Source organism: Artemia sp. Qi Xiang Cuo, chromosome 7 (assembly GCF_049724085.1).
Source record: "Artemia sp. Qi Xiang Cuo chromosome 7, ASM4972408v1, whole genome shotgun sequence".
In the NCBI taxonomy this organism is placed as follows: domain Eukaryota; kingdom Metazoa; phylum Arthropoda; class Branchiopoda; order Anostraca; family Artemiidae; genus Artemia; species Artemia sp. Qi Xiang Cuo.
The window spans coordinates 56,317,762-56,458,126 of record NC_142800.1 but is presented as its reverse complement, the minus strand read 5'-3'; the positions used below and the strand labels follow the sequence as shown (position 1 = coordinate 56,458,126).

The 140,365-nt window shown below is 35.9% G+C and overlaps 2 protein-coding genes across 8 annotated transcripts in view; one reads left to right on the top strand and one right to left on the bottom strand.

The window, feature by feature from the left end:
* Positions 1-29,858: 29,858 nt before the first annotated feature.
* On the bottom strand, positions 29,859-96,332 carry Arp2 (Actin-related protein 2). Of its 2 annotated transcripts, XM_089092425.1 has the most exons (10): positions 96,181-96,332; positions 83,131-83,241; positions 80,392-80,406; positions 76,377-76,456; positions 64,619-64,754; positions 52,019-52,228; positions 44,734-44,883; positions 40,316-40,409; positions 36,844-37,028; positions 29,859-32,447 (listed from the first exon to the last, which is right to left on the bottom strand). In XM_089092425.1, the coding sequence occupies exons 1-10, from the start codon at positions 96,226-96,228 to the stop codon at positions 32,277-32,279; spliced, it is 1,200 nt and encodes a 399-aa protein (XP_088948551.1). In that variant the 5' UTR covers positions 96,229-96,332; the 3' UTR covers positions 29,859-32,276. The 2 variants fall into 2 exon arrangements, with proteins under 2 accessions (XP_088948551.1, XP_088948552.1); XM_089092426.1 differs by lacking the exon at positions 80,392-80,406.
* A 9,749-nt stretch (positions 96,333-106,081) lies between these two features.
* Positions 106,082-140,365, top strand: part of LOC148950469 (MAP/microtubule affinity-regulating kinase 3) — a 171,267-nt gene continuing 136,983 nt past the window's right edge. For 5 of the 6 annotated variants that reach the window (XM_089092422.1, XM_089092421.1, XM_089092423.1 and 2 more), the window contains exons 1-4: positions 106,109-106,212; positions 117,909-118,135; positions 137,235-137,270; positions 139,564-139,701. In XM_089092422.1, coding sequence (XP_088948548.1) covers positions 118,061-118,135; positions 137,235-137,270; positions 139,564-139,701 — 249 coding nt within the window. In that variant the 5' untranslated portion in view covers positions 106,109-106,212; positions 117,909-118,060. Of the gene's footprint in view, positions 106,213-117,908; positions 118,136-137,234; positions 137,271-139,563; positions 139,702-140,365 lie in introns of all 6 variants that reach the window. The other variant, XM_089092420.1, reaches the window with a different exon arrangement.

Sequence of the window (140,365 nt, the reverse complement as noted above, 5' to 3'; positions counted from 1 at the left end):
AATTTTCTTTCGGGGTGACGCATAGATTTTCGGGGAAATACCTGAAAATTCGGGGATAGTGCAAGCCCTGCTTGATTTCTAGTCAGGAAAATCGAAATACTAAACCACACGAGAAGGAAAAGCTCTGACTTTGCGGTTGACGCAATAAAGAATTGCCGCAAAATTAATTTAAAGTCGACCGAACGCCGCCGCCTCTGCTGGCGGCGGCGCGCCTGCGAAGCGCCGGTGGCGTTCGACCGGGCCTCTCGTCGGCGGCGTTCGGTCGATCCGCCGGGGTCTACATTGGACTATGATTTGTATTACCAATATGAATATTTATACGATCAGAGGGAAAAGAGGGCGGAACATTAGGGAGCTGTGAGATGTCCTCAGGAAGAGGAGAAAAAGTAGAAAATGCACTCGAAACAATATGTAGTCAGTCATTCGAGATTATGCTAAGGGATAACTGCTAAATGACTAGTTTTCTGAATGAGGTTTCTAGCCTTATTTTAAACCTCGGAAGGGGATTTTAAAAGAAAGATAATTTGACATTCTTACCATTGGAGAATAAGAAACTTAATATTGAACTAAGCACTGAAAATAGACTTTCAAAAATTGATCCTGGAAAAGTACGCTTATGCTTCCTTAAAAGGTCGATACTGTTGTATATCTTTATTTTAATCAAATCAATGTGACGTTTGTATGACAGGATCTCATCAATAAGAATACCCATAAATCGAACATACTGATCTTATTTCTACTAATGGTTCCATTTTACAGGTAACCTAGGATTCCAGAACCTAATAAAACTTATTAGAAAGAAAAAAAAAACGACTTTAAACTATTTTGGGAAGGACAATTGGCATGAAATCCCAGAAGAACTGTCTCAAAAAAATTTGCCACGTTTTAAGGAAGCTCTTATTCCTTTCTCTTAGAAGTCCCCAGGCTGCTGTCATCAGCAAAAGGGACAAGTATATCTGAGAAAGCAAACTATAGTGCTACTATGGGTATGGGAAGGTTTAGAATGGCACAGTCTACAGCAACTTTTAGCTTTCTGGTTTTTTTACCACATTAAAAAAAATCATTTACATGTAACTAAAAATAGCACAAACCTTTAAACTTATCTGTGGGGTATGCCATAATTCACTTCTGAAAGTGAGCGGATAGTGGACCAGCAGAAATTAAAATACAATTCCTAACATCTCAGTGCTGTTTCGGGTAGACTAAAGAATGGGTCAAACCTAGGTTTTCGTTTTGAAGGGAAATAACATGGTAATCTTTGTCACCTTTCAAAAAAAAATTGTTATATCGTAAATTCTACACTTGTTGAGAGGGTTCGATACAATAAACTCTCAGTGACAGGTTGAATTTGTGAGACTTGAAGGAGTTTACTAGCACCAGTTCATCATGCTCATAGCAAGTTAAATTCAAATGGGTACTGGGCTCAATGATTTCACTCCTCATCTTGCATAATCTGCAGCATGAAAAAAGACTAAGGAGTTGGGAGATATAAAACTGAAAAGCATAGAGGTTTGGACTTAGACCAGTATTCTTTGCATAAATTTTACAGCACACTAGAAATGCATTTTGGAAGAATTGTTTTTATTGTAGAACTTCAAGGGTCCTCTAGATGACGGGCCTCCCATTTATATGGGCAGGTTTAAGACAGTTTTTTTAGCTTTATCTGTTGCTAAATGTTAGATTGCTAATCAAAGGATGATTATCAAATATATACCTAAATTGAGAGAAACTGGGTTCAAGAAGATCTTGCAACGCTCATTTGTTTCTTACTCTTCTTGAAACTAACTAACAATTTAATCGTTTACAAGAGTTTGATTCATAACTCATATCATAGCTTTAGCACCAATAACAAGACAAATACAACAAAGTAAAGGTAACATATTAGCAAGATGCATATTCTTATTGTATGACGCTTATTTTCCTCTTTTGGAGACACTAAGCCACAGCAGAAATATATATCAGAGCCAACGCTGTAGCGTTGCCTATAGTAAAGGCCATACGGCTCCAATGTTTTATTATTTATTTATTATTATTATTTTTTTCCCCAAAGACACTTAATATGAAAGGGGTCGTCGTAGAAACTTCAAAGGGGGCTCATTTGATTGGAAATCGAGAGTTCTGTTACCCTTTTTAATAGTCGAAAGAGATTGGAGGGCAACTAGCCCCCCCCCCACGCCCATCATTCCCCCAAACACATCCAATCAAAATATTGAGATAGCCATTTTGTTCAGCGTAGTTGATTTCCAGATAGAAAATATGTTTTTGAGGAGGGCACTCCCCCACAACTCTCAGGGCAAGGGTTTTAAGTTATGCCCTGGGGGCATATAGGGTTTTTATAGAAGGCGTTGTCGTAGAAACTTCAAAAAAGGCTAATTCGATTAGGAATTCGAAGGGCTAGTGCCCTTTTTAATAGTCGAAAGTGATTGGAGGACAACTAGCCCCCCCCCCACGCCCATCATTCCCCCAAACACATCCAATCAACATATTGAGATAGCCATTTTGTTCAGCGTAGTTGATTTCCAAATAGAAAATATGTTTTTGAGGAGGACACTCTCCCACAACCCTTAGGGCAAAGTTTTTAAGTTATGCCCTGGGTGCGTATAATGTTTTTATAGAAGACGTTGTCGTAGAAACTTCAAAAAAGGTTCATTCGATTTGAAATTCAAAGGGCTAGTGCCCTTTTTAATAGTCGAAAGTGATGTGAGGGCAACTAGCCACCTTCACGCCCATCATTCCCCCAAACACATCCAATCAAAATTTTGAGATAGCCATTTTGTTCAGCGTAGTTGATTTTCAGATAGAAAATATGTTATTGAGGAGGACACCCCCCACAACCCTCAAGGCAAAGGTTTTAAGTAATACCCTGGGGGCATATAAGGTTTTTATAGAAGGCGGTGTCGTAGAAACTTCAAAACAGGCTCATTCAATTTGGAATTCAAAGGCATAGTGCCCTTTTTAATAGTCAAAAGTGATTTGAGGGCAACTAACCCCCCTCTCACTCCCACCATTTCCCCAAACACATCCAATCAAAATTTTGAGACAGCCATTTTGTTCAACGTAGTTTTCAGTTCTGGAAATTAGGGCTTTGAGGATGACAACTCCCCCAGAGCCTTCAGGGCAAGGGTTGTAAGTTATGCCCTGGGGGCATATATGGTTTTGCATAGACAGCATTGTCGTATAAATTTCAGAGAGGGCTTATTTGATTGGAAATTGAAAGTTTTAGTTCACTTTTTAAGCGTCAAAAGATATTGGAGGGTAACCAGCTTCCCCCCCCCCCCCTAAACCCTAGTTTATACTCCTTTGATATCATTTTTATACCCCTTAAAAATGAACAGAATGCGATAAAAGTATGACTCAAAATAACATATAGAATAATGTATGCACATAACACGGAACAATTAATGAAAATTGCATATTATGAGTTGGGGCTCACCCATATCATGGGCCAGGGGGCTCACCATTCCACAATCTGTGGAATCAATCCTGCAATAAAAAAAAACATAAATTATTTTTTAGTATTTTAAAGTCTTCCACAACTCAAACGGTACAACATTCTACAGCCCAATGAGTCAGTCTAATCTTCTAATTCGGGACGGAGGAGATAAGTGAAGTCCACCCCGTATTGGATGAGCCTCCAACCTCCGCCTCCCCCTCTCCTACTGTCTACGCTAAAGTTTTCTTCTTTATGCCAACTACGCTGCCCCCACCCCAAAGACTTTAATAAGGTAAAGTTTTGTATGGGAAGAACACATAGTAAATCTATTATAATTATCCAATTATAAGGTTAAAATACATACTCTGCGATAGATACAAAATTGCTTTGGCAAACAAAATCCTATTAAGGCCAATTCCAAACAGTCGTTATCTCTCTGTGTCAATGGTCTAAACACCCTTATTGAAGCTATTTTTTAAATCAATTCATCGTTGTCAATCGCTGTCCACAAGTTATGCAAGCTGTCTATTGTTCATATATAAGGTTTTTATCAAAGAAGTAATCGTATAGACTTTGAAAAAAGCCTCATTCGATTTAAATCGAAAGTTCTAGATCCGTTTTTTAAAGTCAAGAACAATCGGACAGTAATCGAACCCCCCCCCCCATGCCATAGAAACTCGAAACGTTTTGCAATCAAAAACGAACAAAAATTAATTTTAAAAAACTTTTCGAAAAACAAGGTTTTCAAAGAAAAGTAAGGCCATTTTAAACTTAAGCTCAGCAGATACAAATACCTGTTAAAATTCAAACTCAAAACGACCAGAAATTACAATTAAAGAATAAATGATACACAAAACGAACAGAAATTAAATAAACAATCATAGCAAAAAAACATACAACAATTAATAATGTAAATGAATAAATAGATTTTAAAGCGAGTAATGCTTAGATTGAATATGAAAATCAAGCTTAAAACGAAAAAAAATATTTTGCTATTAAAGTATAAATGAAACTTAAAACGAACAGAAATTAAATAAACAATCAATGCTAAGAAACATACAATATATATTAATCTAAATGAATAAATAAATCTTAAAACGACTGAAACTTAAATTGAATATGCAAATCAAGTTTGAATCAAATAAAAACAACTACAAACAAGAGTTTGGGTATCGCCTCACTGCAGAAGCCTAAAACCTACTGCGTCATTGGCGCTTTACTGAAAACGAATTATATTACAAATATTTTCTTTTGTACTTAATATTGAAAATAAATATTAAAATTACAGTAAAATTTTGAACTGATGAGCTTTCAGCAATTAATATTACTATTAGTTTTTAGGTTTTAGGCTTCTGCAGTGAGGTTTCCCGCAGTGCGGGGTATACATCCCTGCTTCTACCTGAAGGTTCTCACCAAATGACTTCATTATTGTATTTTCATCTATATAAACACTAATATTTCTTTCGCCGTAGATGACACCTTGACTATTACAATTGAGTCTTCTTCATACTTCTTCTAAATGATCACTTAGTTTCTTTTACGAGCCCTGGACTTTTAGTGTATTGCTTTGTCGTATAATCTTAGATTTCTTTGCTGCCTTATATACACTTTTAATGAAACAGGTTAAGACCGGAAAATGTGGAGCTAGTGCGTTTAGAAACAGCAAAAAGCTTTGACATCCGTCGTTTGGGCTACAGTACAATGAATGCCCACGCTTTTCTGTGTCCCTGTAATTGATTTCACAATAATCCAAACCGTCAAGATAGATATTAACAATTTTGTCAGATGAAAATTTTAATGTTATACTATTTTCAAGGATTTCAAAAATAATTTGGCATGTTTCAACATACGTCGGATAGAGCTTGCATATATCAGGATGACATTGCCAGGTCACAGCCTGCTCATTTTTTTTTAGAATGTGTACTCAAATTATTATAAGTGAGCTCAGTCGTCATAATCTCCTTGTCAGATCTAGTTTCAGAATATTTTTCAATAGTTTTCTTGGGCTCTCAGTACAGCTTGTCCCACGACACAGAAAATATTTTGCCAAATATTCATTAGAACCAACAGAAATTTTGAAAATAGTTAGAAATACTTTTTTCTTGTGGAGTAATTCCAGGAATTTGTTTTAAATAATCAGTCTTACAAAGACATATGCTAATAACCCTAACAGGTTATAACGCAATAATTAAAAAACATAGCTTTCCCTTTCTATTCTTAAAGCCAAGGCACTTTCTATAAAACACTTATATGCCCCCAGGCCATAACTTACAACCCTTGCCCTGAGGGCTGTGGGGCGCTTATCAACCTCAAAAACCTAATTTTTCAGAATTTTTAACCACGTTGAACAAAATGGCTATCTCAAAATTTTGATTGGATGTGTTTCAGGAAAAGGTGGGCGTGAGAGGGGGGTTAGTTGCCTTCCAATCACTTTCGGCTATTAAAAAGGACACTCGCCCTTTGAATTTCCAATCGAATGAGTCCTTTTTGAAGTTTCTACGACAAAGTTTTCTATAAGAACCTTGTATGCCCCCAGCACATAACTTTCATCACTCGACCTGGTGGCTGTGGGGGGAGTGGCATCCTCAGAGATATAATTTCTATCTAGAAATCAACTACGTAAAAAAAAATTTTATTCTCAAAATTTGATTGAATATTTGCGGGAAGGTGGTGGGGATGAAAGCGATTTTACTGGCCTTCTAATCACTTTTGACCCTTAAAAAGGGCAGTCGAGCTCTCGATTTTCAATCGAATGAGCCCCCTTTGAAGTCTATACGACAACCCCTTCCATATGAAGTGCCTCTGGGAAAAAAATAATAAATAAATAAATAATAAAACAGTGGAGCCGTATGCCTTCAACGCTATAGCGTTGCCTTCACTATAGGCAACGCTATAGCGTTGCCTCTGATAAAGGCCAAAATCATAATTACATAATTACTAATATTTACTCTGATAAAGATTTTATAAGAAGAGATTTAAGGGAAATTATTATATATATTTCCCCCCCTCCCCCCCTTTGCACTTTCTGGCTGAAGGGTCACGAAATGGAGATCAGCTCTGTTGGTTTGGACCTTGAGGGTCTAGTGCCGTCATACTATTCTATTTGAAGGGAATTGGGGCCTTATAGGAGGGAGTAAAGAGTAAAGCAATGGGCAGATTGAGGTGCAGTTTGACCTCACCGCTTCAGCCCAGGTGACTTGGTCCTGCGATGAGTTGTTTGTAGCAGTATTCAAAGAGTATAGGTAACATACAAGAGTAAAAAGTGGCGCTAGTTTTGATGAAACACAACCACTCCTAATCTTTGGCGTTTATTGGCGTTTTTCAGTGCAATAATAAGGTAAAATTTGATTTATATTATAGTAAGGTAAGTGTAATAATAAGGCACAATTTTTGCAGTAATAAGTGTCTAATCTGAAGCTTTTGTAAAAAAAAGAAGTGCAATTACGAAGTTCGAAAAAATGACAATGAACACCATATTCTAGATGTTGCTGGTGTTTTCGGTTTCCACTCTTATAAGTTACCATTTCTGGATTGTTATTTTTTTCTTATTTTCTTTTTTTTTCAGATGACTGGTCTTTTATTATCAAGTATTAATGGTGTGTCTTTTATATCACTTTTTTCATTTTTTTTTGTCTTACCCAGCAAATCAGTTTGTTTACCGAGTATTTTAACTACAAAACTCATTTAACATGTATATAGATTTTCTTTTGGATAACGCCTTTGTTTTTTTTTATTTGTGTTGTCAGATGTTTATCAAAGTATGCTGAGATGCTACACAAACTTTTATTTTCCGACCCGATGATTTCTAATTTTATATTACATGCTGTCATTAATTTCATCATAACGTCTTTGCCTGGTCAAGAAGGTTGAACTTCAGATATAAGTTGCAATCGCAAGCATTTCCCTATGCTGAGGTACTAATTTATTTCCCGCAAAGCATAAGTCGCATCCCAAACATACTCATTGTCTTTGTTACCAAGAAAAGGTTATATTGGTTCGGTACTTCAAAAAAGTTCATAGAGATAACAATTGAAGCAAATATCAGTTTAGGAGTTACCTTGTGACAGAGCTGTGGATGAGGCCTTTGCTCTTGATCTGATCAAGTGTTCTTTGGTTCAATCCCGCCTGTCGCAAGGAAGTTGTATTCTGTACACGGCCATTATGACGTCACCAAAAAGCTGAAGTTTCTTTCTGCCGACTTTGTTAACTAAAAAGAGAAATTTATGGTTACAACTAAGTCGATACTCAATAAAATTATTGTACCGAATTCTGACTAGATAATTTTTTCCCATATTTTATGCTAATAGCCCTCAATACTAAATAATTATGATTAAACGTTCTCTTTTTTAAACCTTGGACTGAAATTTAAGGTAATAGCAAGACAAATGTTATCATTAACAGTTATCATTTCGCATTTGACCCGAGAACATGTATTGACATTTAAGCCAGATTAAATTTGTAATAAATTACAGTGGATTGCAGTGACTATCAGTTTCGAAATAAGTGAAATAATAAATTTATATTTACGGACTATTTTACCATTTGGATATATTTACTCACTCATATAAGGTCATCTATTATTTTACTATCTTTTTAATTTGGTTTGATAATCTGATTATAATTCAATTTTGCTAATTAGCGAGCAGAAGAGGGGAGGTTCTTGTCGCAAGGGCCGTTGTACCTGCCAGGAGTGTTACTCCCTTAAACTGCGGGGATCTGGTAGCAGGAAACTACGCTTCCTTCGCTTATTGGTATCTGGTTCTTATGATAGGTACAGTGAATAATGAATAATGGACTTGTTTTTTCGCCGGTTTCAATTTTTTTGCAATTTAACCATGATAATGGAGTGAATGAAAACGAAATACTGAAATTTGGAAAGGAGTTTTTCTGGACTTGCCGAGTATAATCGAAGCTAAAAAACTCCTCTATGATGTGGCTGTACCTGGGACTGAGTTTCCGAGAAGACAGGGGTCGAAGGTTTTGGAAAGCCATCTGAAGGATATGTTAAGTATATTCGAGAAATGTGGCTATGAAGACATAGACATAGATATAGACATACCGATGTTTGTAATTCGTTCTCCAAATGATGTACTAATTATTCCTGCTCTGGTTTATTCGAGTTTGAACGCGAAATTGAATAGGATGGAACACTTCCTAAAGACTGTTTCAAGTAAGTTCGATTCGTATGATAATCACTTTCCACCACTGCCTGCCCGTGCGACGCCGTCAACTGACTCTCACACCACTGTTGAGTGCTGCAAACACTAAATGACCCGATAAAACGCAAAGAAGTGCTCGATAAAGTGAGCTGTCATGATGCAGTTACCAAGCTGAGTTTGCGAGGAGATAAATAGCTAATCAACGTAAAAAACTCAGCCGCTGAAGATTGCAAAGACTTTATTTCAGCGATTTCAGCAGAATCTTCATCCAAGGTGATAACTAAACGGTTTTTAAGGATAGTCAGAGGAATATTGAAGGAATTAGACCTCTCATTCTTTCAAGGAAATCCAGGTGTGGTGGAAGCTATGCGGCTTGGTGACACTGGGACGGTTAAGCTTGAGTTTTGTGACTCCATGTCAAAAGCCAAGGCTATGCAAAATGGTGTTAAACTTGGATATGAATACTTATCTGTGAAAGAATATCTGTCGGCACCTCGGTGCTGTCTAAAATGCCGTTCGCCAGACCATAAAGTAGCTGATTGTGTAAGTTTGGTTGCGAAGTGTGCACGCTGTGCGGGCCCTCATATTTCCACCAAGGATTCTCCCTGCCAGCTTGACGCAAGATGTTCCAATTGTAGTGAAAATAATGCCTCCTTTAGTGTTAGATACAAAATGCTGCGAGATATCCTTGCCAAGATGCAATGATTGTACCTGTTTCAATTGTATCGCTTAACATAAACGGTACTCGTTTAAAGGAGTATATGATTGTCGAATTGTGTGACAGGTTTGACATAGTCAGTCTTCAAGAACACCTCTTTACTTCTGCTATTATTAACCTATTAAAAAGAAGTCGTATTCAATCTGTTTTTACAACTAATGCTGAGGTCACTTTTGGTAGACCTTCTGGAGGCTTCACTTGCAATGTTAAGAATAACCTGAATTTTCTCTCTCCAATGTGTTTTCACTGTGACAAATTCATCCTTGCGGTTCGGTTTGGTAATACTGTGCTGATGAATGTGTATCTCCCGTGTAACAAAAATACTATTTCCGCTTTAAACGCGTATATGAAGCCTCGGCAAATCTTATGGCAATTCTTGCGTATGTTGTATCGACTGGTTATGATTTCATAGTGGTTGGTGACTTCAACGCATATATTAAAAGTCAGTCAGTTCGATCCAATATAGTCATTGAGGTTTTTTCTGCTCATAAAACTGTTGAGAAAAGTGTTGATTATTCACATATTCACCAATCTGGAAGTATTTCTAATATCGATCACGTAGTTTGCTTACCAAATATTAAAGCATCGACTTCTCTTGCTCATGAAGACTATTTTGAAATTGACAACCTCCCAATTTTGTTCGATGCTTCACTATTTACTTGCCGTTCAACTAGACCATTACACAAAGTTCTAAGTGGTTTTACAGGAATAACTGGAGTAGAGCTAATTTTGCACTTTATATTACTACGTTGTCTGCATTATTGGGTTCTACAAAAGTTCCTTACCATTTGCCTCAAGTTACTGACCGTTTCTCAAATGATAAGCAGTCTCTAAATGAATGTTATGATAAAATAATTTGGTGCTTAAAATAAGCAGAGGCGACTGCTGTTCCTCTAGAAAAGATTAAAGTTAAAACTAGAAAACCAGAATGGGTTTTGGACCCAGAATTAAAAGTTGTAAAGAATAAAGCTAAGTTTTGGCTACGAATATGGGTGTCCTGCGGTCGGCCAAATCGAGGAGTTGTCTTCGATCTGAAGCAAAATACCAAGCGTGCTTATAAAAAACGTTTAAGGCAGTCTAGGGTATCTGGTTTTGATTTTCCTGCGTCGAGAAAGGAGTGGTCTCATGTTATGAATTCGGATAAGCTCAGTAATTATTTTTCCGAAAGTCCTATAGCAGTTCATACTTGGGTGTCGTATTATAGTGATATTTTCAGCAAGGTGAACCGGGAAGTTGAAAAGCTTTTTAGTAACCTTCTTGAGTTATGTTTGCCTAATCGTATTTCTCAGAGTAATGTATTATCAGTTTCTACAGTTGATGTTTGTCAGGCTATTAAGGACATGCAATCTATATCTGTTGATCAAGACAGACTTGTTTCTTATCACATAAAAGTAAGTTGCCCAACTTAGACTGATCACCTTCAACTACTGCTTCAGATATGTTTGTCTACTTCTATGGTTCCTAACAGTTATCTCCATGGCATAGTCACCTCGGTTTTGAAGCATAGAAAAACTTTATCAGAGCGTAGTTCTTATCGACCAATTACTGTTTCGTGCACTCTTAGCAAAGTTTTTGAATATATTCTTCTCCCTTTCACTTCGAAAAATGTTATTTTTTGTTCAAACCAAATTGGCGTTAAAAAAAGACTGGGATTTCAGCATACCGGTTGTGTTCAAGTTTCCCTCCTGTTTTAATCTGTTAATGATAAATCTTCCCTTCATACCTTACCTCATGATCTTTTGAGATATTTTAATGGAATAAACCACTCAAAAGCACTCTATTCCTTTTTTTCGAACAGTATTAACCTTTGTATCGTTGATTTGTTACGGAACTGGTATTCGAACTCTTTTATTCGGGTAAAATGTAATGGAGTAGTTTCTGATTCAAAGGTGATTCTTCGGCGTGGGCAAGGTGGTGTGCTTTCTCCAACTATTTTTAAGTTATGTATTGCTCCTATTCTTTTATCCTTGCCTTCGACTTTCATTTCTGATGGAATTGATGTCTCGTATCTTGCTTATGCGGACGATGTTCTCATTGTCAGTGGTTCTAGGGCTGCACTCTCACATTCTGTCAGCTGGATCTCAGACCAGTTCAGACGGATTGGGTTTATGTTGAATGTTGATAAGTGCGAATATATTTCATTTAATTCGAGTGCGAGTCTCCCTCTTAATTGTGCTTTTTTCTCTAATCCCCGTGTCTCTGCTTTTCAGTGGCTTGGTATTCAAATTAATAATAATCTAAACACACTTCAGGCTATGAAAGTTTATAATACAAAAAAAAAAAAAAATTCAGGTTGGAAAACACAAAGTTTTCGCATATTGAGGGAGGTAGAATAGCCAAGTAGTTTGGAAATTATATTCTTCATTTTGTAATTATTCTCTTATTTTTTTTATCTGTTTTTCTTCCGATTTCGAAGACTGAATATCTGACATCTCTCTAGACTTGTAATTTTAAATTTTTTTGATACCTTCTGTGCCTCCCTCCGTGGTATTCGAACCAGCATCTAAAATTGTGAGGTAACCTCCTTGATTTACAGGAAAAAGTGACTGTGCTATTAGTATAGTTTCTGTTGTCTGCAGGTCTTATGTTGCACGATAATTAGTACTGTTTTTTGTAAATAATTTTTAACGGTGCAAGTTTGCTGATTTTAGTGTTTTTTTTTGTTCTTGATGTACTCCGCTTCTTTTTTATAGTGGGTAATAAATAAATTATTATTATTATTAATGTAGACTCGCTGCATTTTTGAAATATTTCTTCGTTTTATTTTTTGTAAAAAACAAAAACAAAATAAAATCATGAAGCCGTTGACACCCACAAATACAGCTAAATAGTAAGAACAATCCATAAAGCCTTAAATGTGCATAAGTATATTGTATGCACATGTTTACATAAGCTTAACCGAATATTATGACCACGAACTGTTTACTTCAGTTACTATGGGTTACAGTTCGTTCCTTAATGTATTAAATAAAACAAAACAAGTTTTTGAAACTGAAAGTAAGGAGCGACATTAGAACTTAAAACGAACAGAAATTATTCCGTATATGAAAGGGGCTGACCCCTCCTCAACGCCTCGCTCTTTACGCTAAAGTTTTTTATTGTTTTAAAAAATAAAGTTGCGAGACAGAGTTTAAACTTTAGCGTAAAGAGCGAGGCGTTGAGGAGGGGACAGCCCCTTTCATATACGGAATAATTTCTGTTTGTTTTAAGTTTTAATGTCGCTCCTTACTTTCAGTTTAAAAAACTTGTTTTTCTATTTAATTTCTGATCGTTTTTTAGTTAATGCAGCTTTCATTTTGGCTCACCATCATTGAATAAGTAAACAGAATTTGCATAAAAATTTTACTCTTCTTTTGCTAAATGGCTGTCTCTAAATTTGGTTCTGACGTAATTTACAAATTAACTTACGTAACGAACTTCTATATTCGTATATTTTTCTTCTGGCGAAAAATACGTTGCAGATATAGTTGTCAGATTTTTGCAGATATGAGCTTAAAAACTACGTAATAGGGTTTTCTTATGCGCTGAATCTGACGGTGGGATTTTCATTAAAATTCTTTCACTTGTAGGGGATGTTTCCTTCCTCTTTAAAAAATCAGGTAAAATTTCTCAGGCTGGTAGCCTTTGATGAGTAATACTAAACTTAATAAAGTTTATATATTTAGAATCAGCATTATAAGCCCATTCTTTTGATATATTTATTGACATCAAAATCCCGTTTTTATAAGTTTCGGTTACTGTTTAGCTGTATCCCTTGTTTTTTTTTGTTTTTTTTTTATTACGTATATGTTATTACGTATATTAGGGGGTTCTGCCCGTATTAAATAACACCCACTTTACGTTAAAATTTAAAAAAAATTTTAATTAAAAAACCCCTGAATCACAAAGGCCGTTTAATTAGAATAGATAGCTCTTTTGAAAGCACTAAAAAAAACTGTACCTTAAAGAGCGAGGTATTGACTTGGGGGAGAACTCCCTCATATAAGTAATAGTTTCTGTTAGTTTTAAGTTCTAATGTTGCTTCTTACTTTCAGTTGAAAAAACTTGTTTTTTTTATTTAATTTTTGATCATTTTTTGAATAATGCTTGGAAATCCGGCGCACACTTCATAGAAATGTTCCTTACTCCAAAGAAACATCCTCCACGGAAAGATTCTCCCAAGTAACCCCCTCCTCCAGCCCACCCACCCCGACCAGAAAAAAATCCTTCCTGAAAATGTCAGCATACTTACCAATAACCAATACAATATGTAAGCAATGGGCAAAGTTCATATCTTGCAGCCCTTACCCTGGGAACTGTGGGGGATTAAGTCATCCTAAAAGACATCTTTATGAGATTCTCGACTATGCTGAACAAAATGGCTACCTCAAAATTTTAATTGGGTGACTTTGAGAAAAAAATGAGCGTGGGAGAGGGCCTAGTTTCCCTCTATTTTTGGAGGGCATACATCGTGATCTTTCTCCGAGCAAAAAATGAAAATTTCTGCCTTTTTGCATATAGGAGCGTGAAACTTCTTTAAAAGGGTTCCGTGACAAGCTGAATGTGATGGCGTAATTTTCGCTAAAGTTAATTAAAAATGCAAAATTTCACATTTTTGCAGATAGGAGTTTGAAGCTTCTTCAATAATGTTCGTTGATAAGCTAGAATCTGATGCCTTTAATTTTTTTAAAGTTAATTAAAAAAAACTTGCAATTCAAACTTCAGTCGATAGTTTGAAAACAAAAATGAGCTGTGAGTTAGTGAAACTTTAGAGTAAGGAGCGAGGCGTTTAGGAGGGGAAAGCACCTGTCATGCACTGACTAATTTCTGTTCGTTTTAAGTTTTAACGTCTTTCCTTACTTTCAGTTAAAAAAACTTGTTTTTTTTATTTCATTTGTGAACGTTTTTTAATTAATGCAGGTTTTGATTTTGGCTCACCGTGCATGAATAAATAAAATGAAATTTGCCTATCAGTTTTACTTTTATTTAGTTAAATGGCTTTCTCGAAACTTGTTGAATTTTATTTGCGAACGTTTTTATTAGTAGTAAATATACGTAACTTACGAATTAGCTTAAGTAACGAACTTCTATATTCATATGTTTTTAATACGTATATTAGGGGGTTTGCCCCCTAGTCAATACCTTGCTCTTTAAGCTAAAGGTCGAATTTTGTTCCAATTCTTTAAAAATGACCCCTTAATCACAAAGGCCGTTAATTAGAATAAATAGCTCTTATGAAAGTACTAAAAAATCTTTGGCTTAAAGAGCAAGGCATTGACTAGAAGGTGAACCCAATCATATAGCTAATATTTTTTTTGTTCGTTTTAAGTTTTGATGTTGCTCCTTACTTTCGGTTGAAAAACTTGTTTTTTTATATTTAGTTTCTGATTTTTTTTAAATAATGATGGAAAATCCGGCGCCCCCTTCATAGCAATGTCCCTTCCCCCATGAAAACTTCCTTCATGAAAAGATCCTCCCATATAACCCCCGGCCCACCCCCACTTCCCACGACCAGAAAAAAATCCCCCAGAAAATGTCTGTATACTTCCCAAAAACCAATACTATATGTTAACATTGGGTAAAGTTCTTAGCTTTTAGCCCTCCCCCTGGGGGCTTCGAGGGATTAAGTCATCCTAAAAGACATAGTTGTAATATTTTAGACCATGCTGAACAAAATGGCTATCTCAAAATTTTGATCGGGTGATTTTGGGAAAAAGTGGTGGGGGAGGGGGCCTAGTTGCCTTCCATTTTTGGTCACTTAAAATGGGCACTAGAACTTTTAATTTCCGTTCCAATGAGCCCTCACACGATATTCTAGGACAAATGGGTCGATACGATCACCCCTGGGAAAAAGAAAAAAAAAACAAAAAAAAACAAATAAACACACATCCGTGATCTTTCTTCTGGCAAGAAATGCAAAGTGCCACATTTTTGTCGATAGGAGCTTGAAACCTGTGCGGAAAGGTTCTCTGATACGCTGAATATGATTGTGTGATTTTCATTAAGGTTCCATAATATTTATGGGGTCTTTCCTCCTTTTTTCGAAAATAAGCCACATTGTGTCAGGAACATAACTTTTTATATGTAGGACTAAACTTGATGAAACTTATATATTTGAAATCAACATTAAAATCTGATTCTTTGATGTATCTATTGGTGTCAATATTTTTTAGAGTTTCGGTTACCATTGAGCCGGGACGCTCCTTACTTACAGTTCGTTACAACGAACTGTAACTGTGTGTGTGTGTGTGTGTGTGTGTGTGTGTGTGTGTGTGTGTGTGTGTGTGTGTGTGTGTGTGTGTGTGTGCGTGTGTGTGTGTGTGTGTGTGTGTGTGTGTGTGTGTGTGTGTGTGTGTGTGTGTGTGTGTGTGTGTGTGTGTGTGTGTGTGTGTGTGTGTGTGTGTGTGTGTGTGTGTGTGTGTGTGTGTGTGTGTGTGTGTGTGTGTGTGTGTGTGTGTGTGTGTGTGTGTGTGTGTGTGTGTGTGTGTGTGTGTGTGTGTGTGTGTGTGTGTGTGTGTGTGTGTGTGTGTGTGTGTGTGTGTGTGTGTGTGTGTGTGTGTGTGTGTGTGTGTGTGTGTGTGTGTGTGTGTGTGTGTGTGTGTGTGTGTGTGTGTGTGTGTGTGTGTGTGTGTGTGTGTGTGTGTGTGTGTGTGTGTGTGTGTGTGTGTGTGTGTGTGTGTGTGTGTGTGTGTGTGTGTGTGTGTGTGTGTGTGTGTGTGTGTGTGTGTGTGTGTGAGGGGGAGTGGAGGGTTGTAGCATGGTGGGGTGGTGAACTTTGGGCCAGAATAAAAAATAGGTATGATTTACCTCATGTACTAAGCTCGCAAGCCATTTAAATGCAGTGTTTACATACTTTTTTTGTTTTGATATTGCTCTTTACCGACCTCTGAAGATCCAGGCTCAAAAATATTTAACAATTCGTTAACTATAAGGGGACTGTATAAACCACCCGATAAATTATATTAGAATTAATTTCTTTACCCACTAAGAATATAAATGAATAACTTACTTCTTGCATGTAGCCTTTCATCAATATTCCTTTTGTTAGAATGCATGGTTGTATTTCAAATGCCGATTTTGAACTGAGAAAATAACTCATTGTCAGAGTTTTTATACCCGTGTTCAAGGCCAAACATAAAAAAACACACCTAAATTTTTGTTTAACAGACAGAATTTCATAGCCATTAACTTCATTCAATCATACCATGTAAACATCCATCGATGTATGTATGATATGTCATAAGAAAAAACATGCCTAACGGATTGCCATAGAATCTTGTAACAACCAAGCTCGTTTACCCATACCATGACTCTATCAGAAACATGGAATTTAATAACAAAATCACTGTTTCGTGAACAACACGAATTTTCATGGTATTCAGATTCTTATTACAACATAAAAAACAAGCAAAGACATGATCTTTTTATGCGAGGTGATTTTTTAATGATACATGTTAATGCCCTGTTGGAATGACTATCCCATTGAATGGTATGAGTACAACCCGCCTGTATATATTAATATAAAAAAGGGTACTGTCCGCTTGAAACTGTTATAGCTACATGGGGGGACACCCCTCCTGAAACTGTTATTGCTATATGGGGGGACAACCTGCTTTAAACTATTATAGCTTTATGGGGGGACACCCCTCTCTCTTAGATTGATACAGTAATTTCCTACCACCCCTCCTGTAGATATTGTTACAGTAATTTCCTACCACCCCTCCTGTAGATATTGTTACAGTAATTTCCTACAACCCCTCTTGCTTAGATTGATACAGTAATTTCCTACCACCCCTCCTGTAAATATTGTTACAATAATTTCCTACCACTCCTCTTCCTTAGATTGACCTATCACTACTAGCCATTGATTGAGTACTTTCTGAAGTTTATCTCTAAGAAAACCAAAAGACTTATGAATTCGAACTCGTATCTGTTGATTGCAAATCTTCTGAAGAATCCAACCATGAAGGCAGTTTCAGTTTGTTGCAAACAGTCCTGACTACTTTGCAGTGTTCACTGAAAAACTTCATCATGATGGACCACTGATTCATCCCTTGTTTGCAGAGCTAAGGGAGCTCATACTAGTGCTGTCTGGATGTATTTTGAACGAAAAGAATGCTGAAACAATGGCTAAAAGGCTAGATACCAAACTTTTTGACGATTCGTCAAATATGAAGAGCGTAGCGGACATCGTGTTATCTTATGTCTACCTGAAAGCTTCAACATAATACCCATAGCCATTCTTGAGATCAGTTCCGCCTGTTTCACGTAATTCCCATTTTTTTTCTGTAAATTTTTACAAAGATAATTGTTACCATTCTTATACGTGAATCTGATAGCCCGTTATCCCTGGTGAAAAAAAGGAGACATCAGTGCTACAGATGCAGAAAAGTGATTTTCCTTGTTGTTCAATGTAGGGGACTATAATCCCCCCGTACAAAGTTATTGAACATGCTGATTCAAGTGGTGTACTTTTCATTTTGATTTGGAGCCAGTTTTAGCGGTTTCAGAGCCCATAGTAACTGATATACTAAAACATTTTGAGACAGGGTTGATATTATGTTTATCCACCTAAAACTCCAAGCTTTTAAAGAAAAATTTCGACTAGTTAGTTTTTCGAAGTAGATTTTGAATTGATTTTGTATGTCTATGACAATTGAATGACAGCAAGACTTCTAACCTAAGAATTTACAATTTTAGTGTGAATCATTGTTGCAGCAGTAGTTGCGACCTAATAAGATATGAACACGTCCTATAGTAACAAAAAATAGTCCAAAATCCACTAAAACGGTGTAAGATCGAGACACAGAGTGCACCATTGGAACTGCCTTGGTTGAAACCCTCTTTAAAGAAAACTTACTGTCCCTTGGGCTGAATAACAGGACAAATCCATTGGTTTGAAAAACAAGGAAAGTGGCTTCAATCACGCTATTCTGCATCAAAAGCATCTTTCTTTGGTACTTGTGTATTATACGGCAAACACTTAAGAAGTAAATTTAGGTTAATAGTAGTATCCCCTTTCTGCCTTTAACAAGAGCCCTATCCTTTTTGCACCTGCAGCCATGACAAGCCCAGAGAGAATTTTCCAAGAAGAATAGGTGGCAGTTATGTTTCACTGCACACATTTTTTTGGCATCATTCTAAGAATATGCAAACTGGTTTCTGAGAATTTCGCGAATTTCAAGAATGATTCGCTATCTGATATTGTGTAATCATTCATCTTCTCGGTGAAACAATACAATGAAATCTAGCGGGTCCATATCCTGATTTCTGAGAATTTCCTGGCATGTTTCCAAGAATTTCAACAATGATACCTTATCTGGTATTGCGTAATCATTCATGTTCTCGATGAAACAATACAATGAATACAAGCGGGCCCATATCTCAGTATTACAAGTGGGCCCATACCCCCCTATTACAATCGGGCCCATATCTCAATTTATTTAGTCCCTCGTATCCAACTAATAACTTCCAAGGAGAGACCTAGCATTATCTGGAAAAAAAAATATTCTCGGTGAAACCATTCAATTGATACAAGCAGGCCCATAGTATTATCTCAATTTCCAATTGATAAGGAAAATGCTTGGAAATGCTTGCCAGTGGTTTTTTTTTTGGTAAAATGGGTCTTTGGATGCAAGCAGCCAGGCTGAGTTTTGTTTGCAAAGCATGTTATTTAATAATTTAAGTGAGTTTGAAGTGACATGATGTCAAATAAACGAAATTTTATATGAATTCTAATATACAATTGGTAGAGATCTTTTCGTACTATAATGGTATCGAGCCGATTATTGATTATGACTACGATCGGCCAGTTATCATTATTGCGATGTAATGAACCTGAGTACATTGAATTTCCATTACCGGGCTTGCGCATGAGTTTGGGACCCCACATTCCCATGCAGGACCCAATGACCCCCCACCAGGGCCTGATTACCCCTCCAGGGCCCGAAGTCCGCCTCCAGGACCCCAATGCCACCCCAAATTTTTCCCCAAAAACTTTTTTCAGCTTTTTTCTGCATCTTAAAAGCACATTAAAGTTCTTAGAAATATATTCTAAGGCAATCAATGTATTGTTTCTGGGATGCTGGCCAACTGATGTTAAGCGTCACAATATCGTAACAAATTAATTCCACAATCGATTTCTCAATTGGTGTTGGATTTTTGGTAAATACTACCAGTCATATGTTTCTGGGCGCCTTTTAATTGCATCATTACAAGAGTAAGCAAACCGGTTTCCGAGAATTTCAAGAGTGATGTGTTATCTGGTATTGCGTAATCATTCATGTTGTCGGTGAAACAATGTAACGAATACAAGCGGGTCCATACCATTATTTCCGACAATTCCTTGGCATGTTTCCGAGAATTCAAGAATGATGCGTTATCTGGATGAAGTTATCTTAATTTCCAGTTGATAAGGAAATTTCTGGAAGCATTATTATCTGAGTTTCGTTTGCCAAGTATGTTGTTCAATAATTGAAGTGAGTTTGAAATAAGATGATGTCTATTAAACGTAGTTTTGATATGGATTCTAATGTAAAATTTGAAGAGATCTTTTTTTTTACTATAATGATATCACGCCGATTATTGATTATGACTAAAACAGGGCAGGTACCATTATTGTAATGAAATGGCCCTGAGCACATTTGTTTTCCATTACCGGGCTTGCGCATGAGTTTGGGTCCCCACACTCCCATCCAGGACCCCATGCCCCCCAACAGGGCCACGAGTCCACCTCCAGGGCCCCAGTACCCCACAAACGATCTTTTTTTTACTTTTTTCCGTATATTAGAATCACATTAAAGTTCTTAGAAATACATTCTAAGGAAATCAATGTATTGTTTCTGGGATGCTGGCCAGCTCATGTTAAGCGTCACAATATCATAACAAGTTAATTGCACAATCGATTTTCTCTGTTGGAGTTGGATTTTTGGTAAATGCCTCCATTGATTTGTTTCTGAGCACCTTTTTTTAGCATCATTCCAAGAATAAGCAAACCGGTTTCCAAGAATTTCAAAAATGATGCGTTATCCGGTATTGCGTAATATTTTTCCTTTGTATCTGGAACGCTTTAATAGCGAGAATATATGCATTCTGAAACTTGAACTTAAATCCGCCAGGATTCGAGTTTCACTGTGGTTGCCGATTTTTGTAACACTTACTTTCAAATGCTTCTATAAATGAATTCTCATTGTCGCTTGTCTTCTAGCCGCAGACAATGTGAGCCTCTCCTTGATGTAATGACGTCACCGTTGGATCGGTACAACCACCAATAATCAATTCAGTAATCAACAATCAATTAGAAACTCTTACGGTAAGGGTCGATAATCTGGAAAAGACCACTCGCTACATAAGAATAAGATGAATAATTATGAGCTGAAAATTGGAAAGATCGAAAATGATTTATCTTGCCTCAAATTGCAAATAAAAACATGTACCGATGGAATAATGAAGATAAGAAGAAAAACTGAAGATTGTATGGGTAGGATTGTGAGAATGGAAGCCGCTAAATTAGAAAATAATGTTATCATATGGAATGCGGTGCGCGAGGACAATGATAACGCTAAAGTTTTATTTACAGAGGTAGTTCGCAGTGAATTAGAAATGTAGGTTGTAAATTTCACGATCACTCAATGCGATAGAAATCGTAAGTTTTGAAGGTGACAATAAAAAGATGATATTAAGTTAGCTATGATAAAAAAAAATGCTAGCAAGCTTAAGGGTAAGACATTCTACAGAAACGATTACAATTTGTTTATTAGTGAGGATGTTCCAGCAGAAATTCATAAAGTATTCATGTTGATGATTATCAATTTTTTCATATCGGTCGAAATAGACAAAAGCAAGGTGGTCTTGGTGTTTTGATTAAAAGTTACAAACCATTTTGCGCAAGGCTAGATTTTTTGCCAGCGAATATTAAAATATTTTTTGAATCTTGTGTTGCTGAGTGTTTTTTTTAAATCATAAGAAGCTTCTAATCGCAGCTATTTACCGTACTCCGTCAGCTAGTCAGGTATAATTTATAAATCGTTTTGAAATTTTGTTGGATAAATTAGCTAGTCTTAATACTCCATATCTAGTTATGGGAGATTTTAATATTGATTTAAGAACATTGTATCTGCTAACCAGAATAGAATGGATAGAAAAAACTGTGCGGTTTTTAGAATGTCCGCTAGCTCATGGATAAAACCCTGTATGTTTTATGCCATCCAGGATAACTGATAGATCATTTTTACTAATTGATAATATTTTCACCTTACGGCACCGTAATACATATGTTATTCCTGATGATTCTTCTGATCACTGCATAATTATGTTTAATTTTTCACTTTATTTCCCGTATAATAAAAAAAAGTCGAACAAAGCGTCAAGACTTTTCGCATAAGAATATGTTAAATTTAACAAAAGGGCTTGGTTACGTTGAATGGAGTTCAATAATTACTGAAAAGAATCCAAATCGATCCATAGACAATTTTTATAATATATCGACTGAAAAGCCTGATCAATTTTGCTCGTATAGAAATCCAATGGGAAAGAGGGATGCTCCAAGAAAACCTTGAGCAAATGAGTCCCTTTGTGGTTGATTAATGAAAAACACCATTTATATAAAATCAGAATAAAATATCCCACAGAAATAAATATGTTGCGTTTTAAAAATTAAAAAAAAACTGTTTGTAAGGACTCTTGGAGAGAGAGAAAAAACTTATTATGAAAATTCATTTCAAAATTCTGATTTTCCTCGGAAAACTTGGAACTTGATCAAGGATAAAATTGGAAGAAATATGACATAAATAGTGAGGAAATTAGAGGACCGGAAGCTGTTGCTAATGTTTAGTGATCATTTTGTAGGCATTGGACAATCTATCGTTTCTGCAGAAATAGATTTTTCTTTTCGCAGGATGAATAAACATTATTTCCCTCCCTCTGGTACGAGCATATTTCTGGACACGGTTAGTTTTGAAGAATTCTATATGGTTATTAAAAATATAAAGTGATAATTCAGTAGGATATGATGGACTATCAACAAAGCTATTAAAGAGTATTGCTATAGTGATTTCTGAACCACTTAGTCGTTTTTTTTTTTTTTTTTTTTTTTTTTTGTACCCGTTCAAGTATGTTTCCTAGTAGATGGAAAATTACCCGGGTAATTCCGTTACATAGAAAAAGGTGATAAATTTGATGTAAATAATTATCGTCCCATCGTAATTTTATCGCCTTTATCTAGTGCTTGAAATTTTTTTAAAAGAAAGTATTCGAATAAGATAGTTTTTTTTTACCAAATACTAGTTTGGATTTAGGGCGAGCCATTCCACACAACACGCAGTTGCAGCTCTTATATTAGAAATAAATGATTATTTAGATAATACTTTCCATGTGGCTACTGTTTTCTACGATGTTAAGAAAGCATTTGACATATTAAACCATGAAATTCTTCTTGACAAAATGGAAAATGCGGGCATGAAAAGGATAGGATTAGAATTGGTAAAATCATACCTTTGTGGACGTAAAATTGTGGTAGATGTCGATAGAAAACTGTCTAATTTAAAAGCCTTATTGGTATTGGTGTCCCTCAAGGTTCAGTATTAGGTCCGCTTTTATTTTTGATTTATATTAATGATCTTCCGCAAAGTTTGCAGGTGAAAATTAGTCCTGCTATTAAGGAGTTTTACTTGATTCATTGTTGTCTTTCTGTAATCACATTGATCATTTAAAGGTTAAACTTGCTCAAAATATTGAGTCGATGTTCCGGGTGAAAAATATTTTCCCAATTTCCATACTAAAAATAATTTACCATTCTTTAATTGCTTTGTATTTGAATTGCTACCCAATTATCTATCTTAATACCTTTTGGACGCATTTAAAGCAATTACAAGTACTACAAAATAGAGCAGTAAAAATACTTGAAATATTTTTTTAAATTAACCTCAAAACTTTAAAATACATCTGAAACAAAAACGACATTCTTTTTCCTGAATTTGTCGGATTTAAAACATATACGAGATGTAAATATTTCCTTATGGCATTTTCAAATTCAAAATCCTAATAACTATTTCTACAATGAATCTCTATCGATTTTGCCCCCTCGTTCAGCTCGTCGGTGGTTGGGATTATACCGAATTCCTTTTTTAAGATGCAAAAGGTCAAGGTTTTCACTTAGGTATCTAGTACCATTCATTGCAAATAAATATAAGCTGAATGATAAAACTCAGATTGATCCATCACAAAAATCTCAGCTGAATTTAAAGAAATAAATATTTAAGATTGTTTTTTAATGTTTGTTTATTAACCTTCGATGATGGAATAATAAAATTTACGATATGTTTCTTTGTGTTCTGTTTTGTCCTCATGATGGGATGCCCCCCCCGCCCCTCCCGCCACGCCTCTTTTCTCCCTTCCTTTCTTTTCTTCCTTGTTTCTCAGGTTTTTGTTGTTATTGTTAATCCAGTTAATTTTTGCTGTTATTACTTTTATTATGACGAGATGTTTTGTTTTGTCTATGTCCTATTATTTACATACCCAACCTTACGAGCTCTGCTCTCTGTTGGGGGTTAATGTTTTTGTGGTCAGTAATGTCAATGTGCCAGTTTAAAAAAAAACTATTTAGCCGATTTCGAGGCCTGGCCTCGGCATCGCTACGCGGCAGGCTTGCATGTATTGATTCTCATTGTCACTTATCTTTTGACCGCAAGTAATATAAGCCTCTTCTTGATGTCATGTCATCACCATAGGTTCGATACAACCACCTGGGGAAAATACAAAATTCTTCCTTAAAGTTGCGATCTTTTTAGATTTTTTCAGTGACCAGAAATGTGAATATGCCAGTTAAGAAACAAAAACAACTATTTATCAAATTTCGAATGCAGGCCCCGGCAGTCGGCATTAGAGGTCGGCACCATTTCTGTTTTTGGCTAACACAGAAACGGTAAAAAACGGCAATTAAAAAACGGAACAGAAACAGTTTCTAACAGAAATGAGAAAAAAACGGAATTCCGTTTCTCTTTTTCCGTTTTTCTACCAAAAAACAGAAACGGTCCGTTTTTTTTTCTTTTTAACTGTCGTTTTAAGATATATTTCTGTTGTTTTTTTTGTTTTTTTTTTAGGCTTATGAGAGTAAAATTAACACTGACAAACATTGATTAAAAAAAAGATCGAATATAAAAAAAAAAGACCAAACATTCAAAATGACCACATAAATCAAAACTTATCACTTAGAAACAATCGAAGTTGAAGTGACTTCGCAGTAATTTGTGAGCACTGCTTTCTAGTAAAGTACATACTAAATGCGCTCTCACTTGGTACTGAAGTTGCAGGCACTGCGAGATGCATACAAGCAATTTCACTTAACTCTGGATAAGTGTAGAAATAGTCAGTCCAACATTCTAGCAGATCAGAATTATTTTTTCCTGATCTACGTCTCTCACTTAAGAACACTGGAACTCTCATCATATGCCCTAATTATATTTGCTGCTGTGCGGGCAGTGCTTATATTGTTAGCATTTTGATTTGAAGAGTTCATCCGAAGCCCAGTCTTCTCAAGAAACTTAGCAAACAAGCTGTCTTCTTAATTTGGAGTTGGTAATGCATTTTCGTTAGTCTTTGTCTTGATAGGAATGATGTCAATTAGGAAAGATGCAGAGTTCAATTAGATTTGAAAGGGCTATTAGACTTGAAAGGGTATTCCTCTTTTCGGAAATGAACTGCTGGAGAAGTGAAGAGACGGACTGGCGAGCTGAAACTCTGTCTATATCGTTCATTTCTCGTAAACTGTAGGGTCAAAAAAGCCATCTCTTGTGAAGAGTAGCATATCAAACCTAGGACTGTTAAAAAAATATCTCCTGAGTTGGACAGCTAATAATTCCTTCAAGCCATTGACTGGCTCAGCAATAGCACTACAATCTGGCGTCTGATAAAATAACTGAAGTCCTTTAATCATCAGCACAACTTTGCTTGCCGTAATATAATTATGCCCGCTAGCTATCACCGATGCCTGTTTAAACGGGCGAAGAACCTCAATGACAGCTCCCACAATAGACCACTCATTGTTTGTTAAGTTTGAGGTCTCTGATTTTAGCGTCACGAAGGCTTCGGTCGAAGAATTCGCGCAGTGGTTCTTTACAGGCACAATACATTTCCATCATAGTAAGGGTACTGTTCCATCAAACACTCATGTCCTTTGTGATGGATGGACTAAGATTATATGTCTTGCAGATTGCTTCTAAGAGGTCATGGGATTTGGAAGACACTTTCTGTATTCTAACTAGCTTTCGTATTTTTACCAGTGCTGCTCCCAGCGTCAATACTTCAGTAGAAACTAATTGTCTTGGTACTGAGTTCTCATAATCACTGTAAAGATCCGAATCATTTGATTCCAAGCTACTATTACTGTCATTACTGCAGTCAGTGTAACCCGTTTCTTCAATGTCATTATCTCCTAGAATCAGGTCGGGAAAGTCATCTTGTTCAGCAGTATCTATGTTATCATCAGATTTAGAACTGGATCCGGAATGACTCAGCTGGGTAGCACTTACTAACTCTGCCTGGTTTCTGCATTCCTATAGCTTAAGGACATTAGACACCCCATTATGCAGGTTGTGCGCAAAGCATGAGCTTCGCATAATGTTACCGTCTCTGAGGGCCTTTACTATATTAGCTCCTGAATCAGTAAATATGAAGTAGACTGTCTGTAGAATTCTGAACCTCCGGAGGCTACTACGGAATGCACGAAGGATGTTGGCGCTAGTGTGAGCAACTTTTAGTCTCTTAAAGTCAAGGATTCTATGTACTAAAGTGAGCTTGCCGTCAGCATTTTTCATTACGTAATGAGCTCTAATAAGTATAAAGCCACACCCTGTTCTTGAAGACCAGCAGTCTAGGGTTAAATTCACTTTCCTGACTTTCTGTAGTTCCGTTTTTAGCTGCTTGGCCTTGATCTTCTTTACTATAACTAAATGTCTTGCAACAGTACGAGCTGAGGAGCCAGTAAGCTTAGAAATTAGAGCCTTTACTCCCAGTTTTTCAAATATTGAAATAGGAAGCTTGTCAATACAAATTGTTTTGCTGCATAACTTGTTCAGCTTCAGCTGCTGCTGCCCTGTAGACTTCAAATAATTTCTTATATCACTATTTTTGCTTGCTGCGGCTTCAACTTAAGTTTGGGTGGTTTCGCATAATGTGCTTGGCATGCTGAGCTTAGGCAAGGCTGTAGGATATGACTTATTGGGAATAGTATTTGTTTTAGGTTGTTCAGCAATTTTGTGCTTACTCTTGAGGTGATTTCTAAACGACGTTGCAAACCCCCTTGTTGACTTTACGTTTTTTTTGCAGTAACTACAGGTAATTGTATCTGGTCCCACGTTGCTCCCAAAATTTGACCTTCTTTAATGTAAGGCCCACATCAAATTCGGAGTCAGAATTTGACGAAAAATTCGATACCAGATTTTATGCCATTTATGACAGCAGAAGTATCAGCACCTGTAAAGAATATCATTACTAATTGCTTGGAGCGGTGTGAGTTTAACTCTTCATACTCCTGCGATTGCAATGATATAAATAAGAATGAGAATGATAAATCAGAATTACAGAATAAGAATGAAAGAAGAAGGAAAAAAGATCTGGCTCAATGGTAACCGAAACTCTAAAAAGCAGAATTTTGATACCAATAGATACATCAAAAGAACCAGATTTTTATGCTTAATTTAAAAAATATAAGTTTCGTCAAGTTTAGTTTTACTCATCAAGTTATGAGCCTGAGAAAATTTGCCTTGATTTCGAAAAAGGGGGAAACACCTCCTAAAAGTCGTAGAGACTTAAGCTCCTATCTACAAAAAATGTGGAATTTTGTATTTTCTGCCAGAGGAAAGATCACGGATGCGTATTTCTTTTTTTTTCCAGGTGTGATCGTATCGACCCAGTTGTCCTGAATATCGCGGGAGGGCTCATTCGAACGGAAATTAAAACTTCTACTGCCCTTTTCAAGTGACAAAAAAAGGATGGCATCTAGGCCCCCTCCCACGTTAATTTTTTCCCAAAGTCACCCGATAAAAATTTTGAGATAGCCATTTTGTTCAGAATGGTCGAAACAAATAATACATATGTCTTTGAGGATGACTTAATCCCCCACAGTCCCGGGGGAAGGTCAGAAAGTTATGAACTTTGCCCAATATTTACATATAGCATTGGTTATTGGGAAGTATACAGAAATTTTCAGAGGGATTTTTTCTGGTAGTGGAGGGGGGAGGGGGTAGGGGGTTACGCGGAGGGATCTTTCCATGGAAGAAGTTTTCGTGGGGGAAGGGACATTGCTATGAAGGGAGGCCAGATTTCCAAGCATAATTTTAAAAAATGATCAGATATTAAATAAAAAAAAAAACAAGTTTTAGTAATTATTTAGAATCCGATAAACATGCGAGAAAGACCGCATCGAAATCTCAACGATGCTGTATGAAAAACAGGCTTTCGCTGCCTAGTGAGGTATTGCTCACTCCGTGACAAAGATTTAAACACTAGTGTTTGGGGTTGAAGGGGCAAAAAAGGTACCTATGTTAGGTTAAGTTATGCATTTAATATATGCTATGCTTTACCCCACCCCAACCCACCCCTAATGATCAAATATATAGCCCAAATTTGTTCATAAATTATTATATTTTCATCCTATTTTGTTTTATTTCATTAGCATTAACGAAACTTCACTTCTCGTGTGTTTATCGGGTTCTTAATAAGTACCCAAGTTTTCAACTGAAAGTAACGAGCAACATCAAAACCTAAAACGAAAAGAAACTATTACGCATATACTGGGTTCGCTCCCTAGTCAAAACCTCGTTCTTACGCTAAAGTTTTTAGTATTTTCATAAGAGCTATTTATTCTAATTAACGGCCTTTGTGATTAAGCGGTATTCTTAAAGAATTGGAGCATAATTCGAACTTTAGCGTAAAGAGCGAGGTATTGACTAGGAGGCGAGCCCCTAATATACGTAATAAAAATATACGAATACAGAAGTTCGTTACGTAATTTAATTCAAAAGTTACGTATATTTATTACTAATAAAAACGTTCGTAAATAAAATTATAAGTTCTAGTGCCGTTTTTAAGTAGCCAAAAAATTCGAGGGCAACTTTATTTCTGATGCAAATGACAGGTAAGTTTAAACTTTGCCCCCACCCCCCCCCCCCTAATCTGCAAATATATAACATGAATTGGTATATATAGGGGTGGGGTTGCCCCCACCCCTACATATACTCGTAAAGAGCATAAAAAAGAGCTAAAGAGCTATATATATTCGTAAAGAGCATAAAAAGGCATCGAGTAGTATGTTCACTTTATTCGCAAGTCAATAATATGAACTGCCGAAAATTTACCAAAACCTGCATTAATTCAAAAACGTTCAGAAATTAAATAAAAAAACAAGTTTTTTTTAACTGGAAGTAAGGAGTGACATTGAAACTTAAAACGAACAGAAATTATTCCGTGTATGAAAGGGACTGTCTTCGCCTCAACTCCTCGCTCTTTACGCTAAAGCTTTGAGTCTTTCTCACAGCTCTATTGGAGGGGACAGCCCCTTTAATATACGGAATAATATATATATATATATATATATATATATATATATATATATATATATATATATATATATATATATATATATATATATATATATATATATATATATATATAACTTCTGCTTACTTAAATTTCTCTAATTAGAAGCTCCTTCTCATGCATAGACATTTTCTGAAATCTGAACTGACAAAATTCACCATGCATCAAGATTATCAAGAATCCAGACTCTATACATGGCAACTGACCAAATCCAATAAAAGTCGCAAGAATGCGACATGATTCTGAAAACGGGTTTAAGAAAAACAGAAACGGCGAAAACGATAAGAAAAAAAACGGTAATAAAAAAACGGCTACATTTTTTCTGTTTTTTCCGTTTTCTAAAAAAACAGAACAGCAAACGGTGGAAGAAGAACAGAAACAGAAACGAAAACGGTGCCGACCCCTAGTCGGCATGGGGTAGGCTTGTATATAATGATTCTCGTTGTAAGTAGCAATCTCTTCAACAGTTGCGTAGTTTATGGCAGTTTATGACTAATTACACATGTATGTCTGTCTAAGAACTTACAAAAAGACGTAAATCTTTCCAGTCTTTCTACAAAAGATGAGGTTACTCCTTCCATTATAGACATATATGTAATACAGTTTTCGAATGGTGTGGAATTCCAATTGGGCCTTGCATCTTCACCTAGGTGTCGGAAATAGTGCACTGCATACGATATTCGGCATTATATCTTGTTGAAGTGCAAGAAAACACAGTAAAAGTGATGTCCTAGCTAGAAGATCTATTCGCCTTCTGGAAAAACATCCGATTCGCCGTTATTCGGGCTGAGAATTGAAAATTCGTTTTTACTGCAGAGGAAACCTTGCTTAAATGCATCGTGTTTTCCTGTCTATCTAACATACTAGCCCTAATTTACATCCTGAAGTTCATGGGTCGTTTTTGCATGATAAACTCTTCCATAAAAATTCCGTCAGAACTGACCTCAAAACACGTTTAAACATAAAACACGAAACATAGATTAAAAAAATGTATTTGATCAACTTATAATCACCAGTGACTGCGATTTTAGCAGTTATATTTTTTTTTTTTCTGAACCGCATACACTGTGTTATAAACAAATGGCAACAGATTTTATTACCTTCCAGAGACATCTGACAACTACAGTAAATTTCTACATAAATGCTAGCGTTCCTGTGAAACATCCAAAACAGAAAAACTTACACAAAGACAAAAGCTAGTTCTTAATAGAATTTTAAGCAAAAAACAGTTACAAGATTGTTGCTAGAGGACTTGTACGAGGCATATTCTTGTTGTTTCCTTTAAAATTCTACAAAGTTAAAAAAGAAGCGAAACCAGACAGCTAAAACATAAGTTGCTTTTATGTGACAAAATGAACTTGAAACTTCTTAATTGTTAAACAAATCTTAATTTGCACATGGTGGGAGAGAAACCCTTCCATATAAGAATTTAAAAAACATGTCTCCAAAAATCTGCATGGCGAATATTATAATGTGCATTGGCTCTTCTTAATTTCATAATACAGCGAACGATCTTCAAAGCTTCGTGTAGTCCATTGCGAGGAAGAAACAAAAGCAATGAAAATCAAGATTGCAAAACTTTTATTGTTTGGACCAATATATCGCACACGTTTTTAAAACCAAAGACATTAAATAAAAAATAACGCGTTTCCGGGCCAGGAAAAAACATCTAATATTGTAACACATCATCACTAACTTATAAACTACTCGTGTCATAGTTATTTACCTTACTTATACATGAAAAAAAAAACGCACAATTAAAACTAAAAATTAAACATTTAGGACTATATGATATTTATATTATAAATATAAATAAGACAACCTACGTGTCACAAACGCTCACAAAATTACAGTTTTAAAGGCAGATTTATTACATTTCTCAATCGTTAAGAGTTCATTTTTGAAAATTTTTTACTTAAGAAAACGTGCGCGATATACATACGACGCTAGACAGTCAGCATATGTTTATTCAACGAAGATTCTTCATGGGTAAAATCTTGTTTTGAATGATCTTTGAATTATTCTTCTATTTTAGGGGTTTTCATTTTCAAGTAAAATCCTTGGACATTAAACGTTCTGTCAAGCGCAAACGACAACGTTATCTCTCTTCTCAAAGCAATGGCTGAAACAGGCCAAAAATATTTCACGGACAACCGATTTTTACCAAGGCAACTGTTATTTTTTTTTTTTTTTTTTTATAAATGACATCACATAACAGATCGTAAGAGATGAATGTTCATATTTGATACAAATATAGTGATAAGCTAGACTGGACATTGACAAAATTAAACCCATTATTAGCTAAATAAAGTCAACGACATAGGTCAGTGCTCCCCAACTTTTCATGTCTTTTATACTATCAGGTCCAATAATTTTGAACAGCATAAACTCAAAGTAATCATAGTTAAGCTTACATTAAAACTTTGATACCATGATAACAGACATGTTAACGAAAAATTGCCATTCACAAACAAGTCTGACTAATTGTCCATGTATAGACAACTGTCGAGCCCGGTGTGACATAGAAGTTTAGCTAGGCAAGACTTCTATATGAATATAATCTCTACTTTCATTACATTCAAATTTTCAAAAGTAAATTTCCTCATAACATTTTCGCATGTCCTGTCATCAGGGATGGATCTATGATCTTGAGAAGTATGGGGAAACAGAATTTGTTTTTTTTTTCTTTTGTTTTATCCAAACATTTGTATAAATCTACGTAAGTAAAAACCACACAAAATAAACTGTGCTCAGGCAAGGATGGAGAGGAGGGGAGGGGGTCCTTCTCGTTCCTTTGGCCACCCACACATTATAAAGTGCGGCTTTCTAGAGTCCAAAACTGTCTCCTTGAACCAAAATTTTTGTTGCCTTAACTCCTAAAGTGCGCATCTCTATAAAGTTTTGCTATATTCCTATAGCAATTTCTTTCGTTAATAACGGGGGAGACTTTCAACGTTTACTATGATTAGTTTGCGGAAAATGCAATATTATTCCCCTTGGAATATTGAATTCCCTCCAAAAATAGTTATTAGTCATAAAAAGCATTTGAATGCAAAAAATGGAGGCTAAAACCTCGTCTGAATCAAATAGGTTTTCAGTTCACCCAACTTAGGTCTTAGACTGATTATTCCCTGGACTCCACAGTACCCAATTTGGAAAACACTGATCTAGGCAGATGAGTAAAACCTGACAAAGAAAAAAACAAACAAGTCACAGATTATTAAAAACCTTCTTTTGGTTCAGTGAATCAACACATTGTAACTGTATCACATTAGTTTCTACAGCGATAATCATTAACAACAGAAGGTACAAAACAGTAGAAAACTGGAATACTCCTGTTAAAAAGGAATTGGAAAAAAAAACTTTTTATAACTAGAGGAATCTATATCACAAACTATGTAGCACGAATGCCCATTTTTTCTAAGACTTTCAGTCCCTTTTCCTCATACTCGTGGCGCCATATCCAGAAATCGTCTCGATTTTTCATGACATCGGCTAAAACAGCACCACCAATAAATACCATATCCTTGCGTCGAGGTGGATCTTCAATTCTGATCTTGAAACGCTGGAAAAGAAAAATGCTAAATAAAACACATTCGACTATTTACTTAATTTCCCTCAAATTGGATATATTCGCAGTCAAAGCTAAGTATCTTGTTAATTGACAACCAAATAGTCTATGCTTTAAGGAAGAAAATCAATGATATTTTTCGATAGAACCAGAATCTGAAAAATGTCAATATTGGTTAAGGACACTATCAATAATAAAACGACTGCCAACCTCTAATTAAGCTACCAAAAAAAAAAAAAAAAAAAAAATCTGCCTTCTAAAAATCGTGTGCAGAAATGAGCGTCAATATGTACTTGTGGCAAAGACCTGGTATTTTTTATCTCGCCCGGTATCAAAGATCTCCGAGATAATTTTAAACTATGTTTGCGCAATTCGCTGACAGCTACTCTGCAGAGGTAAGGCACTATCATCTGTAAGACTTAAATAGGATTGAGGTACGCTTTGGCCGATTTCTACTAATTCTGCTTTTGCCCTTATTTAAAGTTTCGGTAAATGTTTACCAAATCATATTATTGACTTACGAATAAAGTGAATATACCACTCGATGCTTTTTTTTATGCTCTTTCCAAATATAATAATCATTTTTGTCGGAAATGAATTTTACCCCATATACGAATTCAGGGTATATATTTGCACATGAGGGGGTTGGGGTTAAAGTTTAAACTTACCTCCCATTTATACCAAAAATAGAATTTGCCCCCCCCCCTAATGTGCAAATATATACCCTGAATTGGAGTATAGGCTATAGAGGTGGGGTGAAATTAATTTCCAACAAAAATGATTGTTATATTTGGAAAGAGCATAAAAAAAGGCATTGAGTGGTATATTCACTTTATTCGTAAGTCAATAATATGATTTGGTAAAAGTTTACCAAAGTTTCTCCCTGGAGCTAAGTAGCTCAGGTAGAATACTTCAAAGAGGGAGGAATTCTAATTGTTCCTATATGACGTCCAGCCTAACCATTTCAGGTGGTACTGCTTTGATAATGCTTGCAGTGTTTCCCTTGATACTTCATACATGGCAGATGTAAGGGTTGGATATTTGAGATACACTTTTGAGATTCTACACAGCTAGTCTTTTGTTATCTTCAAAACTGATCACTGGATAGGCTATTTAAAAAAATAAATTAATTTCTTGATAAAGGAATGGTTAAGTTAAATTCCTGAATTCTAGTTATGGGTATTATTCTAGCCAATAATACCCATATATTCTTTAATACTTCCATTTTACGATTTCTACGTCAAATTTCACTAGCTTGTAAAATAAATTAGTAATTAGGTTTAGTTTCGTGAGATCATTTCAGCCCTCCATTTTATAGTCCGTTCTGCACATTTTTGTAAATATTTCCTTAAACATATACCAAATCCCTAAAATATATTTCATAGTTGAAAAGGTTCAAATCAAAACTTGAATAAGAATACTCTTTAAAATCAATCAAACCTTTGAATTAGCTTATCCCAAAGCAACTACTTTGCAGGAAACATGTTACGAAACAAGAGGGCTGATTTGACATTGAAACCTGATATCGTAAAACACAAAGAATTCTATGTGTATCAGCTGCCAAGTAGACGGGTGTCCATTTAGCAACAATTTTTATAGACAAAACGGCTCACATATAATACATGTAGTAATATTGTGAAATTATTCATCGATTAATTGAGCCCATTAAATCCCAACCGCAAAAGAGAAAAACTGAATTAAGAAAAAATCAAACCTAAATTAATAGCTGTATAATATTCTACACAAAGACTAAGAACAACTTTTTGGCATTGCCTATGAAATAATTTCGATTTCTTATATATGAAGCTATAGCAATCGAAGCTATACATGAAGACACTTTTATAAAAGGAGTCACGCATTCGGAACTTCCTGGGAGAATGTAAAGAGGGAGCTTTGAATAGATTAGGAAGGGCGAGGAGCGTGCGCAGCTGTGTTGGCCTCAGTCGGCTTGGTGTTGCGGTGAGTTGTTCGTAGTAGTAGCAGTATGCGTTTGTCTAATATTCATCTATCGCGACGTTAAATGTGCGTCGGAAGAAAGATATATTACGAAACATACCGCAAAAATGTATAGTTTTGCGTGAAATCACGCCTTTCTGATCCAAAAGGAGGAATAATATTAGAAAGTAACTTTTTCTCTCAAATTTTTGACAGGGGTAAAAAAAAGAAACAAAATTAAGTTGAGTTAAATAGCAAAGACGTCCGTAACTGCACTCTGCCGAGAAACGTTTCAAATTATCAGTAGTGCTTTGATAACTAAACAGTAAATTTTGATTACTAAACAGTAACTTCTCAGATTGGACTGAGGATGATTCCTGGCAAAACAGAACAAAAGTGTAAACGGAAACAACGAACAAGAGGAATAGACACAAGATATTGCTTTTTCGATATGCCATTCATGATTATTTCCAAAGCAGCAGTGTTGCTAGATATTCGCTCTTTTCACTAGTGAAATACCAAGTGCTTTAATCCCAACAGTACAGTTTTGTTTTAGTTCTCTTGCTAAAACCATTTCTTTGAACTTTAAGGATCAATCGTTTTGTTTTCAGTTTCCTTAAGCCTTCCAAATATAACTGCTCTGTAACTGGTATAATCCCTCTGATCTGTATTCCCTTTCTGAATTTAAAAATTTCTAAAATTCTCAATTAAATCCTACATTTTCACTTAAATCTTTAAAATACCCTGTTTTAAAATAAGAAAATTCTGTTTCGAAGAACAAAGATAATAATCTAGTATTTAAGAAGAGCCAGTCCCAATTTACCAAAAACTGAAATCGTCACATCAAAACAACGTACCGATTTTGAATTGTGGCCCCATTAATCATCTTCATACATTAATTTTTGACCAAACCCTAACTGAGCCTTAGAGTCGATCTATTCTTATTAGTCTACTTAATTACAACCATCATATACACCATCTAGTTGCACCTTAAATTTGCTTAATCAAACAAAAACTTTAAGAAAAAATATTGCCTTATTTAACAAAAATGGGCTTCTTTCGTAATTATGAAAACCATTGAGAGGCTTATTATTAGTACTGTGTAGGGTCAAATTAAAAATAATAGTGTTGAGTAGGCATTCTAGATCCCCCCCCCCCAAAAAAAAACATCTCGTGATGGTTGTAATTTTACCAAAATGTACCTTTTCACTTATAATTTTTGTTCAAATTTACCACCTCCTCCCCCCCCCCCCCCGAATAAAATCCAGTGCACATACTTATCTGTAAGGATACCGTTACAACTTTTCTTTTACGTGGGCATTGCCCACTTTTTTAATGGCGTTACTTAAGTTTGTTTTGCAGACCATAAAGCTAGAATCCTTGCCCTGAATATGGACGTCCGATATTTAATATCTCGTTGCACAAGCTAATCTGGAGTAAGCTTTGAAATTGAACCATTTTCATCAATATTTGAAGGATAAGCTTAGAAAGCATTTTATTTTTTCAGATAGTTTTTCAAAAAGTGCCATACTATAGTCAGATTTGTATCCTTCTACTTATCCACATTCTTTAAGAGAGTCTATTTTTAATGACATTCTATTTTATTTCATATTAATTTATTTTTATTTCATTCTAATTCTATTTAAGGTTATTTTTTTTTTTTTGATATCCATGCTATAAGCATTCTTCAACCACGCTAAAAGGATTTTACTTTGAGAGTATTTTCTCTTCTCAGGATTTTCAAAACATTGAGAAAAGCCAATAAGATCCCCCTGGGGTTTCTTGTAAAAAAAAAAGACTTATGCAAATAAAGAAAAAAAACTAAGTGAAAGTTTGTCTGCATCTTTCTTGCTCTTCTGTTTTATTTCATTTTTTTCGTCTGATGAGTTAGTTTAAGGCTGCTTTCATCTTGGTTTGGGTATTATTTACAGCGCTGAAGTATGCAACTAAGCATGTGTGCTGTCTTTCATGCTAGCATGTATACATATGTGGTTAAATCAAACTGTTCTATTCTACAAACTCACTCATTGTGTTATATTTGAAATATTATTACATAAAAATATTGAAAACACGAATTTTATTAATTTCACTAAATTTACATAAATTCAATTTAACTAATAAATCAACAATTAATTGAATTAAATGATCAAAACATTATTTTATTTCAATACTAATGAAAACACAATAAAGTTTCAATCAATTTCAACAGCCGTACTATAAATATTCTTCAGAAATGGTAAAAAGATCACACATTGGAACTGTTTGAAAGACTATTCTTGGAGTTTTGTAATCTTGAAACAAAAGAATCATGAAGCCCCGGGAGTTTCTTGTAAAAAAAAAAAATGAAATACGTAATAATTGATTGTTAAAAATGATGGTAAAATTTTTTAGCAATAGGTAATAATGAGATTGGTAAAAAATGGGGCTTGTAATAGCAACAAAACATTGAACTCACTGAAAGTTTTTCTGCGTCTCCTTTGAGAACTCGCTCCAAATACAATTGTTTTACTTCTCTTTCCAGTCTACTTGGCAATCCTGGATACATTGTTGAACCGCCAGAGAGAACAATGTGCTTATATAGTTCGGGCCGTATATCAATATCAGCAGCTTGAATCGTGTTGAATAAGAGTTCGGCAATTCCTGAAAAAAAAAGAGAAATTAAATCTAGCTACTCTGAAAGTATAGCTAAGAGTCTACTTGATAAATTTCATGCAAAACTCTCTCGGTAAACAGATTCAACCAGTTTCGATTTTCTGAAACCAGGCCCTTATTCCAAAGGAGGCTATCTCCCTCTCCCTCTCTCTTTTCAGACACATTGAATTACCTCAGAGCCATGCGGAAAATCACGAACCAGTTTCGATTTACCCTAAAATGAACCAGACCCTAATTCCAAAGGAGGCTCTCTCTCTCTCTGTTTCTCTTTTCAGACGCATTGAATTACCTCAGAGCGATGCGGCAAATCATGAAGCCAGCTTCGATTTGCCCTAGTCATGTACCAGACCCTTATTCCAAAGGAGGCTATCTCCCTCTCTCTCTTTCTCTTTTCAGACGCATTGAATTACCTCAGAGCCATACGGGAAATCATGAACCAGCTTCGATTTGGCCTATTCATAAACCAGACCCTTATTCCAAAGGAGGCTATCTCCCTCTCTCTCTCTCTCTTTCTCTTTTCAGACGCATTGAATTACATCAGAGCCATGCGGGAGATCATGAACCAGCTTCGATTTGCCCTAGTCATGAACCAGACCCTTTTTCCAAAGTATGCTAGAGCTTCAGACAAACAATCAGTGTATGGTTCAAGTTGAAGTTAAGACTGTGTTCACTTCAACTTCAAGTTCTATCTAATGATAAGAGGTTAAATTTTAGCAGTTTAACTTCAGCAGCTCTACTTCAATATTTCTTTTTTTTTCATGGCCGGTCTAATACTCCTCTGTTTTGTTCACGAGCATTTATCTGAAGAACGTGTTGGTTCATAAATAAAAAGTTCGTATCAAAAAGCTTCAGCTGTTTTACATCAGAGATAAACAGATATTCAGACAAAGTTTTGATTTAGAGGTGTAAACCAAAACTAACATATTTTTACGACATTTGGAAGATCATCTCTAAAAGAGTTTTCCTTGAAACAGTTGCCTGATATGATACTTTCAAGCAAGTGGCCAAAGCAGATCTTACTCTACCCTAACAATTACCAATATTCGGAATTGACTGCCAAGAAATATTAAGGAAGCAATTATTTTTTCCTTTGTCTTCTCTTTCTACGTTTAAGGGCGGAAACAGTTCAGTGTACTAGTTTTTAAATGTCCTTTGCTACATCACAGACTATTTAGTTTAATTTAGCTTTTGTTTAGATTATTTAGTTTTATCAAAAACGTATTTTCAAAAACAACGTTTTTTTCAAAACGTTTTATCAAAAAAGTTTCTTTGTAGTATTATTATTTCTCAATAAAATAAACTGATTACTAAGAACACAACTGCTGCTGATTCAACTTTGAGTCACTGATATTCATCACCAAATTGACTTATTTCAGTTTTTAAATTCCTGTCTTATAAGTTAAATCCTTAATTTGAAAGGAAGCCTTTTTTCAGTAGTTTTTTTTTGTCAGTACTAATACAATTTATACTAGAGCAAAGTCTGGACTAAGTTTCCAAGTGGAAGAGGTAAAGAAAAATTATTATATTATTATAAAATTATTATTAAATTATAAAATTACTATATTTCCTATGTCTAGGAAACATTTTTAGTCGTATTTTAGGATTACTTGCAGGAACATCATCATTAATACTGATTTCAGAAGACAAATGTTGCTAATAGATTAACTTCTTAGTCTTTGCGGATATTTTTTATTTACTTACCTAATGATCAAGTTACAATCTGAAAATAAACTTTAAACTGTTGAAGACTTCTAAACATGCAGACCCTTTAGGAATTTGCCAACAACCTTGCCTTCTCCCTTTAACTTGTCGTAGAACTCCCCTACCCTACAGAAAATTTGAAGAATAGTGGCATAAATATCAGTGGTCGCATATGTCAGTACAATAGCGATAATATATCAACAAGACTTAGCCACTAATTCTATCAAAACTCCCTAAAACAAACATCTCAGCTATAGCTCCCCCCTTGTGCATATTATATTCCATCCAAAGGTTATCTAATCATTTTGGCAGTTTTAATTCATAAGACCTTATACAAAATGGTATGTGAAAATCAGAATTATGCACTACGACAAACTAAACATCCTATATTGACTGATTAATCCCATTCACAATATGTAACATGTTTCAATTACCATGATACTTTTTACCCCCTTGTTTGCAAAAAATATGTTGATCCTGGAGAAATAGATCGAAAATTAAGTTTTTAAATATCAACATTGCTTTCCACGTAGCTGAGAGGCTATGTAGCAGCAAGCTCAGAGGTAATTTCTGAAAGGAGAGGGGCGGAGGGGGCACTTACTCCGGGCACAGAAATTTTAGGGGCGCAAAACTTCCAAAAAGTAATCTAACTGTTATAGTCATTTTGTAATATTTGAAAGTTATTTTTATTAAAATAAAGTAAAGGGCACAGTTCCCAGTAAATATAAACAAATTTAATCCGAAATTTTCATTTTTCCCGTATCTACATTACCATTTCTTGAAAATGAAAGTAAGTACACCGAATTTAATTACTTTTAATGTTCTTGTAATATTTGTACTCAAATTTTGTCAATAAATGAAAATTTTGTTGATAAATGAAGCTTTTGCTAAAATCTGGCCAAAAAAATTTTGGGGGGGCAGCAGGGAGGCGCTGATCAAGATTTTGCTTCTGGCCCAAGAGAGACCAGAACTGCTACACTGAACACACTACTCAGAGGTAATTTCTGGGAGGAGAGGGGCAGAGAGGGCACTCACCCCGGACGCAGAAATTTTAGGGGCGCAAAATTTCGAATAAATAATCTAACGGTTATAATCATTTTATAATTTTTGAAAGTTATTTTTATTAAAATAAAGTAAAGGGCACAGTTCCCAGTAAATATAAACAAATTTAATCCGAAATTTTCATTTTTCTCGTATCCACATTACCATTTCTTGAAAATGAAAGTAAGTACACCGAATTTAATTACTTTTAATGTTCTTGTAATATTTGTACTCAAATTTTGTCAATAAATGAAAATTTTGTTGATAAATGAAGCTTTTGCTAAAATCTGGCCAAAAAATTGCGGGGGGGGGGGTAGGGGGGGCGGCGCTAATCAAGATTTTTCTTCTGGCCCAAGAAAGACCAGAACTGCTACACTGAACACACTACGTAGTAGCTTAGATTCCTCTCCCAATACGTTTCTTAATAAAAAGTTATCTACTTTTAGGAAATCCCATTACTCGGAAGTTTCAAAACAACACTTGTTGTGAACTTTTATCAGCATTCCTACTAAGTAAAGAAAAAATGTTCTAACCAGTTCCTTCAACGTTGATTAGATGTGGCTGGAATAGGGCCTCAGGTGCTTCAAACCTTTCACCACCGATTTTGATCACCCGACCATCTGGCAACTAAAAAAGACAGTGAATACAATCGAAATAGAAACATTAAAAAATAGCACTTAAATATGTACAAATAATGGTAAGTACCTCAGAAGTCAACGTACCTAAGTGATGCACTCTGAATTCATGCATCTAGGAAAGCCTACGCCTATTTGTGATATTTCGCTTGGAAGGTTTAGTGTCAATCGGAAAAGACTTCTTAAAAAAAAGTACTCACAGCTTGCAACTCGATTATTAGTGAACAAAGCATTGCGTTTGAAAAAAGAGGGGTATTCAAGGATTTATCTAATAAAGGGGGGTCACAAGTAAAAAAAAAAAAATAGGGTATAGCGTTGTAAATTTCCATTGAGGGGGGTGGGGGGTCTTTCTAACCAATCTTGTGTGGGCATTCACCTCCGTCTCTGTGCATATATGCACTTGGGCGGAGTAACTTTTAAAATGTCTTTTATATAAAGATTAGCCTAGTGCAAAATCTACGAAAAGCAATAAAATTCCTATTTGACTTGTGGATAGCTCAGAATATGCAATTCAACGTTTTTGCCTGTAATACTAACCGGAGGTAGAAAGTGGAGCACTGAGATATTTTTAGATAATTTCCTTTGTTTCATTAAAGTTCTTATTGAATTTCTCTCTATTTATCCGTTACAGATAACTTCAGTAATGCGTCTGATAATCCAATAGTTATACCAGGAATTTATTCTAGAATGATCATAAAAACACATTCAAACTCACGGACTGTCATGAATAAACTAAAAACCATGTTTGCCCTAAACATTAGTTGGCCCAAACCCTACAATCCTTCCTTGCTCCAATTTCTATTGCTGCATAAGGTCATATGTAAGTCACATGTCAGCTCAAACTATTTTTGACCCAAACCCCATTGTTCATAGCCCATACAAAGTGTACTAAAGCACGCAAGCCTATTAAGGTCACACCGAGTAAGCGCCCACTTTCCACCACTAGGTGGAAATCTCAGAGCACCGCGTCTGCCGCACAGTTCCACAAGGCTTGTCAGAATTTCCACCACAATTGAGACAGTTTCCAGCACACTTGTCACACTGCCGCCACGCTAAGCATGCGTCACTTGTTGTTCGTGATTTCTAAAAACGGGTGCCCCCTCAGTCACGTCCTCACTTGCCCTTTTTATGAAAAACGAGTGATTTTTCAGCAGTTTGACAAGGTTCCCACAGAAAAGTTTCAATTTCTCCTTTTAGATTGATTTCAAATGTAATCTTTTCAACTTTTTTACAGAAAAATAGAAGCAAAAAAAGTAAAAGTGAAAAGTAAAAAGGAAAATATCACTACAGCCAGTGACGGGAAGTGGATCCCTTTTCAACAATTCGTTTAAAACGAGTTTCGAGATTATTGATCACATAAATTACCCAAATGACGCTTAAAAAGTGAACTAGCTTATGAAGGTAGTGCACAAAGTAGTTTATTAACAAAGTAGGGGTGGAATCCTACTTTGGCGTTATACTCTCTCAATGCCTCCTTTCCTTTCTAGACATATCAACAATAATTTGTTGAACAACAGATAAGTTATTAAGGCTAGAAGCGAAACAAAAAAGACAAGAACAAATCACAATAACACCTAAAATAAGATTATATTTGGCAGATTAGCAGATAACGCATCAAAATAGCAATTTTGTTTATGGAAAAGCTTCGAAGAAGGAGTATTACCATATAGTTACACAGATATTACGATAACAACGAGACAGCTACAAAAATATCTCTAAAAGGGGTAGGAACTGACACGGCAACATTTTAGGCCACTAAATTTCAAAAGTCAGCAGATACCTATAAAAAAACGTTGCAGTATGCCAATTATCATTAGAATAAACCCTAGTCAGTGCTTGTCTTTTCTAATGTTCGGAATAAAATGTCTTTTTTTGTAATAAGAAATTAACGTCCTTAAAATCCCCTATCTTCGTTCATTCGCCCTATCCATCTTAAAATATCGGTTAGTATTTTGGAATTACATTGTGGTAGAATCACAAGTGCTTCGAAATTAAATTACCATATTAATGATATCTTACAACATGCAAATGTCACAATCTCTCTCCTTAAGCTTCTTGAAAACTTGAAATGGTCTAAATTCCACTGTTGTAGAATTTATTCTCACATTTAGGTTCTCGATTCTTGAGTACATCTGCTCTGTTTGGCATTCTGGCTTCTGACAAAACAGATGCTGTCCAAAAAACATGGCTGAGAATTATCTTAATCAAGGTAGAGTTCCTTATAAATCTCTTGTTTTAAAAAAAAGTCAATCTAGTTACCCATGAGGAAAGAAGAAAACTAACAGCTTACGTTTTTCCGATAGCGCTAACCATGACCCTGAAGAAATTCGTTTCCCCTAAATCATTTGCCTCCTCAGACCTCGCCTTTCTTCTTGTGCCTCTGCAGAAATCCTCGCTTTTATCCCCCGAAAAAATTTCATAGACAGATATAGAAGTTTCCCTCCCTATATAGTTAAATAAGAGAGTCAACTCCCCCTTTTTTTTATTATTTTTTGGCTTAAAGTTTATTTTTTCATTCTATTATTATGTGCTATATTTTATTAATTCCTTTAAATTTTATGTTGATCCTTTTTTAGATTTGCCACGTGTATGTGCATTGACGCATTTCGTTTTTAATTAGTCTTTAAAGCTTGTTTTTTATTTCTATTGATTTCTTTTTTTTTTTTTTTGCTTTACAAAAGAAGCGACTTGGCTATTTATGAATTTGTAATATATTTTTTTGAAATAAATATTGAAGCTTCAGTTATTAATAATATGTTGAACAACATGACAACAAAAAGCAGTAACTATAGATAGATATTTTTAGACATTTATTGCAATAAAAGCCACTTTCGGCCATGGCAAAAAAAAGGAAAATCACACAAAATAATAGCACATGATTTTTTTTTGATTTTTTTATTTACAAACGGGTTACAATAAATAAATAAACAAACATCTCATTTAAAAAACACAATCCAATGCATTACTGCATGCCGGACAAAACCCGAAAAAAAAAAGAAAAACACTTAAAAAAAAATATATAATATTTTCTTTTATTATCTTTTATTTCCTCGGACCCTAATATAACCCAAAAAGGGTCCAACCCAAAAACAAATAAATATCTTCTCTCGCCTCCCTCTCCCACCCCACCAACAAAAAAAAGTGAGAACTTGAGAATCATCCACGCAAACAACCCAACACAACTCACAACATTCACAAAAAGAGAGGAGAAAAAAAATAAATAAAAAAAGGAAATAAATCACTCATCCATTCAAAACCCAAACAATCATCTCACCAACAACATTCGACCAATCATTCTCAACACACAACCACTAAAATCTTACATATTGAGAAAAACAGCTTACTCTGAGGGAATTTCGAAATTCATCCAGATCTGTCTTATTTTTTACTTCCTCGGGAAGTTTGTTCCAGACAGCCGGGCCATAAAAACAGATAGAAAATGTAGACTTTGTTGTTACAGGGAACGGGGTTCGTATTGAATGGGTATTTCTTGTCTCATACCTGTGTTGAGCTTCAGTAAATGCAATCGAGAAACATGAAGGTAGCAGGTTATTAAATCTTTTAAACATGAATAATGCCGTGCAAAACTTAACTAGGCTGAACAGTGGCAGAAACTTGATACCGTCGTATTGCCTTTGAACGGAATCAGAACCTGGTATTCCAGATGAAACACGAACAGCTTTATTTTGCAGAACCCTCAGTGGCAGTATATAAGTAATAAACGTCGCCGACCAAACGCTTCCACAATACAACAAATACGAATGAACCAGCGAGAAATACAGCATTCTTAAAATTTTAGGAGGGAAAAAATGTTTCAGTTTCCGCAGCATTCCAACATTCCTGGCAATTTTTGTACACAATGATTCAATATGAGGTTTAAACATAAGACACTCGTCAACTTGGACACCAAGATATTGGACATAACTTTGTCTCTGGAGATATCCACTTTCTAGTTGAATACCATTATAACACTCATAGCAAAGTATGGTAGCCTACATAACAATAACAACGCAAAATTACATACAATTATTCAAAGCCACGGAAAATATTCAACTAGCAGGATATGGAACGCGCCTGAATCGAAGGAATGTGAATAGCACCATTAAAACATGCCAAATAAGAAATATCAGAAAAACCTAGCAAACACGTAGTAGATACATTCAATAGTACATTTCCAATGTAAGCATTAAAAATATACAAAGAATTCCCCTGGAGTCTAATCCTAACATCTAGCTGACCGCGTAGGCATCGAGTCAATACAAGCATCAAAAATATACAAGGAATTCTCCTAAGGTCTAACCCTAACATCTACCTACCGTGTATGATTCGACTAGAACTGTAGTTTCTAAGGCAAGTCGTTGCTCCATCTCAACATTGTAGGCTACGTAGCACAGCTTTTCCTTCATCTGTCGAATTGTCTCGAAGTCTGCGCTGTGATTAAACGCATAGCCTCTAAGTAGTAATAACTAAAAGAAAGTTGGGAATCAGCTCTTAAAAATACAAACATAAATATTTGCATATTTTCAGTTGGATACAGCCTTTTAAGCACTTAAATTTAATGCACAGATATATTTTTTTTTTAGCAGCCATAAAGACAATTCTATACAACAACTTAGCGTTACCTTCACAAAAACAGATTTAAATTGGCTATGAAACATTCGCTACAAATAGGACTCGAACTCACGTCCTTCAGGAAACTAGATATGTTCAGAGAATGTGACATCGAGCCAAGCAGTTCAGCTTTAAACCGACATAAGCTTCTCTTAACTAACCTCTTTATAACATAACGTGACCGCCAATAATAAGCAGCCATCCGTCTTATGCTAAAGAATATACAGGTAGTCCCTGAATGGGGTAGGAAGAGGTCATAGGAAAGGATTTAAATGAAAATGGAGGTACATGCGAGGAAGTAAAGAGTAGAGCTTTGAATAGATTGAGGAGGCAGAGGAGCGTCGGCAGCTTATTCGACCCCAGCAGATCGACTTCTAACTTACCGCCTCGCTTACAGATATATTAGTAATAATAATTTGAATAACGTTTTATACAGAATCTCTGGTATTTTTACACCATGATCACCATTTACCCATCTTATTTCTTTTATATGCTAAATTTAATGAATCAACTCTGCTTGAAACCTCCTCTTTCTAAAGTACCTAAATAAATCCAAGTAGTCTACTCCTCATCATTTTAGAATATTCTGTTACTTTAAACGTCCCTTACTGGAGCGTATGTGTCTTCTCTACCAGACATAATGGAAATGTTCGAAGCAACGTCCCCTTGGATCATTTTTAACGAAGGTAAAGTGTCATAGCTTTACCTACTCCAAGTAAATACACCCAGATGGATTTTTTCAAAATTCAGGTAAATCCCTTTGGTTTTACTATCATGACTATCCGTGTGTTTTCCAGTTTGGAATTTTAAGTTCTTTAAGTAGCATAAAACTATATTCAATATAACTGAAGGAAAAGCCTGTGATTGGGATTTACACTAATTTGTTATACATTGAAAATTAAACTTCCCACATTAAAAAAAACAAAACAAGATATTGATAATTGAAAATTCACTGGCGGAGGAAATTCTTGGCGAGTATCCAAAATAACAGTATTACTTGACCCCAATAACAACAATAAGACCTCAAAACGATATTTCTGACTAGTTCCTGACTTATTTTCAAAATAGGTACCTCTTAATGTTTCTTACTACTAGTAGCCAACCCACAATGACAATTTTTACTAAAAATCCAACAATAACGAAGAATATTTCACGTGTTGCACTTCACATAACATTGTGAAAATTGTTCTATTTTGATTATATTGATTTGTATTTTGTTTTAGATTTGAATCCATCTGTGGATACCCAGGTGGGCTAGATAAGACTTGCCCATAAATTTGACATTTGCTTCAAGGTATTTATCGATTTAACTAGCCCATCTTTCTGGCGTTGACATCATTAGATTATTACTAAATTCTAAAATTATTGAATATTGTATGGGGTTGAAATATAAAACATGGACTGAAACTGAAAATAAAGGTACGATTGGTTATCAGCCCTATATGAAACTTTCTCCTAAGATCCATTAAGAAAAATATAGAAAGAGACAAAATCTTGAAACATGCGAAATTCTTTAGCAAAGAAGCCTTAAAGGATGGTATCAATACTTGCAAAAGTGAATTTAACACTGACCTACTTGATGGTCGTAGGGGCACAAACCCACCAGCCTCACTTATGGGTGATATGTATGATTTATTCTGTTCTCATTTGAGTGATGATCAGTCTATTCCATGTTTGGTAATAACTGAGCCCATATATGTTCCCTTTTTACCTAATGACTTTAATAGTTCTTTTACGTAAATATCAAATGACTGCAAAAGTTTATTGGATTTTTTAGTTGAAAAAAGTGAATCCAGCACTGTCCAGTTTAGTCCAATGGTGTGGCCTTCAAAGCCAGAAAGAGAAACAATAATTCCCATTATTATACATAATCCACCTCTCGAAATAAAGAATGGCAATCCTGGTAAACAGAGTGAATTTATTAAAAACCTAAAAGTTGATGGTATAGAGAGAATTATCAACAAGAAAGATAAGCTAGTCCTCCACATAAAGATGAGTTTTCTGTGGCGGTAGCTGTTAGAGCTATGCCTGTGCAAATAAAAAGCAAAGTGATCAAGAAACAGTTTTTGGGGATTGTTTATATCGATAATAATTTTGATGTGGGAACTATTCCTGGTATTTGTAGTGATATCATGAGCGATAAGTGTTTCGGTATCTCCAAGACTGTTCTATTGTCTTTTCGACGTGGTGTGGACCTCGATTGTGCACTGAAATATGGGATTAAAATCGACTATACACACTTCAAATTTTATAAGCCGATAGAGAGAACCCTTCAGTGTTATAACTGTCAATCGTTTGGTCGCAGAGCCTCTAAGTGTACTATAACAGCTAAAGGCTCAAGATGTGCGGGAGACCACTGCTCTTCAAAAAAGGACCCCTGCCACAGCGTTTAGGTGAAGTGCATAAATTGTGGTGGCAATCACACTAGTTCCAGTTTTCGTTGTACCGTACTAAAGAAAGCAGCAAGCAAAAGCACATAGTTTTGCGTTCCTCTTTTCTCTTTGTGACTCTAACTAGTGGCGTTTTTTTTTGTAGAAAATGAACGGTGTTAAGAGAAGTTGGACCTAATAAGTATCAAACTCAATGAATTTGATATTGCTTGTGTTCCTGAACATCTATTACTACCAGCTAATTGCCAGGCCTTAAAATTTTTTTAGTGATTTTAGTTATTACATACAGCCTGCCAAGAGTACTAGGAATCTCCTGTCTGGCGGTCTCTTAATCGCAGTTAGAAATAGGTTTCAAAGTACTTTACTTGAGCTTTCGTTTCTGGCTGTTGATTTGGAGAAATTTTTTATTATTTATAGTGTATTACAGATAATTAATTGGTATAAAAAAAAAACTGTTCCTAATTTAGTAACTGAGATAAATGAGCACTTGAACAAGGTCATCCTTACTCATCCTAACCTTACATTTTTACGAGGAAATTTGCCACTTTTAAAACACTAATTGGGCTGGTCTTTAAATAAAGGATAAGCTGCTTACAAAGATTTCTGGCAAATTTTAAAGCAATTAATTAACCTTACTCATCCATGTAATCACCTAGGACAAAACAGTACATCCAACTCAACAGTCCAAAAATCAAGTCCGAAATAGAGCACATTCATCATTAATAAGTGTAAATCATTGTCCCAAAACCAAGCCATAGCACCATAAGTGTACAAAATTTAATATTCCCCAAGTAATCACCACATATCAGGGCTACTCAGAGGAAAACTCACTTGCCTATACAGGTTTCGGCGCTTAAATTTCCTTACCCAGGCAAATGAGCGCGCCTGCCATAGAACCATATTCGTTCAGATCAGAGATTTGCGGAGCATGTGTTTCATTTTCTAAGTTATTAGCAAAAATCAGGGCCAGTAATAAATTTATTTTAGCTTTGGGTGACTTTAACACTGATTTGACTGACGTTCTCTATCTCGTTCACAAATTTTGTTATCTTCTTTGCCCAGTGACTTATTTATTATGGACTAAACACGTTCTTTCACTTACACACACTTTTCCGGAAGCGTTTCTAATATAGATTTTGCATTGACCAATATATATCTGAGTTACAGTCTCAGTTGGTGGTCGTCTACAATGAACTTGTTTTAAGTGACCATTTTCATCTAGAGCTACTAGTCCCTATTGACCCTTCATCTTTGCCTACTAACTCCGTGCTCAAATGGTTTGAAAAACTGAATTGGAATTATATTAATCTAGATTACTATCAGCTTACTCTAGATTCTACTAGATGAAATTAAATTTCCCTTCCATCTTCTAGCTACTTCTCCTTCATCTGATCTCCTAGACCTTGAGCTTTATCTGGCCCAGATAGTTCACGCTCTAAAAATCGCAGCCACTGCTTCCGTTCCTCTTGAAAGGATAAGGAGGGGTACCAGGAAAATAGGCTGGTCTACGTATCCACTCCTTAAAGAGGCAAAAGAATGTCACTGTTTTTGGCGTAAGCTTGTCCATTCGTGGAAGAAGCATCAAATCACTGAGCTATCATCTAATCTCAGTAATACCCCTTCCCATTTATGGCACTATGTGCCTAAATTGACATCCTTGCCAACTTCTTCTCCAGATGTTATTTCAATGGACAATTGGATCAAACATTTTCCAAAGTTTTTGCAACTGACCCTCCTCCTCAAGACACCATCTTTAAATCAAAACTATTAATGCATTTTCACAATTGAAATCCCCATACGAATTTTATTACAGTTTCACCTTCTGATATTGAAAAGCGGGTATGACTTCTGAAGTCTGGTAAGTCTGCGGGTCTTGATGGGATCAAGCCCGAACATTTGAAGCATGACTCTCCCAAGCTTTTCTTACATCGTTCTTTATTATTTCAAGCTGCTTTGACTCAGAATTATGTACCAAAGTCATTTTGTGAGACTCTAACTCCTTGTATCCCAAAAACGAGGTAAAAACCCTTCTGTTTGCTCTTCTTACGGGCCTATTACAGTTTGTTTGATTCTTGGGAAACTTTTAGAAAAAAATTATTTTTGACCCGGTTTATGATGTTCAGAACGCTCACGGTGTACTTCTTTCAATTCTTCGTCAGTATGAGTACTCCGAGAAAGAATTATTTGCTTGTGCACTCGATATATCTGGAGCATTTGACTCCAAATTGCACTCCCAATCCATTTTATCTCTCTTGAAATCTGGGGTGAATCTGTTCATTTGCCAATCTCTCTGGTCATGGTACCAAAATTATACCGCTTGAATTAGAGTTGGCCGTTTAACTTCGAGCAAGATATCCATTAGGAGAGGGGTTAAACAGGGGTCAGTGATTAGCCCTATAATTTTCAATGTAGGTCTTCGCTCGGCTACAACTATTTTGCATTCTTTGGTCATTCTAGGTGGCCTTGATATCAGTCATATTTCATACGCTAATGACCTTCTATTATTAGGCGATAATCTATCTGGGCTGCAGGAAGCTGTGACCCCAATTTCTAGGAGTTTAAATTCCATAGGGTTAACCATTGCACCGTTCGAAACTAAGTTTTAAATTTTTGGTATTAACCGACTGATTAGAGGTTCTCTCTCTATTAATATAAATGGAACCGTAGTTCCCGAAGAAAAGTCTTTGGTATATCTTGGACTTCCTTATGGCAAAACTCTTCGTGATACATAACACCTCATAATCCATAGCCTCAAAGAAAAAATTGTTAAGACATATGGAGCACTTGCCAGAGTCAGAGGTCAGTTCGACCTACGTACACTAGGCCACATTTACAACGCTTTCTTTGGCCCATATATTTTCTTTTTGGCTCCTGTGTGGTCTTTTATCTCCAGTCGAGAAAAAAGATCCATCAATTTAGTATATTTAAATTTACAAAGTTTTTTTACGGTTACCTCCGTGGTATAGGAACAGCACAATGTCATTAGTATTTAGAATATTTTATATACTTTTTAAAATGGCAGGTGGTCATAACCGTTTCCTTCGTAGAAATAGTAAAATTCCTAACTTTCCAATGATATTGTTAATCAGCTAGGTCTATCACTCGTCATGTCCTTCTAATAAAGATATTTTATTGTCTGTTGAATTGTTAGTATTTCTTACTCTTTCTATGATTGTGTTTGTTCTAATTTTCTTGTTCATTTCTCGTATTTTTCTAGTTTTATATTTTCCAGTCTGTGTGTTTTGCATGTCTTTTTTTCTTTTTTGTCTCTCCCCTTTACTCCTCTTTTCAGAATTTTTATAATTTTTTTTATAGAGGGTTTAAATAAATTATTATTATTATAACATACGAACCTTAAAACGTCGTTATTTCTTTAGTATATGACACTCAGTCAGAACTTTTGCTCTTTTATCTTACTCTCATCGAGTTTAAGGTATTTAAGTCATGTACTTATAAAGGCTGGTTCTGATTTGAGTCAGTTCAATATTTGGAATGACCTGGTTTGCTCCGAATGACCTACTATCATATTTTTTTATATTATATATATCAACTTAAGAATATAATTTTATAGTAATTTTATAATATTATATTATTTAAGATTATAATTTTTTTTATACTATATAAATATATATCAATTTTTGATATAATTATATATCAATTTAAGATTATTTGACATTGCTTCAATTATTCAACATTTAAAACGGTTGTGCTCCTTTGAAACAATAGTTTACATTTTTTTTATACATACAAATTCTCTTTTTTTCCATTATAAGGAGTAGTAGTGCTTTATCTTGCATATCTTTTTTTCTTGTTACTGTAAGATTGGGCTAAACCACCAGAATGTTCAACCTCAAATCATCTATTAACAGATGCAAAAATATGACTATAGCAACAATTTTTTAGTGATCTTTTGTACAAATGAATTATCTCTATTATTTTTATTAAATCAAGTATGTGGGTTACATTGAAAAAACAGTCAAAATATACAACCTAGAAAAATAAAATTTTTGAGAATGCTTTTCACACCAAGAGTTGTAGATGTACTACAAGAGTGTTGTAGATGTAGACAATACAAAGAAAGAAAAATAATAGAAAAATAAATTGAGAAGACTCAACTTGGAATGAAGTAATGCAAAGGCCGAGGGTTAGAGCAGCCAGCCGTTACGAGCGCAGGGAGGCGACGGACTGTGCGAGGATCAAAGGCCCGAGCTGCTGACAAAAGTAAGCGTTTATGCGGACTATAGAGGCTCTTTGCTAGAAAGATACTCAGCAAAGCTGGGTCAAGCATAGCTCGTATATATAAAGTCAAACACATATATGCGTTTCTTTCTTTGTCTATTTTCACCAAACACAACGTTCAACTATTCAAGCTAAAAAAAAATCGAAAGTTGGAAAAAAGAAAATTTACTGGTCGCAGTTTTCTTTTCAATTTTCATGGGAATAATCCGATCGGCCAATATCTGGGGAGACTCCCTTCTTTCTTCAGGTATGTATTTGAGCATATAAATATCCACATAGACTGAAAATAACCAAAAATTGTCATGAAGCGGTTGAATCTTTTTCTACTAGTAGATTATCCCTACTGCAAGAATTTACTTACTTTAATGAGGTACCTGGTTATATCTCTCCCAGCAATATCTAGTCGTCTTGTCAAATGGGGCATGGCAAACCCTTCATATACCGGACAAATATGAGTAACGCCGTCACCAGAGTCTACAACTACACCTGAGAGTAGACCTTGAGCATATAACGTCAAAACAGCTTGTATTGCCACAAAAGCACCACTAAATTTGTACTTTTCAAACATGACCTAGAAAAAAGATTTAATATGCTAGAAAAAATTCTTTAAAGCTGGAAAATCAACAGCAGCTTTTTTCCCACAACTCAGATCGAATATGAAATAAAATGATAAAAAATTTGTCTAAATGAGATCTTCAATACGATTTGGTAGCTTTACAAACATCAAGAGGCTATACATAGGGACACCAACTACTAAAAGCTATATTATAGTAACAGAGAATGTGCATGTTCTAAACAGTTTAGCATCAAGACAGTTGAATCAACTAAATTCACAGGTTATATCTTATCTTCAATTTTTTAAGCTGCGTAATCAGAGATCGGTGAAAAAATTTCATATAAATCCAGGCTACATTTTCACATTTGCTTTAAACTTTAAATAAGAAGCTCTAACTTCAATTATTTGGAAAATTCTGACCAATATAGACTATGGAGTTTGAAATGTGGATCATTTTGTCGCCACTGATAACACGTTGTCGCCCTCACCCGGGGTCATAAATACAGGCGGAGGAGGAAGAAGGCCCCTCAAATGTACATTCAAAAGGAACCACTGGTTTGTCCACAAGTCCCATGAGCAACAAAACTTCTCCCAGTAATGGGTTAAATTGCATGGTGATGCAGAACACCATTGTGGGAGGATCCTCTATAGGAAGACAACTGCGGCAGGGCGTAAGATCCAGATCTATGGACAACGGCCTCTGCAAAGGGCTGCCTCGACCTTCCGGGGTACCTACAAGACTGGGGATCTTGCGGTCGACTCTATTCCTATTTGAGGAGTGGCGCCCCTCGAGGAAATTATAGCCTAGTAAACGACACAGCATTCGCACGGGATTCTGACTAATGGGTAATTCTTCTAGGCTTAGTCTGTTTTAATGGGCGTTCTCGGGCTGGAAAACCTGTTCCTTGATAATTTATCTATTATGGGCTGCCGCCCCATAGTAGCATAATATTTGTAGACATGGATATATAATGAGTCTGAGGAAATAGGCTTGAGATTGTCCGTGTAGGATTTCGAATCTTGTTGACAGAAGAGCATCACAAAGTGCTGAAAACCATGTTGTGACCAAGAGGGGCCCAGGATTGCACAAAGCCTCCATTCATGGAGGTCCCAGGCACTTCTTGCTGTCCAGTTCCAAGCCGGCTTAGGAACTTTGGTGTAAAATTGAGAAGATATTTGATCCCCGTTCCCCGTCCTGCACTGGTATCTGGGATCATTGCTTTTCCTGAGGCGAAAATAATTTCAATGATTTAAAGAACATGAAAATTGGAACTTGGAATGTTACGACGTTAAAAAATGACCATCGTATCAACATTTTGACTGACGAATTCAGACGATTCGAACTGAACTTATTAGGAGTTTTAGAAACTCATATGCCAGGGGTAGGAAGCATGAAATTAGGTGATATAGAATTTGTTTACTCAGGTATGAAGGGTGAGGTACACAGACAGGAAGTAGGGCTCATGATGAACAAGGAAGCTGTTATGTCTTGTTTAGGCTGGGAAGGTATTAATAATAGAATAGTAATTGCTCATTTTATGACTAAAGAGCGAAGTTCAGGGTATCAGTTATAGTAGTAAATGTCCCTATAAAACCAACTGACAGAGACACTAGTGACTCAGATGAATTTTACTTACAGTTACAGGAGCAAATAAACAGGGTCGCAGGCAGAAATATGGTGTTTTTACTAGAAGATTTTAACACTCAGGTCGGTAGAAATAGGGATAGAAGGTATCCTAGCCTAGGTAAATTTGGTATAGGAAAAGGAAACAGTAATGGATACAGACTTTTGCAATTTTGTAGGTATAATAATCTAGTTATAACCAATACGGTGTTTCGTCATAAAATGGCTCATAAGTTAACATGGTATTCACGGGATGGTAAGACAGCAAACCTTATTGATTATGTTATAGTAAACCGAAGACTGGCAGGATCAATACAAGAGACGGCATAATAGTAAGATATTGTACTGACATGTTAATAAATTGAGAGGGAGTAGTCAATCCGGACTTGTCCCAGTTAAAGATAGGAATAGGGCCACAATTAGCGATAAAGAAAGAACTAAAGGGAGATGGACAGAACATTTTGAGAATTTGCTTAACCAAGATAGAGTTGCAGGAAAAGATACAGAGGAAAATGGAAAAGTTTGTGATACCTTGGATCTGAAGGAAGATTTGTTTTGTGAGGAAGAATTAGCGACAGTACTAAAAGGATTAAAGTATAAAAAGGCTCCAGGTGCTCATAGGGTGGTAAATGAGTTTCTTAAATACAGTGACTCTGAGGTTAGAAATAAGTTACTGAAGATTATTAATATGATTTTTGAAAAAGCGGAAGTACCTAACGATTTTAGGAAAACCATAATTAAGCCACTTTATAAGAAAGGTGATAAAAGTGGGTATGGTAATTATCGAGGCATTAGTCTGGTCTCTGTAGGTAGTAAATTACTTAGTAATATGATACTTTTTAGACTGAGAGATGCCGTAAACAAAGTTTTAAGAGAAGAACAGTGCAGTTTTAGGAAAGGTAGAGGATATGTCGACCAAATTTTCACTCTTAGGTTAATAATTGAGAAGTGCCTGAGTTCTCAAACACCTCTGGTCCTCAGTTTTATAGATTATGAGCAAGCGTTTGATTATGTTGATAGGACAGCTTTAGTAAAGTTTTTATTCCTGTATGGTATACCAGACAAATACATTAATGTGATTAGTGCTATGTACGAGAATAACACTGCTGCGGTTAAGGTAGGAAATGAGGTTAGCAGCTGGTTTTGTATTAAATCAGGAGTTAAGCAGGGTTGTGTTCTATTCCCCCTTATACAAATCATTTGGATGGATTTTTTCTTTAGAAGCACAGGAAAGGTAGTGGGTGACAGCGGAATCAAATGGAAAGGAAAAATCTCCTGGACTTAGATTATGCTGATGATTTAAGAATCCTAGATGAAAGTGTGAGCAAAGTGAATGAACTTTTAGAGGTTTTGCGAGTTCCGGGTGCTAGAATAGGTTTGAAAATTAATGTTAAGAAGACTAAGTCCCTAAGGCTAGGAATAAGTGAAGATGAAAAGGTGACGTTGGGTAATGAAAAGATTGATCAGGTGGGCAGCTTCACTTACCTTGGAAGTATTATTAGTAAAGATGGCGGGAGAAATGAAGATGTTAAAAGTAGAATTGCCATGGCTCAGGGTGTTTTTTCACAGTTAAAAAAAGTCTGGAAGAATAGGAAGATAAGTCTGCAAACCAAGATTAGAATATTATAAGCAACAGTGATGAAAATGGTCAAATATGGCTCTGAAGCATGGGCGCTCAGAAAAGCGGATGAAGATTTGCTAGATGTTTTCCAGAGAAATTGCTTAAGGATTGTTCTGGGTACCCGGCTGACTGACCGTATTTCAAACAATAGGCATTACGAAAAATGGGGTTCAATACCGCTCTCTAGGGCTATAGTGAAAGAAAGGTTGAGGTGGCTAGGGCACGTTGTGCGGATGAAGGATGACAGATTGCCGAAGATTGTTCTTTTTGGCCAACCGTCTAGGGCTAAAGGGAAAGCAGTTTGTTCTCGTCTGAGGTGGGACGTCATAAAGAAAGATTTAAAGGAAATGGGAACTTCGTGGGCGGGTGTAAAAAGGGAGGCTCTAAATAGATTGGGATGGAGGAGGAGCATGCTTAGCTATGTTGGCCTCAGGCGGCTTAGTGCTGCGGTGAGTTGCTAGTAGTAGTAGCAGTATTAGAAGCTTTGGTATTATTAGGCACGTGTTTTCTAGGCTCCATCCAATCTGCGAAATCTCCAACTTTTTTCAGGAAGTTGGCGGCGATTTTGAAGATATTCAGAAATTCTTTGTTTCGATGTACAAATATTGAAATATTTTATATTTGCGAATGGTAGAATATTCATTGTGAAGGATATATGGATAAATTTAAATTCTATCCCTCCCCTTTTTTATCATCTATTCTATAAAAGCTAGGAAGGTATGGAGAAAAAATACACACATATACAGGTTTATGGACGAAAAATTTATGCCCAAGGCTTTGATATGATATCAAAAGGTATCACTTTCTGGATCAACTAATATTTAATCTAACATTTTAAAAATGTAGTAGAGTTAGGGAGAATACGACTTTCAAAAAACAGTTCAAATGTAAAATACTAAAATCCGTTGAAATTCTTATTAAAAACACAATTCAAAGGTAACTTCTATCTTGAAAGTTACTTATTAGTAAATCATGGATCAAAAATCGTAAGCAGATGTTTCAGCGAAAATATATTAGAATTCACAAGAAGGAAAATTAGATGTTTTGTGGTTTCTACCGTTTGATTGAATGATACAATCAGAGGCAACGCTGTAGCGTTGCCTATAGTAAAGGCCATACGGCTCCAATGTTTTATTATTATTTATTATTTTTTTTTTCCCATAGACACATCGAATATAAGAGGTGATTACAGAAGCGTCAAAGGGGGCTCAATCGGTTGTAAATTCAGGAGTTCTAGTGCCCTTTCAATAGTCGATAAGGATTGGAGTGAAACTAGCCCCCCCCCCACGCCCATCATTCCCCCAGACACATCCAGTCGAAATTTTGAGATAGCCATTTTGTTCAGAGTAGTTGATTTCCAGATAGAAAATATATTTTGACGAGGATACTCCCTCACCTCCCTCAGGGCAAGGGCTTCCAGTTATGCCCTGGGGGCATATAAGGTTTTTATAGAAGGTGTTGTCGTAGAAACTTCAAAACAGGCTCATTCGATTGGAAATTAAAGAGCTAGTGCCCTTTTTAAAATCCGAAAGTGATTGGAGTGTAACTAGCCCCCCGCCCCCCCACGCCCATCATTCCCCCAAACACATCCAATCAAAATTTTCAGTTAGCCATTTTGTTCAGCGTAGTTGATTTCCACATGTAAAATATATTTTTGAGGAGGACACTCCCCCAAAACCCTCAGGGCAAGGGTTTTAAGTTATGCCCTGGGGGCACATAAGGTTTTTATAGAAGACGTTGTCGTAGAAACTTTAAAACAGGCTCTTTCGATTGGAAATTAAAGGGCTAGTGCCCTTTCTAACAGTCGAAAATGATTGGAGGGCAACTAGCTCCCCCCCCACATCTATCATTCCCCCAAACACATCCAATCAAAATTTTCAGATGGCCATTTTGTTCAGCGTAGTTGATTTCAAAAAGAAAATATATTTTTGAGGAGGATACTCCCCCACAACCCTCAGGACAAGGGTTTTAAGTTATGCCCTGGGGGCATATAAGGTTTTTATAGAAGGCGTTGTCGTAGAAACTTCAAAACATACTCATTCGATTGGAAGTTAAAGAGCTGGTGCCATTTTTAATAGTCGAAAGTGATTGGAGTGTAACTAGCAACCCTCCCCCCCCCCTTCACGCCCATAATTTCCCCAAACACATCCAATCAAAATTTTCAGATAGCCATTTTGTTCAGCGTAGTTTATTTCCAGATAGAAAATATTTGTTTGAGTAGGACACTCCCCCAAAACCCTCAGGGCAATGACTTTAAGTTATGCCCAGGGGGCATATAAGGTTTTTATAGAAGCCGTTGTCATAGAATCTTCAAAAAAGGCTCATTCGATTGAAAATTCAAAGGGCTAGTGCCCTTTTTAATAGTCGAAAGTGATTGGACGGCAGCTACCCCCCCCCACACCCATCATTCCCCCAAAACACATCCAATCAAAGTTTTGAGATAGCCATTTTGTTCAGCGTAGTTGATTTCGAGATAGAAAATATATTTTTGAGGATGGACGCTCCCCCAGAACCTTCAGGGCAAGGGTTTTAAGATATGCCCTGGGGGCATATAAGGTTCTTATAGAAGGCGTTGTCGTAGAAACTTCAAAAAAGGCTCATTCGATTGGAAATTCAAAGGGATAGTGACCTTTTTAATAGTCGAAAGTGATTGGAGGGCAACTAGCCCCCCCCCCCACGCCGTTCATTCCCGAAAATACATCCAATCAAAATTTTCAGATAGCCATTTTGTTCAGCGTAGTTGATTTTCTGATAGAAAACATGTTTTTGAGGATGACAATCCCCCACAACCCTCAGGGCAAGGGTTTTAAGTTATGCCCTGGGGGCATATAAGGTTTTTATAGAAGGCGTTGTCACAGAAACTTCAAAAAAGGCTCTTTCAATTGGAAATTTAAAGGGCTAGTGCCCTTTTTAATAGTCAAAAGTGATTGGAGGGCAACTAGACCCCCCCCCCTTACGCCCATCATTCTCCCAAACACATCCAATCAAAATTTTGAGATAGCCATTTTTGTTCAGCGTAGTTGATTTTCAGATTGAAAATATATTTTGAGGAGGACACTCCCCCGCAACCTTCAGGGCAAGGGTTTTAAGATATGCCCTGGGGGCATATAAGGTTTTTATAGAAGGCGTTGTCGTATAAAATTCAAAAAAGGCTCATTCGATTGGAAATTCAAAGGGATAGTGCCCTTTTTAATAGTCAAAAGTGATTGGAGGGCAACTAGCCCTCCCCCCTCCCACGCCGTTCATTCCCCCAAATACATCCAATCAAAATTTTCAGATAGCCATTTTGTTCAGCGTAGTTGATTTTCTGCTAGAAAAAATGTTTTTGAGAAGGACACTCCCCCACACCCCTCAGGGCAAGGGTTTTAAGTTATGCCCTGGGGGCATATAAGGTTTTTTATAGAAGCTGTTGTCGTAGAAACTTCAAAACAGGGTCATTCAATTGGAAATTAAAGGGATAGTGCCCTTTTAAACAGTCGAAAATGATTGGAGGGCAACTACCCCCCCCCCCACACCCATCATTCCCCCAAAACACATCCGATCAAAATTTTGAGATAGTCATTTTGTTAAGCGTAGTTGATTTCGGGATAGAAAATATATTTTTGAGGAGGACGCTCCCCCACAACCTTCAGGGCAAGGGTTTTAAGTTATGACCTGGGGGCATATAAGGTTCTTATAGAAGGTGCTGTCGTAGAAACGTCAAAAAAGGTTCATTCGATTGAAAATTAAAAGGGATAGTGACCTTTTTAATAGTCGAAAGTGATTGGAGGGCAACTAGCCCCCCCCCCCCCACGCCGTTCATTCCCCCAAATACATCCAATCAAAATTTTCAGATAGCCATTTTGTTCAGCGTAGTTGATTTTCTGATAGAAAACATGTTTTTGAGGATGACAATCCCCCAAAACCCTCATGGCAAGGGTTTTAAGTTATGCCCTGGGGGCATATAAGGTTTTTATAGAAGGTGTTGTCATAGAAACTTCAAAAAAGGCTCATTCGATCGGAAATTTAAAAGGCTAGTGCCCTTTTTAATAGTCGAAAGTGATTAAAGGGCAACTAGCCCCCCCCCCCCCCGCCCATCATTCCCCCAAAAACATCCACTGAAAATTTTGAGATAGCCTATCTGTTCATAATAGATCATTTTCAGATAGAAAACATCTTCTTGAGGAGGACCAACCCCCACAACCCTCAGGGCTAGGGTATTAAGTTGAGCCCAAGGTACAGATAAAGTTATTGAAGAAGGGGGTGTCGTAGAAACTCCAAAAAAGGCTCATTCGATTGGAAATTCCGAGGGCTAGTGCCCTTTGTAATAGACAAAAGTGATTTGAGGGCAACTAACCCCCCTCTCAAGCCCACCTTTTCCCCAAACACATCCAATCAAAATTTTGAGATAGCCATTTTTGTTCAGCGTAGTTGATTTCCAGATAGAAAATATATTTTGAGGAGGACACTCCCCCACAACCCTCAGGGCAAGGGTTTTAAATTATGCCCTCGGGGCATATAAGGTTTTTATTGAAGGTACTCTCGTAGAAACTTCAAAACAGGCTCGATCGATTGTAAATTCAAAGGGTTAGTGCCCTTTTTAATAGTTGAAAATGATTGGAGGGAAACTAGACCCCCCCCCACGCCCATCATTTCCCCAAACACATCCAACCAAACTTTTGAGATAGCCGTTTTGTTCAGTGTAGTTGATTTCCAGATAGAAAATATATTTTTGAGGAGGACTTTCCCCCACAACCCTCAGGGCAAGAGTTTTAAGTTATGCCCTGGGGGCATATAAGGTTTTTTATAGAAGGCGTTGTCGTAGAAACTTCAAAACAGGCACATTCGATTGGAAATTCAAAGGGCTTGTGCCCTTTTTAATAGTCTACCGTTTTTTGAGAAAACCAAGCCCCCCCCCCCCACGCCCATAAATACCCCAAAAAAAACCCATCCATATTTTGAGATATCCATTTTGTTAATCGTATTTGTTTACCAAATAGAAAATATGTTTTTGAGGATGACACTCCCCCACAAACCTCAGGGCAAGGGTTTTAAGTTATGCCCTGGGGGCATATAAGGTTTTTATAGAAGGTGGTGCCGTAGAAACTTCAGAAAAAACTCTTTCAATTGAAAAATCAGAGGGCTAGTGCCCTTTTTAATAGTCGAAAGTGATTTGAGGATAACTAACCCCCTTTTCATGCCCACGTTTTCCCCAAACCCATCCAATCAAAATTTTAAGACATCTATTTTATTAAACATAGTTTTAAGTTCTGGAAATTAGGTCTTTGAGGATTACAACTCCCCCAAAGCCCTCAGGGCAAGGGTTGTAATTTAAGGATTCTCCGAACCCTTCATATTGTTTCTTATGGAAGGGATGCTCGTATAAACTTTAGAGAGGGCTCATTTGATTGAAAATTGAAAGTTCTTGTTCACTTTTAAGAGTCAACAGAGATTGAAGGGCAACTAGCACCTCTCCCTCCTCCACGCCCTAAATACATCAGATAAAAATTTTTAGATATACATTTTGTTAAAATAGTTCAAAGTTCTGATAACAAAAACTCCGGTGTCGACACAGCCCCACCAGGGCCCAGGGGTAGGCGTTGTAAGTTATGCCCTGTGGCATAACTTATTAAGGGGGTTTATACCTTATAGGAAGGGGTTTTGTATGGGAAGAACACATTGGAAATCTATTATAGTTATCCAATTATAAGGTTAAAATACATACTCTGTGATAGATGCAAAATTGCTTTGGCACACAAATCCCTATTAAGGTCAAATCCAAACAGTCGTTATCCTTTTTTGTCAGCAAGTCAAAGAGTCTAAACCCCTTCATTGGAGCTATTTTTTAATCCATTCATTGTTGTCAATCTCTGTCCACAAGCTATGCAAGCTGTCTATTGTTCATATATAAGGTTTTTATCAAAGAGGTAATCGTATAGACTTGGAAAAAAGCCTCATTCGATTTATATTGAAAGTTCTAGATCTGTTTTATAAAGTCGAGAATAATCGGACAGTAAGTACCCCTCCCCATGCCATAAAAACTTAAAACTTGTTGCAATCAAAAACGAACGAAAGGTAATTAAAAAAACTTCCCGAAAAAGAAGTTTTTCAAAGAAAAGTAAAGTCCATTTTAAACTTAAGCTTAGCAGATACAAATATCTGTAAAAACTCAAACTCAAAACGACCAGAAATTACTAATGAATAAATAGATCTTAAAGTAAGTAATGCTTAGATTGAATATGAAAATCAAGCTTAAAACGAAAACAAATATTTTGCTATTAAAGTATAAATGAAACTTAAAACGAACAGAAATTAAATAAACAATCAATGCGAACAAACATACAATATATATGAATGTAAATGAATAAATAAATCTTAAAACGAGTGAAACTTAAATTGAATATGCAAATCAAGTTCGAATCGAATAAAAATAACTACAAACAAGATTGTGGGTATCGTCTCACTGCAGAAGCCTAAAACTTACTGCGTCATTGGCACTTTACTGAAAACGAATTATATTACAAATGTTTTCTTTTGTACTTAATATTGAAAATAAATATTAAAATTACAGTAAAATTTTGAACTGATGAGCTTTTAGCAATTAGTATCATTATGCATCAAATATTCAGATTAATTTATTAGTTCTTTTCAAGATCGATTAAGACAAATGTAGTTTCACTACAAGCTAAATTTGGATACTGCCCTCTTCTTTAATTGTAAAAACTTATAGCCTTCTGTGTCATTGGTGCTTCACTGAAAAAGAATTACTCGTATATTACAAATTTATTATTTTCCAGTTCTTACAGCATTGAAAATGACAATAAAATTACAGTAAAAAAAAACTTGAACTGATGGATCTGTCAATAATTAATATCATTATATATCTAATATTCAATTTGATTTTGTTTATACTTTCCAAGACTTTTCAAGACTCATATAGTTTTGCCATTTTTTTAACTCTGCCATTTTTTTTTAACTAATCGTGTTATTTTGTTATTAGAACATTCTATGGCTTCTAGGTATTTCTATTTGAGCAAAAAACTACACCTCAAACTTTGCGTAGAATGCATTTTCTTGCGTGAAAATCCAAAATTTAATAAAAAGTCAAGGTTTGGAGTGTCCCATCACTCGTAAGCAAGTGCCATTGGTATTTTTTAATTCGCATGGTCAATTTAGGGGGTGGAGGGTAGGCTAATTCTCGTAGCAGCCCCATTCCGTCGTGGTATGGTTCATATTTTCCACACCTGGCGTCCGGACTATCATATAATCTACCAAACATACAGCTACCCCAAATCAGTATCAATAAATAAATGAAACCCAAAACGAACAAAAACTAAAATAAATATTAAGAGTCAAACTCAAAACGACCATAAATTAATGTGAATAGGGTTCAAAACCCCTATGCTTTCTAAAAGCCAGAATATAATCTGTACTTTACTGAAAAAAAATCAATTGATTTTACTGAAAAAAAATGTGCATTGTCAATTTAATATACATATGATGATATTTATTCCCTAAAATCTTAATTAATTTTTTGATTTCTCAAAGTTACAAAAGTGAAAATATTTCAAAGAATTGTTTTCCGTAAAGCGCCAATGACGCAGTAGGTTTTAGGCTTCAGCAGTGATATGATACCCAAACTCTTGTTTGTAGCTACTTTTATTCGATTCAAACTTGATTTGCATATTCAATTTAATTTTCACTCGTTTTAAGATTAATTTATTTATTTAAATTAATATTTATTTTATGTTTATTCGCATTGATTGTTTATTTAATTTCTGTTCGTTTTAAGTTTCATTTATACTTTAATAGCAAAATATTTGTTTTCGTTTTAAGCTTGATTTTCATATTAAATCTACACATTACTCGCTTTAAGATCTATATATTCATTTATATTCTTACTTTTTGTATATTTTTTGCTATGATTGTTTGTTTAATTTCTGTTCGTTTTGGGTTTCATTTACTCGTTAATAGTAATTTTTAGTCGTTTTGAGTTTGAATTTTAAAATTTATTTGCATCTGCTGAGCTTAAGTTTAAAATGGCCTTTACTTTTATTTGAAAAACTTATTTTTCGGAAAGTTTTTTTTTAATTAATACCAATAAGAAATCAGAAGACAATTACGTAAACCTTCATTTTGGTTAACTCTTCTGGGTGTTTGAATCTAAGTACTTGAGGAATTTTAAATTGGATCTTATAAAACAAAACAAAAAAATCCAGAGTATCCAAAGCAATGTTTTAAAGCCAAAAATATCATAATTTTGGTCACTTAATTTTCTTGCATTGCATGGATAAACCACGCTTCTTGACTATTAAGGTCCTTGCGTCACTCCTACAATATGTTGCAACACCCGGATTCGATCTCTGGGTCCCGTATTACCAAGCTGAAATCAAACCCACTGAGCCATCACAGGACAACTTAATTTTCTGATCACGCACATTTGACTAGTTCAAAAAAACCAAAGAAACATGTTCTTCCATTCTTAAATTTTTTGTTCGGATATAGTAGAAATGGCGTTATGATACCCTGTCATATTATGCAAAAGAAAAGGTACAAGGAGATTGTTGGATAGGACCATTCGGAGAATAACAGAAGACTACGGGGTCTTGTCTTGTCACTGTCGTACTGACTTGACCTTACAAGTTGAACAACATTTTCTCCAATTCGCATTTATTAATGAAAAGATTGATTTTTCGCCAAAGCACTGAATTTTGACGTTAGAGACATTGAGAGATTGAAGCAATTAAGTCGATGAAATCAACAATGTACTGGATATAAAAAAAAATTGTTGTTTACTTACGCTTTTGTGTATTGAGAACATTTTTCAGTAAACTTTATTACAGCTTGAAAAATGTTTCTTAAAAGCTAAAAATTACTTATGTATTCAATATACGTTTTTTTTTTATTTATTTGTGTTTCTTTATTTATTTGTTGGTTTTGTTATGTTTATGTTCTGTTTTTTTTTTTCCTATGGCCCAATGGCTTTTTTTGGAAATACATACATACATACATATATAAATCAAAATTTTTTTTGTTCTCAATATTAATCCTTATATTAATGGAACATTTTTATGTACATACAGAGGTAAAGATTCAATCAAGTGTTTTGATACACAATTCTAAAAACAAGTAGACTGTTTCCCGTTTAATACACATATAATAGAATAATCACCAAAGTTACCTCAATCATTTTTTCCCTATTCTTTGTTGGATTCATGGGCGGTTCGGTCAGTAAGATTTTGCAATCTTCAGTGTCTATGTCCAGTTTCTCGGGACCAAAAGTGTAATCCCATACATGTATCATATCCTCCCAGTTTCTGAAAAAATAGAATATAGGCTTTAAATTAAAGCTTTAGGCTTATAATATTTTTTTTTACAAACCTTGAGTTTTTTAGCAGGTTTGTTTTAATAAATGAAAAAAAAAATCCATTCAACGACTTATGCCCGGGACAACTCATATGCAAACTTGTTGATAAGATTAAAATTACATACGACTACGGCAAGTGTATGTTCCGTTCGTAATTTCTTGAGTTGAACATTGTTTAACTTGTTCAAGCATGAAATTGGCTAATCAGAGTTAAGATTTAAGACATAATTTTGAAAGCAAAAAAAGATGGATGCTTGGAACAGCAGTTTTTCCAAATCTAGCATGAATCTGGCAAATGGTATAAAGACAAAATATTAGTAAAGGATACTTGGGCCGAAAATAGTGTTCACAAAAGCTTGTCAAACTAATTTGTCGTTTCTGTAATAGGAGTGTGACGTTAAACTAAAAAAATATATAATGCCATTCATAAATCTTGCTTTTTTATTGACAGATGAGACTACAGTGTAACTCGGGCACTACATGTATATGAAGGAGGGGAAAGGGGATTGTAAATGTAATACTGCAGAAGGGCCCGACGTTTTTTCTGTACTTCTGGCACAAAAATTATCCCAGGCCCCTAAAAAATTCCCAAGAAATTCATCTATCAGGGATAAACAGATGACGATGGCATTTGCATTTCCGACACTGCCCTGTCGAACAAGGAAAATTTAAATAAAAATTCGAAAAGTGAGGTGAACAGTGGAGAAGTAGGACTAACCCTTAGCTCTCACATAATATGATTTGCACATAAGCCAGATTCAAACGATGCATTTATTTTGCAAAAAAAAAGCATCATTCTTGATAAATCAAACACAAGATGCGGAAAAATCTACCTCTATCTTATCAGAGAGATGAGTTTCAGTCCATTTGCTCCCATTGCAATTCTATCATTGTTAGGTAGAAGGAGTCGAATGTTATTTTATACATTAGGCAGTATAGGAAACTGAACAATCAATTGTTCATTTGATTTTGGAGCACGTTTTCTTGTACGCGTTGTAAAATTTCAGTGTATACGGATTTGTACTTTCCCATAAATATAGGGCTAAAAATTGTCCCTAGTTCACATAATTCATGCGGTTTTCCACAAAATCCAGTGTGTGGGAACTAGAGGTATAAAAGCATCAGAAAACAGCGGGTATGAATGCTACGCACAGAGGTATAATACGCTAAAATCGACTGATTTAGCGTTGAAGAAAAGATATTCTTGTAGTAACTATGGAGCGAGTGAATAAAGCCAAGTACTAAAATGAAATTTTTGATGACCTATTAAGACCTAAGGCACCAGGATTTAATGGAACTTGTAGACGTACTCACAGTAACAATCCTTGTTGGAGCTGGAAGAACCGAAGACACAAAGATTTTATGGATTTGCAGACGTTTATCACGCTGCATTCGAAAGTTCTACCCAGAACAAAAATCAAATATTAATGAAAAAGCAATTGAAAAGCAATTAGTGCTTCTTTTTCTTCTTTTTTTTAATTCCCCAAAAAAGGCATTTGTCAACTAAATAATTTTGTGCCCATGATCAATTTCGTCACCAATGATCTTAAATGCCGATTCTCAAAGGAAGCTATTAAATCGTTTTGAGAAAACTTTCTACACCAGAGCCTTTCGAGTGCTGCAGAGGAATCGCTGAAATCCGCAGTTACGGACATTACTAATATGCACGGTCAGCTTCTTGAGTTATTCATACGAGCTGCAAAAGCTACCCTATGTTAGCGGAGACACAGATATGGAGTATTAAGTAGTTTCGAGTGAAGAACGAAGGACACTCGCTTCCTTCTTCGCTTGAAAAGACTGCCAATTTGGGGGTGTATATTCGTGTAACAAAACGATTCATCACACTTTCATCTTGCTTCCACTGGAAGCGAGTCAACACTGGAAATGTGATCACGGTTTCAATAACAACATTACGCTTTAATGAGTAAATGTCTTTATTTGGATTCTTGATCTAAGATAGACTTTAAACTTTTGGGAGAAGGATCTTCCCACTCACCTAGACCGAAGGCTAGACCCCTCCCACATATTTAAACTTGTATTATCAGATGATGAAAAACCTCCAAAAAGATTTATCACTAGTTTTTTCTTCCATTTTTCTCCATGATGATTTCTAGAGATGTTTACATTTGTTTTTTCACAACATCATTGGAGATTCTTAGTCTTTAATATAATTTGTAGGTTCAACAGTAAAAGGGGTCACACTTGACATTACCCGAGAAGGAAACATTTATATTTTTTACTATAAGACTTTAAGAACTACTGACTATGATAAGAAGTGTTTAGATGAGAAAGAATAAATAAAGCAACTGAAATTGACGAGGATTACTATATGTCCTCTTACAAAGAAGTTTTTTTTTTAAAGGGAATTAACCACTTTTTTATCAATATCACTTTTATACCACATTAAAAATGTAGGATATATTCCCACAACTAACAGCAGGATTACATTTAAAACAAAGAATTTCTGCTTTAATGTTTTCTAAAGGCTGAAAATCATGGTTTTGATGAAAAAAACTAAATACAGACATAATTTTTTTTTTAATATATTATAGATAAGGAAGGTGCAACCACAACCATTTGCTAGACTAACATTTACAACAAGCATGAAAGTTGAAGGTTTACATAGGAGACTATTATAGTGTGTCCTTTCAACCTATCTTAAAAAACATATTAGAGAAATGGATATATATATATATATATATATATATATATATATATATATATATATATATAGAATTTGACCTTCACGCCAAACATAATCCATTGCACAAAATACATGAAAAAGATGAGTCAAAACTTAGTTAAAAAGTCTAAAAGAAAAAATAGATAGATAACATTAAAATTAATGACTAGTTTTCCTGGCTATTTTACAACTCGATAAAATTCGCAACAAAACTCTTCCGATATCTTTCATGTTTAGCGGGAATGGGAGTCAGTTTGGGGACTTTTTGGGATTTTATACGGGACGGTCTGTTGCGGGCGGGAATGTAGGGTTTGGGGATGATGGAACGTAATTGGGGAACAGACAGGGTCTTGGTACCGAAACGAAGGCACAAGAGGTTCCTTCTCTTGGCCAAAGTGGTGAGCTTGAACTTACATAGTAGATAATGATATGGAACCTTCCCTTCACCATTTATGATTCTAAATGCTCGGTTTTGGACATTTTCAATCTTATAAATGCCGCACTGGACAAGCAAACTCCAGTACTGGCCGAATAAAGGAACAATAAAGTTGGAGAAGATCCTTATGGGGGCAAGAGAATTTTATCAACAGTTTTAGAAGGGAAACTGAAGGGGAAGCTTGTTTGAGGATGTTTTGAACATGGACATCCCACTTCAAATCAGCGGTAATTGTCACATCAAGTAGTTTACTGCATATGACAAGAGATTTTGGGAGGAATGGAGTTTGAGAAAGAAGGGGGTTATTTTAAAAAATTAACTGGCATAACTGACAATTTATTAGCGTTAACTTTCATCTTCGACAAAGAAGCCTCCTGTTTGACATCGTCAAGTAATGTCATAGTTGAGATTTTTTCGTCAACATACCTCAAGTGGAGACAGGTCGTCCACATACTTCCATCGCTCTGTGTGGTCAGACATGAGACTATTAACCATTATATAGATAGGAAGGGGATCGGAATAAACATTTTTATATTTAAGCACTTGAGAACGATTTTTTTAAAATGAGGCAACAATTTTAACTAGAAAGAGACTCACTTGAAATTCCGTCAGCGGTTTGTTTACAAAGATATTGTTGTCAATTAGGTCGAACGCTTTCTGAAGATCAATTAAATTGGAACTCGATCAATGAAAACTGGGGTCAAGGTCATGCCTCCCTTCTTTTGTATTGGAGTAATATAGCCCAGCTTACAGCACGACGAGTAACATCCAGAATTACTAATATCATTAAAAATACTAACAAGGGGTGTTGATAGTTTATCAGGGAATACTTTTATTAGATCAATTGGGATACCAATGGGACAAATATTAGTTTTTTTCAGTTTCTGTATTTTTTCTATTGTTTGCTTCGCTGAAATTTACGGGATTTTATCTTTTTAAGTTTCAGGGATTAGATGGTTTTCCGAGAGGGGGGGGAAGGAACGTTTGCACAATGCTAACTAGGTGTTTACATGCGGTTCATCCAGAAGAAAATCAAGGTTCTTGCACGAGCGACCCCAATTTCTTTCACTTTCTTAAACCATTGCTGAGGTTAAACCATTGCTGAGGTATTTGTTTATGGAGGGTTAAGGCATCATCTTTCTTTCCAAGGTGAAAAACTTCCTTCGCTCTGTGTGGTCAAACATGAGACTATTAACCATTATAAGAAATAAAATGGGGCCCATCCGGGTTCCCTGGGGGACCCCACAAAAGATAGGAAGGGGATCGGAATCAGCATTTTTATATTTAAGCACTTGAGAACGATTTGTTAAAAAGAAGGCACCAATTTTAACTAGAAAGGGACTCACTTAAAACTCCGTCAGTAGTTTATTTACAAGGAGATTGTGATCAATTAGGTCGAACGCTATCTCGAGATTAATTAGTAAAAGAGTCAACCAAGTATCAGGGTGTTCAAGGCTTTTAAGAATGGTGTCAAGAAGACTAACAAGGTAGTGTGAAATAGATGTCTCCTTCATGTTTCCAAACTGTTGTAAGTCAATAAGTCCAAGAATCTCTGCCTTTAACCAATTAGCTAAGAAACCATCGCACATTATTGAAAAAACTGGGGTACAGGGGATTGGTCATACTCCAGTAAAATCGTTCCGGCCTCCCTGCTTTTGGATTCGAGTAATATAGCCCAGCTTCCAACACGACGGGTAATATCCGGAATTACTAATATCATTAAAAATACTAACAAAGGGTGTTGAGAGTTTATCAGGGAATACTTTTATTAGATCAATTGGGATACCAATGGGACAAAAACTAGTTTTTTTCAGTTTCTGTATTATTTCTATTATTTGCTTCGCTGAAATTTGCGGGATTTTATCTTTTTAAGTTTCAGGGATTAGATGGTTTTCCGAGAGAGGGAACGTTTGCACAATGCTAGCTAGGTGTTTATTGAGCTCATTGGCTGTCTGTTCAGGCGGTTCATCCAGAATAAAATCAAGGTTCTTGCACGAGCGATCCCCTTTTTCTTTGACTTTCTTAAACCATTGCTGAGGTTTCTTTCTTTATTTGTTTACGGAGGGTTACGGCCTCATCTTTCTTTCCAAGGTGAAAAAATTTTAGCTTCAAATGGATTAGTCCTTTTATTTTTTCATTAATGTAAGGTTTATCTTAGGAACATACCTTCTTGGTAGCCTCTAGGAAACATTTTTGGTAATTCGTCATTAATTTTGTTTGAAGCAAACTAACCCTTGAATTAAGGTTTACACACGACATAACATCAACTCTCAGACGTAATCCAAGATTCAAAATCAAAAAGACCTTGACTTGTTATTGGCCAGTACAAAAATTCAGAGACTGAGTAATTTGTTTTAAAAACTAGCAGTGGTTTCAATTGTAGCATGAAATGATTTCTATCACCGAGAGGGGGAAGGGTAGTTGGAGTATTGTAAAAGATTTTAAGGTTGGTATAAATATCACCCAAACTGGTTCCGCCTTTTTTAATAGGGAAATCAACAATTTGCTTAAGCTTCTGATCTTTGCACAGATAATTAAGACTTAGTTCGTTTGCGTCTCCTGCTATAAAATACCGGCATTTAGATACTCTGTCGTCACAAAGTCAAGACTTTAGCCTATCATGAAAATTACGACGAGAACTTCGTCCGGGTGAATAACAAAATGAGCAAATGATTAAATTGGTGTAAGGCCAAGGCAGGCATTTGGGCTTAGTTGATATCCAAATGATTTCATCGCAATCACCTAGTCCTGGCACATGGATAAGGGTATCCTGTGCAAAAATCATTACTCCTCAACCTTTTTTCCCCAATGGTTGGTCAATCGGGCGTAGCTTTATAAACCCCTGTAAACAAGTCATTTTAAGGAGATCTGGATTTTGTCCCTGGACTTCTGCAACTGCAATTATATCAATATGGTTCAATTTTGCTGTTGCTTCAAACTCAACTAACTTTTCAAAATTCCAACTTTCGGCGTTCGTAAGGAGGAAAACGGGGAAATGATAACGCTCTTTATCAAACTCTTTAACAACAGATTGTTTCAAAAAAGCTTCATTGCGAGGCTACTTTGGCGGGATGCAAGTATTAAAGTTGATGCTGGGAGTGGTGAGAACATCCCCTAAAATTGAAATATTATCATTTGGGGTATTGTAGGAAGGTTTGTCATAAGGCTCAAACTCACCACCCTGGACCGAGAGACTACTAAACCGGTTTTGAAGTGGGAGGGGACGAGGTTTAATTTTAAAAGTTGGGGGTAAATTGAGAGAGTCGCGGGTAAAATTTTTCTCTTTTGTAAAATTTTCTTCTATTAAAGAGGAGAAACTATATCTTTTATCAGGAAATGCATGTGTAATCAGTAAAGCTTTAACTGACCTATGGTTGGACTTTAAGAGTGAAGCTTTAACTGGGCTATGGGAGGGAGCGGATAATTTTTGGGATGGACTATTTACTACAGAATAATTTTCACATGTAGGAAATCTCAAACCAGAGTCACACTGGTAGGGTAGCCAGGGGGGGGGGGGGTAAAGTGCAAGGGATGGGGGAAAGGTTTCCTGGTGATCCGGGAAGAAGTCAAATTGGGAGTGTTCTTTATAGGGGGGAGGTGGTAAGGCAAAATGATGCTGGGAGAGGGAAGTACGGTGGAGGGTGTCTGAGAGGGGAGGGGGGTTGAGTTTATTTTGGCAAATAACGGGTGGAGTCCAGAACCAGTCGATAACTTCTTGGACGCACGGAGAGGAACGGAGTCGAAAGGAAATAACATTTTTGGGAGGACTATGGGTAAGGGGGGTTTGGAGATTAACCGAACTGAGTAAAGTTGGGTCGTGGAGTCGTGGTCGTGGAGAACTGGGGTCGTGGAGTAAAGACTCAGTTCGGTTAATCTCCAAACCCCCCTTACCCATAGTCCTCCCAAAAATGTTATTTCCTTTCGACTCCGTTCCTCTCCGTGCGTCCAAGAAGTTATCGACTGGTTCTGGACTCCACCCGTTATCTGGTTCTGGACACAAATGGAACACGAGCTAGGGGAGGAGAGGGTCGTGGATAATTTCGGCACCGCCCTAAAAAAGATTGGATTTTAAACCTACCCTCTACCCCTGATGATACATGAGCAAAATTACACGACTTATCAATCAGAGGCAACGCTATAGCGTTGCCTATAGTAAAGGCCATACGGCTCCAATGTTTTATTATTTATTATTATTTTTTTCCCAGAGGCACTTCATATGGAAGATGTCGTCATATAAACTTCAAAGCGGGCCCATTCGATTGGAAATCGAGAGTTCTAGTGCCCTTTTTAAGGATCAAAAGTGATAGGAAGGCAACGAACACCCCTTCCTCGCCCACCATTGCCCCGAACACATCCAATCGCAGTTCTGAGATAGCTATTTGTTCTACGTAGTTGATTTCCAGATAGAAATTATGTCTTTGAGGATGACACTCCCCCACAGGCGTCAGGGCAGGGGTTGTAAGTTATGCCCTGGGGGCTTATAAGATTTTTATAGAAAGCTTTGTCATAGAAACTTCAAAAAGGGCTCATTTGATTGGAAATTCAAAGGGCTAGTACTCTTTTTAATAGTCGAAAGTTATTGGAGGGCAACTAACCCCCCTCTCACGCCCCCAAACACATCCAATAAAAATTTTGAGACAGCCATTTTGTTCAACGCAGTTGAACATTCTGTAAATTAGGTCTTTGAGGATGACAACCCCCCACAGCCCTCAGGGCAGGGTGTTAAGTCATCCCCTGGGGGCATATAAGGTTTTTATAGAAAGCGTTGTCGTATAAACTTCAAAAAGGGTTCATTCGATTGGAAATTTAAATGGTTATTGCCCTTTTTAATAGAAGGAAGTGATTGGAAGGCAACTCATACCCCTTGCACGCCCCCCATTTCCCCAAACACATCTAATAAAAAAATATTGAGATAGCCATTTTGTTCAATGTAGTTGAAATTTCTGGAAATTATATAGGGAACTAACATCCCTTCCACGCCAACCATTTTCCCAAACACATCCAATCAAAATTTTCAGATAGCCTTTTTGTTCAACCTAGTTGAAAGTTCTGGCAACTATATCTTTGAACAGGACACTCCCCCAGAGTCTTCACGGCAAGGGTTATAAGTTATGCCCTGGGGGCATATATGGTTCTTATGGAAGGAATACTTGTATAAACTTCAGAGAGGGCTCATTTGATTGGAAATTGAAAGTTCTAGTTCACTTTTTAAGCGTCAAAAGATATCTTAGGGTAACCAGACCCCCCCCCCCACACCCTTTTTTCTCAAATGCATCCGATAAAAATTTGAGATAGCTATTTTGTTAAAAATAGTTCAAAGATCATATAACAAAAACTTAGGTGTCGACACAAACCCTCAGGGCCGAGTGACAGGTATTGTATAATTTATACCCTGGGTGCCCATAAGGTTCTTAAGGACCGAATGGTCGTATAAACTTTAATAAGGGCTAACTTGATTGGAACTTTAAAGTTCTAGTTCATTTTTTAAAAGTCAAAAGAGATTGGAGAGCATGTAGCCCCCCCCCCCCCCGCTCTACACCCTTTTTTCTCAAACCTGTCTGATAAGAACTTTGAGATAGCCATTTTTTTTTAAAGAGTTCAAAGACCATATAACGAAAACTCCGGGGTCAACATAGCCCCCCAGGGCCCGAGGGCAGGCTTTGTAAGTTATGTCCTGGGGGAATATATGGTTCTTAGGGAAGAGATGCTCGTATAAACTTTAGAGAGGGCTAGTTTGATTGGAATTGAAAGTTCTAGCTCATCTCTTGAGAGTCAAATACGATTGGAGAGCAACTAGCCCCCCCCCACGCCCCTTTTTTCCCGAATGCATCCGATAAAATTTTGAGATAGCCATTAAGTTACAAATTGTTCAAAAGTCATATAACAAAAACTCGGGTGTCGACACAATCCCACAGGGCCCGGGGGCAGGCGTTGTAAGTTATGCCCTGGAGCACATATGGTTCATTATGAAAGGGATGCTCGTATAAACTTCAGAGAGGGCTCATCTGATTGGAAACTGGAAGTTCGAGTTCACTTTTTAATAGTCAAAAGAGGTCCGAGGGGAACTAAGGCGTTGTAAGTTATGTCCGGGGGGCATATATGTTTCTTATGGAAGGGATGCTCGCATAAACTCCCAAGGGGACTCATTTGATTGGAAATTGAAAGTTCTAGTTCACTTTTTATAAGTCAAAAGTGATCGGAGGAGAGCTAGTCTCCTCCCCTCCCCACCCCTTTTCCCTCAAATGCAACAGATAAAAATTTTTAGATAGACATTTTGTTAGAAATAGTTCAAAGTTCAGATTAAAAAAACACCGGTGTCGACACAGCCCCACAGGACCCGGGAGCAGGTGTTATAAGTTATGCCCTGGGGGTATATAGTTGTTATGGAAGGGATGCTCGTATAAACTTCATAAAGGGCGCATTTGATTGGAAATTTAAAGTTGTAGTTCACTTTTCAAGAGTCAAAGGCGATAAGAGGGCAGCTAGCCCCCCCCCCCCGTCCTTTTCCTCCCAAATGCATCAGATAAAATTTTGAGATAGCCCCTTTGACATTTTTACTTTGATACCAGTTTTGATACTTTGATAAACATTTGATTTCTTTTTTTTTTAAGTTTGATTTTGAAATCAGAAATTTTTAAAAACTTGAAACTTTTTTCAATCAAAAATGAACAAAACTTAATTTAAAAAAAAAACATTTCCGAAAAATAAGTTTTTCAAAAAAAAGTAAAGACCATTTTAAACTTAAGCTTAGCAGATACAAATACCTGTTAAAATTCAAACTCAAAATGACCAGAGATTGCTATTAAAGGATAAATGAAACCCAAAACGAACAGAAATTAAATAAACAATTATAGCAAAAAACATGCAATAAGTAATAATATAAATGAATAAATAGGTCTTAAAGCAAGTAATGCTTAGATTGAATATGAAAATCAAGCTTAAAACGAAAAAAGATATCTTGCTATGGAAGTATAAATGAAACTTAAAACGAACAGAAATAAAATAAACAATCAATGCAAACAAACATACAATAGATATTAATGTAAATGAATAAACAAACCTTAAAACGAGTGAAACTAAAATTGAATATACAAATCAAGCTTGAAGCGAAGAAAAATCACTAAAAACAAGAGTTTGGGTATTGCCTCCTTCTCTCACTGTAAAAGTCTAAAATCTACTGCGTGATTGGCGCTTTACTGAAAACCAATTGTATTACAAATATTTTCTTTTGTACTTAATATTGAAAATAAACAATAAAATTATAGTAAAATTTGGAACTGATGAGCTTTCAGCAATTAATATTATACATAAAATATTCAGTTTAATTTATTAGTTCGTTCTAAAGTTGTTCAAGACGAATATAGTTTCACTACAAACAAGAGTTTGGATACTGCCCCCTTCCTTAGCTGTAAATAAAAACCAAAACGCCTACTACGCCATTGGCGCTTAACTGAAAACGAATTATATTACAAACATTTTCTTTTCCAGTTCTTAAAGCATTGAAAATAAAAATAAAATTATAGTGAAATAAATTCTTGAACTGATGGGTCTTTCAACATTTAATATCATTATACATCAAATATTCAATTTGATGTTGTTTATACTTCCCAAGACTGTTCAAGACGCATACAGTTTTCAGAAAAGCGCCAATGACGCAGTAGGTTTTAGACTTTTACAATGAGAGAAGAAGGCGATACCCAAACTCTTGCTTGTAGTGACTTTTGTTCCGTTTCAAGCTTGATTTGCATATTCAATTTAAGTGTCACTCGTTTTGAGATTTATTTATTCATTTACATTAATATCTATTGTATGTTTGTTTGCACTCACTTTAAGATCTATTTATTCATTTATATTATTACTTGTTGTATGTTTTTTGCTATGAATGTTTATTTAATTTATTTTCGTTTTGGGTTTCATTTATTCTTTAATAGTAATTTCTGGTCGTTTTGAGTTATAATTTTAAAAGATATTTTTATCTGCTGAGCTTAAGTTTAAAATGGCCTTTACTTTTCTTTGAAAAACTAATTTTTCGGATTTTTTTTTTTTTTAATGAATACAAGATAAAACAGAACAAAGGTCAACATGATCAAAAATACACTTTTCAGACACACAGATTCCCAAATTCATAAAGAATAAACAGGCCCAATACAGCAATAGGTAGGACCAAATGCCTAATTATGCAGCCAAACAGTTTAACGTTTTACGCAGTTTAACGTGGAACACGACTCTGTTGCTAAAGAAATTATCTCCACTAAAAAAAAAAAAAATTGAAAAATGCTGCAAAGTCCCAAAGAACACATTGCCGTAGTTTGAGTATGTTCTGAAAAATAGTTTCTGAACAATAGTTGATTAATAATCACTAATATTAATATAATTACTGTCCAATTTCATAGACATGATCAAAGGTGCTTTATCAAAGGTTTGCAAGTAAATAAAGATTAAGTAAAACTCACCGTACAATTCCATTTTCCATAGGATATTTTACTTCTAGCATGGAGCGAAGTTTACTAGCCTCATTGCCGACCATCAAATCCTAAAATAAATGAGTTATCCTGTTTAAGGCATTTAGTTCCGTGTTTTCTAGTCCAGATTAAAGCAATTTGATTATCAAGATTGGTCACGGTAAGACAAGGCTAAGGACCTTTTCAGAATGCTTCCCTACATAGGTTGTTGGCCTTGTTTCTGGATTTCAAGAAAGCTTTGTCTAAAACAACAGTTTGGCTCTGGGAACAACTTAAGCTATTATTTTATTTTTAAAAAAGGAAATTAACAGCCCAGAGAGCAATCTCGTTGATATTCTCCTAATTCTTAGCAGAATGTTCTTCTCAATAGACGTTAAACGCCAAATCAAGTTTTACACTTTAAAAGGCAAGCATAATAGGCCTCACTCATCCTTCAATGGCATCAATAAGGTCGAAGGCTAGATTTTCTTTTTTATGTCCATCATTCTCCCCCCCCCCCCCGTACATTTTGAAACATACCTTTTTTATGACATTTTCAATGAAAAAACACTTTTTTAGCATTTTCATTTAAGAAAACGACATAATTGCCCCCCGCCACCCCAGTTCGTCAACAGGAAGGGGACAGAAAATGGGCATTTGATCCCCTTAGACGCCCCCTGAAAACAGGCTATTTTGATATTTCCGCTGAAAAATACATTTTTTGGTATTTTCGCTAAAAAATGAAAAAACATTGCCCCCCCCCCCCGATAGATTTTGAAAAAAATGTTTTGTTACTGATCCCACATTTTCATGTGTTAGTACCACTGCTCTTCCACTGCTAGTTTTTACTTAAGTAAGAACAAAATTAGCTCTAGGGGCATCAATTGGGGGACATGCCCCAACCCACATTTTGAAAATATCTGTTTTATGTATTTTTCATTGAAATTGCATTGTTTGGGCATTTTCGTTGAAAAAATTGAAAAAAAAAATACTCCACTCCACTTGATTTTAAAAAAATTTCTTCAAAAATTTGCTCCCACCCCTGTTATGGAATTCAGAGGTATGCGTAAGATACATATTAGGAAATTCGATCCAAAATTCTAAAACGAGAAGAATACCATCTAAGACAATATGATTTGGCTGAGTTCCCTAAGGCTTAGATGGCACTCAGACATGCATTGACTTCAAGGATCTCCAAAACACAGCAACAATAATAATATCTCTCTTTTTTGTTAAGTTGCTGTCTACCAATTGGAATTGCTGATGAAGGCCAAGAGATGTTAGGTCCCTCCATTAATTAGGATGCCTGTGATAGTGTCTGGTAATATTTTAATATATCTGGAAATTGTTGGTATTTACTTTATGACTGATAATAGCTTTTCTGACTGATATTTTAAGTTTTTTTGTTTTACAGTTGAGTACTTTTTTTTTATCTAAAGACAGAAAATAACCAATCATAGGCTTTTTGCAAACATACTCGGCTTGTGCTAATCATAACTTGACATAAAGAAGCGAAACGAATAGGACATGGAGTCACTCCGGACCAAATAAAGGCAAAGAGTTTCAATTGAAATAAAAAAAAGTTTCATCTATCATTACACTTCGTCAGTCTATTCTTTTCCTGAGAGAAAAAATTTGTACTAACTTCATGAATAAGGCGCCTTTTAGCTTTAGATATTATAAATAAATTTTAAATATTGACGTTTGTTCAACATTTAAGATTCTATTCAATCCAATTTAAAACCCCTGTTTTAGGTTATAAATGTGTTGAATGACTTATTCAGAATTGCTTTATTCTGCCTCCGATTTTTAGCTTCTTAAATCTGGTCAAATCAGAATTCTGCTTTATGATTAATTCTGCTTTTGATTTAGCTACTTAATTCTTAGTTCTAATTTAAAGCTGCTAAAAAATACATTTCAGATTCTAACATTTGTCACTACTTAAGATTCTTTTCAGTTCATTTTCTAACTCCTGTTTTAAGCTGCTAAATGTGTTGTATAAAACTTATTTAGAGTTGCTTTATTCTGCCTCCGATTTTAAGCTTCTTAAATCTGATCAAATCAGAATTCTGCTTTCTGATTAATTCTGATTTTGATTTAGCTGCTTAATTCTTAATTCTAATTTAAAGCTGCTAAGAAATACATTTCAGATTCTAACATTTGTTCAGTACTTAAGATTGTTTTCAGTTCATTTTCTAACTCCTGTTTTAAGCTGCTAAATGTGGTGTACAAAACTTATTTAGAATTGCTTAGGTAAAAATAAGTTCACCATTAAGTATTTTTACACGGAAGGAGCTAATATTCAAATACCGTGTATTGCGGTATATATTTAAATGACTGCTTGCTTTGTCAAGGTGGTTTTTAGTTTTCAAACCTAATTGATAAAGCTTTATAGAACAGAATAGAAATAAATAATAAAAGAACAAACACGAGCCAAATTAAAAATTGTAAGGATCGTTGCGTACATTTATAGAAGAAGTACTTTAAATTTCTCATATTAAGATCTTCCCATCCAACAGCAAGACGAATCAAAATTTCATCTTCTTCCTTTTAGGTTAAGGTTAATTTAGTAAAGCAAAAGCAATTTGTAATTTGGCTCATCAGGCAGCTAGCAGAAAGGAGAAGCAAATAGAAGCAACAAATATAATCGTCCACTAAATAAGACTTGTAATATTCTAAATTAGTCTTCTAGATTTGAATTCAAGGGAGCAATATTGCGCAAATTAAGATGCCAAATTAATTATTCCAGTCTGTAAATTAATGGTTGGGCAAAGAAAGGGGTTGTCTAAAACTAAAAACTTTGCAAAAAGAACAAAACTATTTCAATTCAAGCCAAAACCAAACAACATATATGCCAAGCATTGAGAAACTAGCAGGGTAGAAATTGCTTTCTGGGCAACTTTCTTTGAAATTTAAAAGAAAGAAGTAGATCTAGGTAAACAAAACTTCCAAGAATCTGCTCAAATATCAAATATTGAAAATCTACAAAAGATTCATTCGCCACCCTCAGATACTTATGTTGAAATCTTAAGTTTTTATATTTAAATATAATCTTGTAAATACCGTATTAAAGAAAGTTTGTCTGGAAAGGGATTATTCATACAAGCAGATTATTCACGTTTTACTCTTTCATTATGCCGCAGTGTTGGTTACATTATGTTCCAGCTTCTACTATTAAAAAATGTTTGTAATTTAAGGAAAATGACTACAACTTACATTGAAGTAACATTATATTTTTATTTATGTAGTTTAATTAAATATCTATGTTAACTTTGGTAATTTTAGGATAGATTTTGAATGTTAATATTCATCAAAGAAGAAGGTGTATAAGGCCTGTTAGCTAAGTAGGTTAAGGAGACATGCTTAGGATGTACTTAAAATGTGTCGTGAAAATTTATATTATTGACTGTCCAGAAGGCAAAAGAGCGTCTTTATTTTTTCTTAATTATTTTTTTTTTTTACTTATATACACTAATTTGCTTAAAGTACCGCGTGAGTGCTAAGGCAGTGCCGACCTTTTTTTCCAGTTTTCAGGGGAATGGTGGGTGTCAAAAATACAAAAAAAAGTATATTTTAAGATCAAACTCAAAATTGATTTTAGCATATCTCTTCTATTTACTGTATCAAAGTTACCCTAAAATACAAATTGTTTGATTCCACAAAAAAAAGACAGAGCCCCAACCCCCATACTGAAGAGATTGGATCTTGTTAAAAAGTGTACAAACGAATCCAGCTCTTCTATGAAACCCGTGTTTGACTACTCAACGCCTTCTCAAATATTGTAATTTCCATACAGGACAATGTTTGGGTGGTTTATGAAGGTAAAAAAAATATATAAAGAAGCAAAATGGAGGTAAATTGAAGCCAATCATAAACCAAACAATAGAATGTAAATAAATTGGGATTATACATGGTTAATGTAAACTTACGGGAGTGGTTATGCAATCCTAATGTTAAAAAAAAGAAATATGTTAACAGGTTTAAAACAAAGACACAATACAGGCAAATATTACCATAAGATAGTTACATTGATTACATGATCCTAGAAAAGAATAACACAAATTTAATATGGTGTAGTGATAAATACAAAACTGTAAAACTTAGTAGTCTGGATTAGAAATAATCATGAATGCACATAGTGGGAGGAGGATATAGCGAGAGTCCATCTGAATATTGACTATGAAAACGGAAATTGAAAATTACGAAAATGTCTGAACATTTAACCAGACCTCAGTTTTCCCCCCTAGCGATGTAGTTTCTGCAAAAAATCTTGTCAAATTAAGATGAGCCTGCATAATTTAAGTATCCAGAGAAACAGGTCAGTTTTCTCTAGTATATCTTTGCTGTTATGATAATATATGGATCATTTGTCAGTTTTTACTGTTATTTTCACTTGATTTGGGAAATTTGGCTGCAACTTTGCCCCCTCCCCCTCCAGGATTTTGACGAAATTACGCCACTGGTTCAAACTCTAATTCTTGCTGCAGTTTTTAGGGTATAATGTTTATGTTTATTGCAGCATTAGATAAAAAATTTGTATCTAGTCTTATCAATGATCTTTAAGAAACTAATTGATTTAAAATGATGAAGCTTAAGAACTCTTAATACATAGATTAAATACTTTTTAACCCTTTTTTCGTAAATACACAAAGATTTGGTCCTGCGAGGAAGTCATTGGGAGCCCCCTCTCCCTTCAGGAGAGGCCAAAGGGATAAAAATAAGAATCTGCTTTTAAATCCAAAAAAAGTCAGAACTTCCCTAGGAGGGTCGGACATTGGGAGCCCTTTTAGTAGTAGGCTAAGTGTTTATAAGATAGGTGGGGTTCAAGAGTGCATCAGAGCCAGAACACGATTCCGGCAGTATAAATTTACAAACTGTCTTTTTAATTGAGAGTCGTTTCTATTTTTTTTTTTTTTTTTTTTTTTTTTTTTTTTTTTTTTTTTTGTACCAATTTAAAAGCTTTTTCAATCTTCTTAAGTTTCATAAATAGTAAATGATTTGTTTGTATATTCTCATTGAAACTCGGGCAAATTAAAAAAAAAAAAAAAAACGATATTTTTAGTTCAATGTATCTGCAGCAGCCCAGCTTAAAACAAATTTCCTCATTTCAAATAAACTGCCAGTAGTTACTATATTGAAACAGATATACACATAGACTACATTTCATCAAAAACTGATGGCAAATTCCCTATGTTTTCCTTCAGAAACATCAATTCAAACATTCCACCCCAAGAAATTTTGTGATTTCCCCATAAAATACCAGTACAAACATCTGATGTCAGAGGTACAAAAATATCGAAACCTAAGAGGGACATCAGTAGGGGCGTCAATTCACGAAGATGTGGGAGGAGAGGGGGGGGGGGGCCAAAGTGTAATTTTTCGAATTCTAGGGGAGGGCGATTTTATTTGTAAGTTTTGTTTTTTAATCACGAAGGTCTTGCATCCAAAATATTTAGTATTACCAATATACTACTTTATATTATTAGGAATTTGTTTACTATTATGGTTCTAACTTTAATGAATCATATAAAGATACAATTAATACTAACAACTCACTGCAGCAGCAAGCAGCCTGAGGCCAACACAACTACACAAGTCCCCCCCCAATATACACCCTCCCAAAAAGTCCCAATGTAAAGATATATCACATTAAAATCTTTACAAGTACTGGTACTTAATTTACCTTTTCAAATCATGGGTCAAAGTTTGGAATATTAAAAAAAGTGAAAAAGAACATGTTTTTCTGATGGAAGTACTAAATAGCTGGCTACAAGTTATAGTCATGATACATGTAAGTTTCAAAAGCTTATCATCATACCCAGGAGCGTCCCGATCCTCATTTCAATGGGGGGGGGGCAATCTTCATACATTTTACCGAATTGCTACCTGATTTATGCCGAATTTTCTGCAGAAATCAAGAATTTTGCTGAATTTCGGTAATTTTTTACCAAATGCCAAAAAATTTGGGGGGCAGCAAGCTGGGTATGCCCCTGATCATACCCTATAATAAAAATTATGTTCTGCACAAAGATTAGAACTTAAAATATGTTTAAAAAGTCAAAATCTAGTTTTGCTCTAAGGCTTTTATAGTTTAATCAATGATGACTTAAAACTTTGTTCTTTAAGCATTCAGTTCCTTGCCCAGAAAAATCTTCTCATTTATTTCCTTTTTTATAAGACTGGCTTGAGATTGTTCATTTGACAAAACAAATGGATTAAATGGCAGATGACAACAAACTCTTGGCATAGGTACTAAAATTCAATTTATTATCAACAATGACTCCAAGAACTCTTTCTTCAGAAAGTGAAGAAAGGAGGTTGCCATGGAGGCAATATTTCTGGTGTTGATTATTGTTATCATATAGATCACATGACATTTACAAACATCCAAGGCAAGGAGCCATGTATCAGCCCAACTTCCAAGATTGTCAAGGTCATTCTGAATAGATTATAGATCAGAACCTGTGGCAGCTACACTACATCCTAGTTCAAAGCTACACCCTAACAGTGTCCATGCAAGACTGAAAATTTGCCAAGAATAGACTTAATCTGCTAAAGAATAATTCTTTAATTTAGTAACACCAAAAAATTGTACTTTTAAACTTTCATTTTCTATTGAAACAAAAAAGAAGCAGTTTAAGAAAATTACAATATGTTATTGAATCACCACCCCAAAAAACATAGATGCCAAGAACATGTTCAGATTGCAACCATGAAAAAGGTGGTTGATTAATAGAAAAAGACCATAAAGAGTAATACAACTTACTTTTACTTCAATATCACCTATTTTGTTTGTGGCTCTAATGATAGGACGCCCAACCATTGATGGAAAAATATAAGCAGGAAAATTGCTTCCAGCATATCCACATTTGACAAACTGCAAAACAATATAAGCAATATATAATCATTTGCATAGGTATAATCATCAGATAAAAATTTTAGGTGAATGGCCAGAGGGGTGGGGGGGGGGCTGGTATCAGACTCCATTTTTGTGCAGGAAAAGATTACAAATTGGTATTCTCAACTAAAATTATCCTTTGATGGGTTCTTTAGACCAATCTTAGAAGTGGTCATCCCTTTATTTGATAAGCTTTAACTTCAAAACAAAAACAACTAATAATTCAAATTCAGATACATTTATTTGAAAATATGAATTATAAAACGTTTATAGTAGCGTGATATTTGACAAAGAAAAATACAAGAAATTCTATGGTTGTCAATGCCCATCCTGATCACGAGAGGGGAGGGTTTGTCTATATCATCAAAGCAAACAGAGAAGCAATGCCTAGATTTGGCTCCCAAGTTTTCTGGTTAGACTTTTCAATACTGTTCTTAGTCAAAAGCTCTTTTTAAATTGAAGGTTTCCAAATATACAGTGTGTATCAAGCCCAAATTATTGTCCATTAAAAGTAGTTGTAAAATTGTATCAAACATGGAGCAAAAAAGGAAAGACCAGCACACAGAGGATAAACATAGAAAGCCCTCTCCTGAAATTTGCCTGAAAAAAAATAGTGGATTAGCAACTTTTTCTAATGGTTGACTCTTCTACACTAAAAAAAAAAATTTTGTCAAAGATACTTAGAGAAGGGGGAATTCATCCCTGAGATTTGCACAAAGGACTCTTCTCCCCATTCCACGAAAATGCTGATTCAAAGAGGAAGTCTTCTCTGCCCCACCTACTCCCTTAAGGTTTTTCAGTTAGATATATACTGTGCTCCAGGGAGGTACATTGAGTCTATTAAATCTATTTTGAGCTAAAAAGTCCTAAGGCCATGCAAGATATTGCCCATTGCAATGATATCAGAATGCCAAAAAGGTTTCATTTGCAATCTTTAAGTTTTTGAATCTTTGCATCCAAAAGACAAAACCAAATTCAATAGCTTTAAATCACATATTTCAATGGTAATAAAGAGGCAGACTGAGCCTCAAAATAAGTAAAATTGCCATGCACAATAGAATGGGTGTTCATCCTTAATCCCAGCAATATCATAAATTTTTGTAAAAAATATAGGATTCAAACCCTCAAATTCCAACAATATGCAATAGCTCCATTTGTTATACAGTGATGAGTAACTTAGAGATGAGGATACAAAAATTTCCCAGCTGATTGCCCAAAAGAAAGCACTCTTATGCACAAACATCTAGAGGGCAAGTCTGACCAAATCTCTAGGACTATCTCTTGCAGACACCCAAGTGTGTTTATGAAGCTCTACAAGGCACTAGTTCGCCTACGCCTAGAGGTTGGAATGTCCCTGGCGTCACCCTATTTCAAGAAGGACAAAGAAATTCTAGAAAGAGTTCAACAAAGGGCAAGGAGACTAAGGAGTTCAACTAAGGAGAGTTCTTGGACTCTCCTTAGTCCAAGAAAGAAGTCATTTGTTCAGCCATACAAAGAGCGTTTACGTCACTTGAAGCTTCCTACTCTTCCTACTGCATACCAGGGGAAACATGGTGACAGGATAATGAGCCACAAAATTATTTCCAGAAATGTTCCCCCTTGTCTCCTTACCCCCCCCCCCCCCAGAACGTTCTGTGACTAGAGGTCATTCCAAAAAAATCTTAAAGAAACTCTCCTTAGTCCAAGAAAGAAGTCATTTGTTCAGCCAACAAGTAACACACTTGTGGAATTTACTCTCTGAAGATACAGAGGCTGCTGATTCAACAGGTGCATTCAAGAAAAATCTAGACAAAGAAAGGCTACAGCTAGAGTTTCTTTATAGCTAGGAATCTGCCGAGTCCTCAGCCAAAATTTAGCAAACAACCCATAGAAGTCATAACAGAGCATTACAAGGATAAAATCCTTAATTTCGCTCCAAGCTGTGATTTAAGGTAACTAAGGTAAATGTTGCGTACATATTTGAATATAAGAGTCCTTATTTTATACATTTTGTGCTATTATTTTTGGAATCCATAATTGAACTTAATTCATAATTTTCATGAATGTGTAATTTTTCATGTCTATGCATGCACCTTGGATGGTACCTGCCTAGTATTGGATTCACCCCAATGCCTTGGAGCTTGATTTGAAGTCTTTTATGGCAGACTTTGTCAAATACCTTTGCCAAATCCAGTAGTATAATGTCAACAGGGGACCCCTGGTCCAGAAAATTGGTGACATAATTGTAAGTATCAATCAGATGTGTTTAACTGACTGACCAGACCTAAAGCCATGTCAACATGATGAGGATAGTTTATTGGTTTTTAAGTGTTTCAGGATTACAGTGTTAATAATGACTTCTAGAAGCTTCCCAACTGAAGAGATGATACTGATTGGTTGGTAATTACTTATGTCCTCTTTGCTACCACCCTTGTGTATGGGGGTTATCTGTGCTCTGCACCAATCTTGTGGGATACACTTTTTGCCAAGGGATTTCTGAAAAAGTAGAGTGAGCATGCTCAACCATTCAACATGCAATTCTTTTAGAAGCCTTGGGTGTGCACCATCAGGTCCCAATGATTTGTTTAGGCTCAACTTTTTTTAGGTATGTCTCTACATCAACCCTATTGACTGTTATTGCATAAGGGTTATGATGGTTTAGGTGGGGGGGGGGAGGGATTGGAAGAAGTGCATTATTGGGTGGAGTAAATACAGATATAAACTACCTATTTACAGCATTAGCAAATTCTTTTGAGTTGTCTACTACACAGTCATTGTTTTTTAGTTGAGTAACCAAGTGTCTGCCAGGTTTATGGGCTGATGAATAATTCCAAAAGCGTTTTGGATTTGACTTGCTTGCTGCTGCTATAGCCTCCTCATGATATTCAAATAGCTTTTTGGATTGATTTCCAACTTGATTTCATGCCTTAGTATTTTTTGTATAGTAATTCTTATCACTGGCGGATCCAGGCCCCCCCCTCCCAAGATTTTTTTCTTGTGCCGTCTTTCGCTGTTTTTTTTTAACTCTTTTTTTAGAATAAATTTATCACTTCAGTCAATTTTTGGCACCTTCGTCATTTTGCCCCTCCCCCCTCTCAATTTTGTTCTAGATCCATGCCTGATTCTTATTATGTATATTCTGTTCATACAATCCCTAATGCTTTTTCTTTTTATTTCTTTGGTAATGAATGGTAGTGTTTTAGATTTGCAAACCCATCATACTGCATTATTTTTCTCTGAGACCTCTAGCAGTATTTTCTTTATCATATTCCATGATTTATCAACATCATCCTCAGTGATAAAGGACCAATCACACCCTGCCAACTCTTGCCTGATTAGATAGTTATCTCCATGTACATGTTTAGTAAAAACTGGTTTTTAAGGGTATAGTCTAAGGGAACATTGTATAGCAGTGTGATTGCTTGCACCAAAAGATGGCCGTGGGGCTAAATTTCCTTCATGGTCACCTACTATTACAAGGTCCAATAATGGCAGTTGCTGACCATCTGTAACGTATTCTATCTTTGGAGTCAAGAGTTGAATTCAATTATTTTATGGAGACCCAACACCTATAAATAAAGTGCATAAGCATAAGCAAACAACACAAAAGCAAAGCAAGCAAAGCAATCAAATCAATATGTTTCATCTTCTTTCTCATGTAGAAATGGCTTCCATCACTGCCAGACTGGACGGAGGTGGATATCAACGTGACGATCAATACTCAGTTTCATACGCGCAGGTGGTTTGGAAAGTCTACCTGAGCGAGTGACTCTTCCTGCATCTGGCGGGGCTTCAGCGTTGGTCACAGGGGGTATGACTGTATCAGTAGTTGACTGACATCGTAGACTTAATGCTCTTTCCTCCTCCCCCTGATGTTTGGCCTTTTGGCTACGGTGAAATCATCATCTTCAACTACTGACGGGGTTTCCTCGTCAGTACTGCTGTTCAATTCGGCACTGGATCGATCTGCAACAGGCGTCGTATTAGCTCCAACTGTCGCTGTTCCATCCGGGTAAGTATGTAGTTTGGGGCACTGGGTAACACGGCCTGCATGTAATGAGTGGGATGGTATAGGCGCCGGCTTGGCTATAACTGGTTCTGATCTGTGACGTAGGTGGCGCCTGTTTCTCTGAAGAATACTGTCGTCTTGCAGACGCACCAGGTAAGAGTGCTCTTGTTGTCTCAACTTTTTCTCGACTTCGCCCTTGCGCAATCTACTACTCTTGTCAAATTTCACCCATACTTTCTCTCCTATGCTCAATTCTTTCAGCTCTTTGGCGTTCTTGTTGTAAGCTCTCTGCTGTCTAGACTGAGCTTTCTCTCTAGCTTTCTCGAAAACTGGCTTCGCAATTATTTTCGGCTGCAGATGGGATGGCAGCGCTGGGACCATCGACTGGGTTTTCCTGCTCATGAGCAGCTGAACCGGTGTATATGCTCCATCAACTGGGGTGTTTCGGTATTCCAGCAATGCGATGTATGGATCTGTTCAGCTTTCTGTCGCTTTTGTCATGATCCGTTTTGCCGTCTGGACCGCCTTCTTGCTCATCCCATTGGACTGTGGGTATCGGGGACTTGATGTGACGTGGTTGATATCCCAGGATGCTGCAAACATTCGAAACTGCTCCGAGCTGAATTGTGGCCCATTGTCTGAAGTAATCTTCTCTGGTATACCATATCTGGCGAAATACATTTTTAATTTTGAGATCACTTGCTGTGAGTTTGAAATGGCAAGTTTATCCACCTTGAAAAATCTACTATAATAGTCTACGGTGATTAGGTATTCCATACCACTGAATGTAAAGATGTCCAGGCCCACGTGTTGGAATGGATACTGGGGAACCTCTGAGGATATCAATGGCTCTTTCTGTTGATCCATTTGATGCATGGCGCATATTTCGCAACCAGATACTAGTTGCGTGATATCTTTCGTGATGTTAGGCCAAAATACAGAGCTACGAGCTCTTTCTTTTGTTTTCACAATGCCAACGTGTGACGAATGAAGCTGTTGCAGTATGTCTCCACGCAGTGCCTTAGGCACAACAATGCGTTCGCCTTTCAGTATAATACCATCATTGATAACCAGCTCGTCTCTGTAGTTCCAGAATGGAAGAACGATAGATGGTACATCTCTTTGGTCGTTAGGCCAGCCAGATTTGATGATGTCTGACAGTGTTTTCAGCTCAACATCTCTTAGGGTTTCCTCACGGACTTGTTCTAGTTTGTTTCTGCTTACTGGAATATCTCTAAAGAATGCATGGATGGCTACTTCTCCTTCAATTTGAATTTCTGGGTCTTGGTCAGGTAAGTGCATTTGTGATAAGGCATCAGCTACCGGGATTTCTTTGCTGGGACAATACTGGAATGACAGTTCATACTACTGTAGCACTAGCGTCATTCTTTGCAATTGGTGGGGTGCCCTATTTATTGGTTTGGACAATATCGCCTCTAAAGGTTTGTGATCCGTTGTCACAGTGAACTTTCTACCACAAATATATTGATGGAAATGCGTGCAGGCAAACACAACTCCCAGAAGCTCCTTCTCAATTTGTGAGTACCGTTTTTCTGTGTCACTAAGAGATATAGAAGCAAAGGCTACTGTGGCGTGATCCGCAACCAGTTGAGCACCTAGCCCATGTTGTGATGCCTCTGTTATCACTTCCACCTGGGCACTTTTGGTATCAAAATAGGCGAGATTGCTGCAAATGGCTTCCTGGATTTTGACTTGGGCATCGTTGTGTACTACTTTCCACTTGAACTCCTTTGCTTTGGCCAGGTCCCTAAGTGGCTGGTTTAGGGTAGAGAGGCAGGGAATGTACCTTGACAAATAGTTGTACATCCCTAGAAGAGTCTGCAATTCATCTTTGTTCTTGGGGGCTGGCATTTCTTTCATTGCCCGAATTTTGTTAGGGTCTGGTTCCATACCTCCCTTTGTCAGTATATGTCCAAAGTAGGGAATGGCTACGGCATCGAAAAGGCATTTCTCTTTATTAAACTTGATGCCTTTTTCACGAGCCCTCTGCATAACTGTCCTTAGTTTCCTATCATGATCTGTTGTACTTTCAGCCATTCCAGCAACATCATCTACAATCAGACCAATGTCAATACCTTCGAACGCCTCTTCCATTTGTTTTTGGTACTCATCCTGGGCTGATATGAGCCCAAAAGGATATCTCTTTTAGCGGTATCTTCCGAATGTTGTGCTGAATGTAGTGAGGTCAGCAGAGTCCTCGTCTAAAACCATTGACCAGTAACCATTTCTAGCATCGGTTTTGAAAAATCTTTCTGCTCCAGCACATCTCACTGCTACATCATCAAAGCTAGGAATAGGGTGGTAAGGACGCTTGATACATTTGTTTAAGTCCACTGGATCTAGACAAATTCGGATTTTTCTGTCTGGTTTCTTTACAAGGACAATCGAATTCACCCAGTCTGTCGGGTTTTGTACCTTCTCTATGATGCCAAGATTTTGTAATCTGTCTAGTTCTTCTTTTAGCTTCGGCTGAAGGGCATACGGAACTCTTTTTGGTTGCTGGACTGTCGGAACAGATCCTTCCTTCAAGTAAATGTAACAATTTCCGGGCAACGTCCCAATACCTTGGAAGACATCATCATATTCCTCGAGGATCTGTCGTACTTCAGGTCTGGTTGAAACCGTGGCTGGGTCTTCAGTCATGCTACATGACATGCTAAGCACAAACTTGATTAAGTTCATCTGTTTGCTCGTTTGTCTACTAGGGATTGGTCCTTTGTGGGTTTCAACAACATGAAACACATGAACCTGCGGTTCTTGGTCCTTATACTGAATCACAATCTGTGCAATTCCAAGTACTTCAAGGGTGCATCCACTGTAGCTTGTCAGGATATCTTTGTTGGGAAGCAAGGTAGGTCTTGGTTTTAGGGATCTAAATTCACTTGCTGGGAGAACGTTTGCATCAGCCCCTGTATCAATTTTGAAGGTTATTTCTCGTTGGTATTCAGGTAAGTTAACTTTAATCATCGGCTTTTGGACTGAATCGGTTCTGCTGTCAACAGACTCGATGAAGTATTCATTGTTTCCTTCGTTATCAACTTGCAGGGCTTCAATTTCGTTGACACACCTGCTTTTGCAAACCTTTGCAAAATGATTTGGCTTCCAACACTTGGAACAGATCTTCCCTTTTGCGGGGCATTTGTGTTCGTGGGAGTACTGGTTCCCACAGAAGTAACACTTTTTTTTTGCGTGTGGCTCCCACTTCTTGCTTTACAGCACTAGTACTTTGTTCATTTCTCATCTGTGCATGGGTCTCCACAACTGTTTCAATTGCACGGCTAATATCAATAGATTTTGCCATTGTAAGCAGTCCACCTTCACTCAATAGTCTTTCTCTTATCCGGTCACTCTGTACTCCAAACATCTGCTTGTCTCTCACTATTTCGTCCGAACTATCTCCGAAACTACAATCAAGGGTCAGTAACTTCAGAGATGTTACTTATGATTCAATTGTCTCTCCTTCTTTCTGATTTCGTTTGTGAAAAACGAATCGGGAAAATATGGGATTGGAACTGGGTTCAACATGCTCATTGAATTTTCTCAGATATACATCCACTTTATTTTTGTCTACTTCTGGAATCTGGAATGTGTTGAATATATCTTGTCCTTTTTCTCCAACCCATATCAGCAAGTAGGAGCACTTCACAGCATCGGCTTTTCCGGACAAGGGTCCTGTGAACATCAGTTCAGCATGCTGGCGAAATCGCTTCCACGAGGCTTTGAGATTGGCTGACAACCAATCAATTGTTGGATAGGGTGTGCTGTCCATTCTGACACCATGTAACGTATTCTATCTTTGGAGTCAAAAGTAGAATTCAATTATTTAATGGAGACCCAACACCTATAAATAAAGTGCATAAGCATAAGCAAACAACACAAAAGCAAAGCAAGCAAAGCAATCAAATCAATATGTTTCACCATCCTGGTACCTAGTTGGAAAGTTTGCAGATTGGTAAAGTGAATTGTTAGCTAGATAACTCAAAAAATGGTTCAACTGATGTCTGTCCAGAATAACTGCAGTCATTTGTCCATTGAATGTAAGATAAGTTAAAATCCCCAACTATGAGAAGATTTCCTGCCAGCATAACTTGTCCATCAATTGATTTTACAACTTCATAGAAGGACCACTCTAAATTAGGGGAACTTGGACTTCTGCAAATTGTACCAATATGAGTTGGTTCACCAGGTAGGTTTATTGACATCCACCCTTGTTCTAAATAAGGCTCATAATCAGAATCACTTTTAATATTTCCTACCTGGAAAGTTTCTGGGATGTACAGGATGATTCTCCTTCCTTCCTGCTTTGATAGGTTGCTGACTATTCTGTATGTGCTGTTCTGTTAGAGGGATAGTAGTCCTTGTGAGTTTCTTTTCACAGAAGGTGTAAATGTCTGAAGTGCCTGATGTAATAACACACTTAATTTCTTGAACATTGCTGAAGATAACAGTAAGGCAACTAATATTCTCACAGCTTCAACTATCAGAGGGGGCTGATGATCTTTTAGAACTTGGCAACTCAATGTTTTGTTCCGGTTTAGCACTGAAAAAACTGTAATTCAACACCCTGCAAGCAAAAGTATCATTTATGTTTAATAATGCACTGGAAGAGAAACTATGTACAAGTTTTGGCTGCCCACTTAAAGCTCCATCTGAGTTGGAGGGGCAGGATGTAGAAAGTTTATTTTATAAATATAATTTTGCCATCCCAAATTGCAGTATCTATCTTGCCATTTGCTCACTAAGCTTTGATCTCTTCATACAGTTCTGCTATTTTAGTCTGGTCTGCTTTGGACATGTTATTTCTGAACTGAATTCTGCCAGTTCCTGTTGTTTTATACAACTTCTGGAGAATTTCTTTCTTTGTTGCAAGGTTCACAACAGCGAAAAGTATGGGTGGGTTTGAGTTAATTGGATTAGCAAGGTGATGGGGATTTATGATGGATATGTTTGGGAAGTTATATTCTTGGGACAAATACTGCTGGATAAACTGTCTATCATCTGGTTTTGCTGGCACTCCAAGTACAACAAGGTTCAGCTTGTGCCTCTGCCTGTCTCTATCTTTGACTATCAACTGCTTCATTTTGTTCTCTAAATGGATATCAAGATCACTTTTCAAAGCCTGTACCTTTGAGATTAAAAGACTGTTCAGAAAATCCTGGTCAATGGTAGCATCAGATGTTTGCTCAAGAATATCTATCCATGTTTTAATGGCTTGAAATCTATAATCCATATCTTCAATCATTTCACACTTAAACTCACTAAAAGGTATTTTCACAGCTTCTTTAATATTTACATCAAAATCCTGGATGACAGCTAAGACTGGTTGAAGTAGTTTAAGGGATTTGGTAATGGCATTTTGGATGTCTAGTGCAATTAGTTCTGCTTGTTTGTTCCCCTTACACACAGGACAATGCCACTCACATTCAATATGCCTTGTTATCTTTGTTAGGAGATTTCTGGGAGTCCTTAGACTAAATCTGTCCAAAATTGAGCCTGTCTATGATTTAGAAACTGTTCCAAGTTCAATATCCTGTGTCAAAGATTGGAAAGCATTAATTCAGATTAGGCTACAGCTTTAAATGTGTGTCCAAGATTAGGGTCTACAATGGACCATTAGTGCACTTAAAATATTACAGCAATTTTTATTGCTAAAATAGGCTATTCAAGGTTTAAATATTCATTAAATTTTCTAATTAACTACATATTGAGTTAGCTAAGAAATAGACATACTTTTAAAATCAAAATTTCATCCTGAATTCAAATATAACATTCATTTATATCACAAATGAATGTTTTATTTGGATTCAGGATAAAATTCTGATTCTAAGGATATGTCTTGTTCTTAATTATCTTGATATGTAATTAATCCAAAAATTTAAAAAATATTCAAGCTAATCTTATTCTGATTAAGAAAATTTAGACAAATTAAGTGGTGGAAAAATCCAACTTCTAGACGGTATGGTGTTAATGCACAATTGGAAATCTTGAGAAACAGAAATGTTACAAAAACAATTCTTAATTTATGATATGGAGAAAAATTGTAGTTAACACATTTTTAAGTTGCTTCAACTATACTTTACCAATGACCCCCAACTCCTAGCATAAAAAGGTAAATTTGCAGTTATCAACACAATTTTGCTTGAATGAAAGTGAATATATCACTTGATGCCTTTTTTTTAAGTTCTTTCATAATCCAATAATTGCTTCTGAAGGAAATTATATTTTGAGCCCTTAAAGGGGCCCAAAAGGTAAAACAGTCTATAGTAACAAAAATTTTAAAAACAGATTTCAAAAAATAACTGTCTACTGAGAAAAACTGCCATTTGTAGCTGATTCATGAATGGTGATTATCATTTTCCTTAAAATGTTATTTTGAAAACAAATTTGCAGAAATTTGTTAAAAGAGCCTGAAACCCCTTGAAAATGATGTAAAAGAAAAACTGATGTCATTTTAGAGGGATTTCAGGCCTTTTTTTTTAAAAAATTATGTAAATTTGTTTTCATAATAGCATTTTACTATTAAGACCAATGAAATGGTAATGAAGACTACAATTAAGATTACAATGGAATTAAGACTACAAATGGTAATTTTTTTTACTAACCAGTTTTTTTAGAAACACATTTTAAAACTTCCAGTCACTACAGGCTGTTTTGAACCCTTTAACAGCTCAAAATATATTTTCCCCAAAAAGTGATTAGTGATCCATAAGTGTGTATATAAAGGCATTTTTGGGGATTATTGGTCCCCCAAGAGTGATCCATAAAAAAGGCATCAAGTAGGCAAATGGATTCACCTTCATCCTAGCTAAATTGTGAAAAAAAAACACATAAGCCTAGGAAATAGATAATGTATGCTATCTAATTACACATTAGGGCTGTTGGGGTAAAGTATAGGCTATTGGAAGTGGATTCAAAAGTTGGAAACCAACATTTTTCTGCATAGCCTATTATGGAGTAAGAATTATTCTCTTAACATATTTCCTTCTCAAGAGCCCATATTTTTCCTTAACACCTAGAGATTTTGGTAAATTTTTACCAAATCATATTATTGACTTACAAATAAAGTGAATATACCACTTGATGCCTCTTTTATGCTCTTTCCAAATATAATTATCATTTTGTCAGATATTAATTTTACCCCCACCCCTATATACCAATTCAGGGTATATATTTGCACATTAGGGGGATTGGGGAAAGTTTAAACTTACCTCCCATTTACATCCAAAATAAAATTTACCCCCCCCCCTAATGTGCTAATATATAACCTGAATTGGTATATAGCCTATAGGGGTGGGGGTTAAATTCATTTCTGACAAAAAATGATTATTATATTTGGAAAGAGCATAAAAAAAGGCATTGAGTGGTATATTCATTTTATTTGTAAGTCAATAATATGATTTGGTAAATATTTACCAAGATTTCATGGTGATTTAACTGTTGTATTGGTCATTAGCTATATGCCTTCTGGGCATCTTACCCTATTCACAAAAGGACATCCACCACATGGCTAATAGGCTATGGGAGTAAAGTTATTGCCATCATTGACCCAGAGCACAACAGATCCTATAGGCCTATGGACCTTAATCACTCCAAAGTGCAAATTAAGGTAAAGTTCATTTGTGATGCAAATGGATGTCATATTTAGATTGAGGATGCAATTCTATGTATATATTTACACATTAGGTGGGTGGGGGTATATAGGCTATTCTGTGAATAGCCTATAGGCTATAGGCTCTAAGAAATTCATGAATTTCTTAGAAAAACTGGAAAAACAAGCAAAGAAGTGATGATAAAGGCTCTCCCCCTACAAAATGTGTTAACTAGGATTTTTCTACATAGCCTATTATGGAGTAAGAATTGTTTTCTTAATGTTTCCTTTTGGGTAAAGTTCTACAAAATCATATTATTGAGTTAGGACTAAAGTGAATATACCATTTGATGCCTATTTTTATGCTTCTTACAAATATAATAAGCATTTCTATCGGAAATGAATTTCCGCCCCCCCCCCCTATAGCCTATATAACTAACCTAACCCTGACTTGGCATATAGCCTCTAGGGGGGGGGGGGGCTGAAATTCATTTCCGTTAGAAATGCTTATTATGTTCGTAATCAGGGTCAATATCTACCAAATCATATTATTGAGTTAGGACTAAAGTGAATGGGGTCATGAAATTTGCCTACATGACAGGTCTATACCCATTGAAATTTTGACAAAACAACATTTTACCTTAATTTTCAGTTATTAGTTTCTTTTTCTCTGGCTTTAGCTCTGAAAATGCAATTTCAGTTATTTGAGCAGAATTTTAAGACATATAAATAGTTTATTTTCAAAATTTAGGAAATGTATTTGCATATCTTTAAAACCTTATAAATTGGGATTGAGCAAAGTTGAGAAGCTGAAAACCATTGTGTTGTACCTTATTTACGCAGAATATCTATTTTGCAAGGTTTCACTTCTATAACACATAGATTTTTAAAGGTCATCAAAGGTCAGGATCCACTAGAGGGAGAAGGAGTGGAGGTGGGTACTTCAAAATATCTTCCCATGACATACTTTAGCCTGTAGACCCATAAATGTTGTTTTGTCAAAATTTCTATGGGTATAGACCTGTCATGTAGGCAAATTTCATGACCCTCTAGAGGGAGAAGGAGTGGAGGTAGGTACTTCAAAATACCTTCCCGGGACATACTTTAGCCTGTAGACCCATCCCTGAAAGTCTCATTGTCCTAACCTAACCCCTTCCCAAGATAGCCAAAAGTAGCTAAAGTAGAATTTTACCAAAGATTTATATATATTGCACTGTCAAGTTAGCAATCTGGTCCTATCACTTCACAAAATGATGTTTTCCTCATTGGATGCCTGAGCTACAAACTAAATTCACTGATATCATGAGAAAGAAAATGTTACCCCTGTTCCATTGTCACAGACAATGACTTTCCTCCCTTGAGCATCCATGTAAAATGTTGTCTAGTCTAATACAGGAAAACAGCGTGTTTTTGTGTTTTTTTTGTTTTGTTTTTTTTTCAGACTCTCCCAAGTTTCTTATCTGTCAGTTGGTGGTTGCCGTTGTACTTCAAACTTCCTTAGAGTAACGTTTGATTTTGATCCAGTTACCAATCTCCAAAGTTACTTAGGTCACATCTCCTCTTGCTTAATTATTTCGCTCATTATGGAAAATGTGACTTTTTTACTCGTCGAGTCATTTCAAGATTGGCCATTCTAGTCATCATTTTATCTTTCCATTGAACACATGAGTCATGAAAAAACTCACAAATAGGTTTTAAGGTTGAGCGTCGTATGAAGATGCAATTGCATCCTACCATAGCACTCAAATAAATAAAAAATTCTAACTGATCCTAGATGAACCAACATCACCAGTATTTTCATTTGGATTAGAGCAAACATTTCACCAGTGTTATCGTAAACTGATTCTTTTTAGTTGATTATATTTTACCAGTAGATTTGTTTTGATTGGTCCCAATCATTTCTTCACTGTCAAAAGGAATTTAAATGTTATTTAAAAGGTTTTTCTATTCTACAAAAAAATAACGCCCCGAAAATTCTCTATTGGTGTGACCTGGTACAGTTTCCCAAATATATTTTATCTCTTATTTGGTTGTAAGCTTAACAACACAGTGGTGACATAAAAATATAAATATATCTAAGAAACAAGCTTTTTAATTTTCTTTTCCAACAATGGTCTGCTGGAGGACATTTAAGAAGCTGTATAGATGCCCATTCAAAATCAAAACTACTTAAGTCAATAAACTCAGTTCTCATCTAGCATCCAATCTGTGAACACCTTGGTATTTATATTTCAGGCTGTTAACCTCTCAGTGTAAATCATTTAGAGGAAATGGTTTTGGACTGAAAAGTGTGCAAAAATTGATGCAATTAATTGGACAGATAACTGGTTGTGTCCTGATTCTTCCTCAAAGAACAGTTCAATCTTACATGTAAATCCTTCAAATTCATTTGTTTTACTTTCCCCTCGTACCCCTATTTCTCCTAATTCAAGAGCTAGGATGCTCACTATCCTCAAAGAGCTTAGTAATGAACCACCACTGCCCCCCCCCTGTCACAGAAGACGATCCCATCTTTCCAATACCCCTGTCAAGAAGAGACACTCCCTTCTCTAGAAGCTTCTAGTCAGACTGAGAACAACACCCCTTTGTTTGTTAACCCTTCTTCTATTCTTTGTGCCACTACTAGTTACTTAAATCCCTGCTCGGGGTGAGGTATCAGTCCAGACCGAACCTTATTCAGATCTTGGAAGTGATGATTCTAAGTCTCAAAATTCCTTTGTTAGAGATTTTGGGTGTCAAACCGAAATATGCACTATTGAACCTGACTCCCCCAAACCAAAGTTTTTTTAATATCCCTTTTTTTTCATCTCAGCAAGACAAAGACAAGTCCAAAAAATATACACCCAGCAAATAGAGGTCCAAAATCCAGATAATAATGTTATTGACCGGATCTTCCAGATTAAAGATACTGAATATTCATTAATTGACTTATCCGACTGACCTTGTCTCATCTGTGGAGATTTATATTTCTACTAATCATTGTAGTGATATTAACCCTATTAAAGACATCCAAAATTATTTTGAAATTAGTTAAGTGAATAACCTGACGAATAAGAAAGCCCCTTTATCTCAAATTAATTTTTAAAAAAATTCCACAAAATCAGTTTTTCAAAGAAAAGTAAAGAACTCCATTAAACAAAAAATGAGCAAAAATAAAATCAAATAATCTACCAAGCGTGAAACTACCACAAATCAGCATCGATAAATAAATGAAACCCGAAACGAACAGAAATTTACAATAAATAAAAGAGTCAAACTCAAAACGAGCAGAAATTAACATAAGTTAGGCACAAAACCCCTATGCCTTCCCAAGGCTAGAATAAAATTTGCACTTTACTGAAAAAAATATACTTGTTTTTACTTTTATAACTTTAATAAATCAAATAATTCTAACATTTTGATTACTAAATACCAGTATATGTATATTAAACTGACAATGCACATTCATTTGTATTTTTTTCAGTAAAGTGCAAATTTTGTTCTGGCCTTGGGAAGGCAAAGGGATTTTGTGCCCAACTTATGGTAATTTCTGCTCGTTTTGAGTTTGACTCGGTTATTTATTGTAATTTCTGCTCGTTTTGGGTTTCATTTATTTATCGATGCTGATTAGTGGTATTTTCACGCTTGGTAGATTATTTTATTTTATATTTGCTCATTTTTTGTTTAATGGAGTTCTTTACTTTTCTTTGAAATACTTATTTTGTGGAAAAATTTTTTTTAATTAATTTCTGTTCGTTTTATGTTGACATAGTCTTTTCAGAGAAAAAGAAAATAATACTTTAAATCTTTTCACTTTTTAAGACTTTATAGTTTGGCCTGCTATTTGTATGCTGGAGACAAATTTTCAGCAATTTTTAACAACATACACCCTTTTAATAATCTGGCCATAAATAGTACTGTTTAATTTAGTTTTATACCTCCTCTAGTTGACCTGAAATGGAAAATGTGAAACCATTCGCAAAAAAATTAGTTAACTTTCTTTGATAGCTTGGATACACTTAAGCTATTTTGATTTGGTTAAATTTTAAGAGCAGAAGTAGCCCTGAAAGTTTGAACATAATACCTTCAGTTGTTCTTGGGATACTGCTGAGATGCCTTATTGGGAATTAGCATTATCACAGTGCATTTTGATTTAATCTTAAGGCAACCTTTAGTTTTTAAACATAATGGGCAAATGAGAGGGTGGGCGTGGGAGGGTGGGAGTGAAGGGGGATTAGTTGCCCTCCAATCACTGTCGACTACTAAAAAGGGCATCAGCCCTTTCTATTTTCAATCGAATGAGCCCCTTTCGAAGTTCCCATGACAACTTCGATACGAAGTGCCCTGGTCTAAACAACAACAAAAAATATCACTAATCACTTTCAACTATTAAAAAGGGTACTAGCCCTTTGAATTTCAAATCGAATGAGCCCTTTTCTGAAGTTTCTACAACAAAACCTTCTGTAAAAACGTTATATGCCCCCAGGGCATAACTTAAAACCCTTGCCCTGAGGGCGGGGGCAGAGTATCCTCCTCAAAAACATATTTTCTATCTGGAAATCAACTACGCTGAACAAAATGGCTATCTAAAAACGTTTATTGGATGTGTTTGGGGGAATGATGGGCGGGGGGGGGGGGCTAGTTGCCCTCCAATCACTTTCGACTATTAAAAAGGGCACTAGTTCTTTGAATTTCCAATCGAATGAGCCTGTTTTGAAGTTTCTACGACAACACCTTCTATAAAAATATTTATATACCCCCAAGCCATAACTTAAAACTTTTGCCCTGAGGGTTGCGGGGTAGTGTCCTCCTCAAAACAATATTTTCTATCTGGAAATTAACTGCATACGCTGAACAAAATGGCTGTCTCAAAATTTCGATTGGATGTGTTATGGGGAATGATAGGCGTGGGGGGGGGGCTAGGTGCCCTCCAATCACTTTTGACTATTAAAAAGTAAAGTAGCCCTTTGAATTTCCAATCATGAGCATGTTTTGAAGTTTCTACGACAACGCCTTCTATAAAAACCTTATATGCCCCTAGGGCATAACTTAAAGCCTCTGCCCTGAGGGTTGTGGGGGAGTGTCCTCCTCAAAAACATATTTTCTATCTGGAAATCAACTACGCTGAACAAAATGGCTATCTCAAAATTTTGATTGGATGTGTTTGGGGGGGGGGGCTAGTTGCCCTCCAATCACTTTTGACTATTAAAAAGGGCACTAGACTTTTGAATTTCCAATCAAATAAGCCTTTTTTTATACAATAACGCCTTCTATAAAAACCTTAAATGCCCCCCCGGGCATAACTTAAAACCCTTGCCCTGAGGGTCGTGGGGGAGTGTCCTCCTCAAAAAAATATTTTCTATCTGGATCTCAACTAGGCTGAACAAAATGGCTATCTCAAAATTTTGATTGGATGTGTTTGGGGGAATAATGGGCGCAGAGGGGGGGCTAGTTGCCCTCTGATCACTTTCGACTATTAAAAAGGGCACTAGCCCTTCGAATTTCCAATCAAATAAGTCCCTTTTGAAGTTTTTGTGACAACGCCTTCTATAAAAACCTTATATACCCCAGGACATAACTTAAAACCCTTGCCCTGAGGGTTGTTGAGGAGTGTGCTCCTGAAAAATACATTTTCTTTTAGGAAATCAACTACGCTGAACAAAATGGCTATCTAAAAATTTTGATTGGCTGTGTTTGGGGGAATGATGGGCGGGGGGGGGGGGCCAATTGACCTCCAATCAATTTCGACTATTAAAAAGGGCACTAGCCCATTAAATTTCCAATCGAATGAGCCTGTTTTGAAGTTTCTACGACAACGCCTTATATAAAAACCTTATGTGCCCCCGGGCATAACTTAAAACCGTTGCCCCGAGGGTTGTGGGAGAGTTTCCTCCTTAAAAATATATTTCTATCTGGAAATCAACTACGCTGAACAAAATACCATCTCAAATTTTTGATTGGATGTGTTTGAAGAAATGATGGGCGTGGGCGGGCTAGTTGCCCTCCAATCCCTTTCGACTGTTAAAAAGAGCCCTAGGACTCTTGATTTATAATCGAAGGCGCCCCTTTTGAAGTCTACGACGACCCCTTCCATATGAAGTGCCCTGCTTCAAAGGCAAAAAATAATAAAGGATACATTGTGCCAACATCGTTCTTATATGCCGTCAGAGCATAACTTAAGACCCTTGCCCCGAGGGTTGTGGGGGAGTGTCCTCCTCAAAAAGATATTTTTTATCTGGAAATAAACAATGCTGAACAAAATGGCTATCTCAAATTTTGATTGGATGTGTTTGGGGGAATGATGGGCGTGGGGGGGGGGGCTAGTTGCCCTCCAATCACTTTCGACTATTAAAAAGGGCACTAGCCACTCCAATTTCCAATCGAATGAGCCCTTTTCGAAGTTTCTACGGCAACTCCTTCGATTCAAAGTGCCCGGCTGAAGAAAAAAAAAACACATTGTGCCCATATCGTTCTTTACTTAGGCAGTGCAAGCTTGCTGCCTATGATACGTAAATGCAGAAATATGGTTTTGACTGGCTCTCGTAATATAAGAGATGACTGTGCTTTTAGACACAATCGTGCTTCAAGCAAGCTCCTACAAAAAAAATAATTGTGATAGTAATGCTAGAAAAAATTGCAAGTTTTTCAAGCATGGAAATTACAAACTTGGCGAAAGTTGTTCGCATAATCATAAAGCTATAACAGCTGCTCGCAGCCTCGAGAAACGAAAGCACCGTACAAATCCTGACCTGGCCGAAAATGATATTTCCTGAAACATTTGTAAGCAATTCTTAAGTGGTAATTGTAGAGCTAGTCATTGCAATTTGTTACATTTACGTAAATTCTACCTATTATGTAAATGTAGTATGCTTGAGGGCAATTTTAAGCATGTTAATATTTTTACCGTATTTTCCAGTGGCCGCTGTTTTGGTTACACTAAAGCTCACGTTAAGGTTCCTCTTTCTTTTTATCTACCTCCAGGAAGAAAACTGCACCAATCTGTAAAATATATAAATTGTAAGAGCCACTCCTCCCCCTTTGGCCGTCCTTTATTAGCACACCGCACCTAAGCAAAAATCTCCCACCAAAGTTTGTCAAACACAGCTCAACAATTAACAAACCCTTACCGATTACTTACTCCCCCTCTTCTTTTAATCAGCTCCCGTCCCGTACGCTTGAACAAGAAATATCCTCGTTCCAATATTATACCCAGCCTCTTAGAAATGTCAGTAACCGTCCCTCCTTCTCCTACCTTGCCAAAAAACATCCCTTTGCTACTTCCCCTCTCCCTCAGAAGACTTATTCTCTCTCCGCTTTCTGAATATGGTCCTTTTCCCTCCCCTCTCTGCCACAAACCAACGACTCCTTGACAGACGTGAATCACCATTCCCGCCATGGCAATCACCAGATAACAGCGGTTTAGCAGAATATCTCCATCCCACCGTAGTTCCATACTAAGTTAATAATATCTCCATAATTTGTCCGAAGTCCTCCTTTTCTTCTCGGTCCAATCCCGCCTTTTAATCCTGCTTCCCAAACGGATCCCAGTCTTCATCCCGAAAAAGATGACTCTCCTCCACCAGATCCACGTTCCTCTCATTCCCTAATGGCTCCATCAATTAACACACAAGAAATTGCTCGCCTTAGTAACCGTTTTACTTTCTCAAAGCTCCTTGTTACGAACGCCCAAAGCCTGAATTTTGACAAATTGATCGAACTAGAGGCCCTCTGTCAAGCACACAAAATTGATGTAATTGCCGCAACTGGGGTCCAAGCACAGAACCCTGATTTATTGAAAATTAATAACCACTGCCAATTCATGGAACTTCGTCCTCATGATCACTCCTAGGTAAAAAGGGAGGTGGAGAGCTATTATTTGTAAATAGCTATTTCTTTCCTAAATTAATTCATGCTCCCAACATTTCAGATTATGATGAAAACATTTGGGTAAGTGTAAGACCAAAATTTTTACCTCGCCTCTTTAATTTGATTGCGTTTTGCTGCTTCTATTATTCCCCAAATCAAAACACTGCACAAAGGTTTTCTGTTACTGAGTTCACTTATCACCCAATTTACAATGATGGCCTTTTCAAATTTGGATCTTGGATTTGCTGGAAATTAGGTTTTATTGCTCCAGTAAAAACAAAAGATAACAAGCAATATTTTGATGGTGTCCGTCCCATTACTCTTACTCCAGTTTTTTCTAAGTTATATGAAAGCTTTTTACCTGAGTGGTTGAAAGTAAAGATAATCCCAAATGTTGACAAATGACAATTCGGAAATCTACGTTCTACATCTACCACCCACTATCTTGTTCACCTTGTGGACACAATATGTAACACACTGGAAAAACCAAATACCTGGCTCAATGTTATCGCTGTTGACTTGCAAAAAGCTTTTGATTTAATTAACCACAATGCACTGGTTGAAAAATTATCTAATGACTTTCATGTTGACCCTTATTTAATTAATGATTGGAATCGATATCAGCCGAAGCTGTTACTAATGATACAAAAGTCAACCCTTTAAAGTCAACTGTTCTTACTATTGATTTTCTTAAATCTCTTCCATCTTTCTCTTGTCCAACCTCCCCTGAAATTTCTGTTACCACTATGAAATTACTGGGTGTTACTATCTCAAGCGACCTAAAATGGGATTGCCATATTATTGACATCTTAAACCGTGCACATGCCGCATTTCCCTCCTTAAACTCCTTAAAAAACTTAAATGCCCTAAATCCCATTTTCAGAGGATTTTCCTCTCAATTGTACACCCAACCCTCGAGTACGCCTGCCCTGTTTGGCATCCTGGCATCTCCATCGAATTGTCGGACAGAATAGAGGCAATCCAAAAAAGGTGCCTAAGAATTATCTTCAATGATGGTAATTTACCTTATATTTCCCTTCTTCGGAGAGCTAATCCTGTCACCCCTAAGGAAAGGAGAGCAAATATTTCCTTGCGTTTCACCAACAATGCCCTTCGTAATCCTCAAATAGCCACCCTTTTCCCTGGTCAATATTCACCCCTTCGACACCACCTCACGCGTTCTGTTTCAAAAAAAATTCTCCATCTTGCACCAATAAGAGTTTGCACTGAAAGATATAGAAGAACTTTCATCCCTTACATAGTTGACATTTTCAATCAGTGATTCTTCGCAGCCTCCCCCCCCCCCCTCACTCCCTTTTTACCTCGTAATTTTTAATTTTAATGTTCATTTTCCAAATTTGGAGGTTTATATTTTTTTAGTCACATAACTAACATACGTTTTTTGTTTTAAATTTTTATCCCCTTTTTAATTTTACGGGTTTTAATTTTTTATGACATTTTTACTGATTTGGCATTGACCTTCTAATTTTATGATTTTGGTTTGTTTTTGTTTTAACATTTTTACGTATCTGACATTGACCCTTTTATAATCTTCTGTTGTTGTTGTTTGTTTGTTTGTTTTTGGTTCTTTTTTCGTTCTATCGACGCTAAAATGCGAATTCGGCCCATTTGGGCTTGCAATAGCCGTTTTTCAGCAAAAAACTTATCTTATCTAATCTCAAACGTTTAAAGACAGCAGCTGACTGAGCAATCCAACGCCCATTTATGACCATGCCCGACCAGAAAATGTGGAAGAAAGCTTCGGCAAGATTTTGTTCTTAGAAAAATTCCAAAATCTTGACAAATGTAACTTATTTCTTGGTTCTTCACTCCATCTACTGTCAGAGCCCCCAATGTTAGTAAAAATATGGAAGTTTGTTATTTCATTGCCATATTGTAATAATTGCAATGTGATCTTGATATCTATGTATCCTTTACTTCCCGAGTATATTTATATTATTGCTGCCATATCATTGAAACGGGTTAGAATTCCCATAAGGAAAGATTTGTGCAAAGTAAATACTGGGGCAGGTGCAGACTGCCTCTCATCAAAACACTTTCTGAAATGTTCCTTTTTCCATCTACAACTTCTTTTCCAGATGTGCATTGCCAAAGTCTTTGTGCCTGACATTTTCCTAAAGGGAGCCACAACATATATTGCAAAGAAAGAGAAATACTTTAATGAATATAGTTCTTACAACACCTGTTAGTGTATCCTGCAGCCTCATCAAAATTTAGACATTTTTCCGAGATAGATATTAGGCTTTCTGGAATTAATCCAGAACCAGAATAAGCATGAGGCAAAGCAGCGCTCTTAGTCCTTTCATATCATCACAAGGAATCTCTGGAAATCTGTACCACACCTTACGATCCGTTTTACTTAAGTACCATTTGGTTTTACATAAACTGTGAAAACCATGCTCTTATTCTCAGCTTATAAGACGTGGACTTACAAGGGCCCCTGAGCCAACGGAAAAGTAGTTTTCAATTTATTTTAATTTCCATCAGTATCCATATGTGCGAGTTTTTTAACGTTCAACGTGGTTAGAAGTGACAGTGTCACTTTTAATATATTTTAGTGTCGGATTTGAATTTTTTTGGTATAATAATTCAGAAAAGATTACTAAAACCAGGTAAATCATTGTGAAGCAAACAACTAACGCCTTTAAATATACTTGGGGAACTGTTGTGCCAAATATGGGACAGTAATCTAGGAAATCGCTTACTTCCATTTATTTCACATTGTGCTGACTGTATGATATTTAGCCCGCTGTTAAGGTCAGTCTATCTTCGGAAGGGATGTCGATAAAATCAAGATTTACTTATTACAGATATGTTAAGTTTTGTTTCAATAAGAGTCCCTAAGTGACATCGAAATTGACATCTGAATAAATTTTGGGATTGCAAACACAATTAAATAGTGGTCGAGCATTCATGGTCGACCTCTCATGGCCGAATATATTTTGCGTACTTGTCAGGTGAGTCATTAACTAATCTCCATGGTTTTCAGCACCATTAATAGTCAACTTATGATTTGAATTTGAATTTGTTGCTATTGTAAGCTATTGATTGCTATGATTTGCTACATGCTTATGGATCCCTCAAGTTTCTATTTTGAGTTTGTAGGTATCTGTGAATAAAATCTGTAAACTAGTAATCCAAATGTGCTTTCATACATAACTGCTCACTTTTTGTGATTGGAATCAATTCCACCGGGAAAGAAAACTTTCCCTATCTTCAACTTGAGAAAGAACACCCTAAATGAAACACCTCCAATTTTTTTTAAATAACTTCCCGTTAATCGCGAATGAAGCCCTCTTAAGTAGGCTTCGTCCTTGATCTGGTTGATTTTCATCTATGGCTACATACTTTTAACACGAAACGTAGCCTGTAGAAGCCATCTTGATTTTTGCCAAGTTTAGCAGGAAAAGGGGAGTGAGTATTTGTGATTTCTTCTGAATATTTACTAAATGAATTGGATTAAAAAAGGATGATCTGTGATTCTAAGGTAACTTTTTCTAATATCAGATAAGTTATATATTGGTTGAAAGCGTATATGTAGTTCAGCCTTAATAATCTGAGGTGAAGTCATTAGGATATGGGAACCAAGGCCTGATTCACAAAATAGGACTAAATACCAAGTCCATTGACTTTTGTTATATATGAAAGCTGTGTTCTACGGCTGATTGCCATGTCACATTGAATTGTGAGTTTTTATTTCTTATTTTTTTATAGGCCTACAGTTAGGTAGCCTAGGAATGGCAGCAGTGGTGAATAGGCCTAGCCCACACCTCTCAATGCATATTAAGTTATAATTCTAGTTGAGCTACTTTTGCTATCTTGGGTAAAATTCTACTTTAGATACTTTTGGCTATCTTGGAAAGGTGTTTGGTTAGGAAAATAGAACTTTCAGGGATGGTCTACAGGCTAAAGTATGTCATGGGAAGTATTTTGAAGTACCTGTCTCCACCCCTTCTTCCTCTAGAGGGTCCGGTAAAGTTCTATGAAATCATATTATTGAGTCAGGCTATGACTAAAGTGAATAGGGTAAGACACCCAGTAGTCGGCCACCTGCCTATTCTCGGACAGAATGTAACTAACAGGGAACCTAGCTCTAGGCTAATATGCTTAGAAAGTTTTTATACAAAGACAAAGCTGGTTTCCCTGGTCACTTAGATATCCATATATCTAAGCAACAATTTCAACTTGTTGCTTTCTTTGTCTAAAATTAAAATAGTCTGCTAAGTGACCAGTTTAGTGACCACTAAGTTTAGTACCACTAAGTGACCACATTAGCCTAGAGCTAGGTTCCCTGTTAGTTACATTCCGTCCGAGAATAGGCAGGTGGCCGACTACTGGGTGTCTTACCCCTAATTCGAATACCTTTTTTTATGCTGATTATAAATATAATAAGCATTTCTATTAAAAATAAATTTCAGCCCCCCCCCCTCCTATATAGGCTATACCGAAACCAACCTAACCTACCTCTGAAGTTGCCGAGTTAGGGGGGGGGGGCTGAAGCTAATTTACGATAGAACTGCTTATTATATTGATAATCAGTATAAAAAAAGGCATCGAATGGTGTATTCACTTTATTCCTAACTCAATAATATGATTTTGTAGAACTTTACCGAGGGTCCTGACCTTTGATGACCTTTAAAAATCTGTGTGTTATAAAAGTGAAACCTTTCAAAATAGATCTTCTGCTTAAATTAAGTAGGCTACAATAAAATTAGATACCAAATCATATTATTGACTTACAAATAAAGTAAATATACCACTTGATGCCTTTTTTTATGCTCTCCAAATATAATAATCATTTTTATTGGAAATTAATTTTACCCCCCCCCCCCCCCCAACCCTCCAATATATTCAAATTCAGGGAATATATTTGCACATTAGGGGGTGGGGGTTGGGGCAAATTTTTTTTCTGATGTAAATGGGAGGTAAGCTTAAACTCTACCCCCACCCCCCTAATGTGCAAATATATACCCTGAATTGGTATATAGGGGTTAGGGTAAAATTCATTTCCAACAAAAATGATTATTATATTTAGAAAGAGCATAAAAAAGGCACTGAGTGGTATATTCACTTTATTTGTAAGTCAATAATATGATTTGGTAAAAATTTACCAATCATTTTTGTTGGAAATGAATTTTACCCCCACCCCTATATACCAATTCAGGGTGTATATTTGCACATTAGGGGGATGGGGGTAAAGTTCAAACTTACCTCCCATTTGCATCAGAAATAAAATTTGCCCACCCCCCTAATGTGCAAACATATACCCTGAATTTATATATATAGGGGTGGGGATAAAATTCATTTCCGACAAACATGATTATTATATTCGGAAAGAGCATACAAAAAGGCATCAAGTGATATATTCACTTTATTCGTAAGTCAATAATATGATTTGGTAAAAATTTACCCAAAATTGTTTTCAGCTTCACAACTTTGCTCAATCCCAATTTATAAGGTTTTAAAGATATGCAAATACATTTCCTAAACTTTGAAAAAAAATTATATGGCTTAAAATTCTACCCAAATAACAGGAATTGCATTTTCAGAACTAAAGCAAGAGAAAAAGAAACTAATAACTGAAAATTAAGGTAAAACGTTGTTTTGTCAAAATTCCAATTACCTTAAATCACAGCATGGAGTGAATTTAAGGATTTTCCATCCTTGTAATGCTCCGTGATGACATCTAATGGTTTTTGTTTGTTGTGATTTGCTTGCTACATTCGGGTTGTAGACTCAGCAGCTTCCCAGGTGTAGAGGAACTCCTGCTGTTGCCAATCTTTGTCAAGTCTTTGCTTGAAGGCAATTGTCAAGTCTGAAGACACAGTATCTTCAGAGAGCTGATTCCACAAGTTGGTTATTCGTTGGCTGAAGAAATGGCTTCTCTCTCAGATAGAAGAGTGCTTCTTGAAAATTTTCATTGAATTTCCTCATGTCACAAGGCATTCTGGGGGAGCAAGGAGACCAGGAAGAGTATTTTTTGAAATGACTTTGTGGGTTAGAATCATGTCGCCTTGCTTCCTCCAGTATGTGAGAGTAGGGAGCTTCAGATGACACAAACACTCTTTGTATGGCACTTGTTTGAGGCCATTAACCATCTTAGTTGCTCTTCTCTGTACTTTTTCTAGTATTTCCCTGTCCTTCTTAAAATAGGGGGACGCCAGGGACATTCCAATCTCAAGGTGTGGACAAACCAGTGCCTTGTAGAGCTTCATAGATACTTTAGGCAGCCGGCTAGAGATAGTTCTTTTAATAAGTCCAAGGGATTGGAAGGCAGAAGAAGATACAGATTTTGCATGGGTACTGAAACTCAGCCAATGATCAACAATGACTCCAAGATCTGTTTCTTCAGTAATTGCAGAGAGGGGGTTACCTTGGAGATGGTACTGCTGATGTGGATTATGCTTGCCAAATGAATGACATGGCATTTTTCAGCATTAAAGGAGAGGAGCCATTTATCAGCCCAGCTTCCAAGAATATCAAGGTCCGTTTGTATAGATTGGAGATCAGATGGTATAGCAGCTTTGCCAACAAGTTTTGAGTCATCAGTATAAAGTGTGAGGAGGTTTGAGAGAAGGTTTGGTGCATCATTAATATAAAAATTGAAGAGACTCGGTCCAAGGATGGTCCCCTGGGGGATGCCACTTAACACAGTTATGGATGACAATAAATGAGGAACACCTTGAGAATCATAGACCCTGACGGCTTGTGTTCTTTCTGATAGGAAACTCTGTATCCACTGCACAGTAACACCATCAACAGCTGCTGCCTTCAGTTTGGCGATCAGGAATTCATGAAATACCCTGTTGAAAGCTTTTGAGAGGTCCAGGAGCACCATATCAACAGGAAATCCTTGATCCAGCAGTGATGTTACATACTCATATGTCTGTATTAGGTTAGTGTCCATGGATCTACCAGATCTGAAGCCATGTTGAGAAGGAGTTAGTATGTTGTTAGCTTCAAAGTGCTGAATGAGAGCTCTATTTACAAATCTCGTGAGCACCTTTACAACCACAGAAGTGATGCTGATGGGTGGTAATTTTCAACACAATCCTTGGGGCCTTTTTTGTGGATTGGCATGACATATAACGTTTTCCAATCTGTAGGTAGCTCTCTGTTTTTCAGGGACAGCTGGAAGAGTCTGCACAGAGGAGAAGCAAGGACATTTCTACACTCTTGAAGAAGCCTTGGGTGTAACCCATCAGGTCCTTTGGACTTGTTAACATCAAGTTTATTGAGGCTACACATTCTGTATCTACCCCAATGCCTAGCACTAACATGCTAGGCATTGGGGTAGATACAGAATGTGATGTTGCTGCAGGGATGGTTGGACAAGACTGGGTGGTGAAAGCGGAGGCAAACTGGACATTCAGTAAATTAGCTTTATCTATTGGCAACAAGTGTGTTACCCCGCTATGTTTAAGGTCAATAGGTCATGAATTTACAGTTTAGCAATAATGGTTGTCTAAATCTTACCAAATTTTAAAAAGAAATCCCAGAGACCTCTTTCAACTTACTATTCTATTAGAATACCTTATTTTGTCTCAAAGGACAATTAAAAATTTTGTAAATAATAGTCAGTTCTCATTTTTCTTCAATGGAAAAAGGAAATCTGGCTCAGAAGATATAGTATTACCTGTCAGTAAATTTTTACCAAATCATATTATTGACTTAAGAATAAAGTGAATATACCACTTTATGCCTTTTTTTTATGCTCTTTCTAAATATAATAATCATGTTTGTCAGAAATGAATTTTACCCCCCCCCCTATATATACCAATTCATGGTATTTATTTGCATATAGAGGGGGTGGGTAAATTTTATTTCTGTTGCTAATGGGTGTTGAGTTTAAGATTTCCAACCACCCCCTACTGTCCACATATATACCCTTAATTGGTATATAGGGGTGTGGGTAAATTTCCTTTCCCACACAAAAATGATTCGCAAAAATGATTATTATATCTGGAAAGAGCATAAAAAAAGGCATCGAGTGAACTTCACATAAATTCACTTTATTTGTAAGTCAATAATATAATTTGGTAAAAATTTACCAACCTGTCATATAGGCAAATTTCACAACCCTCTTGAGAGAAAAGGAGTGGAGGTAGGTACTTCAAAATACCTTCCCAGGACATACTTTAGCCTATAGACCCATCCCTGAAAGTTTCATTTTCCTAACCTAACCCCTTTCCAAGATAGCCAAAAACAGCTAAAGTAGAATTTTACCAACAATTTTCAAGACCTGAGAAAGACAAAATATTGAAAAATGTGATTGAAAAATTGGAGAAACAAGGAAAATAGTGAGGATATAGGTGCTCCTCCTGGAAAATATGTTAACTAGGATAATTTTGCATATAATGAGGTAAGAATTGTTTTTTAACATGTTTCCTTATGACTTGGTTTGGTCATACATTTATACCAAAAAAGGCATCAAATGACCCTTTCACTTTTCTGTTAGCTAAATTATATGACCCACTAGAAATTTATCCAGTTTTGTTGTACTTCATCTAAACAGAAGGTCTGTTTTGCAAGGTTTCCCTTCAATAACACAAAGATTTTAAAAGGTCATCAAAGGTCACTGCCCTCTAGAGGGAGAAGGAGTGGAGGTAGATACTTCAAAATACCTTCCTAGGACATACTTTAGTCTGTAGACCCATCCCTGAATGTTTCATTTTCCTAACCTATCCCCTTTCCAAGGAATTTTACCAAAATTGTTTATAAAACAAATGGTAAAGATTTGCAGTTCATACTATTGACTTATGAATAAAGTGAGCATACCACTTGATGCTTTTTTTATGCTCTTTACAAATGTAATAATCACTTTTGTTGCAAATGAATTTTACCCCACCCCTATATATACCAATTCAGGGTATATATTTGCACATTAGGAGGGGGGGGGGGTTAAAGTTTGAACTTACCTCTCATTTGGATCAGAAATAAACTTTTGGTAGATGGCAGTGATGGTATTTAACTTTGATGTATAAAATATTTGAATACAGATAAAGCAGTCAAATTTCTTTATTTTTCACAATTTTGTTAAAAAAAAAAATGTACAACAGTGAAAATAGTGAAGACAAAGGTGCACCACCTGGAAAATATGTTAACTTGGATTATTTTGCATATTATGAAATAAAAATTGTTTTCTTATCATGTCTCCTCATGACCTGGCATGGTCATACATTTATACCCCTTTTTTTATGCTCTCATAATTCAATAATTGTTTCTGGGGCTAATTGCATCTTGAGCCCTTAAAGGGGACCCAAAGGTCCCCTTAAGAAAGAGCATAAAAAAGCATCAAATGATGTTATCACTTTCATCCTAGCTAAATTATATGGCCCACTGCAAATTTAGCATAAACTTTGCCACAACCCTCCTAATGTGCAAATATATAGCCTGAATTGTTGATAGCAGAGTTCAGAATCACAAAATTTAGTGCTATTATCACTTTTATCTTAGCTAAATTATATGACCCACTAGAAATGTACCCAAAACTGTTTTCATCTTCACAACTTTGCTCAATTCTAATCTATGAGGTTTTAAAGATCTGCAAATACATTCACTAAATTTTGAAAGAAAAAACAGGAATACAGCTTAAAATTCCTCTTAAATAATAAGAATTGCATTTTCAGAACTAAAACCAGAGAAAAAGAAAGTGATAACTTAAAATTGAGGTAAAATATTGTTTTGTCAAAATTTTAATAGGCCAATTAAGCAAATTTTTAAGACTTAGAAATCAGAAGAGAGTTAACATAGAAGCTTGACAACACCTTCCCAGAGTGTGTTTTTGGCCCTGTATTCATCACTGAAAGTTTCATTTTCCTAACCTAACCGTTTTCAAAGATAAGAAAAAGTAGTTAAATTAGAATTTTACCCATATTAAGGTAAACATGTAGAGTAGGGACTCTCCAGAAGGAGACATACTAAAATAAAAAGAGAGACATTTTTGTATTACTAATATTATGGTCTTTCTTATGGCTAAAGTCACATTTATGACAGTTCAACCTTAGCCCCTCTGCTTTAGTGGGCCCATATATAGCTGTAGGTTAGGCTATATAAAAAAACACTAAAGAATGATGAAATTCTTACTTTATAATATGCTGCAAGTATCAATTAATCATTTCCCCTTATTCCTTTCTCCATTTTCATCTATGTTTTTAGGTCATTTTCAATACTATAATTTCATTTGATTTGACATTTGATATTACTGGGGTGTTGGTAAAGTTCACTTGTGATGCAAATGAGTGTTATATGTGGATTAACAATGAAATTATGATTCTAAATGTATGTCAATTTCTTAGCTATCTCTTGTGAATTAATCCAGAAATTTACCATAATATACAGCTCATTTCTATTAGTCAGATTTTCATGTTTCTTTTCATTGTTATCCACCTTTTTGAATATAATATTTATCCGACTGACCCCAATTCTTTGCTATCAGATAATGCTTTTGACAGGTCAAGACTATAATTTCCCATTAACAAAGAAATATGATGCATCAACGAATGAAAAATAATGAAGATATGTATCTGGTAAAGTTTAAGAATATCAGCACTCAAGAAGGAAACATGAAAGAACTAAAAGAGAGACATTTTTAGATTGCTAATTAAATGCCTATTTTTATGGTTTAGGGGAGTGGTATATGAAGGGACAGATTTTGGAAAACCTCCAAAATGCATTGGAATAGGAAATGGTTAACATTGGAATAGGAAAATGGTTTATGGCTGAAATGAAAGCCCCAGAACTCCTGCATAAACTGTGATTTTTCCAGATTTTCTTGTATAGCTAGAAAAAAAGGGGATGTCCCTGCTAATACCATTTGTCCCACTATTTACTAGGGGTGGTATATCTTGGGACACAAGGTAGTATACTCTGGGACATAGTAAAGAGATTCATGTAGGCCTATTGGTAGAAAACTTCAACTATTCATCATATAAAACTGCATTAAAAATTTGACTTCAAAAGTAAAAATATCTTAGGCACAAGACTAGACAACCAGTCAGCAAACATGAAGTATGATGCTGCTCTGGAAGCTGTACTGGGTGCTGGGGTAGGAGGTGACAACTTTTTCAAAACGTCTGCCCTTGGATAAAATATTGAGTCTTCTTGATCTGGCCACTTCCACTTTCCTTGACCAGCCATGGACATGACACTCACTCTGACACTGTTCTTATTTTTCTCTTGGACAGACCTAGGAAAATACTCTCCTTTGTTAACAAATTTAACAAAATCTTTGAGTCACAATCGAGAATCATTTTTTCATCATTGCTTCCTTCTGAATCCAAAAACAGGTTTTTATTTGTCTGGTCTTTTTTTGCTTTTCCAGCTCTTCCAACAGTCCCAACTTTTCCTCTAGTCCTGCCACCCTGTGCTTTCTTATCTTTTCTTTTGGCTTCTTGATCTTCAATCTGTCCTTTCACAGGAGTGTCAGTAAGAATCTTTGTAGAGCCTTTCTTCCTCCCTCTGCCACTCAGCACATGTGGCTTGGCTTTAGGATATGGCCAAACTTGTTCTGGTGTCACAGTAACTGAAATGGGTGTAGAGGATTGATCAGGCCCACTTGTACTTAGGGTTTTGGCCAGGTTGTTTCCAGGTTCAACTGAATCCAAAGCATCAGGTGCAGGTCTGTCAGTTACAGCAGAGGTTAGTAAAAACTCTTTTCTGTAAAGATGTCTGGGTTCTAGGGCCATATCCCTGCCTTTTCGAAGCCCCTCATTATGGTGTTTGGTGTGAAAAATATGGGGAGGCTTTGGCCAGCAAGATATGCAATCTTGTATATTGTCACAGTCTTCCTGGGTTAGACATCATCCAGTTGTCCATAGCCTTGTTCTATTGGCATATGAAGGGAAAATACATGCAAATGAGAGAGAGAAAAAAGAACTCTTACTGTATTCTCTGAACTCAATATAAGAACTGAAGATAATTAAAAAACCCTGCCCCTAGAACGGCCAAGCCGCCTATGGGCTGTGGGGGGGGTCTATCCATAAACATGCTATTTCCAGCCAATCCAAGCCCTCACTGGTTGCAACATCAACTCAAATGAATCAACTTTATTACCCTTTTCTCTCCCTGTTAATTTCAACAAAAATTGGCTCACCCATAGAACTACACAGTTACAATTTGTGACTTTAACTGCCTACACAATAAAAGAAAATGGTGTTACCACTATTAAGAGAAAATTAAAATTACCACAAAGAGGAAAGGGAATAATTACAAACCAAAAAAGAGAAAAACAAAGGACATTTATCTTAAAAAACAAGAACAGAAGGTTCCAACATGTGGTATATCATGTCCCACTACATATCACCTGTCCTTGTCCCAGGCTATACCATGCAACCTCTACTTGCAAACTGTGTCCAATTTTTTTTACTGTTGCATGTTTTTCCACAAGATGGTCACATAACATGGCCTGATGTTTTTGCTTATGTTTGCTATCTTACACACACGATTTTTTGCAAACCATTACAGAATAAAGCACAAAAAACTATTGCCCAAATATTTTTTGGGGGGTATAGCTGAAACTTTGAAGTCGATTTTCTCAAAAACAAAAATAGCAACTTACCAAATGATAGAACTGTCATGTCAACCATTGAATGAACTATTCTAGGTGGCTTTATTGGATTTTTTAAAGAATGCTAGATGGCAGATAGTACCATGTCTCACCTTATACCCCATCCCTGCATATACTACTCACCCCCGCCTTAAGTTTCAGCTTGGACCAATCTAAGGATTTTGTGATTTTTTCCATATATTTGACAATTCATCCCCACCCCATCCCCCAATGATCTCATATATCCTTAGGTTATATAAAAACTAACTTAAAAACAGTGAAATTCTTACTTTATGATTTGCAGCATATTTGTATTAATCAGATTCTCATGCTTACTTCCATTATTTTTCAAGTTTTTAATTCATTTAATATAGTATTTTGTTGTCCAATATTCAAATCATAACCATTTGGAAACTCTGAGTCCAATAATTGTAGCTGGTTCTACAACAGATTAATTGATATAAAGAACAAGGAATGAACATATTATTAGGGCTTTATATGTTTCCATTAGGTGGGGGGGGTAGTGCATTGGTCAGGTAATGGCTGTTATATTGGAAAGGAGTATAAAATAAGGAATCAAGTGGTACAATTTTATGTTCCTTTTATTGGTAGCCTAAGACTATAGAAGGAGGGGGGGGGCGGGCTAAGGATGAATTGCCAGAAAACACAAACAAAACTGTAAAATTTAACAAAAAATTAACAATCTAAAATTGTCTCTCTCTTCTGGAGAGCTGCTACTCCTAACCTTAACCATATATTATTTTGGGCTATATCTGGGACCATTAGGGGGGGGGGGAGGGTGTTGTGCATTGCCTGAATACCAAATATTACATTTGGAAAGAGTATAGATTAGGAAATGAAATGCTGCTATTCTTTTTTTTATTACTTGGTTTTACCTTTTGGGCCCCATTATTTATGGATATTTTGTATTTTATTGTGGTTGTTTTAAATAGGGCATAATCATAAGTGCCTTCAAGTAGACCTTTGAAAGATTTTCTATTTGGAATTTTTTATTTAAAGGAGCACTATGATTGGTGTGCATGAATTGAATAGTTTGGGCTAAAATGTATTTCTTTTTTTATCAAGCTCTTTTACACTGGAAAAGTTCATGGAAGCAGGTGTTACACACATATGGTAGACCTTTAATTTGCAAAATCTGAAATATGCCCAGTTAAAGACACTAGGGGAAATTCTAATATATTATTAAGAACAGGAGCAAAGCAAATTTGCACATATAAAGCAAATTCCTGATGGTATTTTCAGCTATTATTGATGGTATCTGACTTTTAATAATATTTATAGGGTTTATTGCCACAACTAGTACAAGTTTTTTAGTTGCAAAACATAAGCAGTTGATCCAGTATTACAATTAACATATATTGATAATATTTTAATCATTAAATCTTAAAGACAGGAATCTAAGAACAAGTTTGTGGTCTCAAAGCAACTTAACTTAAATAACTATGGAACATTGTATCAGTATAATTGACTTATTGTTGCTTTGCTTTGGAGTTGGCTCATAAATTAGCATGCTAATGAATTTTAAGTTGAAAATTGAAGAGTAATCTGTTTGTGACACTAAATAGTGGATAATCATTACTAGACCAAAACACTAGACGTTGTATAGAGAATAAGTGCAATCAGGTCCAACCTTTCAATAGAGTGGGGGGGGGGGAGGTCAAAATAGGAACAATTGCATTTTTAGCCTGCTGTTTCCAATCCTTTCTTGAAAAGTCCATCTGACCAATTTTGGGGGATGGGTGTTATTGCCTACCACCCTGTCCCCTGTTTGCAGTTATGACATAGAATCTCAGAAAATTGCATGCAATAAACTTCAAAGGGATGATTCCACATGATTATTTCTGGAGGAGGAGTGAAGAGGATGTGCAACCTATTTCAAGATAATCCTATATTTTCGAAGTCTTTTTAGTATTTTCAGGGGAAGGGGCTGGATACTTATTGGTTGGGACTTGAAAATTCTGTGGGAAAGATTTATTCTGTCCTTGTTATTCTTTTTCAGATTTGGAAGCACACATTAGTCTTGTGTACAGGACTTTATTTTCATGGTTCATTTTTACATACTGAAGTAAAAGAAGATAGCAATACTGCTATTGGTCTTAAATCATTTTAGCCAAGGAATACAAATAAATGCACACACCTTTGACATTGTTAGTTGATTATCATTTTAAATCAGCTGTTTCTTTTGAGTTTGGGTACGCGTGAAAAACCAATAGTAATAAAAAACAAATACTTTTCTAATTTTATACACTTTTTTTTATTAAAAAAAATCTAACAAGTAGGAATCGAAACTTTATTGTACAAATACTCTTTTCACTGTCCTGAAAAAAATTATAATTTTTCATTTATTGGACACATTTGTAACTGTCTGTAATCAAGTAAACCAACAACTGGATGAAATCGGCACTTCTTATAGTCATCTGTGAATTTATTTGACAGTAAAGGGAAAATTCTTCTAGCAGTGCCTGAATTTGGTGCTCTTTTTTACATAATTTGTGTAAAAGGTTGGTAGTCAAAGTTGTGGTTCAAATTGATCATCAAATCATATAGTTTTCAATTTAGATCTTCTACGAGTTTCAATATGTGCAGCTGCATTTTCAATTGTTATTTTTTTCCAGGATTCTGCAACTTCATTTTTGTGTTACCTTGGAATGGATTACTGTGATTAAACCTACTTTTAGTATTTTATTATTGTGAAGTTATTATTAAGATTTCTGGTGGAAAATATTTGATGGTGACACATATTAAAATTTAGTTCTATTGTTATGGTATGGCTAATGCAATGAGGATTACTTTGCAAACCGTCCCAGAGTCTCTGCAGGCTGATCATGTTTCAGCTGCAAAGGTAGGCTTTTTTCCTTTTGATTAATTTGAAAAAAAAATTCCACAAAATAAGTTTTTCAAAGAAAAGTAAGGAGCTCCATTAAGCCAAAAATGAGCAAAAATAATGTCAAATAATCTTCCAGTATAAAACTACCACAAATCACTATCAATAAATAAATGAAACTCAAAACGAACAGAAATTAAAATAAACAGCCAAGTCAAACTTAAAACAAGCAAAAATTAATATGAATAAGGCTGATAACTCCCATGCCTTCTCAAGGCCAGAACACAATTTGCGCTTTACTGAAAAAAAAAACAAAACAAAAAACAAATGACCATGGACTGTCAGTTTAATTGACATATATTGATATGTATTCCTTAAAGTTTTGTTAATTTTTTGTTTATGAAAGTAAGAAAAGTAAAAATATTTCAAATGTTTTTTTTGTTTGTCCGCCACAACAAGCCCTATTAGTTTCAACTTCACATACCAAACTGTTCCTAAGACATTGGTGTTACACCCTTTTGACAACCTGCATACAGGAGGCGTGTTCTGATTCAGTATATCTTTCCTCCTCAAAATTTCTTGAAAAGTTCACCTTCATGCCCTTAGGCATAGTTCTGATAGTGGTCACAGTAGTAGTATTGATATTACTAGTAATAGTATTGAATAGCAGTTGTACTACTAGCAGCAGTAGTATTAACATACTGCTTTAGGTCAGTTGAACACCCCTCTAATCAAGTCCTGGAAGTTTCAACTTTATACAATTAGCCATTGCTATAACATTGCTGATATGCCCTTTTGATAACCTGTATGTTCATATACTTCTTGATATTTTCATCTCAATGCTCTTAGTAGTTGCAATAGAAGTTGTAGTAGTAGTAGTAGTAAATGTAGCAGTAACAGTAGTGTTTCCAATTGTGTGAACATAGTGCCTTTGGGTAAGATGATCTTCCCCTTTAAGTATTCTCTGAGAGTTTCAGCTCAATACCCAAATCAATTCTTGAGATACGCTATTTTGACAACGTGCATGCACATAGCGTCTTTTGATTTAGTTCAAATTCCCCCTTAATACTGTAAATGGAGCTGTGTGGTCACAGTAGTGGTGGTAGTTGTAGTAGTATTGATAGCATGCAAATATTGCCTTTTTTTATCATCTCCCTTATCATTTCCTGAATTTTCCAAATTAATATTTTTAGTCATTCCTGTGTTGTACCCTTTTGACAATCCATATACACATAATGTGTTTCGATTTAGTTCAGGACTCCCCTCAGTATTCTCTAAATGCTCACCTGAAATTGTTCTTCTTTTTGAAAAGTACATTTCAAACATGCATACCTTTTTCAATAAAATATATTTGATGTAAACAATGAACAAATTGCCTAACTTACAGCCCTTGTCCTGTGGACTCTGGGGAGGTTGACATCCCCAATACTGGACCTTTCAATAATGCTTAACAAAAAGATCTCGTAAAATTTCGATCGGATATATTTTAGGGAATGATAGGCTCGGGGGGGGGGGGGGCTAACGTACCTCTAGTTCCTTTTGCTTCTTAAAAAGGGCGCTAAAACTTCCGACTTCTAATCAAATGAGATCCTTCTGAACCAAAGCTTATTCAATCATCCGTTCCATTAAAACCTTATATGCCCAGATCATAACTTACAATCCTTGCCCATGGGCTTTGGGGGATTGTGTCCACCCTAAAGACATTGTTATATGATTTTTGGACTATTGGTAACAAAATGGATATCTCACAGGTTCAAATGTATGTGTTTTGGGAAAAGAGGATGTCAGGGAGGGGGGCTAGCTGCTCTCCATCATGTTTTACTTTTAAAAAAGAACTAGAAATATTCATTTCAAATCAAATGAGCCTCTTCTAAAGTTCACACAACTAACCCTTCCATAAAACCTTATATGCCCCTGGGGCATAACTTACAACCCTTACCCCCAAAGTATGGGGGATTGTCCACCTCAAAGGCCTTATTATATGATCTTTGGACTATTTTTGAACAAATGGGTATCTCAAATTCTTATCCAATGCATTAGTGGAAAATAAAACGTGTGGGGGGGGCTGCCCCTGATCACTTAGACTCTTAAAAAGGGAACTAGAACATCTGAATTTTAATCAAATAAGCCCCCTCCAGAGTTTATACAACCACTCTTTCCATAAAAACCTTACATGCCCTCAGGGCATAACTTATAACCCTTGTACTGAGGGCTCTGAGGGGTGTCATCCTCAAAGGTATAATTTCTGACCTTTCAACTACGCTCAACAAAACGGGTAAAATTATGATTAGATGTTTTTGGGAATTGATGGGCGTGGGGGGGGGAACTTGTTGCCCTCCAATCACTTTTGACTATTAAAAAAGGCTCTTTCAATTTCCAAACAAATGAGCATTCTTTGAAGTTTTAACGACAACATTTGGCCATCTCAAAATTTCTATCAGATGTATTTTGGGAAAATAAGAGGTGTTTGGGGGGTATTCACCCCCCGATCCCTTTTAATCTTTAAAAGGGTACTAGAACTTCTGATTACCAATCCAATGAGAACCCCTCAGGAGCTTATACGATCACCCTTTCTATATAAACCTTATGTGCCCCAAGGGCATAACTTACAACCCTTGCCCTGAGGGTTGTGGGGGGGGGCGGTTGTCATCCTCAAATACATAATTCCCGGACCTTTCAACTACGTTGAACAAAACAGCTATCTCAAAATTTTGATTGGATGTGTTTGTGGGAGGGGTGTTAGTTGCCCTCCAATCACTTTCGAATTTTAAAAAGGGAACTGGCCCTTTCAATTTCTAATCGAATGAGTCCTTTTCGAAGTTTCTACGACAACTCTTTCGATACGATGTGCCCTGGTCTATAACCAAAAAAAAAAAAAATCATTTTGCCCACATCGCTTTTTACTTAGGCAGCGCTATTGGGCTGCCTATGATAGTTTGACTGTTTAGTAAGATTGTTTTCTGTTTATTTTGTGCTGTGTCTTTATAAAAGTAGAACTTTTTGATTCAGGAAACTTTTTGATATTGACGCATTAGCGTTTTTTACATTAAGATGTAAAAAACGCTAATGCGTCAATATCAAAAAGTTTCCTGAATCAAAAAGTTGACCTTGTTTGCACGGGCTGGAATTCTTTTTAACCCTAAATACCTTTATAAACAAGTACCTTGTTTGCAAGACAGTAAGATGAAGACCGAAAAAAAATTGTTCTTAGTTGCCTACTTGGTTGACCAAAAACTGAAAGAAACAAGTAACACAACACTTGCAATAGCAGAGCGCGCGTTGAACAAGGGGATTAATATGTATTATACTTGATCGATCTTTTCGTCACCCAACATCTCGTCTTCACTTATTCCTAGTCTTCTTGACATTAATTTTGAAATATATTCTTGTACCCTGAACTAGCAAGACCTCTAAAAGTCAATTCCTGCTAACAATTTCATCTAGGATCCTTAATTTATCAGCATAATCTAGGTATAGGAGAGTTTTACTTCTCCATTTAATTCCATGTTCTTCCATTCCTTGCTGTGCTCCTTAGGACAAAGCCCATCCAAATGATCCATATAAATAGGGATAGGAGGCAACCCTGCTTAACTCCTGATCTAATACGATACAAGGTAGCCTACTAACCTCATTTCCTACCTTAACCACAGCAATGCTATTTTCATACATAGAACTAATCTCAAGGATAGGACCATTGCGAAAGCTCTTTTATTAGCTGAATCAAATTGCTTGCTCATAAACTATAAAACTGAGGGCTAAAGGCGTTTGATGACTCAGGCACTTCTCATCTAAGAGTGAAAATTTGGTCGACACATCCTCTACTCTTCCTACAACCAGTGTTCTTCTCTTAAAACTACATCTACAGCATGTATAAGTCTAAAAATTATCATCATAATAAGTAATGACTAATGCCTCTATAATTACCACACTCACTCTTATCATGTTTTTTTTTATGGAAGGGTTAAATTAGAGTTTTCCTAAAATCACTAGTATTTCTCCTTTTCCAAAAATCATATTCATAATCTTCAATAACTTATATCTTTCCTCACAACCACCATATTTATAAAAGTCATTTACTACACTTTCAACACCTGGGGCTGTGTTATTTTTAATCCTTTTAGTACTGTCACTAATTTTTCCTCATAAAATAAATCTTCCTTCACATCCAAAGTGTCATAAGCTTTTTCATTCTTTTCTATGTCTTTTCTTGTAACTCTATCATGATATAGCACATTCTAAAAATTTTCCGTTCATCTCTCTTCTAACTCTTTTCGTCTCACTAATTGTGACCCCGCTCCTATCTTTAACTGGGACAAGTCCAGATTGACTATCCCCACTTAATTTATTAACATACCAGTAAAGTATTTTACTATTATGCTGTCTGGCTGCATCTTCCAGATGTTCGGCAATAATATCCATGGCCTCCAATTCACACCTATTCCACTGTATTAAACATATGGCATTTTAACTAATTTTCCTATCTGTGCTTCTAACTTTCTTCCCTAAGATACCTTCAGCGATTTCACAAACTATCTTCCTGAAATTAATCTATCAATCTTTTACTCTGGAGTTTAATATTCAACTGTTCCTGGAAATTTTAACATCATAACTTAATTATGATGATTAATCATGGTGGAAGTTTTCCACCAGGTATCATCACTGCAATATAGTGGCTTGTTTAGTCATGACATACTTTTGCAACAAAATTTTCCTTTTTGTTATGGGGAAGGCGTCATAACATTGAACCGTCAGGAGCAGGCACGTCAGGAGCAGTACAAAATCCGTCATAACATCGACAAAAAAAAATCCGTCAGAACCTCGAACCGTCATAACATCGAAAAATTTAAAACTCTAGTTTTTTGGGGTTTAGGGGGGAAAAGGTACCTAGGTAAGGTTAGGTTACGTATTTAATATATGCTATGCTTTACCCCCCACCGCCCTGATATGCAAATATATAGCCGAAATTTGTTGTTAGTGAAGATGGTTAATAAAGTGATGACGTAAATAGTAGAATAGCAAAGGGGGTGTATGTGTTTTTGTTTTGTTTTTTAGTTTGGGAGATGTGAAGATAAGTCTTTAACTAAGATCAGAATATTGGAAGCTACGGTAATGGCAGTGGCCAAGTATGGATCCTAAACATGGGCGCTTTGAAAGGTTGATGAAGACATGTTAGATGTTGGGAAGTATTAACTTTGTGGCAGATCAGACGCAACTGGGTCAAGACTCAGGCCCCAAAATTTCATTGCCGTCAAACTCCAAGTGGTTGAGCTACCAGTCGCACCACTTACCCACATCCAAGACCCCAACTGCCGACGTCTCAAAAGAGTGCCAACTGTCGACGTCTCAAAAGAGTGCAAATCAAGGCCCAAAAAGAGCGATTGTTGCACAAAAACAGTGCAAGTCAAAACATTTTCTTGCGCGTAACTGGTGGCTGCTACCCTGCGCACAGCTCCTCTCACTGTTCTGATCACTTTCATTTTAGAAAAACCCTTGATATGGCTTAAAATTCTACTGAAATAGCAGGAATTCCATTTTCAAAAATTAAACCAATGAAAAGGAGATTGAAACTGAAAAGTGAGGCTAAACATTTTATTTTCAGAATTAACACAGGTTCATACCTGCATAGAAAATATGCTTGGCTTTCACCCTCTGCGAAACCTGTCATGCATGCAATTCTTTAATCCCAATAAATAAATAGAGGGTAGACATAGTGACTCATCAATATCTTCCCAGGTTATATTTTTGGCCCTGGATTTATTTCTGAAAGTGTCATTCACCTAAATCAACTACTTTTCAGGATAACAAGAAGTCCCTAAGTTACAATTTTACCTCATATTTTCAAAGTGTACCCTTTTCTGCCATTTTGATAGTATGGGCCCCATCCAAAGCAAATTCTCGGGCCCCTGGCTGGTAAGATTTTTATTTCTGAAAAAAAAATGGCTATCACAAGCCGAGATGTGCCATTCGCACTTTAAGCAGTACGTAGACCTAAAGTCTTAGCAGAATTTTATCAGTTTGAGAGTAGACTTTGCAGAGGTTTGTTTTGGTCGCTACTTCTCCATCAGTTTACTGCATACTTACTTTCATTTCCATGAAATATGCTTGCGCCAAACAACTTTTGACTTCTTTTATTAAATTTGAATTTCCACTTTCTACGTTTACAGTTGTTAATTTACTTTTGTTTGATCTACTTCTTCTTCATTAGTTTTTGGAAATGCTGGAAAGACTACTGGAGGATCGAGGGGAGGCACAGGCAGAGATAACGGAGATTATACCGGCTAGCATTTTTATCTTTTGCACCCAAATAATTTAACTTGGAGTTTTTATCTCACTAGCACTTTTTCTATCATCATTTCGTAAAAGTGTGCAAAAAAGAGGGATTTTTACTAAAAATTGGTAAAAAAGTGCAATTCCCGTCCGTAGAGAGAAAGAGTGCAAAAACTACGAAGGTGTACACGTTGGCAACCCTTCGAACCCACATCCCAAAGGACAATGAATTGCAAGTCTAATGGGCCATCCGCTCGATTCGGAGTCTTTTATTATCTTGCGACCCAGAAAACAATAAATAGGCCTATATATTGTTGGGGGAGGAGTCATTTATACTTGACTAGCAAATAGTTACTAATATTTTTTCCAAACCAACATAACCTAACCTGACCATTTTTGATTATTAGAGTTGATTCTCAGTTATTTTACCCAACTTCACTGAAATTTTTAACAAAGCTCATCATACAACGCATACAACAAATTCAAGAACTATTGTTTTTATCATTTAACTTTGCCAAAAAAGACTGCATAACTTCGAGTATAAAACAACTTGAAGTATTTCTTATATCAGAAATGAGAAAATCGATATATAAAGTCGGTTACGGAGTAAATCGGTTAAGGAGAAGTTTAGGTACTCGGTTAAGGAGAAGTTTAGGTACCCCATGCCCAAATGCATCCGATCAAAATTTTGAAATAGCTATTTCGTTCAAAATACTCCGAAGGTCAGATAAGTATGCCTCTGGGGTTCACCCCCCAGGTTATGAAAAGGGTATATCTGCAATATTTTAGGAGCAGCTATGGGTAAGAATATTCAGTCAAAAGATACTATGTGCATCTCGGTTATCAGAAGGGCGTTTCTGAAGTATTCCAGAAATAGCTGATGGCATTAGTGGAAAATTTTCAGGGAATGTTGAAGGGGGCGGGGCTGTAATAAATTAAAAACCACTAATTAGAAGAATTAAGTTATAATCGGATATTTTAATTCATACGCCTGATACATCAAAAACTGGAGAAATGTTCATTATACTAACCGAAAACAAAGCTTTGGGAATAAAAACGAAAATAAATTAATTACAAAAACTGTCCAAGTCTTTCAAAGAAAACTAGAGCTATTTTAAGCTTAAGACCAGCAGAAATAAATGAGTAAAAATGAAATTGAATGTTCGAGTCATGAAACGGACAAAAATTACTACAAACAGGAGTTTGGCTACTGTCTTTTTCCTCCTCCCCTAACAACCGTAAAAGTCTAAAGCTTGTTTCATCATTTGTGCTTTACTGAAAACGAAATATGTTACAAATATTTTCTTTCATATTTACAACATTGGAAAATAAAAATAGAAATGACGGGGAAAGAAAATTTTGAATTGCGGAATTTCCAGTGATTAATATCATTTTACATTAATTATTCGGTGTATTTTCATTAGTTTTTTCCAATAATCTTGATTATCATTGTGATTTTATATTTATTTGTCTTTGATGTTTTGAAAAACAAAAGCATACTGTTCAAGCTCTCTATCTCTCTCTCTCTCGCTCTATTATATATATATATATATATATATATATATATATATATATATATATATATATATATATATATATATATATATATATATATATATATATATATATATATATATATATATATATATATATATATATATATATATATATATATATATATATATATATATATATATATATATAATATATATATATATATATATATATATATATATATATATATATATATATATATATATATAGAGCGAGAGAGAGAGAGATAGAGAGCTTGAACAGTATGCTTTTGTTTTTCAAAACATCAAAGACAAATAAATATAAAATCACAATGATAATCAAGATTATTGGAAAAAACTAATGAAAATACACCGAATAATTAATGTAAAATGATATTAATCACTGGAAATTCCGCAATTCAAAATTTTCTTTCCCCGTCATTTCTATTTTTATTTTCCAATGTTGTAAATATAAAAAAAAACATATTTGTAATATATTTCGTTTTCAGTAAAGCACAAATGATGAAACAAGCTTTAGACTTTTACGGTTGTTAGGGGAGGAGGAAAAAGACAGTAGCCAAACTCCTGTTTGTAGTAATTTTTGTCCGTTTCATGACTCGAACATTCAATTTCATTTTTACTCATTTATTTCTGCTGGTCTTAAGCTTAAAATAGCTCTAGTTTTCTTTGAAAGACTTGGACAGTTTTTGTAATTAATTTATTTTCGTTTTTATTCCCAAAGCTTTGTTTTCGGTTAGTATAATGAACATTTCTCCAGTTTTTGATGTATCAGGCGTATGAATTAAAATATCCGATTATAACTTAATTCTTCTAATTAGTGGTTTTTAATTTATTACAGCCCCGCCCCCTTCAACATTCCCTGAAAATTTCAACTAATGCCATCAGCTATTTCTGGAATACTTCAGAAACGCCCTTCTGATAACCGAGATGCACATAGTATCTTTTGACTGAATATTCTTACCCATAGCTGCTCCTAAAATATTGCAGATATACCCTTTTCATAACCTGGGGGGTGAACCCCAGAGGCATACTTATCTGACCTTCGGAGTATTTTGAACGAAATAGCTATTTCAAAATTTTGATCGGATGCATTTGGGCATGGGGTACCTAAACTTCTCCTTAACCGAGTACCTAAACTTCTCCTTAACCGATTTACTCCGTAACCGACTTTATATATCTTTATTTATTTTTTTTTTTTTAGATCTGTGGAGCTTTTAGGCAGTATGCCTCTGCATTGATAGTGTTTCCTCCGTTGCATGAAGTCGACCAAAAAACACCATGCCTATTCCCAATCACCTATGCCATGATTTTGCTCTGGGAGAGAGGATGTTCGGCATTCAAATTTTTAGGAGAGTGTGTCTTCATTTTATGTTCTGTTGCCTCGATTGGGGTGTGATATGTGAAACCAATGTTTCGTCTCCAGATCAATCGGTTGCCATCTCAGTGGCAACCGTTAAAAAGATGACGATGACGTAAAAACTACAGTAAGCTCTTGGTTATTGGAGCCGGCGGCAAGTTCTTATAAAGACTTTACTTTAAAATTAATTTAAAAAAAACTTTCCGAGAAATAAGTTTTTCAAAGAAAAGTAAAGGCCATTTTAAGCTTAAGCTCAGCAGCCACAAATACCTTTTAAAATTCAAACTCAAAATGACAAGAAATTACTATTAAAGAATAAATGAAACCAAAACGAACAGAAATTAAATAAACAATCATAGCAAAAACATACAACAAGTAATAATATAAACGAATAAATAGATCTTAAAGCGAGTAATGCTTAGATTGAATATGAAAATCAAGCTTAAAACGAAAAAAAAATTCTATTGAAGTATAAATGAAACTTAAAACGAACAGAAATTAAGTAAACAATCAATGCAAACAAACATACAATAGATATTAATGTAAATTAATAGATAAATCTTAAACGAGTGAAACTTAAATTGAATATGCAAATCAAGCTTGAAACGAACAAAAATCACTACAAACAAGAGTTTGGGTATGACCTCCTTCTCTTACTATAAAAGTCTAAAGCATACTGCGTCATTGGCGCTTTACTGAAAACTATATGCGTCTTGAACAGTCTTGGAAAGTATAAACAACATCATGGGCGTGGGCAGCATATTTTATAGGGGGGGGGGGGGAGTCGATTGTGTGATGGAGGGGGAGATGTGTGATGGAGGGAAGCTTTTTTTGTCAAATCATAACCCAAATCATTTCATCATTGTCATCAATATGTGGAATCTGCAGAAGCTGCAGCGCCAACTGCTCACACACAAAACACACTACACCACTACCTTTCTTACCTAACGGATGATTCTGATGTCTTAGTTTAATAAATTGTTTGTAGCCTTGTATTGTAAGATGTTCAGGACTTAGATTATGTACTTCTGTAACTGTAATAATATCAGCTCCAGTTACTTGAACATAACCCTCAAGTTCCCCTATTTTATTTATGTTGAGACTTTCCACATTTAAAGTTAAAAAAAAAAAAACATTTACAGGGAGAGAACCTTTATCTTCACTTCTTTCACTCTTGTACAATTTTGTTTTAATAGAATTCTGAAAAATCAACATGGATTTGACTGCATTCATCCATTTTCAAATAATCTATATATTTAGTTAAACATTATCAGTGCTATCTAATAATTTATCACAAAAACATATTAATAGGCAAATACTAACAAATTAGGTTAAGTTAGGTCAGATTAGTCAGATGGCACTTGAGCGTTTGTTTATAAATGATTTTCAAGACTTAGATAACATACATGAATATTGAAAAATGTGATTGAAAATTAGAAATACGGTGAAAGAAGTGAAGAAGTGAAAGGTTCTCCCCCTGGTAACTAGGATTATTTTGTATATTATGAAGTAAGAATTGTTTTCTTAACATGTCTTCATGTGTAGTGGAATGCTCATACATATACGCCATTGGATGTTACCTACTCCTGTCAAAATCTATGATTTCTTTGATTCTATTGCTCATCTTTGCTGCAATTCCATGAAAATTCTTAATCCTTAATCTAATCCTAAGCCCATCCCATATAAATGAGCTACTGAGTTCATAGGCCTACTTTCATAGTCTATTTAATCATATTTTAATTATTCTGATTTGAATAGACCTACGTATTTTAGTCATTTAGGACAGGTGTACTTACCCTTCTGAAAAAAATTCCGGATATCCATTGATTAGAAAACATTCTCAAACTTGTTGAACACTTAGGCTGCCACAACGGTTAATTCCTAAGATGTTAAAATTGCCCAATTTTGCGTGCTAAGCAGCGATTTTTGGTGCTACAGTAAAAACGAAAATTTGCGCGTGTCGTGGTACGATTTCGATATCGGAACCGATATTTGGACATTTCTGTTTATTTCCAGTTTTCTCAACCATCTACCTTTTATCAACTGCTTTTCCAACCATCTGCTTTTTCAGTCATATCTAATTTAAATTTGAAGGTCTTAGGGGGGGGGACAGAATCCCCGAAGTCCCGGGGGGAGGGCTAAAAGTTATGAAATTTACCCAATGTTAACATATAGTATTGGTTATTTTTAACTATACCGACGTTTTCAGGGGTATTTTTTCTGGTTGTACGGGGGTGGGTGGGTCGGGGGTTACGTGGGAGGATATTTCCATGATGGAAGTTTTCATGGGGGAAGGGACATTGCTATGAAGGGGTGCCGGATTTTCCAGCAGTATTTAAAAAAAGATCAGAAATTAAATATAAAAAAACGAGTTTTCCAACTGAAAATAAGGAGCAACATCAAAACTTAAAACGAACAGAAAATATTACGTGTATGAAAGGAGCTATCCCCTCCTCAACGCCTCGCTCTTTACGCTAAAGTCGGACTTTCTCGCAACTTTATTTTTTAAAACAATAAAAAAAACTTTAGCGTAAAGAGCGAGGCGTTGAGGAGGGGACAGCCCCTTTCATATACGGAATAATTTCTGTTCGTTTTAAATTTTAACGTCGTTCCTTACTTTCAGTTAAAAAAACTTGTTTAAAAAAAAATTAATTTAATCTAAGCATTACTCGCTTTAAGATCTATTTATTCATTTATATTATTAATTGTATGTTTTTGCTATGATTGTTTATTTAATTTATGTTCTTTTTGGGTTTAATTTATTCTATTTTAGTAATTAATAAAAAAAATTTTTTAACAAAATAAGTTTTTCGAAGAAAATTAAAGAACTCCATTAAACGAAAAATTAGCAAAAATAAAATCAAATAGTCCGTCAAGCGTAAAGCGACCATAAATCATCATCGTTAAATAAATGAAAGTAAAAGCGAACAGAAAATACAATAAATAACCGAGCGAAGCTGAAAACGAGCAGAAACCAATAAAGTTGGGCTCAAAACCCCTATGCCTTCCCAAGGCCAGAACATAATTTGCACTTTACTGAAAAAATATTAATGTTTTTACTTTTATAACTTTAATAAATCAAATAATATTAACATTTTGATTACTGAATATTAGTATATGTATATTAAACTGACAACGCACATTCATTTGTATTTTTTCAGTAAAGTGCAAATTTTGTTCTGGCCTTGGGAAGGCATAGGGGTTCTGATTTGTGGTAGTTTCATGCTTGGTTGATTATTTGATTTTATTTTTGCTCATTTTTGTTTAATGGAGTTCTTTACTTTTCTTTGAAAAACTTATTTTGTGGAAAAGTTTTTTTAATTAATTTCTGTTCGTTTTATATTGACATAGTCTTTTCAGGGAAAAAGAGAATAATACTTTAAATGTTTTCGTTTTTTAAGAATTTATAGTTTTCCCGCTATTTGTATGCTGGAGAAAATTTTTCAGCAATTTTTAACAACATACACCCTTTTAAAAATCTGGACACAAATAGTAGTGTTTAATTTAGTTTCATACTTCCTCTAGTTGACCTGTAATGGAAAACTTAATGTCATTCGCAAAAAAAATTGCTTACTTTCGTTGATAGCTTGCATACTCTTATTATTATTTGAGTTGTTTAAATCTCAAGAGCAGAAGTAGCCCCAAAAGTTTGAATATAATACCCTCAGTTGTTTTTGGGATACTGCTGAGATGCCTTATTGCGAATTAGCATTAACACAGATCATTTTGATTTAATCTTAATGCAACATTTAATTTTTTAACATGATGGGCAAATGGGAGGGTCGGCCTGGGAGGGGGATTAGTTTTCCTCCAATAACTTTTGACTATTAAAAAGGGCATCAGCCCCTTCTATTTTCAATCGAATGAGCCTTTTTCGAAGTTCCCACAACTCCTTCGATACGAAGTGCCCTGGTCTAAAAAAAAAAGAAGATAATACATTATACCCACATCGATCTTTACTATAAAAGTGTCAAGCCTTCCAATCACTTTCGACTATTAAAAAGGGCACTAGGCCTTTCGATTTCCAGTCGAATGAGCCCTTTTTGAACCAGCAACGCTTTCTATAAACACCTTATATGCCCCCAGGGCATAAATTAAAACCCTTAACCTAAGGGTTGTTAGGGTGGGTGTCATCCTAAAAGACCTAATTCCCTGAATTTTCAACTACGTTGAACAAAATGGCTGTCTAAAAATTTTGATTGGATGTGTTTGGGGGAATGGTGGGCGTGAGAGGGGCGTCAGTCGCTCTTCAATCACTTTCAACTATTAAAAATAGCACTAACCCTTTCAATTTCCGATCAAATGAGCCCTTCTGAAGTTTCTACGACAGCACTTTCAATAAAAAGACCTAATTTCCAGAACTTTCTACTACGTTGAACAAAATGGCTATCTGAAAACTTTGATTGGATGTGTTTGGAGGAATGGTGGTCGTGAGAGGGGGCTTAGTTATACTCCAGTCACTTTCAACTATTTAAAAAGGCGTTAGCTCTTACAATTTTCAATCGGAGGAGCTATTTTGAAGTGTCTACAACAAAATTTTCAGTAAAAATCTTATATGCTCCCTGCGCAGAACTTGCAAATTTTGCTCTGAGGGCTGGGGGATGTCATTCTCAAAGACCTAATTTCCAGAACTTTCTACAACGTTGATCACAATGGCCATCTGAAAACTTTCATTGGATGTGTTTGGGGAAATGGTGGGCGTGAGAGGGGGGTTAGTCGATCTCCAATCTTTTTCAACTATTAAAAATGGCACTAGCCCTTTCAATTTCCGATCAAATGAGCCCTTCTGAAGTTTCTACGACAAACCCTTTCAATAAAAACCTTATATGCCCCCAGGGCATAACTTACAACCCTTGCCCTGAAGGCTGCGGGGGGATGTCATTCTCAAAGACCTAATTTCCAGAACTTTCTACTACGTTGAACAAAATGGCTATCTGAAAATTCTGATTGAAGGTGTTTGGAGAAATAGCGGGCATGAGAATGAGGTTTGCTACTCTCCAATCACTTTCGACTATTAAAAAGGGCACTAGCCCTCTCAATGTCCAAGTGAATGAGCCTCTTTTGAAATTTTACGACAAATTTATCTATAAAAAGCCTATATGGCCCCAGGGCATAACTTACAACCTTTGCCCTTTGGACTCTGGGGGGTTTGTCATCCTTAAATACATAATTTCCAGAACTTTCAACTACGTTGAACAAAATGGCTATCTCTAAACTTTGATTGAAGGTTTTTGGGGAAATGGTGAGCATGATTAAATCTCCACTCACTTTCGTGAATTAATCTCCACTCACTTTCGACTATTAAAAAGAACAATTTCAATTTCCAATAAATGAGCCCTTTTTGAAATTTCTACAACAACTTTCTATATAAACCTTATATGATCCCTGGGCATAACTTACAAACCTTGCGCTGAGGGCCCTGAGGGGGTTATCGTCCTAAAAGACCTAATTTCCGGAACTTTCAACTACGTTGAACACAATGGATATTTCAAAATTTTGATTGGATGTCTTTGGGAAAATGGTGGGCTTGAGAGGGGCGTTAGTCGCTCTCCAATCATTTTCAACTATTGAAAAAGGCACTAGCCCTTTCAATTTCCAATTGAATGAGCCCTTTTGACGTTTCTACGACAAGGCTTTCAATAAAAACCTTATATGCCCCCAGGGCATAACTTACAACCCTTGCCTTGAGGGCTGTAGGGGGGGGAGGGGTTGTCATCCTCAAAGACATAATTTCCAAAACTTTCAACTACGTTGAATAAAATGGCAATATAAAATTTTTGATTGGATGTGTTTGGGGAAAAGGTGGGCGTGAGAGGGGGGTTAATTGCCCTCAAATCACTTTCGACAATTAAAAAGGGCACTAGCCCTTTGAATTTCCAATCTAATGAGTCCTTTTTCAAGTTTCTACGACAAAGATTTCAATAAAAAACTTATATACCCCCAGGGCATAACTTATAACCCTTGTCCTGAAGACTGTGGGGGGGGAGTGTCCTGCTCAAAGGTATAATTTCCTGAACTTTGAACTGCGTGGGATAAAATGGCTATCTCGAAATTTTGATTGGATGTGTTTCGAGAAATGGTGGGCTTGAAAGGCGTGTTAGCTGCCTTCTATTCACTTTTGACTATTAAAAAGGACACTAGCCATTTCAATTTCCAATCGAATGAGCCATTTTTGAAGTTTCTACGACATCGCGTTCAATAAAATCTTTATATGTCCCCCAGGGCATAACTTACAACCCTTGCCCTGAGTTCTGTGGGGGGGGGGGGGTTGTCATTCTCAAAGACCTCATTTCCAGAACTTAAAACTACGTTGAATCAAATGGCTATATCAAAATTTTGATTGGATGTGTTTGGGGAAAAGGTGGGCGTGAGAGGGGGGTTAGTTGCCCTCCAATCACTTTCGACTATTAAAAAGGGCACTAGTCCTTTGAATTTCTAATCGAATGAGCCTTTTTGAAGTTTCTACGACAGCGCCTTCTATAAAAACCTTATATGCCCCCAGGGCATAACTTACAACCCTTGCCCTGAGGGCTGTGGGGGAGTTTCCTCCTCAAAAACATCATTTCTATCTGGAAATCAACTACGCTGAACAAAATGGCTATCTTAAAATTTTGATTGGATGTGTTTCGGAAAATGGTGGGCGTCGAAGGGGTATTAGTCGCCTTCCAATCACTTTCGACTATTAGAAAGGGCACAAGCCACTCCAATTTCCAATTGAATGAGCGCTTTTCGAAATTTCTACGACAACTTCGATACGAAGTGCCCTGCTCCAAAGGAAAAAAATAAATAAATAATACATTGTGCCAACATCGTTCTTATATGCCCCCAGGGCTTGAACTATTTTTAACAAAATAGCTATCTAAAAATTTTCCTCGGATGCATTTTGGAAAAAACAGCGTGTGGGGGGGGGGTGGTGTTTTTACCCTCTGATATCTTTTGACGTTAACAAGTGAACTAGAACTTTCAATTTCCAATCAAATGAGCCCTCTGAACTTTACAAGAGTATTCCCTCCTTAAGAACCACATATGCCCCCAGAGTATAACTTAAAACCCTTGCCCTGAAGACTGTGGGGGAAGTGTCCTGCTCAAAGATATAATTTCCAGTACTTTCAACTACGTTGAACAAATTGGCTATCTCAAAATTTATATTGGATGTGTTTGGGGAAAAGGTGGGCGTTAGAGGGGGATTAGTTGCCCTCCAATCACTTTCGATTATTAAAAAGGGCACTAGCTCTTTGAATTTCCAATCGAATGTGTTCTTTTTGAAGTTTCTACGACCAAGCTTTCTACAAAAACCTTATATGCCCCCAGGGCATAACTTGCAACCGTTGTCCTGAGGGCTTTGGGAGAGTGTCCTCCTCAAAAACATAATTTATTTCTGGAAACCAACAACGTTGTACAAAATGGCTATCTCAAACTTTTGATCGGACGTGTTTGGGGAAATGGTGGGTATGGAAAGGGTGTTAGTTGCCTTCCAATAACTTTTACCCTTAAAAAGGGCACTAGAACTCTCGATTTCCAATAGAATGAGCCCCCTTTGAAGTTTATACGACAACCCCTTCCATATGAAGTGCCTCTGGGAAAAAAAACAATTAAACATTGAAGCCGTATGACCTTTACTATAGGCAACGCTATAGCGTTGCCTCTGAAACCTTATTATCTGAAAATCAACTACGCTGAACAAAATGGCTATCTCAAAATTTTGATTGGATGTGTTTGGGGAACTGGTGGGCGTGAAAGGGGTGTTAGTTACCTTCCAATCACTTTTGATCCTTAAAAATGACGCTAGAAATCTTAATTTCAGATCGAATGGGCCCCCTTCGAAGTTTCTATGACAACCTTTTCTATATCAAGTGCCTCTGGGAAAAAAAAAATAATAAAACATTGGAGCCGTATGGCCTTTACTATAGGCAACGCTATAGCGTTGCCTCTGATTAGTTGAGATATGATAAGTGTTTCAAAAAGCTTGGTAACTATGTCGAAAAATAGATTAAAGTATGCACTTTCTGAAAATAAATTTACTTTTTGAAATAATTTTTCTTTGTGTACTTATGTTCAAACGGACCTTAATTAAAAAGCACGCCTCGTATATAATTTTCAATAAAACTCAATTGACGCAGCAAGCTTTAGACTTACGTATAGGGAAAGGGGAAAAGGGCAGTAGCCAAACTTCTGTTTGTAGTAATTTTTGTTTGACTTGAACATTCAATTTAATTTTTAGTCATATTAAGATTTATTTATGATCTATATTAGGACCTGTTATCTCTATATTTTCAATGATTTGTTTATTGGATTTCTGTTCGTTTTTTGGTTTCATTTAGTCTTTAATAGTAATTTCTGATCGTTTTGAGTTCCAATTATTATACGAATTTATTTCTGCTGGTCTTAAGTTTAATGACTCTTTACTTTTCTGTGAAAAATCTCTTTTTTTGAGTTTTTTTTTTCTAATTAATAATAATAAAACATTGAAGCATTTTGGCTATTTACTATAGGCAGCGCTAGCGATGCCTCGTATTAGGAATGGTTACTAATTATCAGTTAGATATGATGTAGCTAGACTCCAGGTTGATAATTTGAGAGACATTCCAAGAACGTTTGGATATGGAATCGATAATTTGAAGTTTGAGAATGCGGAAAATGGATGGTATGGTTTTAGGAAAATAGTTTGCGAAGTAGCAGAATGTGCAATTAGAGAGGGGGTGGGAGGAGAGTATATTTAAAAAAAAAAACGGGTAAAAGTTAAACCTAGGAAAGTGATCCACACTATCTCACCACCATAGACCGTAAAACCGTTCTTAAAATGGAGATTAACCGTTTCACACTAAGAGATGTAGAAGCTTCCTATACGCTTTTCACAGTTGATCTTTCCCCTTTCCCGGACAAGTTTTAATTGACTTTAAAGAGCAGCTTGGGTACAAGTGATGACAACGTGGTTTGTTCTTCACTAGGCTCTTCTTGTGTCATATGTGTTGAGTAAAGTAATACGTAAAGAAGAATCGGATCTAGTTTATTACGCTGTTTTATGGTTGCAGCGATAGCTACAGCCTGGTAAAGAATTAACGAATGATGTTAGGATTGGTTAACGAAAAGGAATAGGCAATTATCATTTTCACGGCTTTTGCCGCAATTTACTAAAGAACTGGGTCTACCATAGTAACCAAAAATTCAAAAACGCACCTCCTATGCAAAACAGGGATTTTCCTTGTTGTTCAAGCAAGGGGACTGTATAAGATTTTTGACCATGACATTCCAATGGCGTACTTCATTTTCAAGATATATGTACATAAAGAATGATATTTGTTGAGAGTCAAAACTAGTTAAAAGGTGCAGTTTATTAAGAATGTCTTTAGATGCATTCAAAAAGGAGGATGTATACCAACACCCTTTCTTGCTAGCCCAGGATACTAAGCTGGATATTTCGGCTTCACGCCTTGAATTGCACAACCCAAAAGAAAAAACCACTAGACATGTCTCTTTCTGCTACCAATGGGCATGCTTTTCATATCCAATCAATGTTGCCAAACCCTCGTCCTGCCAGAACCCTGTTCTTCAGTGGTAATGGTTCCACCACAATCTTTTCCCTTATTTCCCTTGGCTACTAGGCCAGATGCTCCTCCAATCCCGACTTGTTTTAACAGAATGATTAAAGTCCAACTGAGGATTTGACTGATCTGTCAAATAGAAATTCTTATAGTAAAACATAAACGACTCGAAAGTTTCTTTCAGCGCCACTTTAAAACTTTAGTTCTTTGCTTCCAAGGTCCCAAATATCAATGCTTAAATATTATTTAGTAGAGCAATCTTCCGTGTGTAGAACTCACTGAGTAATATATCTAATTAGGTCTTGTAGTGCGTTTTTTTTAACTTTTTTTTGACGAATTAGTTGTTGCTATTTCTGTAGCTGTTTTATTTTAAAAAATTGAAATGTTTGCCATTACCAAATGATTTTCTTTTCCAGGCGAAATCAACTCCAATTAAGTCCCCCTTGAGACCGGTGAGTGAACATTTTACTTTTTATTGTTTAAGGTTGGTGTCCGTCTTTTTGAGCTGTCAGAAATGTATTTTAAAGAAAAATAAACTTGACTTGGGCGACATATGATCATCAAATAGTCGAAGAGTACCCGAAATGCTATTCAAAATATTTATTAATGGTTTCTTGAGCAGTTCTTTTTTCTTTTTTTTAGTCAAAGTTGTTTTTACTCAATTAAGACTGCCTTTGAAATATCTTCCACACCTGTTTCAAACATAACAAGTAGGTCGTTGTTTGAGGCGCATATGTGTCAAATCTTTTGGGGAGAGGGGGAGGAGGGGCAAAAGATGACCATGAAAGAGTTGAGATTAAAACTACCCAAAATGCTATTCAAAATATATATCAATGGTTTCTTAAGCAGTCCCTTTTTTTAGACAAACGCTTTTTTTTCCTTAACTAGACTGCCTTCGAAATATCTTCCACGCGTTTTCCAGACATTAAATAAAAAACAAGTTTTTTTTAACTGAAAGTAAGGAACGACGTTAAAACTTAAAACGAACAGAAATTATTCCGTATATGAAAGGGGCTGTCCCCTCTTCAACGCCTCGCTCTTTACGCTAAAGTTTTTTATCATTAAAAAAAAAAATAGAGTTGTGAGAAAGTCAAACTTTAGCGCAAAGAGCGAGGCGTTGAGGAGGGGACAGCCCATTTCATATACGGAATAATTTATGTTCGTTTAAGTTTTAATGTCGGTCCTTACTTTCAGTTAAAAAAAAAACTTGTTTTTTTTTAATTTCTGAACGTTTTGAATTAATGCAGGTTTTGATTTTGGCTCACCGTACATGAATAATTAAGACCAAATTTGAATATTAATTTTACTTTTTTTTTTGGTTAAATGGCTTTCTCTAAACACGTTTAATTTTGTTTACGAACGTTTTTATTAGTAATAAATATACGTAACTTACGAATTAACTTACGTAACGAACTTCTATATTCATATATTTTTAATACGTATATTGGAGGGTTCGCCTCCTAGTCAATACCTTGCTCTTTAAGCTTAAGTTCGAATTTTGTTCCAATTCTTTAAAAATGACCCCTTAATCACAAATGTCGTTAATTAGAATAAATAGCTCTTTTGATCGTGCTAAATAATCTTTGGCTTAAAGAGCGAGGTATTGACTAGGGGGTGAACCCAATCATATACGTAATGTTTTCTGTCGTTTTAAGTTTTGATGTTGCTCGTTACTTTCAGTTGAAAAACTTGTTTTTTTTATATATAATTTTTTATCTTTTTTTAAATAATGCTGGGAAATCCGGCGCCCCCTTCATAGCAATGTCCCTTCCCCCATGAAAACTTCCTTCATGGAAAGATCCTCCCACAAAACCCCCGCCCCACCCCCACTACCAGAAAAAATACCCCCAGAAAACGTCTGTATACTTCCCAGTAACCCATACTATATGTTAACAGTGAGTAAAGTTCATAACTTTCAGCCCTCTCTCCGGGGACTTCGGGGGATTAAATCATCCTAAAAGACATAGTTATCATATTTTCGACCATGCTGAACAAAATTGTTATCTCAAAATTTTTATCGGGTAACTTTGGGAAAAAAATGAGCGTGGGAAGGGGTCAGTTGCCCTCCATTTTTTTTGTCACTTAAAAAGGGCAATAGAAGTTTTAATTTCCGTTCGAATGAGCCCTCCCACAATATTCTAGGACCATTGGGTCGATACGATCACCCCTGGGAAAAAAAAAAACAACAAACAAACAAATAAACACGCATCCGTGATCTTTTTTCTGGCAAAAAATGCAAAATTTCACATTTTTGTAGATAGGAGCTTGAAACCTCTGCAGTAGGGTTTTCTGATACGCTGAATATGATGGTGTGATTTTCATTAAGGTTTTATAACTTTCAGGGTGTCTTTCCCCCTTTTTTCGAAAATCAGCAAAATTTTCTCAGGTGCGTAACTTTTGATAGGTAAGACTAAACTTGATGAAACTTATATATTTGAAATCAGCATTAAAATCATATTCTTTTGACGTATCTATTGGTATCAAAATTCCGTTTTCTACAGTTTCGGTTACCATTGAGCCGGGTCGCTCCTTACTTACAGTTCGTTGCCACGAACTGTTTAATTATAAACAAATCACTGTGGGAGCTGCATACGTGTATTTTTTTTTGGGGGGGGGGATGGGGCAAATGAAGCCTGTTCCCAAGGGTTGGGAAATTAATTAGTAAGTTTTAATGGATTCAAAATTATTACATGCAGGATTGAGAAACTTGGATGATCGAGTTAACGATAATATTTATTCTTTTAGGGTTCTGAGACTGGTGTTCGCAGTTCTGGAAGGAGATCAGAGGAGCCTCATATAGGGAAATATCGGCTTCTTAAAACGATTGGCAAAGGGAACTTTGCGAAAGTCAAGTTGGCTAAACATATACCTACTGGAAAAGAGGTTAGTTTTTCTGATAATCTCATTAGTTATTTTGTCAAGGTAAGCCTTGAGAAAAAGTTAGACTTTCGATACACAAAGAAATTTCGTCTCAAAGCTGAAGGTGGTTTAAGGTAAGAGTTTATTGGACGATAAGAAATAATAAGACAAATAAAGACTCAGAGTTTAGAAACAAGTGAGAAACTAGTTAGATTGTTTTGAAATATTACCGTTGATCTTTTCAGCTTCTATTCAAGAGCCACCAGTGTTATAAAAACTTAGTGATTAGTAGTTGCAACTCAAAATCCTACCGCTCGATATTCTCTGATTTTGTCTTATATGTCCATGTTTTCTTGATATTTTGTTTTATGCAAGTCCTTTTGTAACGTTTTATTTTGTGTAAGGGTGACCAAAGATTGGAAAAGCGGGCCTAAAACAGTGTGATACTCAAATTTCGCCAAGAGTGAACGAATTTCTGAATACTGTGCAGTTATCTTAACCGTTAAGATCAGCCCCATGACGAAACCGGTCATTCGGTAGCAGGCATAGATTGGGAGAGGAGATGGCAAGCTTTTGAATCCTCCAAAATCCAAATTTTTTACCCTTTTCTGTATAATCACCTATGTTTTCACGTATCTAACATGTTTTTTTAACCCCTTCCCCAGAAATAAATTACAGCGTATATACC

What these genes read in the sequence shown, in the direction of transcription:
- Arp2 (XM_089092425.1), bottom strand. Translation starts at nt 96,228, where the DNA reads ATGGATGCTCAAGGGAGGAAAGTCATTGTCTGTGACAATGGAACAGGG. An exon ending in TCTGTGACAATGGAACAGGG is followed by an intron (nt 83,242 to 96,180) that starts GTAACATTTTCT and finishes ATTGTTTTGCAG; the next exon opens with TTTGTCAAATGTGGATATGC. An exon ending in GAGACGCAGAAAAACTTTCA is followed by an intron (nt 32,448 to 36,843) that starts GTGAGTTCAATG and finishes TTTCTTTTCCAG; the next exon opens with CGTTTCAAGATCAGAATTGA.